At 47.8% G+C, this 142,318-nt stretch overlaps 3 protein-coding genes across 6 annotated transcripts in view; 2 read left to right on the forward strand and 1 right to left on the reverse strand.

Annotated features, from left to right (window-relative positions):
* Positions 1-14,880: 14,880 nt before the first annotated feature.
* LOC106540857 (solute carrier family 22 member 6-B) lies at positions 14,881-28,219 on the forward strand. Of its 2 annotated transcripts, XM_014056129.2 has the most exons (10): positions 14,881-15,315; positions 16,888-16,991; positions 18,411-18,565; positions 20,060-20,228; positions 22,089-22,212; positions 23,503-23,615; positions 23,815-24,029; positions 25,069-25,177; positions 26,344-26,547; positions 27,576-28,219. In XM_014056129.2, exons 1-10 carry the CDS (start codon positions 14,905-14,907, stop codon positions 27,658-27,660), a joined length of 1,689 nt encoding a protein of 562 aa, XP_013911604.1. In that variant the 5' UTR covers positions 14,881-14,904; the 3' UTR covers positions 27,661-28,219. The 2 variants fall into 2 exon arrangements, with proteins under 2 accessions (XP_013911604.1, XP_087561518.1); XM_087705392.1 differs by lacking the exon at positions 27,576-28,219 and having other exon boundaries at positions 26,344-26,551.
* Positions 28,220-33,670: 5,451 nt separating this feature from the next.
* On the forward strand, positions 33,671-120,597 carry ATG2A (autophagy related 2A). Of its 3 annotated transcripts, none has more exons than XM_087705393.1 (42): positions 33,671-34,016; positions 40,205-40,367; positions 44,137-44,289; positions 44,690-44,795; positions 46,957-47,110; positions 49,230-49,358; positions 49,736-49,832; positions 52,780-52,941; positions 57,403-57,533; positions 60,513-60,588; positions 61,591-61,846; positions 62,827-62,977; positions 63,790-63,891; positions 65,308-65,478; positions 67,236-67,473; positions 67,862-67,964; positions 68,069-68,231; positions 69,207-69,349; positions 71,064-71,224; positions 72,248-72,405; positions 75,987-76,137; positions 77,013-77,206; positions 77,944-78,024; positions 78,234-78,340; positions 82,003-82,095; positions 82,851-82,921; positions 84,063-84,139; positions 84,828-84,998; positions 86,988-87,105; positions 88,932-89,140; positions 89,986-90,215; positions 91,011-91,146; positions 96,724-96,921; positions 97,982-98,083; positions 102,237-102,321; positions 104,479-104,605; positions 105,832-105,904; positions 110,158-110,240; positions 111,446-111,567; positions 111,683-111,837; positions 118,543-118,695; positions 119,881-120,597. In XM_087705393.1, exons 1-42 carry the CDS (start codon positions 33,846-33,848, stop codon positions 120,115-120,117), a joined length of 5,961 nt encoding a protein of 1,986 aa, XP_087561519.1. In that variant the 5' UTR covers positions 33,671-33,845; the 3' UTR covers positions 120,118-120,597. The 3 variants fall into 3 exon arrangements, with proteins under 3 accessions (XP_087561519.1, XP_087561520.1, XP_087561521.1); XM_087705394.1 differs by having other exon boundaries at positions 65,311-65,478; XM_087705395.1 differs by lacking the exons at positions 33,671-34,016; positions 40,205-40,367; positions 44,137-44,289 and having other exon boundaries at positions 46,957-47,084.
* Positions 120,598-130,103: 9,506 nt separating this feature from the next.
* The window catches only part of LOC106544269 (inositol-trisphosphate 3-kinase B), a 20,028-nt gene continuing 7,813 nt past the window's right edge, over positions 130,104-142,318 (reverse strand). The window contains exons 3-8 of the mRNA XM_087705402.1: positions 137,872-137,956; positions 137,419-137,632; positions 134,148-134,352; positions 133,313-133,414; positions 131,655-131,726; positions 130,104-131,130 (exon numbers count right to left, since the gene is read on the reverse strand). Of these exons, the coding sequence (XP_087561528.1) occupies positions 130,891-131,130; positions 131,655-131,726; positions 133,313-133,414; positions 134,148-134,352; positions 137,419-137,632; positions 137,872-137,956 (918 nt within the window). The 3' untranslated portion in view covers positions 130,104-130,890. The remainder of the gene's footprint in view (positions 131,131-131,654; positions 131,727-133,312; positions 133,415-134,147; positions 134,353-137,418; positions 137,633-137,871; positions 137,957-142,318) is intronic.

Below are 142,318 nucleotides of genomic sequence, written 5' to 3' on the forward strand. Positions count from 1 at the left end.
TTACCCACCTCAGAAGGATGGAAGGCTGAGTCAACCTTTAGGAGGGAGGGAGGGAGGGAGGAAGGAATGGCACTTAAACTTATATCCCGCTTCACAGTCCTTTCTCGGCCTCTCTAAGCAGTTTACAGAATCAGCCCCTTGCCCCCAACAACCTGGGTCCTCATTTTACCAATCTTGGAAGGATGGAAGGCTGAATCAACCTTGAGCCGGTCAGGATTGAACTGCTGGCAGTCAGCAGGATTAGTTTGCAATACTGCACTCTAACCACTGGGAAAACAGGAAGGGAGGGAGGGAGGGAGGAAAATAGCAAGAGCACTTGACTTATATACCGCTTCATAGTACTTTTACAGCCCTCCCTAAGCGGTTTACAGAGTCAGCCTCTTCGCCCCCCAACAATCTGGGTCCTCATTTTACAGACCTCAGAATGAAGGAAGAGTCAATCATGAGCCGGTCAGGATCGAATTGCTGGCAGTGGGCAGAGTCAGCCTTCAATACTCCATCCTAACCACCGCGCCACCACGGCTCATACAATAGGATCCTACACGAGAAAGCAGAGGCTCGGTGAGTATTTGCCTGGCATCCCACATGACAGAGGCCTCATATGTTGAAGCACATACATGGCTACAATTTGGGGTCCTCACTTTACCCACCTTGGAAGGATGGAAGGCTTAGTCAACCTTGAGCTGGTCAGGGTTGAACTGCTGGCAGTGGGCAGAGTTAGTCTGTAATTCTGTATTCTAAGCTCTGCGACCCACAGCTAGAATAGGAACAGGAATAGCCACAGCACTTTGATTTATATACCTCTTCTTCAGCCCTCTCTAAGCGGTTTACAGAGTCAGCCTCTTGCACCCCACAATCTGGATCCTCATTTTATGGAGCTGGGAAGGATGGAAAACTGAGTCAACCAAAATAGAAAATAGAATGGCATGGCATGGTACTGCATGGAACAGAATAGAGAATAAAATACAAAATAGAATAGAATGGAATGGAATCTAATAGAATACTGAATAGGATGGAATAGAATATAGAATAGTTAGAGAACAGTTTGAACAGAATATAGAATAGATAGAGAATAGAATAATAGAATGCAGAATAGAATAGAAAATTAGAAGATAAAATAGAAACAATAGAATGGGAAGGTGAAGATCTGGTGGGACTTTCGAATACAAACGGATCGTCATTTGGAGCTCAACACGCCAGATATCCCGGTTGTGGAGGGTCAAAGTGTACAGTTTATTGATATTGCTGCTCCTGGAGATGCCAGAGTCAAAGAAAAAGAATTGGAAAAAATCACGAAATATTGCGACCTGGCCATCGAAACTACATGGCTATGGATGAAACATGTAACAGGGATACCCACTATCTTTGGGGCACTTGGCACCATGTCCAAGAATTTCACAAGATACATCCACAAATTGCAGCTTCCGGCAATAACCCCAGCGAAACTGCAAAAAACTGCGCTACTCGGAACATCTTATATTTTAAGAAGGTCCTTGGTTGATACCTAGGATGCTGGCAGCAACCCGTATCAAACATTAGCACCAGTTAATGGTATCTGTAATGCATTTTTGAATGTTCAGTTGGCTGAGTTTCATGTTTAATGAATGAAATATATAATAATATGTTGTGGTCTGCCAGCGGTCTGCAGAGCTGGCAGCAGAGTCGGACAGTGAGGAGGTTGGGGAGGAACATGGGCCAGTCCTGGAGTTCGGGGGAGGCTCTGATGAGGACTCTGCATTGGAGGCAGAGAGGGGTCCAGGGGCCATCTGGAAGTTATGAGCTGCCTCCGGAGCCTCCAGAGTTGGACACCAGCGAGTCAGAGGAACAGGGGGAGCCTGTTCCCAGTGTGTGCATGTACAGAGCTGCCAGAAGGCAAGAACAGATAAGACAAAAGGGATGACGCCGAGGTGACGCAGTGGTTAAATGCAGCACTGCAGGCTACTTCAGCTGACTGCAGTTCTGCAGTTCGGCTGTTCAAATCTCACCGGCTCAAGGTTGACTCAGTCTTCCATCCTTCCGAGGTGGGTAAAATGAGGACCCGGATTGTTGTTGGGGGCAATATGCTGACTCTGTAAACCGCTTAGAGAGGGCTGAAAGCCCTATGAAGCGGTATATAAGTCTAACTGCTATTGCTATTGCTATTGCTATATGACTTGAGAGTAAGGCTCGGAGGTGATTGGCCCCTCCCATAGGACATAAAAGAGGAGCAAACGGACGTGAGCCTTTGCAGGAAGCAACTTGGTTCGTGCTGGTCTGTTTCAAGTCTAAATCTCCATTTTGACTCTGTGCTTCATGTGGCCTTGCCAAGCTAATTGCCAATTAAGTCTTTGGCAGCATTTCAAGGGAGATAAAGGTGGGGGCTTCTCAGCCTTATCCCGAAAGACTTTGGCAGACTTCTGTCAGACTCTTTACAAACTATTTGTGACTCATTACGGGCTGTGAATGAACATAATTCACAGCCGTCGAAATAAAAGAGGAGTTTGGGGGACTAAGCGTGTGCTTTTTACTGTCTCAGGAAGCCTAGGTCAGAACAACGGATCTTCCTTTATATTTTGTCAGCCAAGCTTTTTCCCGTCTGCCATCTGGCAAAAACCGGCAGTGGTGGAAAATAACTGTTAAAAATGCTGTCATTCAGGGCAGGTTGAACTATACAGGTTTGCCCACGAGAGGCAGTTCATTGGTGACAAAAGCAAGGTGCTACTCTTAAAGCAGGAAAAACCAAATGCACAGGTGTAGAATAGGTGGTGCCTTGCTCAATAGCAGTAAGTGTGAGAAGGATGTAGGAATCCTAATGAACAACCACTTAAGCATGAGCCAGCAGGGTGCCACAACTGCAAAAAAAGCTAATGCAGTCCTAGGCAGCATCAAGCGAGGGATGGCCACATCTGCCATCTTTCAGTATGTGTGCTTTGTGGGCCTCTTGTTGTAAAATGCAGTGTGTGTGTGTGTGTGTGTGTGTGTGTGTGTGTGTGTGTGTGTGTGTGTCAAAGAAATGTAGAGCAGCAAAGAGAAATATGGGAATGGGAGAACAAAACGATGGCCCTGGGGAGGCAGCCCGGACCGAAACCAGAGATGCCAGGAATGGATCAAACCAGCCTTCAGGGAGACCTGGGAACAGAATGCAGAATTGTCCCAAAGCGCTTTTTTTCCAAGAGGCAAAAGAGACTTTCTGGTTTTTCTTTGAAGACGTTTCGCTTCTCCGCCAAGAAGCTTCTTCAGCTCTGATTGAAGAGCAATTAATCAATGGCAAGAGCTGAAGAAGCTTCTGGGACCATTTGTCTGGAATGGTGTAGGGTCTCCGGCTTGGGCAGTGGGTTGGACTAGAAGACCTCCAAGGTCCCTTTTAGATTATTCTATTCTATTCTATTCTATTCTATTCTATTCTATTCTATTCTATTCTATTCTATTCTATTCTATTCTATTCTATTCTATTCTCCTATTCTTTTATTTTATTTTATTCTATTCTATTCTACTCTATTCTATATTCCTATTCTATTCTATTCTATTCTATTCTACTCTATTCTATATTCCTATTCTATTTTATTCTACTCTATTCTACTCCACTCTACTCTATTCTATATTTATATTCTATTCTATTTTATTCTATTCTACTCTATTCTATATTTCTATTCTATTTTATTCTACTCTATTCTATATTCGATTTTATTCTATTCTTTTCTATTATATTCTACTTTACTCTATTCTATTCTATATTCCTATTCTATTTTATTCTATTCTACTCCACTCTACTCTATATTTCTATTCTATTCTATTATGTTCTACTCCACTCTACTCTACTCTATATTTCTATTCTATTCTATTCTATTCTATTCTATTCTATTCTATTCTACTCTACTCTACTCTACTCTACTCTATATTCCTATTCTATTGTATTCTATTCTTTTCTATTATATTCTACTTTACTCTACTCTATTCTATTCTATATTCCTATTCTATTCTACTCTACTCTACTCTACTCTATATTCCTATTCTATTTTATTCTTTTCTGTTCTATTCTACTTTAGTCTATTACTGCATATATTCCTATTCTATTCTATTCTATTCTATTCTACTCTACTCTACTCTACTCTACTCTACTATACTATACTCTACTCTATTCTCTACTCTCCATTCCTATTCCATTCCATTCTCCCCAGGTTGTAGGTTTTGATGATGGGTGAACCCAGAGAAACTGTTGGAAAACTGAGCAACCTTTGAGGGACATTAATTCTTTATCAGGCTTGCAGGAAGACATTTTAAAAAAACCCACAAAAAACCCTCTCCATATTTAGGAATTTTTACAGCCTTAGACCCAGATAAAAAGACAAGTTAAATACAGTGTTCCTTGTACTTGTACTTTTGAATGGCAACTGCCAAGGTTTTGTGACAAGGAGGCCGTGGCTGACCTAGATTTTTTTTTTTAAAGCATTCCACTAAGATCTCTGTCCATCCATGAGTAAAACTCAGCAATTCTCAGAAGGGCTGAGAATAGAAATAAAGAGAGCGTTTGCGGGCTGAGTGGGTTAATTTGCTTACTGATTAATTTGTCATTTGCAGAATAGAATAGAAAACAGAATAGAATAGAATTGGAATTGGAATTAGAATACAATACAATTAGAATTAGAATAGAATTCGAATAGAATAGGAATATAGAATAGAATACAATTAGAATAAAATAGAATAGAAACTAAAATAATAGAATAGAATAGGAAATAGGAATGGAGTAGAGTAGAATAGAATAGAATAGAATTAGAATAGAATAGAATAGAGCAGAGCAGACTAGGAATAGATTATATTTAGAATAGAATGGAACAGAACAGAATAGAATAGAATAGAATATAGGAAAGAGAATGAGGAATGGGAATAGAATAGAGTGGAATAGCATCAGAATAGAATAGAATATAGGAAAGAGAATGGGGAATAGAATAGAATAGAATAGAATAGAATAGAATATAGGAAAGAGAATGGGGAATGGGAATAGAATGGAATGGAACAGAATCAGGATAGAATAGAATAGAATAGAATATAGGAAAGAAAATAGGGAATGTGAATGGAATGGAATGGAAAAGAAAGAATGGAATGGAATGGAATATAGGAAAGAGAATGGGGAATGGAATAGAATAGAATAGAATAGAATCCTTCATTGGCCAGATGTGATTGGACCCACAAGGAATTTCGTCTTTGGTGCAAATGCTCTCAGTGTACATAAAGAAAAATAAAATATATTCATCAAGAATAATAAGACACAACACTTAGTAATAGTCATAGGTGAGAGCCGAGGTGGCGCAGTGGTTAGGGTGCAGTACTGCAGGCCACTTCAGCTGACTGTTATCTGCAGTTCAGCGGTTCTAATCTCACCGGCTCAAGGTTGACTCAGCCTTCCATCCTTCCGAGGTGGGTGAAATGAGGACCCGGACTGTGGGGGCAATATGCTGACTCTGTAAACCGCTTAGAGCAATAGCAATAGCAGTAGACTTATATACCGCTTCATAGGCCTTTCAGGCCTCTCTAAGCGATTTACAGAGAGTCAGCATATTGCCCCCAACAATCTGGGTCCTCATTTTACCCACCTCGGAAGGATGGAAGGCTGAGTCAACCCTGAGCCGGTGAGATTTGAACCGCTGACCTGCTGATCTAGCAGTAGCCTGCAGTGCTGCATTTAACCACTGCGCCACCTTGGCTCAAAGGTGAGAGAGGGCTGAAAGCCCTATGAAGCGGTATATAAGTCTAACTGTGACCTCAAGACTGGGTTATTGTAATGCGCTCTACATGGGGCTGCTCTTGAAGAGTGTTCGAAGACTTCAGTTAGTCCAGAACGCAGCCGTGCAAGCGATTGTGGGTGCACCCAGGTACACCCACGTCACACCTATCCTCCACGAGCTGCACTGGCTACCCATTAGTCTCCGAATCCGCTTCAAGGTGCTTGTCGCTACCTATAAAGCCCTACATGGCATCGGACCTGGGTACCTGAGAGACCGCCTCCTGCCAATTACCTCCCATAGACCGATCAGATCTCACAGGTTAGGTCTCCTCCGGATTCCATCCGCCAGCCAATGTCGGCTGGCGACCCCCCGGGGGAGAGCCTTCTCTGTTGCAGTTCCAGCCCTCTGGAATGACCTCCCCGTCGAGATCCGGACCCTTACTACCCTCCCGGCCTTCCGCAAAGCCACCAAGTCCTGGCTGCTCCAGCAGGCCGGGGGGCTTGTGAAACATCCAGCCCCACGGAAACTGTGAATGTCGCATTTTTTTTTAAAGTGTTGTCTTTGTCTAGTTATTCCCCTTCCCTTGTCTATTGTGAGCCGCCCGGAGTCCTTCGGGAGTGGGCGGTATACAAGACAAGTAAATACAAATACAAATACAAATAACTGCTATTGCTATTGCTACTAATAAGCAATCAAATCGTACTAGGAAACAAATAAAAACAACATAAAGCGTAGTGATACAACCAACATGGTTATAGTCACAAAAAGCTGTCCTTGTGTCTAGTTGTTCTGGTGTGCAGTGCCCTATAGTGTCGTTTTGAGGGCAGAAGTCGAAATAATTTATGTCCAGGATAAACCTGGAAACCTGAAGGTCTCTACTGTTGAGTTCCCTAGTATTGCAAGAGGTGGTAGTATAAGAGGGTTTCTCCTAAAACCTACCACCATTTCTATGGTTTTGGGTGTATTTAGTTCAAGATTGTTCTGATTGCACCACAAGGCTAATTGTACAACCTCCTGTCTGTATCCAGATTCATCATACATGAATCATACATGAAGCTGCAAAATACAACACACCTTGGTGAGACTCTAGAAAGGATGCAGAGAAGAGCAACAAAGATGATTAGGGGAATGGAGACAAAAACATAAGAAGAATGGCTACAGGAATTCTCTCTAAGACCTTTATCTCTTTCGGCACTGCTTCCTGGCATTCAATCTAAGTATTTTCCCCACCTCTACCTTCAGAGGTGGGTTCCTACCAGTTCGCACCTATTCGGTAGAACTGGTTCATCAAATCTACCGAACCGGTTAGAAGAGGTTCCACCAGTGGACCTGGAAAGCAGGCCACACCTACAGAAAAAGTTCCAAAAATATTTGAAACTCACCACTGTCTACCTTCCTCCACTGCCTAGTTTCCAGGATTTTTTTTTTCTGAAGTAGTATAGGTAGGGCCTCCTCCTGCCTGTGCAAGGGGTTGGACTAGAAGACCTCCAAGCACCCTTCCAACTCTCTGAGTCTGATTCGAACTCTGAGAACATTCATTTGTTTATTTATTTACTTATTTTGTCAAACGTGTACGAGATAACAGGTATAAGTATAAACATGGACATAAACACAGGAAATGGGTACAAATAAATGGGGACAGTAGGACAGGGACAGAAGGCACGCTGGTGCGCTTATGCACGCCCCCTTTACGGACCTCTTAGGAATGGGGTGAGGTCCACGGTGGACAGTTTGAGGTTGAAGCTGTGGGGGGGTTTGAGGATGTAACAACAGTCAGGTAGAGGATTCCAGGCGTTGACCACTCTGTTGCTTAAGTCGTATTTTCTGCAATCGAGTTTGGAGCAGTTTACCTTGAGTTTGTATCTATTGTTTGCCTGTGTGTTATTGTGGTAGTAGTCCTTGACAGGTAGGATGTTGTAGCAGACAATTTTATGTACTATTCTTAGGTCAGACCATAGGCGGTGTAGTTCCAGGTTGTCCCAGCCCAAAATTTTGAGCCTGGTGGCATAAGGGATTCTGTTGTGAGCAGAGGAGTGGAGGACTCTTCTCGCGAAATACCTCTGGACTCGCTCGCTCGTATTAATGTCCGATATACAGTGTGGATTCCAGGCAGATGAGCTGTATTCGAGGACTGGTCTGGCAAAGGTTTTGTATGCCTTAATTAGCAGCACAATGTTACCGGAGAAGAAGCTTTGCAAAATTAGGTTAACAACTCTTAATGCCTTTTTGGCAATGCTGTTACAGTGAGCTCTGGGGCTTAGATTGTTTGAGATGAGGACTCCAAGTCCTTGGCAGAGTGTGGGTCGTCTACGAGGTCCTATCATGCTGAGTTCAACCCAACACCACGAGCTATTGCCATGTAATCTCCCCGTCAATATCATGCCGTCTGTGGCATCTGGATCCAGCTGCAGCAGGAGTTTGGCTGAATTGTGTGCAGCAGTCCCTCGGCCAATGTGACCACTGACCCATGGATTGGAGTGCGCACGGTTCGCCCTTTGAGTAAGAAGTCCTTGTTCACCCCTGCCTCTCCTGAGGAAACTCAGGAGAGAAAACCAGCTGAAGCTGGAAAATATTGGATTTGCACCCAAGACCAATCCAGTTTATTTTGCCATCCTGGACCGAAAAAGGAAATGACTCCCTCTCACACACCCCCGTCTCCTCTGGAGTCAAAAGTCCAAAGGACCAGCTTTGCAAACAAGTTGTTTTGCCAATCAAGGATCTGTCCGTTCCTTTTTTCTCCCTGTATTTATTTACTTCTCTCTGGCCTTCATAAATCAGGCCGGGGGGGGGGGGGGGACAAAATTGTTACCGGAAAAAGAACAGGAGGACAATAACAAGAAAGATCTCCCCCCCCCAAAAAAAAGTCTCTCTATCCTGGGAACGCAGTTTGCCTTCAGGAGATGCTCCGGTGCTGAATCTCTTATGACGCTCTGACCCGCTGAGCCGCTTAATTGCAATTCACAAAAATAATCTACAGCAGCCTGGGATTAGACAGCCTGTGAATGAATCCATTTTTTGGAGTCTGTGCAATAATGCACGAGTCGTCCGTCGAGCTAATAGGCAGCACTTGTTCAAGATACTAAATTCTTTGGAAACTAATCCAGGTTAAAACTAACCAAGTTTAGCAGGCAATGCGAATGCAGCTGCTAGTTGCTTCGTAATCTGGATAAGCAGATTGGGCGGGCGTTGGGATGGGTGTGTGTGTGTGTGGCTCGGATGTCCTCTCATCGCTAAGCCCCCAGGTTCACCCTTCTGAAATGCAGTTTGTGATCAATTCCTTCTCTTCTGCCGATAGCAGCTTTCGGGAGGAAAAACACAAACACAGGAGATTAAAAACGGGACCGGCGCATCTGTGCCATCGAAGTCAACGTGATTGTTGATCATTGAAATAGCGCAGAATTAAAAGCGGGGAAAAAGAGATGATCTTTTGCCATTCGATGCGGGACTAGGATTACAGATTTACAGAATAACATGGTTGGAAGGGACCTTGGAGGTCATCTAGTCCAGGGGTCCCCAACCTTTCGGACCTCAGGGACCACTAAATTCATAATTTTAAATCCCGCGGACCACTAATATGATCTGCCTAATGACAGGCTGGCTGGGCGTGGCAAGGTGGTCATGTGACAGGGTGGGCGTAACCAACTGGATGTCACTCATGTCAAGGGGCACTTCTCCCGCCTCTGCTCGCCCTTCCCCTCCCAGTCATTTCTTGCCTGAGCCCACCCGGGCTCCTTAGGGCCCCAACAGGGAGCCGTTGTTGGAGCGAAGCAGCCACCAGGAGAAAGAGTTGGCAAAGCAGCTCAGTTCAAATTGGATCTGACCGAGAAGGAGGCTCAGCAGAAGCACCTCACTGAGGACTAGGAGCATAGGCTTTCCAAGCAGAGGGAAGACCTGCGGGAGTGCAAGGCAAGGTGCCGGCGCCTGGAGGCTCAGCGGGCTGAGATGGTCAGCCAGTTCCAGGCCGTGATGCAGCCCCACTGGAACGAGGCCCCCCGGCTCTTCACCACCAGTGGCATTTCCCTCCCGCCTTGGCCCAAAGCCCCCCATCAGGAGGCCGAAGCAGACCCCAAGTCAGAATTTCTGCCCCCCTCCGATCCATGCAAAAAGACCCCGAAGGGGGAGACTCTCTGCAGCAACACAAGCGTCCATTGCACGTATCCATCCCGGGGGCTGTAGTTTGAGGAGCCCCGATTTGAACTCGGAGTCTCCTGCTTGCTAGCTTGATGCCTTAACCATTAAACCAGTGTGAAGTGTTGTATGCCTATAGTGCGCGCCCCTACCCATAATGGAATGTGCATGTGGCACTCCTCTGAATGCCCCCCTGCGCATATGCGCATGACTTCCTCTGCGCCCCCTGCCCCCCCATGCATGCAGAGGCTTCCCTGCAGCCTCCTGGGACCAGAAATGGGCCATGGGAGGGTGGGCGCTACTCCCCACACACTCCCTCACCCCACGCATGAGTGTGCAACCCCCCTGTCCCCTGTGCATGGCCGCTTTTCTCCTGCATGCGCCCTGCCACCCCCCACCCCACCCCGGCATGGCTGGCTGGTGGGAATGTGAAGGATCAGGTGATGGAATGTATGCACAGATGAGGTCCTGGGGATCAGAGGAAGGCTCATATGTTGTGATAAGACCCAGGTGTAGATGGAATGGACATGAGAGTGAGGAATATGAATTCTGATAAAACATTTTTAGTAGTATAGTAGTAGTAACTGTGAGAGGGATCTTGGAGTCCTAGTGGACAGCCGTTTAAATAGGAGCCAGCCGTGTGCAGCAGCTGTCAAAAAAGCCAACACAGTTCTAGGCTGCTTCAACAGAGGGAGAGAATCAAGATCACATGAAGTGTTAATACCATTTTATGATGCCTTGGGAAGGCCACACTTGGAATACGGCATTCAGTTTTGGTCGCCACGATGTAGAAAAGATGTGGAGACTCTAGAAAGAGTGCAGAGAAGAGCAACAAAGAGGATTAGGGGACTGGAGACTAAAACATAGGAAGAACGGTTGGAGGAACTGGGTATTTCTAATTTAATGAAAAGAAGGACTAGGGGAGACAGGATAGCAGTCTTCCAATATCTCAGGGGTTGCCACAAAGAAGAGGGAGTCAAACTATTCCCCAAGGCACCTGAGGGCAGGACAAGAAGCAATGGGTGGGAACTATTCAAGGAGAGAAGCAACTTAGAACTGAGGAGAAGTTTCCCGACAGTGAGAACAATTAATCAGTGGAACAGAAATTGCCTCCAGAAGTTGCAAATGCCCCAACACTGGAAGTCTTTAAGAAGATGTTGGATAGCCATTTGTCTGAAATGGTATAGGGTTTCCTGCCTAGGCAGGGGGTTGGACTAGAAGACCTCCAAGGTCCCTTCCAACTCTGCTATTGTATTGTACTGTATTTTGTCTTCATTTCTTTGCCTTGACAATTAAGAGCTTTGCTCCTTTCCTATCTCTCACTGAAGGGGGGTGGGTGGGTCGCAGGGTAGCTGCCTCTTTTATTCTGCTCTGCAATAGGAAGGAGGGGGGGCTGTACATTAATAGCGAGACAGAAGTTAGCACCTTAAAACCACTAGCCGGTATGTTAGGAACAGGAATAGCTCGCTTATAAGAAAGTCCCCCAAACCCACATAGAGGTGGCACACTTTGCAAGATACCCCTGACCTGGGACGAAAAACAAGTGACGTGAAATCCAAACAACCAATCAAAATGATCTGTCATGCATGCATTATTATGGGAAGGGCAAAGGGTTGAAAGCAACCATCCCTTGACTATCAAAACTGCTGTAAGATTCTACTCTTGGCCCTTGGTTAGCTTTTCAAACTGGGGTCCTTATATCTTGGTCCCAAAATAAAAGTATGATTCTATATCACACCTTGTGTCCGGTGACTTATCGGCTTCGATACCAAGCAAGAGCCCAGTTTTGGGGAACAACATACATCAAACTAGAACAAAGCGGTCCGTAAACTCTGCTGAAGTTGAAAAACACATCGTTCTCCTGGACTGAGCAGGGGGTTGGCCTAGATGACCTCCACGTTCCCTTCCAATCCGATGGACTCTAGGATACGATCTGTGCAGGGGCACCCACATCGGCAGGAACTGCATCAAAAGGCCAGGAGTCGGAAGGCCTCTAGAGGAAGTAGCCCACGGGGCTCTGTCTGCAGGTTGACTTCCAGGAATTTTTGAGTTCATGGCCAAAACGAAGGGCTTGCGCGGCCCTCCATGTGCTCAGAGCTGGCAGGAAAGGGACGGTCAGCCGGTCAATGGTTAGCCATGTTCTGACCATCCTTGGATGCAAGACAGGATGGACCTGGGAAGGCCGCTTCGAACTCATTAACTAGGACCGCGTGGGGAGGGAGCATTCGTCTCCAATGAGAAGGAACCACCGTTGTAAGGAAGGCGCTCCCAAGAATCTCTCCATAAATGATAAACGAAACGAAAGTTCCAGGAATGGAATGACGCATTTTGATGCACCGGCTTGCTGCGAACCTTGTATTATTAATCTCAAAGGCAAGGCTGCTCGATAAAGCGTGGCTAAAAAAATACCCTGGCTTGGCAACGTTTCTGCAAAGTTTCTCGAAGAGGTTGCAGAATGTTCCTGTCACCAATGCGCCAGGCCAACTGTTGCAGAGCTTAGAACCGATGTGCGCACCTCGCAAAAGCAAGCGCAGGAAATGGACCCCGCTGACGTAGAGGTTTCTTTTCAGTTTCTCCCCAAATTAAAAGGGGGAACAACTTCTCCTGCACTGCTAAGCCAGCATCTTTGGCAGGTTCAAGTCCCCTGCTGTAACCACTGCGCTGCCTCTCGCTTTGCAGCCACTGGTTCAAACGTTGAGCCGTGCGGTGTGGACCTTCGCCCCCAAATACAGCATCAACTATATTGTTTAGGTGAGGAAGAAATCTAAAGTCACCGTTTAGCAATAGCAATAGCAGTAGCAATAGCAGTTAGACTTATATACCGCTTCATAGGGCTTTCAGCCCTCTCTAAGCGCTTTACAGAGTCAGCATATTGCCCCCAACAACAATCCGGGTCCTCATTTTACCCACCTCGGAAGGATGGAAGGCTGAGTCAACCCTGAGCCGGTGAGATTTGAACCGCTGAACTGCAGATAACAGTCAGCTGAAGTGGACTGCAGTACTGCACCCTAACCACTGCACCACCTCGGCTCTATAGTCCTCGACTTTCCACATTTGTTTAGCGACCGTTCTGTGTTACAACGGGCACTGGAAAAAGGAATTTACGGCTGGTTCTCACATAACCACATGATCATAGTCATGGGATGAAAATTCAAGCGCCTGGCATGTATTTAAGTTAGTTGCAATACTGGTTGCACAGATGGGTTTCGGTTATTTTTACCACTGGTTTGCCTCGTACTTGCATGCTTGCTTCCCCTGCCCGCCCTCCGTGCATGCGCTTTGCTCTCATGTGCACCTTCTGTGCATGCACCTCAAAAACATGGTTACATAGGATGGCATAATGCCAGGGCAGGTGGGTGATCTGAGCTACCAGTTCGTCCGAACCGACTGAATATTACCATGAGCAAACGGGCTAATAGCAATAGCAGTAGACTTATATACCGCTTCATAGGGCTTTCAGGCCTCTCTAAGCGGTTTACAGAGAGTCAGCATATTGCCCCCAACAACAATCTGGGTCCTCATTTTACCCACCTCGGAAGGATGGAAGGCTGAGTCAACCCTGAGCCGGTGAGATTTGAACCGCTGAACTGCTGATCTAGCAGTAGCCTGCAGTGCTGCATTTAACCACTGCGCCACCTTGGCTAGAACCCACCTCTAGCACCTCCAGCCGCTGGTCGAAGCCCGAGCCAGTCTCAACCGCCTGAATCCCACCACTGATTTGACCTCTAGCTGGGTGCATACCTGAAACAAACCAATTATCTTTTTTAAGATAGAAGAGATGGCAAAACCTCAGTTCTGACAGCTTGGCATTTAGAAGAGGCTGGCACACATTTCTGAAGATGTGTATCTCCTACCTCAGGGCAAACCTACCGTTTTATCAAGGTCATATCTCTTGGCAACTCTATGAATCACAGAAGGTTTGCCATAAAACAATTTTACATGCTGCAAAGCAGGAAGGACCACAACGGGGCCCAAAATTTTGGCTGCTAAGTGAAACATTTCTTCAGTGAATTTTTTTGACCCATTCTAGGACTTTTCTTGCCACTGTTGTGAAGCGAATCATTGCAGTGAGTAACAAGGTTGTTAAGTGAATCGGGCTTCCCCGTTGACTTTGCTGGTCAGACGGTCGCAAAAGCGGGTCGCGTGACTCCCAGGACACTGCGGCCGTCATAAATATGAGTCAGTGGCGAAGCATCTGAATTTGGACCATGTGACCATGGGGATGCTGCGACAGTCGTAAGTGTGAAAAAAATGGTTGTAAGTCACCTTTTCCAGTGCTGTTGTAACTTGGAGCAGTCACTAAATGAAGCACAGTAGCAAAGTAATTATACAGCCTTTTGTATTGGCATTCATGTTTACACATTTATACATTTGTACAATTACTTTTATATTGTTATGGACGTCTTGTTTTTTTCCTCTTTTCTTGTTGTTGGGTTTTTCTTTCTGTTTTTAAAAGTAAAAATGTTTAATAAAAACTTTTTTGAATAAATAAATAAATGAACTATTGTGAGCTGAGGGCCACCTGGGTTGAAAAGCTGCTTGTCCTTCCTCTCGGCCTGCAACCTAAAAAAAAAAAGGCAGAATAAGAAATATAATCTCCGGAGTCGTTGTGGGAGTTGGGAGGCCATGGGAAAGGAAGCCTCTTGGAAACCACCAAATAACCTGGTTTGCAATTCTACCTTGATGGCATGTGGGGAGGAGACTTGGCCTAGAAGGGCTGAGGAATTCATTCTTCAGCCCCTCTAGGCCAGCTCTCCTCCCCACAGAGTTTCTAATCTAAAATCATTTTTTGGCTTTAAAACGCTGGAGAATTCTGGGAGTTGAAGTCCACAAGTCTTCAAGTTGCCAAGTTTGAAGACCTCTGACATCAACACACACGCAAACACACACAGACCCTGCCTTCTCCATGGCTGTTGTCCCACCCGCTTTCCATGCCAAGGGGGTAGCCGGTCATCCGCAGCTTCCTGATGGCCATTCATTAATCCAACCTGCCCTCTCCACTTCCTCTCCTTGCTTATAAAAAGAGGGACCTTTCCTTGGCAGTAGGGAAAAACGGCAGAAAGACTGGGCGATCATGGCACCCGCGAAAGGTCAACGCCGCCTCTCCCTGTGCCCGGGGCCTCCCGTGGCCACCATCCCTTTCGGGGACCTGCTGGAGGAGGTCGGCAGCATGGGCACCTTCCAAATTTTCTCCGTCTTCTTCCTCTCGTTGCCTGTTCTGTTCCTGGCCAGCCACAACTTGGTGCAGAACTTCAGCGCGGCTACTCCGGAGCACCGGTGTAGGCTGGCACGGACGGGCAACCTCACCCAGCAAGAGAACCTGGTGCCCCTCGGGCAGGACCTGAAGCCGGACAGTTGCCGGCGCTTTGCGGGGTGGGTGGCGCCCGCCTCTAATGACACAGCGGGCAGGGAAGTGGGGCTGGAACCCTGCCTTGACGGGTGGCAGTACGACCACAGCACCTTCGCCTCCACCATTGTGACGGAGGTATGTTCGGAGGTCACTTCCAGCCTCTCTTATTTACTTATGTTTTCTTTATTTATTTACTTATCTGATCAGTCAGTCAGACAATCTGTGGCATATCCTACATGGGCTTGCGATATGTACCCAGATTAAAAACAAAACAAAAACATGAATATTAAAAACATCTATATTAAGATTCAGCGGTTGGTACCGGCAATAGCAATAGCAGTTAGACTTATATACCACTTCATAGGGCTTTCAGCCCTCTCTAAGCGGTTTACAGAGTCAGCATATCGCCCCCAACAATCGAGGTTCTCATTTTACCCACCTCGGAAGGATGGAAGGCTGAGTCAACCCTGATCCGGTGAGATTTGAACAGCCGAACTGCAGAACTGCAGTCAGCTGAAGTAGCTTGCAGTGCTGCATTTAACTACTGCGCCACCTTGGCTCTCAAGGAAAGGTCCCTCTTTTTATAAGCAAGGAGAGGAAATGGAGACGGCAGGTTGGATTAATGAATGGCAAGATCTCACGCTACCAACCGGAGCATGATAGTGTAGAATAATCATATCCAAGGACCAGTGGTGGGTTTCAAAAAATTTTGGAACCTCTTCTGTAGGTGTGGCCTGCTTTCCGGGTCCACTGGTGGAACCTCTTCTAACCGGTTCGGTAGATTTGACGAACCAGTTCTACCAAATAGGTGCAAACTGGTAGGAACCCACCTCTGGTTCCCGCCGAAGACAACACTTCTCCTTCTGCGATGCACACACCCAAGCTGAGACGCAGGTGGCGCGCCTATTATACTGGATTATGCATGCACAATCCAGGGGGAAGGAGTGCAGTGTCCTCAGGGTTTAAACCGGCACCTGGCTAGTGCTGATTGGCTGCGACGTGGGAAAATCACAGCCCTTCGATTGGTTCCCCGTCTAACAGCTTCCATATAAATAGCTGTCAGATGGGGCATTGCTGTTGCGTTGTTCGTAGTTAGCTAGTTAATAAACCGTTGGTTATTCATTCAGTGTCCTGTAATCTGTTCTGAGGGATGTAAAACCTGGAGTCTGGGGAAGGCTCTGAGGAGGGCTCTGTGTCGGAGGCAGAGAGGGGGCCAGGGCCGTATGCCTGTTATCAGCTGCCTTCAGAGTCAGACATCCGTGGGGCAGAAGAACAGCTGGAGCCTGTTCCCAGTGTGCACATGCGCAGAGTTGCCAGATGAAGGGAACAGCTAAAGAACAGGGGTCGACTTGGGAGTAAGGCCACAGGTGGATGATGAATGGCCCCTCCCAGAGGAAATAAAAGAGGAGCAAAGGGGGAGTGGAGTTTGCAGGAGACCATTAGTTCGCTTAATTGGTTCGTGACTCTCCGAGACTCCTGGCCAAGTTTTGCAGATCTCGGCCTGGCAGGTCTCCAAGCCAGATGAGGTCTGTGACTGTAAATCCTCCCTTGAAAGACTTTGCTGGATGTGAATGAGTAGAATTCACAGTCAATGAATAAAAGGAGTTTTTGTCGGGAGGAGGAGTTTGCTTCCAACTCTTGGGAAGCCTCGGTCAGAACAGTTGAGCCTGTTGTGGGAATGCAGCTCTTCCTTCTGTGTCCTTGCAGTGGGACCTGGTCTGCAACCTACAGCCCCTGAAGAGCTTGGCCCAATCCCTCTTCATGGCAGGAGTCCTGGTGGGGGCCTTCGTCCTGGGTGACCTCTCGGACAGGTAAGAGACCCCAGGTGGCTGAAGGAAATTCTGCAAGCAAAGAAAATCCAGAGAGGTTTACAAACCACAGAATTGTGCAAAGCTAGAATTCTACAAATAAAGAATGTATTTTAGGCAGTCTGAACATTGCAGCTTAGCATGTTTATCTATTTTACTAGCTGATAAATACTAGCATTGCCCGGGTATTTATTCATAGGGGGAAAATGTCCGGATGAAACGTAATTTCTAATGTTGGATTTTCCCCCTTAGCAGAGGGAGCCCCTTGTGGAGTGATATGAAGCCGTCACCATGGCAACTCCACTGCATAGAAGCCATTTTACGGCAGTACAGTAGAAGCCATTTTAAGGCACAACAGGCTGTATCTTAACAGAACACATGCCCCGAAGGATTTTAGGGGTGTCTTACCCTCACAGTGTTTGTTTCCAGAGGGTAAATCATCTGTGTACCAAGTTTGGTTGAAATTGCTTGAGGCATTCCAGAGTTATGCTTACACACACACACACACACACATACACAGGCACACACAGGCACACACAGAGCGCCTGTGAAGTGGACTGGACTGAGAGAGAGGGATGGGCCCATAGAATCATAGGTTGGAAGAAGGACTTTGGCGGTCTTCTAGTCCAACACCCACACCCCTCTGCAAGGCAAGAATCCTTTTACCCTCCCAAGGTCACCCAGCCAGTTTTTCAGGCCTAAGACTAGAACTCCCTGTCTCCCAGTGATTCTCCCAAGGTTCCCAGCTGGCTTTCATGGATAAGGTGGGGCTGGAACTCCTAATCTCCTGGTGATTGGCCCAATCATCCCCAGCCAGCTTTCATAGCGAAGGTGGGACTAGAACTCCCAGTCTCCTGGTGATTAGCCCAAAGACTCCCAGCTGGCTTTCATAGCCAAGGTGGGACTAGAACTCCCAGTCTCCTGGTGATTAGCCCAAAGTCACCCCGCTGGCCTTGAATCTAAAGCACAACTAGAACTCTCTGTCTCCCACTGTCTAGCCGGGTGCCTTAACTTCTAGACCAAACTGGCTCTCAGAAGAGGAAGCAGTTTGGCTACGCCGAGGCAAGGATGGGGTAGATTTCGAAGAGAGTTTGACACCCTCCTTTCGAATCCTACGCAAAATCCGTCTCCTGCCCGCCCTCCCCCAAAACCTGGGATCTCACAGACATGTCCTAAGCCCGTGATGGCGAAGCTCTGGCATGTATGCCACAGGTAGCACATGGACCCCCCCCCTTTGCAGGCACCCTAGCCTCTTGCTGGCCAGCTGATATTTGGGTCTCTGTCGTGCATGTGGGTGACGCATGTGCAAGCATGGAGGTTGTGCGCGCATGGGCAGGGGGAGCATGCGGGGGGCACACAGTTTCGGCATGCAAGGAGAAAGCCATCACTGTCCTAAGCCTACTTGTCACCCTCTTGGCACAGATACGGACGCCGGCTGATCCTGATTTGGTCGCTGCTGATGGTGGCCGTCATGGGCACCGGGGCCGCCTTCTCCAACAGCTTCCTGATCTATTGTATCTTCCGCTTCCTGAGTGGCATCGGCATCTCTGGATTCCTGCTGAATTACATCTGTTTAAGTGAGTGCTGGGTAGGCAGGATGGGAAGATTGGGGAGGGGGGGCACGTGGGAAAATATGGGGCGAAGTTTGGTTAGAGCTGTGGTCTGTTCTGACCTAGGCTTCCCCCAAAAGCACGAAGCAGAATCCTGGTCCCGAAAAAACCCCTTTTATTAAACAAATGTGAATTCCTCTCACTCATATTCAGGCAAGGCTCGGCACACAGTCTTTCAAAGGAGTATTTATGACCACAGACCTTATCAGGCTTGGAAAGCTGCCATGTAAACATTTCCCAAATGAGGTGCTGTGCAAGGAAAGACTCTGGGCACAGAGTCTCTGGGATTCACAGACAGATCTTCACACTCCTGAAACAAACCAACAAATTGTTTCCCGCAAAAGCCCCCTCCCCTTTTGCTCCTCTGTTATGTCCTCTGGGAGGGGCCGTTCACCGTCCACCTGTGGCTTTACTCCCAACTCGACCCTGATTTCTGAGCTGTTCTTCTGGCAGCTCTGCGCATGCGGACACTGGGAACAGGCTCCAGCTGTTTTTCTGCCCCACTAATGTCCAACTCCGAAGGCAGTTGATAACTGGCATACGGCTCTGGCCTCCTCTCTGCCTCCGACGCAGAGCCCTCCTCAGAGCCTTCCCCAGCCTCCAGGACTGGCCCAGTTTCCTCCCCAACCTCCTCACTGTCCGACTCTGCTGCCAGCTCTGATGGCGACTGGCGGGCCACAACAGTTGTCCTGAAACTCGGCAACTTTGCGCTGGGTGGGCTTCAACTCCCAATAATTCTCCAGCCAGCCTGCTTTAAATTGGGTGAAATGTAGGCATGCTGGCTGGGGAATTCTGGGAACTGAAGTCCACCAAGTTGCAAAGCTTGAGAAATGTTGGGTTAAATAATGGCTTGGCTACTGGCATCAACAAGGAGCTGGACTGGTTAGCCTCAAGGGGACCCTCCAACTTTTGGAAAGCGGTCGTGGATTGGTTGTTTTCTGGCAGATGTTTCATGACCGAACTAGGTAACCTCATCAGTGCTATCACTGGTGGTGATGGTGATAATAATGATGCAAGGAAATCACTCCTACTCCCTTGTAGCACTGAAGATGTGACCTAGTTGGGTCATGAAATGTCTGCAAGAAAACTACCAAGCTCAGAGAGCACCAAGGACCCCACAGTCGTCGTCGTCGTCGTCGTCCTCCTCCTCCTCCTCCTCCTCCTCCTCCTCCTCCTCCTCCTCCACAACCCCACATCCCTTCTAGCACTGATGATGTTACCTAGTTGGGTCATGAAACGTCTAGAAGAAAACAATCATGTTCAGAGAGCACCAAGGACCCCACAGTCCTCCTCCTCCTCCTCTCCATAAACCCCACATCCCTTCTAGCACTGAAGATGTTCGCTGGCTGGCTGATGAGATGAACCACGGAGCTCAGAGACTTTCAGCTCAACCCTGAGCCACATCGATCCTACCCTTGCTGGGGTCTGCAATTTCAGCTTCTCTCCCTCTCCCTCTCCCAGGTCTGGAGTGGGTGCCCACCAAATATCGGGCCGTGGTGGTCTCCATCCAGAGCTACTGCAGCACGGGTGGGCAGGTGCTGCTGGCAGGGTTGGCCTACGCCATCCGCGACTGGCACTGGCTGCAGCTGGCCATCTCTGCCCCGTTCTTCGCCTTCTTCGCCTATTCCTGGTGAGTCCCTAATTTTCCCTTCAGGCCAGAACATAACCGGTGGTGGGATTCAAATATTTTTTTTACCCCCGGTTCTGCGGGTGTGGCTAGGTTGGGGGGAGTGTCATGTGACTGAGTGGGTGTGGCCAACTGAACGTCACCCACAGCAAGGTGAGCAAGCGGCAAGTGGGCGGGCAGGACGAGCAGCGAGTGGGTGGGGTGAGCCGCGGGCAGACAGGGCAAGCCGCGGGTGGGCGGGGCAAGCAGCAAGCAGGTGGGTGGAGCGAGTGGCAAGCGGGCAGGCAGAGTGAATGGGCGGGCAGGTCAACCAGGCGAGCGGGCGGGCTGGGGCAGGGCCAGCCTGAAGTGGTTTTTGCCGGTTCTCCGAACTGGTTAAACTTTCTGCTTCTAGTTCACCAGAACCAGCCTGAACCTGTTGAATACCACCTGTGAACATAACTTTAGTTGTGAAGAAGGCTGCAGGCCTCTGGCTGTGTCCAGACGTGTCCTAAAACATCTAGTTCTATTTCCCCAGGCAGGTATAAGTAGTCCTGGACTTATGACCATGACTGAGACTGGACCTTCTGTTTTTTTAGTGAGGTCACTAAGTGAGTTCCCCCTGCTTTTAAGATCCTTTTTTGTCACGGTTGTTAAGCAAATCACAGCATGTCCAAAGCAAATCCTGAAGTCGTTAAGTGAATCCAATGACTCATGCAGACTTTGCTTATGAGGACCCAGATTGTTGGGGGCAATATGCTGACTCTCTGTAAACCGCTTAGAGAGGCCTGAAAGGCCTATGAAGCGGTATATAAGTCTACTGCTATTCTATTGCTTCTATATTATGAGAAGCGCGCTGGAAAGGATGCTGCCAAGCACCGAAATTTTGAACATACCCACATGGAATAAATAGGATGGGAAGGGACCTTGGAGGTCATCTAGTCCCAAGCAGGAGACCCTGGCCTAGACCCTTCCGGTCATATGGCGGTCCAGTCTCTTCTTGAAAAATGGCAGATAGTGAGCACTCACAACTTCACAACACCCACACAACACGCAACCATGGCAATGCTGCGATGGTTGTAAGTGCGAGGACTGGCCCTAAGTGACTTTTTCAGCACTGTCGTAACTCTGAATGGTTGCTAAATGAACGGTCCTAAGTCGAGGACACCCTGTAAGTGTGTTACGGGTCCTGCCCTCCATCCTACCCCGCTTGCTGGATAAGTGGTATCAATGCGACAGGAGAGAAAGCGTAGAGGGTCCTTGACTTGTGGTCCTTGACCACAATCGAGCCCATCACTTCTGTTGCTAGAAGTGTTTCTCAACCTTGTCAACTTGAAGATGTCTGGACTTCAACTCCCAGAATTCCCCAGCCTGCTGGGGAATTCTGGGAGTTGAAGTCCAGACATCTTCAAGTTGACAAGGTTGAGAAACACTGTGACATATATAAAAATGAATTTTGCCTCGTTTTACGACCTCTCTCGCCACAGTTGTCAAGGGAATCCCTGCAATCGTTAAGCCAGTAACCCAGTCGCTAAGTGAATCCAGCTTCCCCCATTGACTTGGCTTCGCAAAAGGGGATCATGGGACATGCAACCGTCATAAATATGAGTCAGTTGACCAGTGTCTCAACTTTGATCACGTGACCACGGGGAATCCTGCAACGGTCACAAACATTTTAAAAATGGTCCCAAATCGCTTCCCCCCCGGTTCCGTTGTAACTCTGAGTGGCCACTAAATGAACCGTCGTAAGTCAAGGACTACCTGTACGCCCTTTTCAAAACAATGAGGAAGCTCAGCCTGGCCGCTGGGCTTTCCCACGCAGAGAGCAGGATCCCAGATCCCCAGAAGCGACTTCAAGCCCTCCCAATATGACTTCCTCCTCAGGTGGCTTCCCGAGTCGGCCCGTTGGCTCCTCATGAACAACGAGCGGGAGGCCGCCCTGCGCAACCTACAGCACGTGGCCAGGATTAATGGGAAGGCCGCGGCGGGGGAAGCTGTGGTGCTGGAGGTGAGGAGCGGAGAGGTTTCTCTTGAGGTTCAATGCATCCCCATAGCTGGCTCTCCAGGGGTTGGCCTGGCTCTTCTCAACTGGGACTATGGCTCCTCAGCCTCGGCCACTTTAGGATGAGTGGACTTCAGATCCCAGAATTCCCCAGCCAGCATGCTGGGAAGCACTGGTTTAACTCTATCCCTCCACCCCTCCCTCCCTCCATCCCTTCCTCCTTCCATTGATCCATCCTTGTTTCTCAAACTTGACAATTTAAAGATCTGTGGCCTTCAATTCCCAGAATTCCCCAGCCAGAAAATTGAGAAGCATTGATCTAATTCTACCCCTCCATCCCTCCATCTATCCATCCCTCCATCTATCCATCTCTTCATCTATCTACCTATCCATCCATCCATCCCTGTTCCTCACCTTCGGCCACTTTAAGATGAGTGGACTTCAAATCCCAGAATTCTTTAGTCAGCATGTTGAGAATCATTGATCTATCCCTCCATCCCTCCATCCATCCCTCCATCCCTTCCTCCCTGTTCTTCACCTTTGGCCACTTTAAGATGAGTGGACTTCATCTCCCAGAATTCCCCAGCCAGCATGTTGAGAAGCACTGATCTAATTTACTCCATCCATCCACCCATCCATCCATCCATCCATCCATCCATCCTTCTCAAACTTGACAACTTTAAGATCTGTGGACTTCAACTCCCAGAATTCCCCAGCCAGCATGTTGAGAAGCACTGATCTAACTTACTCCATCCCTCCCTCCACCCCTCCATCCCTCCATCCCTCCATCTTTCTCAAACTTGACAACTTAAGATCTGTGGACTTCAACTCCCAGAATTCAACTCCCACCCTGGCTAGGAATCTCTGGGAGTTGAAGCCCAGACATCTTCTGTGCATCTTCTGAAATCCACGTGGACTCCTGAACACCACAGAACTTCTCATCTGGGCCATTTTCTTGGACAACAAGATGGAAGCAGGGAACTCTTCTCTGTTTCTGGAATAGTTTCTCACCTCCTGGTCTAACATACATTCCTAGGATCCTAGGATGGTCTCCTAACCAAGTGCTAACCAAGTCCAACTTCGCTTGGCCTGGGGACCAGTCAGAGCAACTATATTTTATACCAAGGGGGTCTACAAAGTTGGCAACTTTAAGACTTGTGGATTTTAACTCCTCATGCTAGCTGGGGAATTCTGGGAGTTGAAGTCCACTCCCAGTGCTCAATGTTGAGAAACACTACTCTACACACAAAAACTGTTGCATTCATTCTTGTGTAATCCCTTCTTCTCCCCACACAGATGCTGGAGACCCAATCGGGGAGTAATTCTCCAGGACGTGGCAACCACTCTTGCTTGGACCTCTTCCGCACCCCTGGACTGAGACGCATCAGCTGTTGTCTCATGCTTGTCAGGTATGGTGAAAACATCATCAAAGGAAGGATGGACGAAGCAGATCCATCTTCTCCAAAGACGAGTTCCTTCTCAGATGGAGAAGATGGCAACGTCCATCTTCTCCAGCCAATGAGGAGACCCTCAATCCAACACCAGCATTTCTTATCAGTTGTAGGATTCCACTTAAACAACTTCTAACCCAATATTTGTCCTTCTCAGTTTCTCCATGAACATGGCCTATTTTGGGCTCTCCATGGACCTCTCCATGTTCGGCATGAACGTCTTCTTGGTGCAGCTCTTCTTCGGAGCGACAGACCTGGTGGCCAAGATGGTCTGTGCTCTGTTGCTCAGCTACGTCGGCCGACGCATCATCCAATCCGTTTCCCTCATCCTAGCAGGAATGTTCCTTTTGGTCAGTCTTCCTGTCCCTTCTGGTAAGAAGAAACAACGAGAAGGAATGTCCAACTTCAGGGGGTCTACTAGCAGTTGTAATTTACTCCCTTCTAGCTATGTTTGAGGGATAAGACATGATCAAGAGCAGTGTTTCTGAAGCTGGGAACTTTAAGATGTGTGGACTTCAATTCCCAGAATTCCCTAGCCAGCCGTGCTGGATGGATGGATGGAGTTAGATCAATGCTTCTCAACATGCTGGCTGGGGACTTCTGGGAGTTGAAGTCCACACATCTTAAAGTGTCAAGTTTGAGAAACAAAAATAAATGGATGGATGGATGGATGGATGGATGGATGGATGGATGGATGGAGAAATGGATGGATAAGATGTGTAAAATCTACACATCTTAAAGTTGGCAAGTTTGAGAAACAAAAATGGATGGATGTACAAGAATGGATGGATGGATAAAGGGATGGATGGATAGATGGATGGATGGAGGAAGGAATGGATGGATGGATGGATAGAGTTAGATCAGTGCTTCTCAACATGCTGGCTAGGGAATTCTGGGAGTTGAAGTCCACACATCCTAAAGTTGTCAAGTTGGAGAAATAAGGATGGATGGAAGGACGGACAAGAATGGAAGGATGGATGGATGGAAGGATGGATGGATGGAGGAAGGGAGGGAGTTAGATCAGTGCTTCTCAGCTTGCTGGTTGGGGAATTCTGGGAGTTGACATCAACACATCCTAAAGTTGTCAAGTTTGAGAAACAAGAATGGATGGATGGATAGATGGGTTGAATGATGAAGGAAGCAATTGATGGATGGATGAAGGGATGGATGGATAGATGGGTGGATGGAGGAAGAGATGGATGGATAGGTGGATGGAGGGAGGGAGGGATGGAGGGATAGGTGGATGGATGGAGGGAGGGATGGAGGGATAGAGTCAGATCAGTGCTTCTCAACATACTGGCTGGGGAATTCTGGGAGTTGAAGTCCAAACAAGTCGCCAAGATTGAGAAGCACCGGCCTACATTGAGAGAAAACTAACCAGGTTATGCTTTCAACCCACCATTTCTTCCAGATATGCTGACGTTGCGTCTTGTCTTTGTGGTTCTGGGTAAAGGCTGCTTAGCAGCATCTTCCATGTGCCTCTACCTGTACGGAGGGGAGCTCTTCCCGACGGTGATCAGGTAAGCCGATCGGTGGAAACCACATTGGGGGAGAGAGTCGCTCTTGGAAATCCAGCTCAGGTTCCCCTTTCAGACACATCCTGGCTCCTTTTCTAGATCCAGCACCCTAGGATTCTCCTACCATATTCATGACCCAGCAAGCAGGGGATGATAGGAGTTGTGGTTAATGACCCTGGAGGACCTCTGCTTGGCCTGTCCCAAAAGGATCAATCTAGAATGGAAGAAACCGGCCCTTGAATCTCAGCATGCAGCGCACTAGGCCAGTTTCTTACCTAACAACTTATCAAAAGGTGGGTGCTTATCAGCCTTATCCTGAAAGACTTTGGCAGACTTCTGTTGGACTCTTCACAGAGTCATTATGAATCATTACGGACTGTGAAGGAACATAATTCCCAGAATTCTGGGAGGCTAGCTGGGGAATTCTAGAAGTTGAAGTCCACACCTCTTAAAGTTGCTGATGTTGAAAAAATACTGCATTGCTGTTCTGACCTAGGATTCCTGAGACAGTAAAAAGCACACGCTTAGTCCCCAAAACCCTCCTTTTATTTCGACGGCTGGGAATGATGTTCATTAACAGTCTGTAATGAATCACAAATAGTTTGTAAAGAGTCCGACAGAAGTCTGCCAAAGTCTTTCGGGATAAGGCTGAGAAGCCCCCATCTTTATCTTCCTTGAAACGCTGCCAAAGACCTAACTAGCAATTAGCTTGGCAAGGTCACACGGAGCACAGAGTCAAAACGGAGTTTCTGACTTGAAACCGACCAGCACGAACCGTTGCTTCCTGCAAAGGCTCACGTCCGTTTGCTCCTCCTTTAGTCTAATGGGACGGGCCAATCATCTCCAAGTCTTACTCTTGAGTCACCCCTTTTGTTTTAACTGTTCTTGCCTTCTGGCAGCTCTACGCATGCGGGCACTGGGAACAGGCTCCCCCTGTTCCTCTGCCTCGCTGGTGTCCACCTCTGGAGGCTCCGGAGGCAGCACATAACTTCCAGTTGGCCCTGCCCCCCCCGCCTCTGATTCAGAGCCATTTCATCCACCTGGTGGAGAAACATGGCCCAGGTGACTCAGCCTAGCCTACCTCACAGGGTCATTGTGCAGGTGAAGAGGACAAGGTAGCACCAGTGAGGGGGGCTTTAAAATGATCTCTTGTGGGTTTTCCTTGCCAGGCAAACAGGCAGCAGCTTCACTACCGTCATGGCTCGGCTGGGGGGCATCATTGCCCCCCTGGTGTTGATGGCCGGGGACTACCAGCCTTTCCTGCCCCTGGTGATATTTGGGGTGACGCCCATTGTGTCTGGCGTTTCTGCGGTCTTTCTGCCTGAAATGTTTAACGTCCCCCTGCTGGACACAGTGGAAGAGGTTGAAGAGAGGTGAGTCCCCTTCTCCATTGCTTCCTTCTCTTTCCCCCGAGTCCTTCTTCCATTCTAATCTGTATTCTATTTCTATATTTCTATTTCTCCTCTCATTTTCATTCTATTGTTTTCCTTTTCTTCTCTTCTCTTCTCATTTCTGTTCTGTTCTATTCCTATTTATTTTCTATTCTACATTCTATTCTATTCTATTCCTATTTATTTTATATTGTGTTGTATTGCATTTTATTGTATTCTGTTCTATTCTATTCCTATTTATTTTATATTCTATTCTATTCTTTTCTATTCTATTCTATATATTACTTTATTTTATATATTATTCTATTCTATATATTACTCTATTCTGTTTTGTTCTAGTCAATCAATTAATCAGAATAGAGTTAGAAAGGACCTTGGTCTTTTAGTCCAACCCCCTGGTCAAGTAGATTTATTCTATTCTATTCTATTCTAGTCTAGTCTAGTCTCTTTTTATTCTACATATTATTCTATTTTATTCTATTCATTTTACATTCTATTCTATTATGTTATATTCTATTCTTTCTCTATTCTATTCTATTTTTATTCTACATGTTATTCTATTCTATTCTATTCTATTTTTATTCTACATGTTATTCTATTCTATTTTATTCTATTCTATTTTTATTCTACATGTTATTCTATTCTATTCTATTCTATTCTACTATTCTATTGCATTGCATTGCATTGCATTGTATTCTTGTTTCCTATTCTATTTCATGTTCTAATTCTAATTCTTATATTCTTATTCTTATATTCTTATTCTTATTCTTACCCTACCCTTCTCAAGTCTATCCATCTGGTTCGATGCCTTTCATCATTTTGCAATTTCCTGTTGCCCGTGGGTTCCTATCTCTGCAAAAATTGATTTTCTGTCTCTCTTTTTTGCCAAGGCGTCTTCTCTCCGCTCGGGTGCGGCCTCCTTTTCCAATAACGCATCTCGCCTCCCCTTTATTCCTCCAGCTAATAAAGCCTGCGGCTTCTAATGGCCTTTTAACGTCTTGTCTCCCCAGAGCGAGATGGAAATCCAAAGCCATCCTGGCGGAGGCCCCGAAAAAGGCCTCCGCGTCTCCCGTCGTCCAGTCGACCCGCCTTTGAGCTTCAATGGGGAAATCAGGATCTGGGATCTGGCATCTCCCACGGGCGTTGCAGGATCATAAACCCAGGGCCAACCATTGGCCGCCGTGCCCTTCCAACAGGCTAGCAGGTTGCCAAGACCGCTACGGTTTTCCTTTTTTTGGAAGGGAAAATGAGAATAAGGTTGGCATTGGCAGCGGAGAAGAACATTTGAGGTCCAAAGTTTTCTTCTGGGCACCTTGAATCAAGTGGACTTTCTTAGTTGTGGTTCTTCTCTTTCTTGAAGGAAGCCAACTCAGCTTCCCTTTGCGGGTTGCCATGAGGAAAGAAACTTGTGGCCTTCGGGCCCTTCAAAACAATGATTTTCATGCTGCCAGGAGTGTTCTGACACAGACATTGTGGTGCGTGGTGATTAAGTGCGAGCACCAAGACGCACAGACACCTCCTCATCTCTACCTTTCCCTGGTTAGTTCTCCATCTCGGTTGCTCCGAAGTGGTTCTAACAACCAGGGTTCTCACCATACCTGGACGGAGGGAACGCTGGAAAGATGTAGACCAGAGAAGACAAAACAAGAAAAACCCGGGCATTGTGCGAAGACGGAAATGTGGGGCAAACGGCCGAAGATTTTCTTACGAGCTGCGAGACGAGTCTCTACCCATTTAGTGAGGCAGAGAACAGCCTCCCCCCCCCCCCCCAAATTCACAGGGAGACTCCTGCCTGGTTCGTTTTCAGTGTATTTATTGGTGCCTTTTTTAGTTGAATGTCAATCAATAAAAAGAGGCTCGTGTTTTTTTTTCTACTAAATGAGTATCTGAAATTTTGGAGAAAGCTGCTATGGCCTGCCACCGTCCAACGGAGCTGGCAGCAGAGTCAGACAGTGAGGAGGTTGGGGGGGAGCATGGGCCAGTCCTGGAGTCTGGGGAAGGCTCGGACGAGGGCTCTGTGTCGGAGGCAGAGAGGGGGCCCGAGCCGTATGCCAATTATCAGCTGCCTTCGGAGTTGGACATCAGTGAGGCAGAAGAACAGCTGGAGCCTGTTCCCAGTGTGCACATGCGCAGAGCTGTCAGAAGAACAGCTCAGAAATCAGGGTCGACTTGGGAGTAAAGCCATAGGTGGATGGTGAATGGCCCCTCCCATAGGAAATAAAAGAGGAACGAAAGGGGAATGGGCTTTTGCAGGAAATAATTCCTTCGTTCATTCATTAGATTCATTTCAGGAGTGTGAAGATCTGTCCGTGAATCTCAGAGACTCTGTGCCTAGTCTTTCCTTGCGCAGCACCTCATTTGGGAAAATATTGACATGGCAGCTTTCCAAGATAGATAAGGTCTGTGGTCATAAATACGCCTTTGAAAGATTGTTTGCCAGGGCTTGCTGAATGGAAATGAGAGGAATTCACATTCGTTTAATAAAAGGGATTTTGTTGGGACCAGACTCTGCTTTATGCTTTTGGGAGACGCCTGGGTCGGAACAAAAGGAGTACCCCACTTCGAAAGAGGAATTACTGAGTGCTGGGCTCTTTTTTAATAACATTTTTATAAATAATGCAAGGTTGCGAAGATACCTAATACTCTTTCCTGCTCTTATTTTGCTCACAACAACAACAACCCTGCAGGGTGGGGTGAGAGAGAGGAACTGGGACTAGAACTCACCGTCGCCTGGTGATTGGCCCAAAGTCATCCAATTGGCTTTCATGCCTAAGGTGGGAGTAGAACTCAGAATCTCCTTGTGATTGGCCCAAAGTCATCCAAGTAACTTTCATGTCTAAGGTGCGATTAGAACTCACCGTTTCCTGGTTTTTAACTTGGCGCTTTCATCAATAGACCAAACGTTTTGACCCTGATTCCAAAGGCGATTCAAGCTGCTCTCGAACGGCATGGAGAAATTCTCCACTCCGTTTAAAGGAAGAAAACTTGGGTGGGGAGTCAATTCACTTGAGGAAGAAGTTCTCCAATTACTTATCTAGAGCAGATGACTGGCACGGGAGACTATCAAGCATTTCCAGTGCAGATGGCTCCTTTTTATCCTCGGTTGAAATACCAAACTTCAATTTATGACCAATAAAATTCTGATTAGAATACAATTCAAAATAGAATAGAATTCAGAATATAATAGAATTCAGAATAGAATAAAATTCAGATTAGAATTCAGAATAGAATAGAATAGAATTCAGAATAGAATAGAATTCAGAAGAGAATTCAGAATAGTAAAAATAGAGTTCAGAATAGAATAGAATTCAGAATAGAATACAATTCAGAATAGAATAGAATAAAATTCTGATTAGAATACAATTCAAAATAGAATAGAATTCAGAATAGAATAAAATTCAGAATAGAATAAAATTCAGAATAGAATTCAGAATAGAACAGAATAGAATTCAGAATAGAATAGAATAATAGAATAGAATTCAGAATAGAATAGAATAATAGAATAGAATTCAGAATAGAATTCTGAATAGAATAGAATTCAAAATAAAATAGAATAAAATTCAGATTAGAATAGAATTCAGAATAGAATAGAATTCAAAATAGAATAGAATTCAAAATAGAACAGAATAGAATTCAGAATAGAACAAAACAAGTTTCCAACCAAGTCAATGGGGAAAACCAGATTTGCTTAATGGCAGCATCATTTGCTCAACGGCTGCCGGGATTGGCTTTAACGACCACAGGAGAAAAGGACGTAAAATCAGGCTCAACTCATTTAACAACCGCCTCACTTAGTGACAGGAGTGGCCTTATCTTCCCCCTCTCGTGCAGCCATTCCAACCCAAATTGCGAGGGTCAATTTTGCATTCCAGATAAATCGAGGTGGGATTCCCCGCCATGCGCAAGACAGTGGCTCCAAAGGACTCCTCGGGGTTTGAATGTCAAGGCGTCAACTCCCCTCACTTGGCCAGCTGCATTTTCAATTGAAGGTTTCATAAAGAGCATAAAACAAACACAAGCTGAGAGAAATTTCCTGACAGAGAATTATTAATCAGCAGAAGGGCTTCATTGCAGAAGTTGTGGGTGCTCCATTACTGGCTATTTTTAAGAATAGAATAGAATAGAATAGAATAGAATAGAATAGTAATAGAACAGAACAGAATAGAATACAGGATAGAATAGGAATAGAATAGAATAAAATAGAAGGCAGAATATAATAGGAATAATATAGAATAGAATGCAGAATAGAATAGAATAGGAATAGAATAGAATGAGGAACAGAATAAGGAATAAAATAGAATACGAATATAATATAATATAATAGAAAAGAATATAATAGAAAGGAATAGAATAGGATAGGTTAGAATAGAATGAGGAACAGAATGAGGAATAGAATAGAATGCAGAATAGAATAGAATAGGAATAGAATAGGAGTAGAATAAAATAGAATGCAGAATAGAATAGGAATAATATAGAATACAATGCAGAATAGAATAGGAATAGGAATAGAATAGAATAGAATGAGGAACAGAATAAGGAATAGACTAGAATAGCAGAATAGAATATAATAGAAAAGAATATAATAGAAAGGAATAGAATAGGAATAGCAATAGCAATAGCAATAGCAGATTTTTATATACCGCTTCATAGGCCTTTCAGGCCTCTCTAAGCGGTTTACAGAGAGTCAGCATATTGCCCCCAACAATCTGGGTCCTCATTTTACCCACCTCGGAAGGATGGAAGGCTGAGTCAACCCTGAGCCGGTGAGATTTGAACCGCTGACCTGCTGATCTAGCAGTCAGCTGAAGTGGCCTGCAGTACTGCACTCTACCCACTGCGCCACCACGGCTCTTAGGATAGGTTAGAATAGAATGAGGAATAGAATAAGGAATAGAATAGAATGCAGACTAGAATAGAGTAGAATAGAATAAGGAACAGAATAAGGAATAGAATAGAATGCAGCATGGGGAAAGCTGGAATAGGAGTGAAGAATCTACAGCGGTTATTTCTCAACGTTGGCTACTTTAAGATGAGCGGGCTTCAGTTCCCAGCTGGCATGTAATGGACCATCTCCCAGAATTCCTCAGTCAGCATATCTGGCTGGGGAATTCTGGGAGTTGAAGTCCAGACATCTTCAAGTTGCCAAGGTTGACAAACACTGATCTACACAATATGGGATGAAGTCAGCAGCTGTATTATACTGCCCCCTGTGGCCGAGTATTGTATTGCAGGGGCAGATTTCTCTTTCTTAAATTTCATGGAATTGTCTTAGGAAGCAAGTTTCCATTATCCTTGGCCGATAAAGCATCCGGTGATGGTCCTTGTGGTGGGAATTGTATGCTGGGACTTGAAGTCCACTCATCTCTAGTTGCTGAGGTCAGAGACACTAGAAGGGCTAAAAGTAGCTTGTGTCTTGGAGAAAGTCTTTATCTATGTGGTTGCTAGGACTCAAAAATGACTGGATGACAGATTAATCAATCATCCATCCATCCATCAATTAACGTCAGTCCAAAAATCAGATCTGTGGAAATGCAGAATGATTACTCATTGGCTACTTTTGCAATAACAAATCAGCTTTCCTGGTTGATTTACATTCATCATGTAAATCATCAGACAATCCACTGGCAGAATTCTGACAATACAGGGTACAATCGGTAGTCCTCAACTTATGACCACATTTGAGCCCAAAATTTATGCTGCTAAATGAGACAGTTGGTTAGAGAGTTTTCCCTCATTTTATATGCCATGGTTGTCAAGTTGTTAATACTATAATACACTATACTATACTCAATATAATACAATATAATTCAACACAATATAATGTACTACTATACTACACAATATACAATATATAATAATATACAGTAATATAATATACAATACTATATTAACTATACAATATACTACAATATACAATAATATAATATAGAATAACACACCATACCATACTATTGTAGGAAGTTAGCACCCACCCCATCCCCCTCCTAGAAAAACGAAATATCCTGGAAAATATTGAAAAGGCAGAATATTATATTTCCCTGGATCAGAAATAGAGAATCATGTTTTTAGGCAGGAAACAGACACACTCTTAATGGCCCCCACCTTTCTCAATGGGCCATTAAGGACCCTGAGCTAGTTTACTCTACATAACAAAGATAGGACTAGTTTTCTGCAGAAACTCGCCATATGACATCTGGGAACTCAACCAAATTTGGACTCAAAAAACAGGTTGACCCTGCATGGGAGTCTGACAACCAATCAGAATGCAAGCTCAAGATTAAAGGCCAGAGAGTGCATAAACCCAGGGACTTTCAACATCTCTGCCTCTTCTTCACGCAACATCTGGAAGCATCTGATCCTCCTTTTCCGTTCAGGAGCTCAAGCCATGTGTTCCTGTCCACCATGAAATCATCTTTCCAAGCAGCCTCCATGTTTCCAGTGTCTTTTTCCCCACTTGGAACTGAACTCAGGAGGACATTTCTTCCAACAACCCCCCCCCCCCAACTCTATTATTCAATCTTCTAAATATGTACAAACATCTATATATATGGATATCTGGTGATATTTAATGATATATAAATGGTGATATTTAATGATATATGTAGTTATAAATATAAATATTATATAGCATTCCATATACACATTTGTATTTATACATTTGTAATATTTATAAATGTAAATATTTTATAGCTTTCCATGTATACATTTATACTTAATACATTTGTAAGCTGCATATATATAAGACTATTTAGAGCAGTGTTTCTCAACCTTGGCAACTTGAAGATGTCTGGACTTCAAGTCCCAGAATTCCCCAGCCAGCTGGGGAATTCTGGGAGTTGAAGTCCAGACATCTTCAAATTGCCAAGGTTGAGAAACACTGATTTAGAGACAGCAAAACTCAAGATTTTCTTAGCGAGCCCGGAAGCACGTGCTCATCTACAGGACTTGGGCGACTCTATTATAATTTCTCTCTAGGGGAGATTAAGGGAGCTTTCTTCACGCCCTGCCACCGGTGGCGTGTTTTCATCTCGGGTCTCCGCCCCCTCTCCACGTCACCCGCGAGGCCCGCCGAACGACCAATCAAAGGAGAGGAGAGAGGAGGCGCGGCCAATGAGCGAGCCCGTCGGCCAGCGAGTCGGGCCTGGAGAGCAAAAGAAGCCGGACGCGGAGCCGGGGAGTCGCGTGATCGGAGTAGCCAGGCGAGGTGCCGCGGGTGTCGGCGGCGTTGGCAGCATCGGACCACCTCCGAAGAGAGCCCGCACCGCCTCTTCTCTCTCATCATGTCCCGGTGGTTCTTCCCGTGGTCGAGCTCGATCAAGAAGCGGGCTTGCCGTTACCTGCTGCAACATTACCTGGGCCACTTCCTGGAGGAGCGGCTCGGCCTGGAGCAGCTCAGCCTCGACCTCTACGCTGGCGCCGGACGCCTGACCCGCCTCCACCTCGACGTCTGGGTGAGGCCTCTTCGCCGCGGCGGAGCGAAGGAGGCGAGAGGGGCCTGGCTGGCTCCCTTAGGCAGCCAGAAACCCCACCGGTGCAGCTTCCTTTCTCCCCCCCCCTCCTGGGCCCCCTCCTTCCCCTCCCTTCCCCCAGACTGTCCTTGGGATTACAAGACCTATAATCCCCTCCCTCCGAGAGAGGCAGCTGCCTAGAGGGCTGGGATGATGGGTTGTGTAGTCACAACTGATCCCAGAGGGGATTGGGATGGGCTTTCTATTCCCCCCCATATATGTCCCCTCTATATATCTATTCCCCCCCCTCTATCTGTCACTATCATCTCTCATCTATTATCTATCAATCGCCTCCTATTTATCTATTATCTATCAATCATCTCTCTTCTATCTGTCTATATCTAATCTATTATCTATCAATCATCTCTCCTATATATCATCTATTATCTATCTTCTATCAGTCGTCCCTCTCTTGTATATCTATCTATCTATCTATCTATCTATCTATCTATCTCTATCTATCTATCTATCTATCTATCTATCTATCTATCTATCTATCTATCTAATCTATCTCTATTTATCATCTATTTATCAATCATCTCTCTCTTCTATCTGTCTATATCTATTATCTATCATCTATTTATTATCTATTTATCATCAATCATCTATCTCTATCAATCATCTATCAATCATCTTTCTTCTATTTATCTATTATCTATCAATCATCTCTTCTATTTATTATCTATCTATATCTATCTATCAATCATCTCTTTTATCTATCTATCTTATCTATCATTATCATCTCTCTCATCTATTACCTATTGATCATCTCTCTCTCTCCATCCATCTTTCTCGGTATCTATCCTATCCCATCCTATCCCCCATTTCTATCTACCCCCCTTGTCTGTGTGTGTGTGTCTGTCTGTCTGTCTGTCTGTCTGTCTCTCTCTCTCTCTCTCTCTCTCTCTCTCTCTCTCTCTCTCTACCTACCTACCTACCTACCTACCTACCTACCTGTTTGTTTGTTTGTTTTATTAGAATTTGTAGGCCGCCCTTTTCCCTGAGGGGACTCAGGGCGGCTCACATAAAACTGGGAAGGGGGGAACACAAACATCAAGATAGAAGACATATAATAAAATAGTAGGCAACATACATTCATCATTCGGGAGGGGTAACTATCCTTATCCCCAGGCCTGACGGGCGAGCCAGTTCTTCAAGGCTATGCGGAAGGCTTGGACGGTGGAGAGGGTACGAATCTCCACGGGGAGCTCGTTCCAAAGGGCCGGGGCTACTGCTGAGAAGGCCCTCCTCCTTGTGGTTGCCAGCCGACACTGGCTGGCCGATGGGATACGGCCATCCCCGTATGATACCTACCTATCAGTATTTATCCTATCCCCCCTCTCTATCTATCCCTCTATCTAAAATCTATTAATATACATGTATTATATGTTTAACATATAATTGTGTGTTCTGGTATATACATTTCTACATATAAACACATACTGTATACTGTTTGCCATATACCAGAAAGCGGGAGATGGTGAGTTCTAGTCCCACCTTAGCCATGAAAACTTGGGTGACTTTGGGTAAGTCCCAGCTCACAGGGCTGTTGTTGTTGTGAGGAAAATAGGAAGAGGAAGGGACTTGGATATGCTCGTCATCTTGAGTTATTTGTAAAAATAATAAAGGCAGGATACAAATAAATGTAGGATAACATTTTATAGTCTATGTATGTATATATGCAGCTTACAAATATGTAAGTAAAAATGTATACATGGAAAGCTATAAAATATATTTATAAATATCACCATATTTATATAGATATTTATAGATGTTTGTCTGTACATACTGGTATTGAGAAAATAGAATAACAGAGTTGGAGGGGACCTTGGAGGTCTACTAATCCAACCTGATAAATAAAATGATACGTAGCCTATATATCATTTTAGACAATTAACTGCCCAGTGTGTGTGAAAGTATATATATACTGGACATACGCACACATACAGGTAGTCCTCGAGTTATGACCCACAATTCAGCCCAACATTTATGTTTGCTAAGTGAAACAGTAGTTCAGTAAGTGAATTTGCCTCATTTTACGACTTTTCTTGCCCGCGTTGTTAAGTGAATCACTACAATTGCTAAGTTAGTGACACGGTTATTAAATGAACCTGGCTTCCCCATTGACTTTGCTTGTCAGAAGGTGGCAAAAGGGGATCACCCTCGGACACTGAAACCGTCATAAGTACATGCCAGTTGCCAAGCCTCCCGATTTTGATCTCGTGACCGTGTGGGCGCTTGCAATGATCGTAAATGTGAAAAACGGTCATAAACCGGACAGTTGTAAGTCGAGAACAGCCTGTAGGCTTTGCCTTATGACCACAATTGGGACTGGAGCTTCGTGGCTAAGCACAATGGTCATTAAGCGAGCCCTAACTTACAGCTTTTGTTGCTGTGGTCGTTAAGCGAATGAGATGGTCATTAAGTGAATCTGGTCAACCCCCCTCCCTCCCCCTTGATTTGCTTGTTGGAAGCTGGCTGAGGAAGCCGGAAATGATCCTGGGATGCTGCCAACATCATAAACCATAAAAGGTCAAATAGGCAGCAAATACATTGAACAAATAATAATAATAGAGACTTGCTAAGCTTCCAAAATTTTATCGTGCTCATGAGACTGCTGCCATGGTCGTATGTGTGAGGACAGGACCTAAGTCACTTCCTTCAGTGCTGTCGTAACTTGAATGGTCACTATGTGTTACAGGTGTGAGTCATGTGTGATGCCAACAGGTGTCTAGACCAGGAGCTGAAAGTGCACCTTGTTGCGTTGCGAGATCAAATTGATGAAACCGAGACCCAATTTGGTGTACTGATGAAGGGGCTGGCCTAGAAGCTAGGAGCCAGTGAGTTCTAGTCCCCCCTTAGACCCAAGGGGTGTGTGTGAGGAACTAGGTGATTTTGGGGCTAATCACCAAGAGGTGGTGAGTTCAAGTCCCACCTCAGGCATAAAAAACAGATGGGTGACTTTGGGCCAATCACCAGGCGATGGTGAGTTCTAATATTTTTATGGTGTTTTTATGCCTTAGGCATAAAAAACAGATGGGTAACTTTGGGCCAATCACCAGGTGACAATGCGTTCTAGTCCTGCCTTAGACATTAAAAAGAGATAGGTGACTTTGAGCAAATCACCAGGCGATTGCGAGTTCTAGTCCTGCCTTAGGCATGAAAGTTAGTTGCATGACTTTGGGCCAATCACCAGGAGACTGGGAGTTCTAGTCCTGCTTTAGGCATGAAAGTCAGCTGGGTGACTTTGGGCCAATCACCAGGCGATGGTGAGTTCTAATCTTTTCATGGTATTTTTATACCTTAGGCATAAAAAACAGATGGGTGACTTTGGGTCAATCACCAGGAGGTGGTGAGTTCTAGTCCTGCCTCAGGCATGAAAGCCACCTGAGTGATTTTGGGCCAGTCCCTCTCTCTCAGCCCAACCCACCTCAGAGGGTTGTTATGGTAGGGCAAATAAGAGGCTTTGTTACAAACAGATCCTCAGATCGGTTTGCTGCCTTGAGTCGCTTGCAAAATAAGAAGGCCGAGCTCGAATTCTAAGCGATGAACAGGAAGCCTGGGGCCGTTGAGCTCCGGCCGGCCGCCTTGAGCAAGAGCAAACCCGCCTCGGATGGAGCAAGGGCTCCAGGAAGTGTCGAGTGTCTGGAGAGGAATGTGGGGTGTTTGTTTTTGTAGATTTGACTCATGTGCTCTTGGTCGGGCGTCACAGCTGTTGCCTGGCCACCCAGCGTTGCAAAAACAGGAGACGTTGCTCCTGTTTGCTCTCCAGCCCAGCCAAGCGTCTCCCTGGCCGTGGGAGCAAAAACCGATTTCCCAACCAACGGAAGCGCCCGCTGCCAATTTGGGTCTCTGCTCCTTGGCTTGGTTTATATTTATAGCCACCCGGGCGTTATTGTGCTCTGGGCTACATTCCTTTGTTGACCAGAGGCGAGCTTGCCTGGCCAATAACCAGCCAAGAAGGCTTTCTGATTTCTTGGGCCTAATCACCAGGAGATGGTGAATTCTAGTTCTCACCTCAGGCATGAAAGTCAGCTGGATGGCTTTGAGCCAATCACCAGGTGACAGTGAGTTTGAGTCCCGCCTCAGGCATGAAAGTCAGCTGGGTGACTTTGAGCCAATCACTAGGAGATGGTGAGTTATAGTCCTGCCTCAGGCATGAAAGGCAGTTGGGTGACTTTGAGCCAATCACCAGGTGACAGTGAGTTCTAGTCCCGCCTAAGGCGTGAAAGTCAGCTGGGTGACTTTGAGCCAATCACCAGGTGACAGTGAGTTCTAGTCCCGCCTCAGGCATGAAAGTAAGCTGGATGGCTTTGAGCCCATCACCAAGTGACAGTGAGTTCTAGTTCCACCTCAAGCATGAAAGTCAGCTGGGTGACTTTGAGCCAATCACCAGGAGATGGTGAGTTCTAGTTCTCACCTCAGGCATGAAAGTCAGCTGGGTGACTTTGAGCCAATCACCAGGAGATGGTGAGTTCTAGTCCCTCCTCAGGCATGAAAATCATCTGGGTGACTTTGAGCCAATCACCAAGTGACAGTGAGTTCTAGTCCCGCCTCAGGCATGAAAGTCAGCTGGGTGACTTTGAGCCAATCACCAGGAGATGGTGAGTTCTAGTTCTCACCTCAGGCGTGAAAATCAGCTGGGTGACTTTGAGCCAATCACCAGGAGATGGTGAGTTCTAGTCCCACCTCAGGCATGAAAGTCAGCTGGGTGACTTTGAGCCAATCACCAGGAGATGGTGAGTTCTAGTTCTCACCTCAGGCGTGAAAATCAGCTGGGTGACTTTGAGCCAATCACCAGGAGATGGTGAGTTCTAGTCCCGCCTCAGGCATGAAAGTCAGCTGGGTGACTTTGAGCCAATCACCAGGAGATGGTGAGTTCTAGTTCTCACCTCAGGCGTGAAAATCAGCTGGGTGACTTTGAGCCAATCACCAGGAGATGGTGAGTTCTAGTCCCACCTCAGGCATGAAAGTCAGCTGGGTGACTTTGAGCCAATCACCAGAGGTGAGCTCGCCTGGCCGATAACCAGCCAAGAAGGCCTTTATTGCCGTGACAGCATACCTATGGCACACGTGCCCAAAGTGGCACATGAAGCCATGTCACCCGGCAGTGAGCCCTTACCGGTTTGTCTTCTGGGTTTCTGGCGAGCATGCGCATGCGACGATCAGCAGTCCTTCGTGTACGCGGCAGTGCTAAAAACTGGTGTGGGCGCATGCATGCCATCCAGCTGATTGTTGGGTGCGCATGCATGCCAGAATCCAGAAGTTCGGCTTTTCCGAAGCGCGATCCCTTTGCATGTGCAGCAGTGCCCAAAACAGGAGTACGCCTGCCCACTGGTCAACTGATTGTCAGGTGCGCATGCCTGCTAGAACCTGGAAGTTCAGCTTTTCCCATATGGCTGTAACAAGTGTGCGCACACGTGATGTTTCCACGCAGCCTTTTTGGTACTCAGTGCCAAAAAGGTTCGCCATTGTTGATTTGCTGCAACAAATGGGGAGAGAAGCTTAACAAAGCTTAGTTCTCTCTAAAGATCCAGCCCAAATGTATTTATGGATTGATGGATAGAAAGTCCGTACAGAGAGTGGTGAGGACAGCAGAGAAGATTATCGGAAGCTCGCTTCTCGTCTTTCAAGGATATTGCTTATAAGCTCTATGTGCTTAGAGCCCAAAAGCATTGTTAGAGACCCCACACACCCACTTTAGGGTCTGTTTCTGTTGCTCCCCTCTGGGAGGAGGCTTCGAAGTATTTCCAACAGGACTAGTAGATTTGTTCCCTAGGCCACCCGTCTGGTGAACTCACAAGATTAGTTTTTATCGCCATAAACATGTATACATCCGAACTGGACTGTGTTGTTTCTCTGTCTCATATAATATACTAGCTGCTTTGCGACAAAATTATGTGATAGGGCAATGCAGGAGAAATCCGGTTGACTCTGGTTCAATCCATTGGCTCAGTGGTGGTCGGCCATTGAAACACATAAGGGAATATCTCACCCGCTGCCTTGAGCCCGTTGCAGTAGTCAAGTGGAGAGATGAATTGGGGATGGGAGACCGTCAGCAGCGATGGTTGATTCAGGATATGTTGCTTAGATATGTTTTGCTTAACGCGGCCGTATCTCCTCTTCCACAGTCCGTGAATGAGTTCCTGGAGTCTGTGGGCGCCCCGTTGGAGATCCTGGATGGCTTCATCGACAGCATTGCCGTCACCATCCCCTGGTCTGCCTTAGTCACCGAGAACTGCACGGTGGAAGTCAGCGGCCTGCAGGTCACCTGTCGGCCCAAATATCGCCAAGGTGGGAGCCAGAGACGGGAGAGGGGGAACAATTGGGGCCAGCTGGCTAGAGCCAAAATCAATAGAGCTAAAAAGGACCTTGGAGGTCATCTAATCCAACCCCCTGCTCAAGCAGGAGACCCTGGCCTAGACCACTTTTCAATCTTTTCTTAAAAACCTCCAGTGTTGGAGCATTCACAATTTCTGGTGGCAAGCTGTTCCACTGGTTACCGTATTTTTTGGAGTATAAGACACTCCGAAGTATAAGACGCACCTAGCTTTTGGGGAGGAAAACAAGGGAAAAATATCTGCCTTTGCCTCCCAGCAATTTGCCTCCTTGCAACAAACAGCACAGACAATATACACTGTTTGTAGTGTTATATTTCAGACCATACCTGTACAGATACTGTTAAAATTGATGTGCTTTCTGGAAGTAGAGTTATTCTCTATTTAAAAGAATAGCACTTTTTAAAACAATAGCATGGAGCCTCTTCAGATCGAGCATTTATTTTAAAAAGCTTCTTCATTTTGTTAAGTTGTCTAGAATAATAATGAAGCAGTCTTTAAAAAATAAGTCTAATATTTTGAACATTCTATAGGCATTTATAGTTCTTGACTTACCTCCTTGCAGCAAACAGCCTGATTAGCACAAGAAAAAACAAATCTGCCTCCCAACAATTTGCCAGGTGGAGCAAACAATGTTTCACTTTCCATTTCTCCCGATCATCAGCTGTTTCAGGCTGCAGGGATTGCTATTCCTTATTGAAGCCTCCACAAGCCCCCCTTTGCTGCAAGAAGGTAAATTGCTGGGGGTCAGAGGCCAAAGGGTGGGGCCGGTGCGTGGCTGGGGCCACATTCAGTGTATAAGATGCACCCAAATTTTCACCCTCTTTTAGGGGGAAAAGGTGTGTCTTATACGCCGAGAAATACGGTAATTGGCCTCACTGTTAGGAAGTTTCTCCTTAATTTCAGGTTCCATCTCTCCTCAGTTAGTTTCCATCCATTGTTTCTTGTCCTGCCTTCTGGTGCTTTGCAGAATAAGTTGACCCTCCCCTCTTCGTGGCACCTCCTCAAAAACTGGAATAACTGCTATGATGTCCCTCCTGGTCCTCCTTTTCTCTAGACTGGCCATATCTAATTCCTGCAAAATATGTTTCAAGCCTTTAATCGTCTTAGTTGCTCTTAAGAACTTTTTCTAAAGTTTCCATGTCTTTTTTGCACTGTGGAAACCAAAACTGGATGCGGCATTCCAGGTGAGGCCTCACTATGGCTTTATAAAGCAGTACTAATACTTGGTATGATTTGGATCCTATGCCTCTGTTTCTACAACCAGAGATTGTATTGGCTTTTTTGGCTGGCTCAGAGGTGGGTTTCGCAGAAGTTGACCACTGATTTGCATGCGTGCGGCTTCGAAAACGTGGCTAAATAGGATGGCATACAGTTGCACCCGCTGGTTGCCACTACCAATTCGCTGATTCAGCCAAACTGGCTGAATACGACCTCTAGGCTGGCTCACGTTTAAGGGAGCGTCTGACTGCCTTTCTCTGCTTCCTTACCTGTGTTTCTGACCTATCCATGCCTCCTCCTTCTCCTCCTCCTCCTCCCCCTTGTCGTAAAAATATCCCGATAAAAAATAGCAATAGCAGTAGACTTATATACCGCTTCATAGGCCTTTCAGGCCTCTCTAAGCGGTTTACAGAGAGTCAGCATATTGCCCCCAACAATCTGGGTCCTCATTTTACCCACCTTGGAAGGATGGAAGGCTGAGTCAACCCTGAGCCGGTGAGATTTGAACCGCTGACCTGCTGATCTAGCAGTAGCCTGCAGTGCTGCATTTAACCACTGCGCCACCTTGGCTCAACAAAGGGCAGCCACAGGCAATAAATCTGTCTTTAAGACCAGAGGTTTATTGTTTCATAAACAATTTTTGAACATGAATAGCAAACATAGCATTATTTAAATTAGCATCTTATTGCAATAAGGTCCACTATCATAGCAAGGATTAGCTACGGCCAGTGGCCCTGAACTCTTCCCAAGACGATCTTTTTATACTTTTCTGCACTCATTTCACAACTTACTTCCTTGTTCTGCCTTACTGACCGTCACTCTCTGCAAACACCCCACGTGTACCTTCGAAGTTCTCTAGAAAGAGTGCAGAGAAGAGCATCAAAAAGGATTAGGGGACTGGAGCTAAAACATATGATGAACGGTTGCAGGAACTGGGTATGTCTAGTTTAATGAAAAGAAGGACCAGGGGAGACATGATAGCAGCCTTCCAATATCTCAGGGGCTGCCCCAAAGAAGAGGGAGTCAAACTATTCTCCAAAGCACCCCATGCCTCAAATTCAAGTAAGAGCCTGGAAGATGATGATCATTTATTGGCTTAAAATGCATTTCTTTCCAGAGGGACTGTCCTCACTAGTGTTGACTGACAACTTCCCTTCCCCTGGAAACAAGCAATTGATCACAAGCTGGGCTCTTATGGGCTCTCATCATTATTCTTAATGTCCCTAGGCTTTGAGCAAGCAAAGCAAGTAGTAATCAATAGAATGAGGGACATGGAGTTCCAAGAAGAACTAAATAGGTTGCTTTTCCACAGTAGGGACAGAATCAAACAGGATGTGTGGGAATCGGCAAGATATCTAAATGACCTGATCTCCCCAAAACAAAGAATAGCTTTCTTCAGAGCCAGATTTAACATTCTTCCCTCAGCACTCCTCCAGGGCAGGTATAAGAGAACACCTATAGCCGAACGCGTTTGTATATGTGGTAAGGAGAAGTGGAAGATAATTCACATGTACTATTACACTGCGAGCTATACAGAGCTTGTAGGTCTGCATATATTCTCCCCTAATTAGAGAGATTGCCAGGGAGGGCAGACAATTTTTATCTAGGCTTTCTCCTCCAGGACACTAACCCGGTTACCACGTATGCAGTGGCAAAGTTCTGTGCTGCTGCAATGTCCATAAGAAAAAAATTGGCTACAGTATAGTACCATCTTGTACCAATTATCTGGACATACCTTTAACAATCTTTGGACCATAATGTTATTATCCACTTTTAATGTCAATACTTTTAATTATATTTTAATGTTAGTACTTTTTAATATAGTGTAAAAACAAATGTATATTGCTGGTCTTTGACCATAATAAAGATCTTACTTACTTACTCCAAAGCACCCGAGGGTAGAACAAGAAGCAACGGGTGGAAACTAATCAAGGAGAGAAGCAACTTAGAACTGAGGAGAAATTTCCTGACAATGAGAACAATTAATCAGTGAAACAACTTGCCTCTAGCAGTTGTGAATGCCCCAACACTGGACATTTTAAAGAAGACGTTGGATATCCATTTGTCTGAAGTGGTGTAAGGTTATCTGCCTAAGCAGGGAGTTGGACTAGAAGACCTCCAAGGTCCCATCCAACTCTGTTACTCTATTCTATTCTTCTATTCATTCTATTCTAGTCTATTATTCTAGTCTATTCTAGTTTAGTCTAGCCTATTCCATATTCTATTCTATTCTGTTTCATATTCTATTCTATTCTCAGACACTTGTTACTTTCAGTTCCTCATTTCCCACTATCTCATTCTTCTTGCTCTAAATATATCCATTTCAAGTACAAACTTTGCAGAAAAAAAAGCACCAAAGTTAGACACAACTCAGCACCTTTGAAATATGCCTGGTACCTTTTGCAATTAGGTTAGTTTAAAACTTTGGTTCAGCGAGGCCTGCAAGCTGCCTCCTAGGCCTATTTACATGCCACTTTCCCACAGATATTTTTTCTCCCACCCAGGTCATGCTGGCTCAGATTCCCAGAGCTGGGCTTCCTGCATGACCACCTCCATGCAGCTGGCTCAGGAGTGTTTGAAGGAACAGACGGAGGAGCCTTCGGATGCCAGCCAACCTCTGGAAGGCCTGGAGATGTTTGCCCAAACCATTGAAACAGGTAGATGGGAGGGCAGGTGGGAGAGACAGGGCTGGGAAAGGGGTGGAAGGGAGAGGAGACCGAAGCAGCCGAGAGTTGGAGGGTGAGTCTGTTGGCAGCTCAGCCCAGGCTGTGTTTGCTTAATGACTGCTAAGAAAATGTCACAAACTTGGGTCAGACACATGAATGAGATCGGATTGCAGTAGGCCAGTGATGGGACGGATGCTGGAGATCTTCACCACCCTGGGCCTGGCCACTCCAGAGTAAAACCCAATTATGGCGCAAGGAACACCAGTCCTTAAATAAATCAGAGCCAAGACAGGGTGTCTTAAGTCTCGATGGGTGAAGAGAAGTTGACTTTTCCCAGTGCTGCAGCCCATAATCCTCCTTGGGGTCTTTTTCCTTCTTCTCCCCCACTCAGTCCTAAGACGGATCGAAGTGACTTTTCTGGACACGGTGATACGGGTGGAGCACACGCCCAGAAGCAGGGAGGCACCCGGCGTGGCCCTGGAAATTCACATCAAAAGGTCAGCTTTGGGTGGCTCTTGATGCCTGGTCCCCCCCCCCCCCCCAATCCCAATTCTATCAAGAAAGCCATGGGGTCAAAATCACATTAAAGGGAAAGGATGATTCGGAATATTATGCGGTATGGGAGAAATGGTATGAATGGAGAGACCAGTGATGATGAACCTTTTCGGCACGGAGTGCCCAAATCAGAACATGTGTGTAAATGGATGCATGCCAAAGTGCTGGAAACCCAAAGACTAGCTGGCCGGGAAGTGCATGCCTGTTTTTGGCCCGTTTTCAGACCAAAAACGCCCCCCCAATGCCTAAAACCGGTCTAAAAACAGCCTGAAAAAATGCCTCCAAAAACTCTTTTTTTTTGGCTGTTTTTCAGGCCATTTTTCGATGCTCCACGAAGAGCAGCTGACATGCATGCCAGAAGACCATCTGGCAATGGCCATTGTGCCCACAGTGAGGGCTCTGCGTGCCACCTCTGGAAATGTACATCGGGTTAGAATGTTTGGAAATAGAATGTAGATGCCGTATTTTTTGGAATAGAATGCGAACCTTTTTCCCTCAAAAAAGAGGCTGAAAATCTGGGTGCCTCTTTTACACCGAATACAGCATTTTTTTTTTTGCCTCCCCAAACCCCGCCCCCTTCACCAAAATGGTTGAGCATAGCATTTAGGAGGCTTTCAGACAGCTCCTGGGGGCTGGGGAGGGCAGAAATGAGCGAAAAATGGGCCATTTTTTGCTCAATTTTGCCACCCCCAGTCCCAGGAGCACTCTATAAGCTCCCTAATACTCTTTTTTTTTGACAAAAAACAGGCCCGTTTTTGCAAAAAGAAGGGACGTTTTTTGCTCAGTTTCTCCCCCCTCCCTCCCGAGACCACTCTACAATTCATGCCCTTTTTGGGGGGGTGGAAATAATGGGCCCGTTTTCTCGAAAAACGGGCAGTTTTTGGCAGGTTTGCGGAGTGTAAAAACTTTTTTTTAATTTGCCTCTTCAAAACCTTGGTGCGTCTTATACTCTGAAAAATACGGTAAATTGTATACAAACAAATATTGATCCTAGTTAAATGAACAATGCCACAGATCTATTAAATATGTGATAGAGACATGTAAAGAAAAAATGTGTGGTGTAAAAAATATTAAAAATAAAAAAGAAAGTCATGGAGTAGGAAGGAAGGGCACTTCTAGGGGCCATGTTGGCTGGGGGATTCTGGGAAACGGGCACCTCAAACCATCTGGAAGTCATCATTGGAGGAAAGCAGTGGTGGGATTCAGCCAGTTTGGACCAGTTCGGGTGAAGTAGATGCTAATTTTACATCTGGTTTGCTGAACCGGTCATTGCAAGGACTGGCTGGCCACGCTCGCCCCTCCCTCCCAGGAGTCTCCACGCAGCCCATTCTGGATGCCAGGTAAGGGTAGGGCCCGCATGGAGGCTGTGGGAGGACGAAAAAGGGGTCTCTTGGAAGTTCCGGAAGTCTGGAAACTGCCTGTTTCCGGCTTCTGGAGCCTGGGAAAGGCGAAAGCGCCCTCCCTCCCACCGTGGTGCACAGGCCAAGGAGGCTATGCCCATCCAGCAACTGGGCAACTGGTTGCTAAAATTTTTGAATCCCACCCCTGGAGGAAGGTCACACTGTAGAGCCACAATAGGGGGGTTAACTGAAAAAGGCAGTGGGATTAAAGTGCACCCAAGAGTGGGCGAAACACTACCAAACATTAAGAGCCGTGGTGGCGAAGTGGTTAGGATTCAGGATTGCAGACAAATTCTGTCAATTACAAGCAGTCCCACTCGTGCACACTGTCAGAATCATATTGCGGGGGTGCAGGTGGGCAGGGGATCTAAATGAAGCCTCTGAATTGTTTTATCACCCTCAATTAATGGCCACACAATCCCTTGCAGAGTGGAGTCTGGGCAGCTGAATGGAGCTGAGTGTTTACTGGCCTGATGCCCTTCCTGTCGTGAATGCGGAGTTTTATTCAGCAGATACATTCTCATTGTGCCCAGAGAGAGAAATATCTGCCTCTACCTAGGATTGAACTCACGGTCTCTCCTGATTGTGAGGCGAGAGCTCCACCTCTAGGCCACTGCCTTACCCAAACCACAGATGCCTTGAGTTAGCATGGTGGGAAATGGCCGGGGTCTTGTTCTGATGTCCCCCCTTCCTCTCTTTACAGGTTGGACTACTGTGATGAAGTGGTGCGGGACCCCGGGCAGGCGCTAGCTGTTGACATCCATCAGCCTCCGCCGTTTGTGCAAAAAATCCTCCAGCTGAGCGGCCTCTTGCTTTACTATGAGGAATTTGGTGAGGGCAGTGCCCGGGGCCCGAAGGTATGGCCTTGTGGGAGATCCTCCTCCTGTCTCGGGGGTGGTTGCCAATCGTCCCACTCAGTCACCCAGCAAAGAAAGGCTCCTGGCCGTTTGTTTTTTGCCAAGAGTAGACTTTACGGAAGCTTTAAATGGTTGCAGAAGTAGCAAAGCCGAATCTGAGGTTTTCCCGCGCAAACATTACAAAGGACAGTTCCCTCTGCTATCCCCAAGTTATCTTCCAATTAGGCGTGATCCATCAAAACCGCGCTCGACTAAGCCGCGCCCGATTAAACCATGTCGCTGACGTCATCAACAGGGCGACAACAGCCAGCGCGGAGAAAGAAGGGCGCTTTAAATAGCGCTTTGAAAGCAAGCCGATTCAACTTAAGGTAAAGGTTAGGGTTAGGGTTAGGTTTAGGGTTAGGTTAAGGGTTAGGGTTAGGTTAAGGGTTAGGATTAGGATTAGGTTTAGGGTTAGGTTATGGGTTAGGTTTAGCGTTAGGTTTAGGGTTAGGTTAAGGGTTAGGTTTACGGTTAGGGTTAGGTTAAGGGTTAGGATTAGGTTTAGGGTTAGGTTATGGGTTAGGTTTAGGGTTAGGTTAAGGGTTAGGATTAGGTTTAGGGTTAGGTTATGGGTTAGGTTTAGCGTTAGGTTTAGGGTTAGGTTAAGGGTTAGGTTTAGGGTTAGGTTTAGGGTTAGGTTTAGGGTTAGGGTTAAGTTAAGGGTTAGGATTAGGTTTAGGGTTAGGTTATGGGTTAGGTTTAGGGTTACGTTAAGGGTTAGGTTTAGGGTTAGGTTTAGGGTTAGGTTTAAGGGGGTTAGGTTTAGGTTTAGGGGTTAATTTTAGGTTTAGGGTTTACAGCGTGCTTCTGTCTCCACGCTGTTGTTGCCCTGTTGATGACGTCAGCTACGCGGTTTAGTCGGACGCGGTTTAGTCGAGCGCGGTTTTGTGGTGGAACCCCAATTAGGTGCTTGTCTATTGTTTAGAATACAGGTTCTCCGTTCCCAGCTCTTCATAACCAATGGTTGGTCTTGGCTGGCTGGAGCTTCTCACAAGGCTCAGCAGGACTTCCATATCTCTTCCCCCCCCCACCCCCGGCCTTACAGTCTGTTCACCATCCCACTGGTTGAGCCAGCAAAGGAGACTCCTGGGACATCTTTTTACCAAGAGTATAATTTTATTGAAAATTCCCTGTGGGTGCAGAAGTGGAAAAGCCAATTCTAACATTTTCGCACACAAACTTGCCCACACTGCCAGAATCATGTCGCAGGGGTGTGGGAAACTAAATGAAGCCTCTGAATTGTTTCATCCTCATCTTCATTTAATGACGCCATAATCCCTTACGGGGTGGAATCTGGGCAACTGAATGGAGCTATACAATGTTTACTGGCCAGATGCCCTTCCTGTCGCCAGTGCGGAGTTAGCAGTCATGGTGCCCAAAGGGAGAAATATCTGCCTCTACCTAGGATCGAACTCACAGAGGGGAAGTGCCTGGCTGGCCCCTCGCTGTTTCCAGGACGGTCCCACGGGCCAGGTCTAACCGGACGTGGCCCCCAAGCCTTGAGTTTGACATGTCTGGCCAATCGGTTACAATTGTGTTGTTTTGGGAACAGTCTCTCCGCCTTGGATTTTCCCAACCGATGGCCTTGGGCTGCTGGATCTGTCTTAGGCTTCAAGTTGGCACACTTGCATTCCTTCACCATCTGCCATAACCCCCTGTAAGGACTGGCCTCTCCTCTCCGCTCAACTCTTGAAACAATTAGCATTTCAAAACTAACCTTTTATGGGAAGAAAGGGATAGCAAGACAAAAGAAGCAGGATCTGAGGATCCCTGCACAATTCTGCTAGATTAAAACAGTTAGAGACACCCCCACTCTCCTCAGTCCGATGTGGAAAAAGCCAAAGTTGTTTTGAGAATCACAGGCTGAGAAGGTGATAGGAAGCTGTTCTCGGGCGTCTCTTGCTGAGGCTCTAGAGCGGAGACAAAACAGAGCCCTCATCAAAGCCTTCCCCAGACTCCAGGACTGGCCCATCTTCCTCCCCAACCCTCCTCACTGTCTTGAGTCTGCCACCAGCTCCCCTGGCGGGCTGTAACCCCGGCATTGTTTTGATGGAAGTTTGATTTCCTTTTCACCCAGGAGGCTGAGCCGTGCGATTCCGGCGGGGAAGAGGCTGGCCCCAGTCCTCTGCTTCAGATCGGAAGCTGCTCCGGATACACCGAGATGAGGATTAAGCTCAAGCAAAACGAGGCCTTCCCTGGAGCTAAGGTCATTCCTGGCCCTTGCCCCCCCCCCCGAACTGCTCCTCTCCTGGGTGGCGGCCCTGACAAGTGTGCGACATTCCTGGCATGGGGTCTCCTGCAGGAGCACAGGGTTGGAGTAGAGGACCTCTGAGGTCCCTTCCAACTCTATTCTTATTCTATATTCCGTGATTTTTAATCGTTAAAGCATGCAAAAACTGTTGGTTTTTCCTCCTGAATGCACGCTCAGTTTAGCATCCTGGTCTAGATAGGCCTTATTTACAGGAATTGGACTGTAGCGTCCAGGGGAAGAGCCAAACACCTGGATTTTACCTTTTCCTCTGCCCGAAAAGGGTCGGGAGCAGCTTCTTTTGACGTGCAACGTGGTTCTGTTTCCAACTGCAGCTGGAGTTGGATGGGAAGATTGGATCTCTGCACCTGCTGCTCGCCCCTCGGCAGATCTTGCATCTGACGGACCTTCTATCATCCCTCAACTTGTCCGGTGAGCAGTGGGTGGGTTGGGGAGGTCATGATCTAGATCGGGGGTCCCCAACCTTTGTGGCTTGGCTGCCCGGCTCGGGATGGGGAGAGGGGGGAACCTGGCTGTGCGAGTGGCGGGTCGGCAAGGTGGCTCAGCGGCTATAGCGCTGAGTTTGTCAGTCAGAAATGTCCACCAGTTCCGCGGTTCAAATCCCGAGTACAGGTCTCCTGCGTGAGCAAGGGGTTGGGCAAGATGACCTCCAAGCTCCCATCCAACTCTGTTACTGTTTAAACGTGTGTGCACGCACGCATAGCTCAACTTGCGCAATGGGTGGGGTGGCACATGCATGGACAGCTGGACTCGTGCAAGTTGGGGGCGCATATGCGCTCATGCACCGGGGAGCCACTGCCTCAAGTCGTGCTCCATGCGCACGCTCACACCGGCCGGTTGCTTGAGTGGCCCAGTTCCAAATAGGGGGCGCCAGTCCGGGTTTAGAGAACCCTTGATCTGGATGTGTCGTACATGGGCCACGCCCACCCCAGCTCCGCGAAGAGAGAAAACGGCATGATATGATATGTAACACGGCACTTTTGACACCCGTGCTCTAGATCAGATTGCATGCCAAAAGAGGGGGGAATTCAGGGGGTCATGCCCACACCCATAATGCTGTGCGCGTAAACCTCCCCCACTCCCCTGCTTTTGGTATTCAATGGTCCTGATTTTTTTGCCTCTCCCCGGGCTCCAGAGACTTTCTAGGAGTCTGGGAGGGCGAAAACAGCCTCTGTCAGATCCCTAAAAGTGATGCTGCCATTCAATTGGGAGGAGGGGAACCTCGGAGTTAAATCATTAGCTACATCTGAAACAACTGAGTTTTACAACTTTACAACTGGTTTCCTGTCACCGGGAGACATAAACATCTCTGGAGGGACATTTATGATAGCCATGTGGGATATATAACTTTGATGTCTTAACTAGAGATAGCCATGGGAACGTGTGCTTTATTGACTCCCAGGGCAGAAGAGTTAAGGAAGCATCTTCACACTTGTGTATTGTTCAGGATCTGCATTCGGACAAAGAGGAGGGGTCATTATCAGCTTATTTGCATGGCCTAAAGGTTTTCAGATGCTGCTTTGCTGCTAATAGTTTCCATCCTGCTTGATTAAAGGTTCCTTTTGAAATAATTCGTTTCAAGAGTCTTTACTTTCTCAAGTTAGGAGAGGAACCATTACAGCCTCCCCGTCCCCCGGAAGCCTTCCGGAGGCTTCCCTGAAGCCTCCAGAGGATGAAAAACAGCCGAAAAAGAAGGCCTGTCAGTTGGCCTGCATGGACATGTACGTTGGAGCTGACTGGGCAATGCCTGGCGTGCCCTCAGAAATGGCAAACGTGCCATGGGTTCTCTATCACAGATCTAGATACAAATACAATAGCAGAGTTGGAAGGGACCTTGGAGGTCTTCTAATCCAACCCCAGGGTAGGCCTCCTCCGAATTCCATCCGCCAGTCAGTGCCGACTGGCGACTACGCGGAGGAGAGCCTTCTCAGTTGTAGCTCCGACGCTATGGAACAATCTCCCCGTGGAGATCCGCACCCTCACCACCGCCCAGGCCTTCCGCACGGCCCTTAAGATCTGGCTATCCCGTCAGGCCTGGGGATAAAAATCTTAGTTCGTCCCCTCCCGAATGATGAATGAATGTTGTGCTCTATTTTTTTTTTAATATTATGTATTGTCTTATGCTTTTTGTCTTTGTACCCCCTTCCCCGTGTTTTTGTAAGCCGCCCTGAGTCCCCTCAGGGAAAAGGGCGGCCTATAAATTATAATAAATCTACCAAATCTACCAAATCAAACCCCCTGCCTAGGCAGGAAACCCTATACCATTCCAGACAAATGGCTATCCAACATTTTGTTAAAGACTTCCAGTGTTGGGACATTCACAACTTCTGGAGGCAACTTCTGTTCCACTGATTCATTGTTCTCACTGTCGGGAAACTTCTCCTCAGTTCTAAGTTGCTTCTCTCCTTGATTAGTTTCACCCGTTGCTTCTTGTCCTACCCTCAGGTGCCTTGGAGAATAGCTTGACTCCCTCTTCTTTGGGCAACCCCTGAGATATTGGCAGCCTGCTATCATATCTCCCCTAGTCCTTCTTTTCATTAAACTAGACATAACCCAGTTCCTGCAACCGTTCTGCCTATGTTTTAGCCTCCAGTCCCCTAATCTCTTTGTTGCTCTTCTCTGAGCTCTTTCTAGAGTCTCCACATCGTTTCTACACCGTGGCAACCAAAACTGAATGCCGTATTCCAAGTGTGGCCTTACCAAGGCATTATAAAATAATATTAACCCTTCACGTGATCTTGATTCTCTCCCTCTGTTGATGCAGCCTAGAACTGTGTTGGCTTTTTTGGCAGCTGGCTGGCTCCTATTTAAACAGTTGTTCACTAGGACTCCAAGATCCCTCTCACAGTTACTACTATTGAGCAAGGTCCCACCTATACTGTCCCTGTGCATTTCGTTTTTCTTGCCTAAATGTAGAACTTTACTTTTTTTCACAATTGAATTTCATTTTATTAGATTTATTAGATGGTTGAAGGCCTCCAACCTTGGGGTCTTGTGGCGCTGAACCCCTTCTCAGTTGCTCAAGGTCAGGGTGGTCTCCAAATTTAGCCACTTGAAGACTTGTGGACTTCAACTCCCAGAATCCCCCAGTAACTCTGTCTCCATTGGCTGACCTGTTACCATGTCTGTTCCAATTCATGAGCTGTCTCATACACTGACACGGGATCTAAATAAAAAATAAATCAGTGTAGAGTTGTGTGGGTTTGGCCCAGAGGGCCACACTCGTTCAACTTCTGCAAATACCAAATGACTGATTTCAAGGAATAGTGGCCATGCCTGGTTTTTTCCTCCTTCGTGGGAGGATCCCTAAATTTTTCTTTTCTTTTTTCTTCTCTCCCCCCCCCGCCCCCCGGCAAAGAATCCGGCATCCTGCAGGAGCAGCTGAGCAAAAACCGCCCTCTGGATTCCGAGGACCTGAAGTTAATCGAGCAAGACCTCAGCCAGCAGCTGCATTCGGGGTTGGGGTTGGCCCCTGCACATCTGGAGGGAATGGCAGTTGGCGTGGAGAACGGAGGTGGAGGTGAGTCGTGGCAAGGGGGCCCTTGAGGGAGATCCACCTTTCCACCAGATCAGTAGAGTCAATAGATCTCTTAGATGTGGTCATTTCTTGGGTCTCTCTCTCTCTCTCTCTCTCTCTCTCTCTCTCTCTCTCTCTCTCTCTCTCTCTCTCTCTCTCTCTCTCTCTCTCTCTCTCTCTCTCTCTCTCTCTCTCTCTCTCTCTCTCTCTCTCTCTCTCTCTCTCTCTCTCTCTCTCTCTCTCTCTGCTGTGAGACTCCCCTTTTTAATGTTGTTTTTTGCGCTCACATTTTTTTTCCATTTTCATAACATATAATCACATGTATACTATTACATAGCCAATATCATGTTGTGTTAATTAATAATTACATCAGTTCATCTTGCCATCAATTCCTGGAAAAAAAATAAAAAATAAAAACCAATTATTGGCTCTTCTGCTCCATACACCATATTTATGCCTTATCCAACACTTTCTTCTGCCTCTCTTCTCCCCCTCCCTACCTCCTTTCTTCCCTCCATCATCCTTTTCTACTCTACTTCCCCTTCCTTTCTCCTTCTCCTCTCTCCCCTTTCCACTCCTCCTTATTCTCCTCATCTTCCCCCCACTTGCCCTCTCTCCTATCCCTCTCTTCCTATCTTTCTTCGCTCCTCTGCTTCCCACTCTTCCTCTCTTTCACTTGGTGTATTTCAGCTTCTGAGCAAACTCCATTTTGTGTTGATGGTATTTATACTTCCATTTCAATATAGATAACATATCTTTGTTTTAAAAAAATAAGAGAAGACAGTATACATGTACAATCATATTACTTTAAAACCTAACACCCCTCCTCAAGCCAATATACTTCTTTCCCTCCCCCCTCCCCCCCAACCTTCCCTCCCCTGACTTCCCAGAACCAATATAAGGTATAAGTCTTTAACAAAAACAGTCTAAAATATATTTGAAAAGAGAGTAGAAAATTAATAACGTCTTTAAATTGAACTTAGCTCCTCCTTGCTTTAATGGTTTTTTATGATAGATTAGTCTAGAACAGTGGTTCTCAATCTTCCCAATGCCGCAACCCTTTAATACAGTTCCTCATGTTGTGACGCCCCAACCATAAAATTATTTTCATTGCTACCTCATAACTGTAATTTTGCTACGGTTATGAATCACAGTGTAAATCTCTGATATGCAGGATGTATTTTCATTGTTACAAATTGAACATAATGAAAGCATAGTGATTAATCACAAAAACAATATGTAATTATATACTGTGAAATGGTTGGCTAATGAAAATAATATATGTTGGGAGTGTTGGGTAGGCAATATAGATTCGTATACAATAACAAATGGTCGATGTTGCTTTAAATGGGTGAATTTACTTATCAGCTGTGATTAACTTTGCAATAAGAGGGAGTCAGGAAAGCTCACTCTCTCTCTCTGCTTGATAACTACTTACTCACTTGATGGCTGGAACGTGAACTGCAACTGTAAGCAATTGTTTGTTCTTTGAATTGTGTTTGGACGAATATCTACTATCACTGCTTGTGCAGCTATTAGTAGTAGTAAAGCTACTTGTTTTTACTGGCAGTGTCTGAGACTCTATTTGTGTGTTTTCTTCTACTAGCAACGATCCTTTTCTCTCGGTGTACATTCCGCTGCACTACTTTCTGTTTCCCAACGGAGAGACCCCTAACAATATATACAATATAATATATAACCTCTAACCTTGTTACAAAAAGTCCATGAAACATTTCAGTTGGGAACAAAAATAAAAATAAAACAGAGAAGAAAGACAGTAAAATAAAATGAGTCAAAGAGAAATACAGTACTAGGTTGGGTATCCCCTCCTATTTTTCATCTTATCCTACTGGTTCTTTATGATTATCAATTGTTGTTTGTAACTAGTGATTGTAACTTATTATTATGGCCTATTACTTGCTGTTTATATGTACACTGTGAGTTGGTGCACTGGAGACAAATTCCTTGTGTGTCTTATCACACTTCACCAATAAACTTTTCTATTCTTATTTCATTCTATTCTATTCCATCCTATTCAATATAACCATGGATTGGATCCTCAGACAAACTTTTAAAGACACACCAGGCGTTCAAATCGGGGCTCAGCTGTCTCTCACGGACTTGGTGTATGCTGATGACATCGTCTTCTTTGCTGAAACAGCCCAAACCGCCCAAAATACCCTGGATGCATTACAAGCAAATGCTAACAAGCTCGGCCTGGTGATAAATGGTGCAAAAACCAAATTCATTTTCACGGGCACTCAACCAGCTCAACTGCACCTCGAAGGCAACCCTATCGAAAGAGTAGACACATTTAAATATTTGGGGTCGATCATCGACAGCCAACGTGTAGTGGCTACAAATGACATCAAAAGCCGCATTGGCAATGCTACAGCCGCATTCGCCTCTTTAAGGAAGTGCCTGTGGAGCCAAAATGACGTGACGATTGCGACCAAGATGAGGATATTTAATGCTTCCATCCGCACAATCTTACTGTACGGCTCGGAATCGTGGACTTTACTTAAAAGCGACCTGAACCTATTAGAACGATTCCAGCTAAGATGCCTGCGCAACATTCTGCACATAACTCTACGGGACCGATGGAAAAACGAAACGGTATTGCAACTGTGTAAAAACCAAACTACAATCGAACTTTACCTAAGAAGACAACGACTTAGATGGTTTGGACACGTTTGCCGTATGGACAATAGCCGATTACCTTACCGATCGATTAACTCGCTGCGACCGGATGGGTGGAAAATCGCACGAAATGCCCCCCAAAAAACGTGGATATCCCAAGTGGCTCACAATCTTCAACCACTCCATTTCTCGATAACCGATGCCCAACAAGCCGCCCTAAATCGGAATCAACGGCGTGCTGTAATCCGTGACGTCCTGCCCCTGGCCTTCACAATGCAACGGTCACTGCCTTACGGGCGTTGACATTTACGAAGATTAAGTCCAAGTATTCCATCCTATTCCTATTTCATTTCCATTCCATTTTTCCATTCCATTCCATTCTATTCTAAGCATGGAAGCTTAAAACTTAAAACTAAAAAGATGTAGTGCTTTATTTTTTTTCAAAGCGGCTGACGGCTACCTTTTTTCCCCTCCGCCCCTAAATTCCTGCAATCCTCTCGCTCCCAAGTTTTCCAACCGCTCAATTCATTCATAGATATTGCAGGAAGCAAACGAAGGCAGGTCTCCTTGTGAATGGATGGAAGTTTTTACAGAGAAAACCCGAATGCCAGGAGGCAGCTGCTGCAGAGAGCCCGCATAAACCTCCGAGTCTCTGAGGAGGAGGCAGCTGCGGACTGAAGGGACATCGTCGCCATCCTTCCCGCGTTGGTTCTCGGCTCCTTCTCCTGGCGTCCCCTCCCCTCGCTGCTGGGAGGCTGAGTTCAGCCCGACCACCTCTCGCCACTCCCTCGCTGGCGCTCAGGGGCTCCATTCTCCCCCCTCCCCTCGTCAAGCACAGCTGTCCAATCCACCCACCGGTGCGTCTCGTGTCGCAATTGGCTGGGCGCTGATTGTCCTCATGCCGGTGTCTCGGTTCCTAAGACCCTCAAAAATATGTGTTTTCTGATGGTCTTAGGTGACCCCCGTGAAAGGGTTGTTCGATCCCCAAAGGGGTTGCGATCCACAGGTTGAGAACCTCTGGTCTAGAATTTTGTCAGCTGCCTGGACTCACGTAGGCCTGAGATGGGTCGCTATATAAATTTGCTTAATAAATAATGAATAGAAGAAAAAAAAGGTGAGAACCTACAAACATTTCCAGATTTGGAAATTGTCTCCAGAAACTAGACATGTTTTTCATTCCCCACATGTTCGTGTCCTGTTTGACAGAGGTCAACTAGATCTCTTCCTCCTTTTCCTCCTCCTCCTCCTCTTCCTCTTCCTCTTCTTCCTCCTCTTCCTCTTCCTCCTCTTCCACCTCCTCCTCTCCCTCTCCTTTCTAGCACTGATGATGTTACCTATCTTGGGTAATAAAAAATTGGCAAGAAAGCCACCAAGCTCAGAAAGCACCAAGGACCTCACAGGCCTCTTCCTCCTCCATCATCATTATCATCATCTCTCCTCCTTCCCTTCCTCCTCCTCCCCAACTTCTTCCTAGCACCGATGGTGTTACCTAGCTTGGGTAGTAAACATTTGCAAGAAAACCATCAAGCTCAGGAAGCACCAAGGACTTTACAGCCCGCTTTCTCCATCTCCTCCTTCTCCTTCCCTTCTTCCTCCTCCTCCTCCTCCATCGTCATCATCATCATCATCTCCTTCCCTTCCTCCCCCTCCCCCTCTTCCGCCTCCCCATCCCCAACTTCTTTCTAGCATTGATGATGTTACCTAGCTTGGGTAATAAAACGTCTGCAAGAAAACCACCAAGCTCAAAGACCACCACGGATCCCCCCCCCCCCGCCACTAACAGATGCTAAACCTCCCACCCATTTCCCTTCTATCTCCCTGCAGAGATGTTCTTCTCTATGGCACCCATGACGAGCAGCGTGGCGTCTCTGCGTTCGGTCAGCGACCTCTCGGATCTGGATTCCTCGGTGCACAGCGACATTAGCACCACTCCCCTGCAGCCTCCAGCCCCGGGGGTAAGTGCCTTCTCTGGCTATTTTCTTCCCTGTGGTCACCCTTAAATCTTTCTCAGTTGTTTCTTAACTGCTTTGTGAATCTCAGGGATACCACTCTATAAAGCCTTAGTAAGGCCACACCTAGAGTCCTGCATCCACTTTTGGTCACCACACTATAAAAAAAGATTTTGAGACTCTAGAAAGAGGGCAGAGAAGAGCAACCAGGATGATGTAGGGACTGGAGGCTAAAACAGACGATGGAGGGTTGCAGGAACTGGGCCTGGCTGGTCTAGGGAAGAGAAGGACCAGGGGAGACAGGATAAGAGTCTTCCAATATTTGAGGGGCTGCCACAGAGAGGAGGAAGGGGGTCAAGCTGTTCTTCAAAGCACCCTTGAAGGCCAGAGAAGGAATAATGGATGGAAACTGACCAAGGAGAGATTCAACATGGAAATAAAGAGGAATTTCATGACAGTGAGCGCAATCAACCCATGGAACAGAAGTTGCTTTCAAAAGTTGTGGGAGTTTCATCCCTGGAGGCTTTCAAAAAGAGACTAGACTGCCATCTGTCAGAAATGATGTAGGGTCTTCTGCTTGGCCTCGGGTTGGACTAGATCAGTGGTCCCCAACCTTTTTATCGCCGCGGACCAGTCAGCCTTTGATAATTTTACCGTGGCCCGCTGAGCGCGTCGATGACCAGCGCTAGTAGTGTAGCCTTGCGCAGGCGCAGTTCAGTATGGCTAGCGTAGATAGCGTAGCACAAACTGCGCCTACGCAAGGCTACGCTACTAGCGCTGTCTACGCTAGCCCTACGTAGCTGCGCAGGCGCTCTTAGGTTTTTTTCAGGAATCGGCCAGCGCTGAAGCGCTGAAAAGGAATGAGAAGGACGGCGCTGGACACAGGGGGGCGGTGGGCCACTGGTGACGTCAGAGTGCCACCAGCGGTCCAGTAACACCCCTTGTTCCAGTTAGCCCTAATTTGCATACAGAAAGAAACTATGGCCCCCGGCCGCTGCAGCGATCATGGCCCCCGGCTGCTGCAGCGATCATGGCCCCCGGCCGCTGCAGCGATCATGGCCCCCGGCCGCTGCGCGGCCCGGTGCCAGGTACTCCACGGACCGGGGGTTGGGGATCACTGGACTAGATGACCTACAAGGTCCCTTCCAACTCTGTTAATCTGTAAAGGATATTGAAACTCTGGAAAGAGTGCAGAGAAGAGCAACCAGGATGATGAGGGGACTGGAGGCTAAAACATACAATGAACGGTTGCAGGAACTGGGCCTGGCTAGTCTAGGGAAGAGAAGGACCAGAGAGAGGAGGAAGGGGGTCAAGCTTTTTTCCAAGGCCAGACAGGAATAATGGATGGAAACTAATCGAAAGCAACTTAAAACTAAGGAGACGTTTTCTGACAGTGAGAACAATCAACCCTTGGAACTGAAGTTGCCTCCAGAAGTTGCGAATGCCCCAACACTGGAAGTCTTTACGAAGATGTTGGATAGCCATTTGTCTGAAATGGGGTAGGGTTTCCTGCCTAGGCAGGGGGTTGGACTAGAAGACCTCCAAGGTCCCTCCCAACTATTCTATTTTATTCTATTCTATCACATTCAGAGGGCACAGAACGTGCAACAATGATGACCCTGAAACTAAGTCCCTTTTTCTCCCAATGTACTCTTAAAGTACAAGGAAAGAGCTTATATAATCATACTGTAATAATAAGTATCATAACACTCCCAGCCACCTAATAAATAACCTTAGAAAGAGTGCGGAGAAGAGCAACTGGGATGATTAAAGGCCAGGAGACTAAAATATATGAAGAGCGATTGCAGGGATTGGGCATGGCCAGCCTAGAGAAAAGAAGGACCAGTGGGGACATGAGAGCAGCATTCCAGGATTTGAGGGGCTGCCACAAAGAGGAGGGGGTCAAATTATTCTCCAAAGCTCCTGAAGGGCAGGACAAGAAACAGCAGGTTGGAAACTAATCAAGGAGAGAAGCAACCTAGAACTAAGAAAGAATTTCCTGACATCGAGGACAATTAACTAGTGGAACGACTTGCCGCCAGAAGTTCTGGGCGCTCCATCACTGGAAGTGTTTAAGAAGAGACCGGACAGGCACCTGTCTGAAATGGTCTAGGGTCTCTTGCTTGAGCAGTGGGTTGGACTAGAAGAACTCCAAGGTCCCTTTCTGTTCTGACCCCCTCCTCCGAATGCCGAGACAAGCTTAGCTGGAATGCCACAACTCTTTATTAGCAGGAAACATAAATCTTGGTGGCTGCAAGCCAAAACACAACGAACAGATAAAGAACCTTGGCAGCAACCCAGACTTCAACAGATACAGATAACAGCTTCGCCAGCGTTGATAATTAAGTTGAATCCTGCAACCAGACTCCTCCCAGAGTCTCTCCTTAAATACTATCTTGAGAGGAGCCTAATTACAACCACCGAGGTCCAATTATCTTCTGTACCTGCCTAGCTGTTCTCTACGTCGATCTGCCCCCCGTTGCCGGGCATCCAGGACCAATCCCCTTGTCTCCTCCCCACTGCTCCAAGGCCTGACGTCAGGAACACACTCCCTTTGGCTTTCACCGCTGCTCCATGCCTCAGGGGCCTCCTGCTGGCCAACCAGCCTCTCTGCGCCCTGCTCAGAGTCGGAATCCTGTCCAGGGTCCTCCACATCTTCCAGAGCCGACTCATAAGGCCCCTCGCTGTCGGAGTCTATTTGCAGCGGCTTCTGCTGGGCCACAACACTTTCCAGCCCTGTTTTGCACTCTTAACTCCTGAAAACGTTTTTCCCTCCATTTATTTATTAAATTTATATGCCGTCCATCTCACTATCATGTGGCTCTGGGCACCTTACAGTATCACACATGACAAAATAGAGAATTAGAACCGTTAAATGCATTAAAACATCAGGCATTCCAATCCAAAGCTTACAACCCAAAGTATGAAAGTTAACATTTAAATAACACGTTCAAATTAACCTTCTCTTCCCCCCACCCCCAACAGCTGGGCCTAGGAAGCCCCCGGCGTTACAGACGGCTGCCGTTTGCCTCAACCCTGCCGGGTCTCAATAAGATACCAAGTAAGGTGGTTTTCCTGCAATTTTCCCCGAGGGGGGGTGGCGGCGGGAGGGGGGGGGGCTGGGAAAAGATGGGGAAAAGGTCGTGGGGTTGGGGTATGATTCTTCACTGTTTCCTTCTTGCAGCCTGTCTGAGCATCTGAACGCTGCATGAAATGCAGATAATCTTCCTTTTTAAATAAATAAATGCATACATACATACATACCGTATTTTTCGGAGTATAAGATGGATATTATTTCCTCAAAAAAAGAGGCTGAAAATCTGGATGTGTCTTATACAGCGAATACAGCATTTTTTTTTGCTCCCGAAGCCCCGCCCCCTTTGCCAAACTCTGCCGTGCAGAGCCTGCAGGAGGCTTTCAGAGAGCTCCTGGGGCCTGGGGAGGGCAGAAATGAGCAAAAAAATGAGCCGTTTTTTGCCCCCCAGCCCCCAGCAGCACTCTATAAGCCTCCATAAGGCTATGCATGCAATTTGTTTGATAAAAAACAGGGCCATTTTTTTGCATGTTTTTGGCCCCCCAACCCCTCAGGAGCATTCTGCAAGCCCGCCCCCCCCAAGGTAATTCATGCCTTTTTAAAAAAAAAATCCGGCCTTTTTTCATGAAAAGCGGCCTGTTTTTTGCTCATTTTTGCCCCCCCCCCCCTCGGAGCACTCTACAAGCCTCCTAAAGGCTATTCATACCCTTTATTTAAAAAAACAAACAAACGGGCCCGTTTTCGTGAAAAATGGGTCGTTTTGGGGAGTTCTGCCGAGTGCAAAAACTTTTCTTTAAAAAATTTGCTTCTTCAAAATCTTGGTGTGTCTTATACTCCGAAAAAAATACGGTACTTGTACTACAGAGCAGTGCTTTTTAACCTCTTTGAGAGAGGTGGGCTTAAAACTCCCAGAATTCCCCCCCCCTCCCAATGGGCTCGTAGGCTGCTTAGCTCAGTGTTTCTCGATCTCGGCCGGTGTGGACTTCAACTCCCAGCATTCCAATCCCCGTTTTCCTTGTTTCCTTTCAGGCAAGGCTGGCCCCTTGCCGCCCCCCTCCTTGGACAGCCAGCGTCCCGAGATGCTGCTGCGGGTGACTCTCGGGGGGCTGACCTTGACTCTGCTCCATCAGCCCCCTGGGCTTTTTCCGTCGGAGGTCCTCTCCCTGGTGGTCGCTCAGCGGTTCTTCGCCCAGCTGGGGGGCCTGAAGGACGCAGCCTTTGGAGGGCGGGATTTCCACCCCCTGCGGCACTGCTTCGAGGAGGCCATTCCACGCAGCCATGTCAGGTGAGTCCACTCCAAGGTTTCCCGTCCTTAGAGACTTTAAGATGGGTGGACTTCAACTCCCAGAATTCCTCAGCCAGCCATTGTTTTCTATCCCTAGCTCTTCTGACCTAGGCTTCCCAAGAGCACGAAGCTGACTCCCCGTCCCGATAAAACCTCTTTAATTTAATTTAAAGTGAATTCCTCTCCAGCAAAGTCCCGGCCAACAGTCTTTCAAAAGATTTTACAACTACAGACCTTTATCAGGCTTGGAGAGCTGCCAGGCTGATATCTTCCAAACTCCATGCTGTAGCAGCTATTCCTTGGCAAGAAGTCAGGAACAGATCTTTACCCTAAGGAACTGAACTACTTGCTTCCTGCAAACTCCCCTCCCCTTTCGCTCCTCTTTATTCCCTCTGGGAGGGGTCATTCACCATCCATCTGTGGCCTTACTCCCGAGTCGACCCCTGTTCTTTAGCTCTTCCCTTCGTCTGGCAGCTCTGCGCATGCGCACATCGGGAACAGGCTCCAGCTGTTCTTCTGCATCACTGATGTCTGACTCCAAAGGCAGCTGATAACTGTCAGACAGCCTTGGCCCCCATCTCTGTCTCCAACGCAGACTCCAGGACTGTTCCTCTCTTCCTCCTCCCTGTCTGAGTCTGCTACCAGCTCCACTGAACACTAGCAACCTTAAAATAAGAGAACTTCAAGTCCCAGAATTCACCATCCAGTCAGTGTTTCCCGTCCTTAGCAACTTTAAGATGGGTGGACTTCAACTCCCAGAATTCCCCAGCCACTCAGTGTTTCTCAGTCTTAGCACCTTTAGGTGGAGTTCAGTTCCCAGAATTCTGGGAATTGAAGTCCACCCAACTTAAAGCTGTCTCGGTTGAGAAAGACCGCCCTAAGGTGAACAAACAGGGGATTTTTTCCCCTGCTCTTACATTTACCCCTCCATCCTGCTCTTTTTCTGAGGTGCCTTTGGGGGTTCTCTTTCCATCTTCCAGGCTGACCGGGGCTGCGGTCCAACTCTCCTGTGAGCGCAAGTCTTCTAAGCAGCTGCGTGGGATCAACTGGGACGCGTCCTTCGGCCTGCTGGAGATCCTGGAGTGCCTTTGGCCAGCCAGCAGAAGGACGGGAAAACCCGAATACACTCAGGTGCAAAGCCGGGGAGGGGTGGAGAGGGTGGGGTGTTTTCTTCCTGGGTGTGAAAGAGAAGGACATTTAATAATATCCTTCCCCCCCCAAAAAACCCCAAGACCTATCCTGAAAATAAGCCCTAGCATGCTTTATACGCATGCGCCTAATATAAGTCCTACTCCAGAGGTGAAATGCTACCGGTTCGGCCAGTTTCCCGAACCGGTAGCAAAAAATGCTACTGGTTCCCAGAACCAGTAGTAAAAAATACTAAAAGAAAGTTAAAAAAAAGAAGTTCCGACAATGGCATGTCGCACAGCTGATCTTCGGAACTTTTTTCTTTAACTCTTAAAACATTTTTTTACCACAGGTTTTCCAGAAATGTGGGGGTGGGGTGGGGTGGGGTCTTTGCTCCCAGCAGACCTTCCCCTAATGAATTGAACTAACTGTCTCCTGCAAACTCCACTCCCCTTTTGCTCCTCTTTATTCCCTGTGGGAGGGGCCATTCACCATCCACCTGTGCCTTTACTCCTGAGTCGGCCCTTGTTCCTTACCTGTTCCCTTTTCCTGGCAGCGTAAATCGAGGACTACGCGAAAGGTTTTGCTACATTATTTGCGTAAAATAGCTACGGTGGATTACTTGCATGTTTCCAAGGAAAGAGTTTAGCCATGATGCACATTCCAGAGTTTCCCTCCCGATCCATCCTCACAGTCCGATGCTGTCCCATCTCTGCTGCCGCTATTGCCGTCCGGTTGCGAGCAGGCTGCGTAGCGAGTCAACCATCACAACAGCGCAGGCCAAAGCTCATTTTCTATTTCCTGTTCTCTTCCAGCTGCTCATCTTTCCTACCCCGGGACCCGTTCCCTATAGCCAGGCGCCCCAGCCCTGCGCACGGATCCGGTCCAAGCACTTGGAGAAGCTGCCGTCCTCCAAGGTTTGCAGGCCGGTTGGGTGGGGGGAATTTTGGAGTGGTGGGCATGTTGGAAGTAGCCCTACTACACCCTTGGAAGGTTATATTCTGGCTTCTTCAGTTCTGACTGGTGGAGAATGGAAGGATTTATATTCCTTGCAGACAGCTAGTCATTTGCATCCTTTTAGAGGGTCCTTGAGGCCATTTGGAGGTTTATTTGTGTCTTCTTTAAATACGTTTCGCTTCTTACCCAAGAAGCTTCTTCAGCTCTGACTAAATAGTGGAAGATGGAAGGATTGATCCTCCTTGCAGACAGTTGGTCATTTGCATCCTTTTAGAGGGTCGTTGAGGCCACTTGGAGGTTTGTCTCTGTCTTCAGGGTCACCTGAATCGTCCTGTAGTCTGCAATGCAGTCTGAAAGCAGGAGCACTATTCAGGGCCACCTCCCGAGGACACCGAGAAATCTCCAAGTGGCCTCAATGATTGTTTCAAAAGGATGCAAATGACCAGCTGTCTGCAAGGAGGATCAATCCTTCCCTTCCCCCACCATCCAGTCAGAACTGAAGAAACTTCTTGGATGAGAAGCGAAAGGTCTTTAAAGAAGACACAAATAAACCTCCGTGGCCTCAATGACTCTCTCAAAGGATGCAAATGGCCAGCTGTCTGCAAGGAATATAAATCCTCCCATTTCCCACGATCCAGCCAGAGCTGAAGAAGCTTCTTGGAGGAGGAGCGAAACGTCTTCAAAGAAAAACCAGAAAGTCCAGTTGACTCGTGAAAAAAGCAGTTTTGAGACTCTTTTAAGGCCTATATTTGCACCTGTTTTCCACAACAGTAGAAGATAATACCGTGGGTTTGTACAAACACACACACCCTCCCAGTTCACAAAACGCAAAGTTTGCAATCGCAGAGAAGGCAGTGTGTGAAGAAAAACCCACTGTCGGGCTGACTGGCCTCGCCTGACCCTCCAATTCGCCCATTCCTTGCTTGATCGTGCGGTTCTTCACTGGCTGGCTGGGGAATTCTGGGAGTTGAAGTCCACCTGTTTCTCAAGTTCCCAAGGTTGAGAGATCTGCTCCAGCCTGACCTTTTACGCCATTGAGGGCCGCATCCAGGTTGTGTTTGGCCCTGGGGGCGAGGGGGGTATGGCCAGCTTGATGTCACTCATGTTGGGGGCGCCTGTGGTGACCCGAGCGCTCTGCCAGCTAAAATGGGCTCCCGAGCTCCGGTTTAGGCTGTGACAGCCTCCTGCAGCCCTCTGCCAGCAAAAACGGAGCTCACAAGCGCCGCCCACAGCCCTCGCCAGCTCCGTTTTCACTGGCAGAGGCACCATGGGCTGGTCTGTTGTTTCCAGGGTGACCCCATGGGTCAGATCTTAAGCACTCCTCAGGCTGGATCCTCGGGCCTTGAGTTTGACACCCTTGTTTTATGCCCTCCTAGAAGAGCGGCTTGGCCAAAGGTGCCTCATCCAAGTTGACGATGGACCTGGCGGTAGAACTGGCTGAGTTCCTGGCTGAAGTGGACCTGGGTACGCTGGATCGCCTCTGCTCCCTCTTGCAGCCCACCGTGGCGCCATCCCGGCCAGGGGGCTACCCTCCCGAAGAACCCGTGGTAAGGCGGAGGGGAAGTAGCTGGCTGGCTTGAGTGGGCGGCTCCTTCTCCTTCTGAGTTGCATTTTATATTTTACCAACAAAGAAATAAAGGGGGACTAGTATAGATTTAGCTCTTGTTAGCTAGCCATGCCTTTTCTGGGATTCGAACTCAGGCTATTTACATATTAGGTCTGTGATGGTGAACTGTTCTGACCCCCTCCTCCGTCCAGTAACGAATGCCGAGACAAGCTTAGCTGGAATTCTACAGCACTTTATTAGCAGGAAATATAAACTTTGGTGGCTGAAAGCCCAAGCATAAACAAAGAGATAAGAACCTTGGCAGCAACTCAGACTTCGACATAGACAGATAACAGCTTTTCCAGCGTTAAGAATGAAGTTGAATCCTGCAAATAAGACTCCTCCCCGAGTCCCTCCTTAAATACAATCTTGAGAGGATCCTAATTACAACCAACTGGGTCCAATTATATTTTGTATCTGCGTAGCTGTTTTCTCCATCAATCTGCCCAGCGTTGCAGGGCATCCAGGACCACCTCCCTTGTCTCCTCGTCACTACTCCAAGGCCTGATGTCACGAGCACACTCCCTTTGACTCTCACCGCTGCTCCATGCCTCAGGCGCCTCCTGTTGGCCAACAAGCTTTTCTGCGCCCTGCTCGAAGTCGGAACCCTGTCCAGGGTCCTCCACATCTTCTAGAGCCGACTCATAAGGCCCCTCGCTGTCGGAGTCTGTTTGCAACTCCAATGGCTCCTGCTGGGCCACAACTGTGAACCTATGGCACGGGTGCCAGAGGTGGCACGCAGAGCCCTCTCTGTGGGCACGCGTGCCTTCGCCAGCTGTTGGAGTGCCGGAAAACGGCATGAAAACAGCCAAAAATGCCCCTAAAACAGGCTGTTTTCCTGGCCATTTTCAGGCCGTTTCTGGCCCTTTTGCAAGCCGTTTTTAGGCCGTTTTTGGCACTGGCGGAAAAACAAAAAATCGCTTGAAAATGGCCCAATAAATGGCCCGAAGAACAGCCTGAAAACGGCGTGAAAACAGCCTGAAAAACAGCCCTAAAACCAGTAAAAAAAACAGGCATGCGCACGCTGGCCAGCTGGTTTTCGGGTTTCCGGCGCACTTGCATGCATGTTCGCCATCACTGTATTAGGTAGATGTATTAACCTCTAAGCCACAGGCTCTCCTGCCTTTGTCAGCTGTACCAGGGGAGAGAGTAAGTGTTTTTTTTTCCTGGTGGGACCGATCTATCAGGGCAACCTGGTGTATTCAAATATGGGATTGAGCAAACTGCTTCTGCTTTTGCGTTTCAGCCTCAATTCATGAGCCTTTGCAGACAGTTGCTTTAGTGACAAACTATTTTTTTGTTGAATTAAGTCATTTCCTCCTCCTCCTCTTTCGCGACTAAACATTTTTTTGCCTGTGAAGGCTCATGAATTGGGGCTGAAACGCAAAACCGGAAGCAGTTTGCTCAATCCCATATTTGAATACACCAGGTTACCGTGATAGACCGGTCCCACCAGAAAATAAAACACAACTTAATCTCCCCCATGGTATAGCCGACAAAGTTAGGAGAGCCTGTGGCTTAGAGGTTAATACGTCTATCTAATATGTCAATAGCCTGGGTGCGAATCCCAGAACGGATATGGCTAGTTGATGAGCTAAATTGCTTGAAATAGACCTGATACACAGGTCTTGCCAGGAAAAAACACACTTTTCTCCTTCTGAGGTTGTTTTCTCCTTCTCTTCCCCTTGCTGGTGCCAGCCAGGTTTCCCCCCGGCTGCCCAATGGCAGGCCAACGTGCAGCTGGCCGTCCCTAAAGCTTCCCTGCTACTCCAGTTCCCCATCCCGGATCTCCGCGCCTGGGCTGAGAGGCGCGCCTGGGCCGAGAAGGCCGTGCGCAGGGAGCGCTTGCGGCTGGACCTGGCCGGTCTCGAGCTGCGCACGGATCTGGAGCCAACGGGGCCCACCAAGTTAGAAGTCGCCCTGACTGACTTGCACGGTGAGTGAAGAGGGGGATTTGGTTGCTTCCCAAACGTCGCCCTTCCCCAGGAAGACATTGGCAAAGGACAGTTAGTACAGCGGCCAGGACGTTTGGGACTCTATGAGCTGCGGTGGCGTAGTGGTTAGAGTGCAGTACTGCAGGCTATTTCTTTCGACTGCCTGCAATTTGGCAGTTCGAATCTCACCAGGCTCAAGGTTGACACAGCCTTCCGTCCTTCCAAGGTGGGTGAATTGAGGACCCAGATTGTTGGGGGCAAATAGGTGAGGGGGGAAATTTAATTTCACCACTGGTTTGGACTTGCAATATTTGTGAGAATGTATTGATTCTAGGCTGATGACTTGCTTAACTCCGCCCCCGGCTCTCTGCCTGTTCTTCTCCTATGCAGGCATTTATGAAGATGGCGAGACGCTGTCGGTGCCTTGTTTTCGGGTGAGCAAAGCCCCTGATTTACTGGCCCGAGGCGTCGGGAAGAAGTACCTCCTTCCCAAGTAAGTTTCTCGCGAGCGGAGAAGATTCCTGCAGCAACTGAAACTGCAGCATGGGGAGGGAATGGTAGTGGGGATCCAGCTCTCCACCTCCCTCTCCTTGGCAGGCTCATCTTGACCTTCTCCCCAACCCCCACGGATGCCCCTTGGGATTTGGGGCTGGCAGCCGCTGAAGAAGTAGAGCTGTCGACGGTGGAAAGCCCCTGTGAGCTGAAGCAGCCGGAGCCTTCGCCCTTCTCCTCCAAACGGACGATGTACGAGACGGAGGAGGTGAGAGACTTGCTGGTTTGCTCCATCCATTGGTGGGGGGGGGGAAGGGGGGCAGGAGGCAGCATGCTGGGCAAGGAAGCCAAAATTTTGGGGGGGTTACCAAATCTGAAAGCTTAGAAGGCTATGGCAAAAATGATTCAATACAAACAAATTTCTTAACTGTGGTGGCTGGAAGGGCTTTAATTCCCAAAATTCACCAGCTGGCATGCTTTTAAGTACGAGGACTTCAACTCCCAGAATTCCTCAACCAACATGCTTTTAAGTGCGAGGACTTCCACTCCCAGAATTCCCCAGCCAGCATGCTTTTAAGTTTGTGGGATTTGCAGAGTGGAGGAAGAGAAGGACTGTGGGTCTTTTTGAGCTTGGTGGTTTTCTCGCAATAGCAGTTAGACTTATATACCGCTTCATAGGCCTTTCAGGCCTCTCTAAGCAGTTTACAGAGTCAGCATATTGCCCCCAACAACAATCCGGGTCCTCATTTTACCCACCTCGGAAGGATGGAAGGCTGAGTCAACCTTGAGCCGGTGAGATTTGAACCGCTGAACTGCAGATAACAGTCAGCTGAAGTGGCCTGCAGTACTGCAACCTAACCACTGAGCCACCTCGGCTCGCAGACGTTCCATTACCCAACTAAGTAATATCCTCAGTGCTAGAAGGGAGTGAGATTTGCAGAGGGGAGGAAGAGGACTGTGGGGTCTTTCTGAGCTTGGTGGTTTTCTCGCAGACGTTTCATTACCCAACAAAGCAACAACATCACTGCTGTTTAGCAACACATACCAACCCTGAAAGGACAAGCCACTCTACATAAACGAAGAGCAAACCCTACTGCCTTCTACCACTGATGATGTTGCATAGCTGGGTCATGAAACATCTGCAAGAAAACTGTCAAGCTCAGGGAGCACCCAGGACCTCGCGGTTCCAGTCCTAAGCTGCAAATGTTCTGTGGCTATCACCTTCTCCGCTTTCTCTCAAAAGATGGTCATCCCCGGGGACCCCGAGGAGATGGCCGAGTTCCAGAGCCAGACGCTGGCTGCCTCCCGCTACACTCTGGAGCTGACCTTCCCCACCGTCCACATCTTCTTGCCGAGCAAGAAGTTCTACGAGAGCATTTACAACAGGTCAGAACACTCGAAGAACACGGAGTGGGTGGGGACAACATCGCTCTCTCCTACAGAAATATGGGATGTCCTTGGGGGTGGGAGTGGGGGGCTACACCTCCAGGCAGTTGGATTCCCTTAGGCCAGGGGTCGGCAACCTTAAACACTCAAAGAGCCACAAAGCTCCTAACTGGAAGCCCCCCGTTCAATTCTGGAGCTGACCTGAAGTCTGGTTCCCCCCAACGTAGAGTCTCCTCCTAGCAGTGCACCCTTTTTCCTTTTACCAACAGGAAGTCCGCTTCCCCCGCCATAGAGTCTCCTCCTAGCAGTGCATCCTTTTTTACCAACAGGAAGTCCTTTTCCCCCACCATGAAGTCCTTTTCCCCCACCATAGAGTCTCCTCCTAGCAGCTCATCCTTTTTCCTTTTAACAACAGGAAGTCCGCTTTGCCCGCCATAGTCTCCTCCTAATAGTGCACCCTTTTTCCTTTTACCAAGAGGAAGTCCGCTTCCCCTGCCATAGAGTCTCCTCCTAGCAGTGCACCCTTTTTCCTTTTACCAACAGGAAGTCCGCTTTCCCCGCCATAGAGTCTCCTCCTAGCAGTGCATCCTTTTTTACCAACAGGAAGTCCTTTTCCCCCCCCATAGAGTCTCCTCCTAGCAGCTCATCCTTTTTCCTTTTAACAACAGGAAGTCCGCTTTGCCCGCCATAGAGTCTCCTCCTAATAGTGCACCCTTTTTCCTTTTACCAACAGGAAATCTGCTTCCCCCGCCATAGAGTCTCCTCCTAGCAGTGCATCCTTTTCCCTTTTACCAACAGGAAGTCCGCTTCCCCCGCCATAGAGTCTCCTTCTAGCAGGGCATCCTTTTTCCTTTTACCAACAGGAAGTCCAGTTCCCCCACCATAGAGTCTCCTCCTAGCAGTGCATCCTTTTCCCTTTTACCAACAGGAAGTCCGCTTCCCCCGCCATAGACTCTCCTCCTAGCAGTGCATCCTTTTCCCTTTTACCAACAGGAAGTCCGCTTCCCCCGCCATAGAGTCTCCTCCTAGCAGTGCATCCTTTTTTACCAACAGGAAGTCCGCTTCCCCCGCCATAGAGTCTCCTCCTAGCAGGGCATCCTTTTTCCTTTTACCAACAGGAAGTCCAGTTCCCCCACCATAGAGTCTCCTCCTAGCAGTGCATCCTTTTCCCTTTTACCAACAGGAAGTCCGCTTCCCCCGCCATAGAGTCTCCTCCTAGCAGTGCATCCTTTTCCCTTTTACCAACAGGAAGTCCGCTTCCCCCGCCATAGAGTCTCCTCCAAGCAGTGCATCCTTTTTTACCAACAGGAAGTCCGCTTCCCCCGCCATAGAGTCTCTTCCTAGTGCTGTGTCCTTTTTCCCAGGAGACTACAACGGTCATAAATATGAGCCAGTTACCAAACGTTTGAATGTTGATCCTGTGCCCCTAGGGGTGCTGCACCGGCCATGTGTGAAAAGCTATCACAAGTCACTTTTTCAGGGCCGTTGTAACTTTGAATGGTCTCTAAACGAACTGTTATAAGTCGAGGACTCTTTCTAATGGTTGTAAGTGTGAATAAAGCTCAGAAGTCAGTTCCCCCCCCCCCCAATGCTGTTGCAACTTGGAAGGGTCACTGAATGAATGGTTGTAAGTCGAGGACTCCCTTTGTCACTTTCCCCTGCAGGCATGTGGAACCTTTAGAGCTTTTGCGTTCACACTCTCTTCTTTTCACAGGATCAATAATGACCTCCTAATGTGGGAGCCCTTCAGCCCCCTCCCGAGCCCCACCGATCCTCTAGGAGGGGCCGGATCCGCATCCCCCTTTGCCCCCGATGGGCCCCCACCCGCCCACTGGCCAGAGAGCTTCCAGATGTGCAAGTCAGCCTTTAAATTAGGTGAGAAGCAATGTTTGGGTCAGGGGGAGAAGGAGAGCCTTGGGGGCGGGGCTTCCTGAGAAGGAGGGAGGGGAGGGCTGCTTGCTATCCGATTGGCTGTGGCCTGCAGGGTTAGCCATCATTGGATAGAACAAGGGTGGGGAACGAGGGCCCCTTTATTACCTGCGGACTTCAACTCCCAGAATTCCATGCTGGCTCAGGAATTCTGGGAGTTGAAGTCCACAGGTAATAAAGGGGCCCTCATTCCCCACCCCTGGGATTGATGTTTGTTTGTTTGGGATTTGCTAACTTCTATAGGCAATTCATCCCCCCCTTTGCCAAAATCACCCTGCCCATCACCAAGCTTTTAAAGACCTTCCTTCCTTCCTCTCTCTCTCTTTCTGCCTTCCTTCCTTCCTTCCTTCCTTCCTTCCTTCCTTCCTTCCTTCCTTCCTTCCTTCCTTCCTAGCCGCCTATTCGCTGACAGCGACTCTAGGCGGCTTACACATAATAAAAACACAATATAGAAGAAATAAAAAATAATAAAACAACACATGCACACACACATACACACCCTGTGACAACACACACACTCACACCAGCCATTTAATGGACTCCGTCCCACTCTGGGTTCCCCAGGGCCCCTGACAGAACTACGCCTTCGGGGCCTCCTGAACAAGGATCAGAGTGGGTGGGGGGAGGGCCTCCTTTTGGGAGGGATGCTGTTCCAGAGGGAGGGAGCCACTCCCGAGAAGGCCCTTGTTCTGGGTCCCGCCAGATGTACCTCCTTAAGGGATGGGGCCTGCAACATTCCCTGCCCTCCCCACTCAGATGGGTCGGGTGAGTGTGACCGGCAAGAGATTCTCCCTCAGATTACCTAGTCCCAAGCCACGAAGGCCTTTAAATGGGGCAACCAGCACCCCAAATTGCACCCGGAAACAAATTGGCAACCAATACAGGAGAGGTGACACCTGTGCACACCCCAGGTCTGCACAATACCATGCCGGATAGAAACCGGTCCTTCGCCGTTGCTTCTTCTTGCAGATTCGGACTCCGAGGATGACGACTCCCACTTCTACTCGGCGGACGAGACGGGCAGACAGCAGAAAGGAGGGGAGTCGAGGAACCTCTTTCCTCTCAGCTGCATCTCTGTCGTGCTCCGGGTGGGCCAGGGACGCATCACGGCGCTCAGTGATGCCAAAGTGAGAAACGACATTAGCTGCACCCACTGTTGTGTTGGGGGGGACCATTTGCAATGATCCGGGCCAATTTCCCCCCCCCCCAAAAAAAAACTCTGTTCTGACCCAGCTCTTGAAACATGACCAACTCTCTGAACTGAACTCAAAAGATTCCTTTATTAGGAGCGTCAGCAGCCCCGGCAAAAAGTTTCTCTTTCACTGCAGGCTAAGAAGTCCGTCCAGCAGGGGAGACGAATGGTTGTCTGCCCCATCTATTCATCTCCTCCCCCTGCCTTTGATCCCCAGAGCTAGGGTGGGGCTTGCTAGCAGCAGTGGCTCTTCCTTCTCAAGGACCGGCCCATAGATTTCCTCTGCTCTTCTCTCCTCTGCCCCATCTATTCATCTCCGCCCCCTGCCTTTGATCCCCAGAGCTAGGGTGGGGCTTGCTAGCAGCAGTGGCTCTTCCTTCTCAAGGACCGGCCCATAGATTTCCTCTGCTCTCCTCTCCTCTGCCCCATCTATTCATCTCCGCCCCCTGCCTTTGATCCCCAGAGCTAGGGTGGGGCTTGCTAGCAGCAGTGGCTCTTCCTTCTCAAGGACCGGCCTATAGATTTCCTCTGCTCTCCTTTCCTCTGCCACATCTATTCATCTCCTCCCCCTGCCTTTGATCCCCAGAGCTAGGGTGGGGCTTGCTAGCAGCAGTGGCTCTTCCTTCTCAAGGACCGGCCCATAGATTTCCTCTGCTCTCCTCTCCTCTGCCACATCTATTCATCTCTGCCCCCTGTCTTTTATCCCCAGAGCTAGGGTGGGGCTTGCTAGCAGCAGTGGCTCTTCCTTCTCAAGGACCGGCCCATAGATTTCCTCTGCTCTCCTCTCCTCTGCCACATCTATTCATCTCCGCCCCCTGCCTTTGATCCCCAGAGCTAGGGTGGGGCTTGCTAGCAGCAGTGGCTCTTCCTTCTCAAGGACCAGCCCATAGATTTCCTCTGCTCTCCTCTCCTCTGCCACATCTATTCATCTCCGCCCCCTGCCTTTGATCCCCAGAGCTAGGGTGGGGCTTGCTAGCAGCAGTGGCTCTTCCGTCCCAAGGACCAGCCCATAGATTTCCTCTGTTCTCCTCTGCCTTGTGTGCATCAGGCTCTGGACCCAGCTTTTTCTCCTCTTCCTCATCAGCCACCCCCAGACCTGGGGGCTGTTGACTCTCCATCTGAGGGCTGACAGACAGCCCAGACTCCGCTTCTGTCTCTCTCTCTGCCAGCTGTCCACTCCCTCTTCCCCCTCAGAGCTCTCAGGTTGCCTTGATGCTGACCCTGCCTCCCACGCCTCCTCTTCCTCCTCTGATTTGGCTCCTGGAGGGGCTGGTGGCCAACAGGCCACACAACACTTTCTTTCCCACCATCCTGCTTCATATTTGTACAGAGATGCTCCCTCTCCGATCTTTGTCTTCCTTCCTCGGTCTTGCACTTTGTTCTGAGGCCATTCATATCAGCGCCACCAAGTTTGTGTGTTAGATGGGCGGCCATGTGCATTGTCAAAATGATATGAAATGCATTTAGTCCTCGATTTACAATCGAACTCACAATTTCTGTGGCTAAGGGAATCATTCGTTAAGTGAGTTTTGTCCCATTTTACAACCTTCCTTGCCACCGTTGTTAAGTGAATCACTGCAATTGTTAAGTTAGTGACCCGGTTGTTAAGTGAATCTGACCTTCCCTTGGACTTTGCTTGTCGGAAGGTCGCAAAAGGGGATCAGGTGACCCCAGGATATGACAACCGTCAGAAATGTAAGTCCGTTGTTAAGCAGCCGAATGTAAATCACGTGGCCGTGGGGATTCTGTAGCGGTCGCAAGTGTGGAAAATGGTCACAGCTCACTTTTTCCATTGCCGTTGTATCTTCGAATGGTCACTAAGCGAACTGTTGTAAGTCGAGGACTACCTGTAGATGTGTTTATACCTTAGATCCCCTAGGCCAGGGGTGTCAAACTCAATTTCATTGTGGGCTTCATCAGGGTTGCGTTTGATCTCGGAGGGGCTTACTGGGGGCGTGGCCAGGATGGGCATGGCCAGCTCAACGTTGGCGGGGGCACCTGTTGTTTTGCTAGTGAAAATGGGCTCCCGAGCTGTGTTTTTGGTTGCAATGGCTTCCTGCAATCATTGGCCAGAGAAAACACTCGAGGTCCGCTTTCATTGGCAGAGGCACCACGGCCGCTCCTTCGCTGTTTCCAGGTCGACCCCGGGGGCCAGATCTAAGCATCCTGCAGCCCGGATCTGGCCCACGGTTTTGTGGTCCACCGGCAGCCTGCAGAGCTGGCAGTAGCGTCGGACAGCAAGGTGGTTGGGGAGGAACACGGACCAGTCTTGGAGTCAGGGGAAGGCTCTGATGAGGCCTCTGTGTCGGAGGCAGAGAGGGGGCCAGGGGCCATCTGGAAGTTATGTGCTGCCTCCGGAGCCTCCAGAGTCGGACACCAGCGAGACAGAGGAACAGGGGGAGCCTGTTCCCAGTGCTCGCATGTGCAGAGCTGCCAGAAGGCAAGAACAGTTACGACAGAAGGGATGACTCGGGAGTAAGGTTTGGAGGTGATTAGCCCCTCCCATAGGACATAAAGGAGGAGCAACTTGATTCGTGCTCTTTGGTTTACCTTCTGAAGCTCCGTTTTGACTCTTTGCTCTTTGTGGCCCTGCCAAGCTATGTATTTGCCAATTAAGTCTTTGGCAGCATTTCAAGGAAGATAAAGGTGGATGCTTATCAGCCTTATCCCGAAAGACTTTGGCAGACTTCTGTCGGACTCTTTACAAACTATTTGGGACTCATTATGGACTGTGAATGAACATAATTCACAGCCTTTGAAATGAAAAGAAGGTTTTTTTGGACTAAGCGTGTGGTTTTTACTGCATCAGGTCAGAGCATGCAAGCCTTGAGTTTGAGAGCCCCGCCCTAGGCCCTTCCTGCTTCTCAACTGCCTTCACTCAGCCTAGCTCCATCTCTTTTTTCCCCCTTGTCTAGCCTAATATATATCCCTCCCCCCTCCCCCCTCTCTCCCCCCCCCCCGACTTCCCAGAACCCGTACACGGTATGGATTTTTAACAAACACAGTCTAAAATCTATTGAGAAAAAAGAAATAAAGAAATTAATAACATTCTTGACCTTAGCTTCTTCTTGCTGAGCTAACTTTAAACAATTTAAATCATTTCTGATCTTAAGCAGAGGCTAACTGGAATTTCTTGGTCCTGTATTTATTTTTTATATAGTCAATCCATTTTTTCCAGTCTCGTTTATATCTCTCATTTGAATGATCTTTAAGATATGCCGATATTTTAGCCATCTCAGCTAAGTTTGTAACTTTCAATGTCCATTCTTGGATTGTAGGCAAGTCTTCCTTCTTCCAGTATTGCGCCACCAACAGTCTTGCTGCCGTTATTAGATGCAGAATCAAGTTAGTCTCTACCACTGTAAAGTCAGTACATATACCTAGTAAGAATAACTGAGGAGCAAACTTTATCCTTCTTTTAAAGATATTTTGCATAACCCACCATATTTTTATCCAAAATGCCTTAACCTTTTGGCAGGTCCATCTCTGACTCAGTTCTTCTGCTCGTCTCTGCAGGGCGAAGGAGGCAAGAAGCTGGAAGCCGCTCACGGGGAACTCGTCCTGGATGTGGAGAATGGGAGCCTCTTCAGCGTCTCACACTACAAAGGCCGTGAGGACATTGGCTACTTCTGCATCGAGGCCGAGAAAGTGGCACTTTATCACAAAGGTTGGGATCCACATCTAGTGCCAGTGTGTGTGTGTGTGTGTGTGTGTAGGCAACCGGCTCAGTTGAATTGTCCTGTAGAACAGGGGTCCCCAACTCGTGAGCCGCAGCCCATTCACAAGTAGGTCGTGTGAAAGACCAGCTGGTGTGTGTGCCTGAGCACGCGTGCACAGCTCCACTCGCGTATGTGTCACAGATGTTCGTTGTCTCACTTGCGTGAGCATCACCAAAACTCATGGCCCTACTTGTGCAAGTGTCACGGACACTCTGAGGCCCCACTCGTGAGCATCGGTGCCTCAGTCTCGTGAGTATTGTTGGTGCTTGGAGCATCACTTGTGCAAGCAACGGGTGCATGTGCACACACATACACTTATCCACACACATACACTTATTCCTCCCACAAAACCATTCCCTCTTTTCCCCCGTCTCTTCCTCTGGGCCGCCAACCCGGACAGGTTGGGGAACTCTGCTGTAGAGCAACTATTTGAGAAGGGCAGTCTTCATTCCCCAAAGATCCCCAGGCAGTATCCGACTTCCCACTGGCTTCCCCACTGATTTTGGCCCCAGAAAAACAGCAGGAAGTTCCCACGCCTAATGACTGTTAAAAATAGCAATCAGGTTTGCTGAGATTGCCATCATTAAGCAGTTCCGCTTTGTGAACTCAGTGTTTACAGATGGAAACCCTGATTCCAAATTTTGCCATAAATCGGGGACTCTATTTCTTGTTTTGGGGAACGCGTCTGACATTTTTGTCCGACTGTACCCTTGCTGCTTTTTCTTCTTCTAATTTTTGGAGTAGGGGGAGACAGTAAACGGGGTTGGGAAGAGACAAAGACCATGGCAGCTTATCTTAATCCATGATGCTTTCTCTCCCCCAGCTGTCGTGGAGGACTATCTTACAGCTGAGCATCTGGAGATTCCCAATTTCCTGCCCCCTGACGGGCTACACCCCACCATCTACGCCTCCCAAGAGGGGCCCATCAGCTGGCCTCTGGGGGCCAAGAAGGACGGCCCCTTCAAGATGTTGTCCGTGGCCATTCAGATCAAGCTGGATATGGAGAAGAACATAAAGGTACTGGTCTCAGCCAGCCTTCTGAAGTAATGATAAGCCACTTAACTCACGAGTAAAACAAATCCCTTTTCAAAACAGGATAGGAACAATCTTTTAATCGTGGGTAAACAACAACCAAATGTAATTACTTTATTTTTTGCAATATAAGACACATTCCCACCCCTCCTAAAGAGGGTCAAAATTTGGATGTATCTTATACACCAAATGTAGTCCCGCCCACCCGCTGGCCCCCACTCTTTGGCAATTTGCCTCCTTGTAGCAAACAGCGACCACCTGGTTTCAATGACAGCACCATGATTAGCACAAGCAACTGATTGTCGGGCCTCCCCACGATCAGCTGTTTCAGGCTGCAGGGATTGCCACAGCCTATTGCTGCCTCTGCGCACCCAGTTTTCGGCCTCTGCATCTTGTTTTCGGTCTCTGCGCGCCCCGTTTTCCACCCATTCCGATCCCCACCGTGTAGAACTGGTGGAAAATGGGGCGCGAGGAGGCCGAAAACAGGATGCGGAGGCAGCAATGGGCAATGGCAATACCTGCAGCCTCAAACAGCTGATCAGCCCGACAATCAGCTGCTTGTGCTAATCAGGCTGTGTTGAAACTGAAATGGGCTGTTTGCTGCAAGGAGGCAAATTGCTGGGAGGCAGATTTTTTTTTCTTGTCTTCCTCCCGGGCAAAGGAGGGCCAAACACACGGGGAGAAAACCTACATGTGACTCACATTTTCCTTCTGGGTTACAGGAGTTCTTGGTGACGCTGCGCCTCGAGGGTGCCACCATACGGCACCGCATGGCTCTAGCCCACCAGAGCTGGTACACGCAGGTGAGGACGGATCCCCCCAAAGAAGGTTGGCTGCTTTCTGGTTAGAGGAGGAGCTGGGGAGGGTCTGAGCAGCACCTGGGAGCCGCCCCTTTCTCTATCCTCTCTTAGACCGGGCTGAGCTTAACTCCCGGGTGCTGGAGATCCGGCGGGCCAGGGCAGGGCTCCGGGGCTCTGGGTTCAAGTCTCACGGCCCCATCTCCTTCTGCCAGTTGATCGACTTCCTGGATGTGCTGGATGACCCCATCCTGGGCTTCGTGCCCCCCGCCATCATCACCGTTTTGCACACCCACCTCTTCAACTGTGCTGTGGATTACAGGTAATGGTGTTGGAAATCCGAAGAGAGGGGGAGAAGGAGGAGGTCTGAATTTGAGGTTGCTTGAGCTGCCTGGGGAAAGAGGCTGGGACTTTCTGGTTGGGTTCCCACGACATGCTAAACCCAGGTTCAACCAGGGGCAGAGATTTAAACTGGAAATAAGGGGGAATTTCCTGACAGGGAGAACAATCAACCCGTGGAACAGAAGTTGCTTTCAAAAGTTGTGGGAGCTTCATCCCTGGAGGCTTCCAAGAAGAGACTGGACTGCTCATCTGTCAGAAATGGTGTAGGGTCTCCTGCTTGAGCAGGGGGTTGGCCTAGATGACCTCTAAGGTCCCTTCCAACTCTGTTAATCTGTTATTCTGACCTGCACTTGAATTAGGGGTGACATGATAGCAATATTTGAGAGTCCTAAGTATTGTCCCTCCCACATCTCTTGGTTGAGCAGGGGGGGAGGGGGTTGTACTAGAATATCTTCAAGGTGACCTGATTAATATCAGTGTTCCAATATTTGAGCGGCTGCCACAAGGAAGAAGGGGGCTCAGCCTATTCTCCAAATAGGACAAGAAGCAGCAGATGGAAACTGATCAACCTAGAACTAAGGAATTTTCTAGCATTGAGAACAATTAACCAGTGGAATAGCTTGTCTGCAAAAGTTGTAGAGGCTCCGTCACTGGAGGCTTTTAAGAAGAGAATGGACAACCATTTGTCTGAAATGGTATATAGGGTTTCCTGCTCGAGCAGGGGGTTGGACTAGATGACCTCCAAGGTCCCTTCCAACTCTGTTATCCTAACCTCTACTTGGGTTTCATTCCAGCCTCTTCAACCAGCTGCTGGAGTTTTGGGGTGACTTGCACCCAAGATTGATGTGCTATGACTTCCCCCCCCTCTCCACCATTAGAGCTGGCTGGGGAATTCTGGGAGTTGAAGTCCACCCCTCTTAAAAGTTCTCAAGGTTAAGAAACATTGCAGTTAGATTGCATAGTCAAATGGAGTAAAAGTCTTAAGGGACAAATATGGGAGGAAAACTAATAAGAAAATAAGATTAAAGATTCGGATGTGGGTAAGAGATGACGGATAAGGAAAAATAGATTAAAATAATATTTTTATGAATATATTTCAATAATGCCTATTAATATTAGAATTATACATGTTGGACAATTATTTTAGCAGTGTGATAGATATTAGGATAATATCTTAATATAAATAAACATAAAGAATTGGAAAATGACTGTACTACTAAATATGTATAAAAATATGAATAGCAATGAAATGTTAGAATTAAACATGGGTGATTAAACGTGTATGTGTATTTATATAGATCCACCCTGTTTCCATGAAAATAAGACCTCCCCGGATAATAAGCCCAATCGGGCTTTTGAGTGAATGCGCTAAAATAACCCCTCCACCGAAAATAATCCCTCCCTGAAAATATTGCAACACAGCAGCCGCCATGAGGTGACCACACTTGCTGCCTCCTGCACCTCAAAAACAATAAGAACGCCCTGAAGGAAATTATACACACACAAACACACACACACACACACACACACACACACAAAATAATACAATAATACTATTGCAGAGTTGGAAGGGACCGTGTAGGTCTTCACCCCCTGCCTAGGCAGGAAACCCTATACCGTTCCAGACAAATTATATATATATTTGTATATAATATATAAACAAATATATATTTGTTTTCGTAGATTTTCATGGGTATAGGTATTCAGATCATGACGTATTTGGGTCTTTTCCCGTGTAAGATTGACAGTATCTTGGCAACGATTCGACAAGGTCCCACTCGCCATCTTTAGGCTGGTGCCTTCGGCTTCGTGCTTGTGCGAGCAAAGCGTGATCAGAGCTGCCATCTTTCTATAAATACTGGAGGCGGTGTGTGGAGTGCTGGCTTTGTTGCTGTAAGCGGATTGGTTGGCTGTGTTGTTACATCTTGATTAGTTGATGGAGTTGATGTATGCAGATTAGTCGCCGGTTTCGTAACATCCTGTGTGGCTGAGGTACTAGCTGTGTGCCCATTAGTCTTTTGTGTTGTAACGACCTGGATAATGGGCTGTGTGATGACATCCTGAGTCTTTGCGTTGTAACCTCCTGATGTAATGTCCTGAGCAGATGACTGTGATGTAACATCCGGGGCTTTGGTTTGGCTCCGAGTTTGCGGTCTGGCCATGTGTTCATGGCGTGTGTCAGTTTGCTTTGTGAGGGGGTCAGAGAGGGGTGCAGCAGTTGGTGATGCCGCCGTGGTTTGGCTTCTGGGGTGGTGATTGCATTTCATCTATGGGTCTATGGGATGGGTTTGAGTTTGAGTCTGGTGAGGGTGATTGGTGGGGGGCGTCCTGTGTTGTTCTGTGTCAGGTGCCCGTTTTCGTGGCTGGGACTTGTGTGTTTTTCAGGGCTGGTTTCCAGAGGTTTGGTAGGCGGGAGGTATCGTCACGTTTATTCATGTTGTGGGGGGTGTCTCTCTATTTCGATAGCTTCCGTAATTATTCTCTTGTTGAAGTGTTCAGTTTGGAGATTAATTTGGTTCCTTCAAAATTAATTTCATGTCCTGTTGCTTTAAGGCAGTGTTTCTCAACCTTGGCAACTTGAAGATGTCCGGACTTCAATTCCCAGAATTGGGGAATTCTGGGAATTGAAGTCCGGACATCTTCAAGTTGTCAAGGTTGAGAAACACTGCTTTAAGGTGCTGGAAGAGGGAGGAAGTTTTTTCTTCTTTTCTGACTGTGTTCTTGTGTTCTGCAATGTGTGCATTTACTCGCCATTAGCTTGTCCAATGTTTGCGGCTGGGCAGATTTTGCATGGTATTTCGTAGACTCCTTGGTTTTCTAGCTGGATCTTCTCTTTGGGGTTTGTGACTTCCGGTTTGCTTGTAGGGTCGTTTTTTCCCCCTCCGGAAGCTTCAGGAAAGCTCCTGAAGCCTCCGGAAGGCCTCTGGGAGGGCGGGGGAGGCTGTTTTCGCCCTCCCCAGGCTCCTATAAAGCCTCTGGAGCCTGGGGAGGGCGAAAAAAAGCATGCAAAAAATGGGGGGGGGTTGCCTGTCATGCACACATGCGCGCTGGGGTGGGTGTGTGTCATTATGGGTGCGGCACGCCTGCGCACGACCCCCCTGCACTCCCCCCACTTATGGCACGCAAGACAAAAAAAAGTTCGCCATCGCTGCTCTAGAATGTTCAAATTATTAGACTTATTTTTGAAAGACTGCTTTATTATTGCTCTAGACAACTTAACAAAATGAAGCAGCTTTTTAAAATAAATGCTCGATCTGAAGAGAGGCTCAATGCTATTGTATCTTCCTTTAAATAGCAGAGAATGACTCTACTTCCAGAAAGCCACATCAATTTTAACAGCTTCTGTACAAGTATAGTCTGAAATGTAACACTACAAACAGTGTATATCGCTTGTGCTGTTTGCTGTTTGTTGCAAGGAGGCAAATTGTTGAGAGGCAGATATTTTTCCCTTGTTTTCCTCCCCCAAATCTAGGTGCGCCTTATACTTTGGAGCATCTTATACTCCGAAAAATACGGTATGTTTATGTGTACTGAAATGTATGATACCATTCACACCACGTATAAAGAATATAAAAAATAAAAATGTGATTGTAAGATTGAGGAACATTGCCCCAAGGCTGACCTTCGCTTTCTTCTTCACAGGCCTCTCTACTTACCCCTCCGGGTTCTCATCACGGCGGAGACCTTCACCCTCTCCAGTAACATCATTGTGGACACCTCGGTCTTCCTCCTTCGGTGAGTTGTGGCGCTGAGCCCTCCAAATCTCTTGGTGTGTGTGTGTGTGTGTGTAACAGAAGGGGTCTCAAGGAAGCTGAGCCCCAGGGAAAAAAGAGGCGGATTTGGGGCTAGAATGCAGGGAGCCAGCTGCCCATTTCCTCCTCCTTTGCAGACAAATTTAAAAACCCGCATGCACGCCAGGAAAGACGCATCGAATCTAGGGTGGGTGCGCCTGTTTGTAACTGTCGGCATGTTGCACCTGTTGGATTCCGCATGGATTTCCTTTTCCCCCAAGAATTGAGAAATGGGTGGCTCAGTGACTAAGACGCTGAGCTTGTTGATGAGAAAGGTCGGCAGTTTGGTGGTTCGAATCCCTAGCGCCGCGTAACGGAGTGAGTTCCTGTGACTTGACCAAGCTTCTGCCAAGTTAGGAGTTCGAAAGCACGTAAAACAATGCAAGTAGAAAAATAGGGACCACCTTTGCTGGGAAGGGAACAGCGGCGTTTAGTCATGCTGGCCATATGACCACGGAGACATCATCTGACAGCTCTGACTCTGGCTTCGAAACGGAGATGAGCATTGCGCCCTAGAGTCGGGAACCAATAAGAACTGGAGGGAAAGGAATCTTTCCCCCCTTGCTGGATTCTCAACAATCTCACCTGTAAGAGATGGGCAGCAAACATATTTAACGGGGAATTAAAAATGTACGGGTGCTCAATTTTTAAAACAGCTCAAGTGGATCCTAAAACCGAACCTGTTTATTCTCCCGCTAGGTTCATTTTGGATAACTCCACGCTGTTCCTCTCCAACAAGTGTGACACAGAGACCGGTGACCTAAATAAAGGTACTCCCCTCTTATCCCCCTCCCCGCCTGCCCCCCCCCCCCCATGGAAATTTTCCTGGGCAAATGCCATGGCTTTTGTGAAAAAGGTTGGTAGCCATCAGCCTTAAAACAGGAGAGATAATACATTATATAATTATAGCAGGTTATAAAGCCTTAGTAAGGCCATACCTAGAGTACTGGATCCAGTTTTGGTCACCACATTATAAAAAGAGGTTGAGACTCTAGAAAGAGTGCAGAGAAGAGCAACCAGGATGATGGGGGGACTGGAGGCTAAAACAGACGATGAACGGTTGCAGGAACTGGGCCTGGCCAGTCTAGGGAAGAGAAGAACCAGGGGAGACAGGAGAGCATCTTCCAATATTTGAGGGGCTGCCCCAGAGAGGAGGAAGGGGGTCAAGCTATTCTCCAAAGCCCCCAAAGGCCAGAGAAGGAAGAATGGATGGAAACTGACCAAGGAGAGATTCAACCTGGAAATAAGGAAGAAGAACAATCAACCCATGGAACAGAAGTTGCCTTTGGAAGTTGTGGGAGCTTCATCCCTGGAGGCTTTCAAGAAAAGACAGGACTGCCCTCTGTCAGAAAGGGTGCAGGGTCTCCTGCTTGGGCAGAAGGAGGGGCTGGACTAGATGACTCACAAAGTCCCTTCCGACTCTGTTAATCTGTTAGAGATGGCTCAGCTCAGACGACTCTCTATTTTTGATATTATTTTTACTCCTGTTACGTTTTTATTACAGTCCCTAAAGTCATTAAGTTACAATTTTTCCCAGTTTCCAGCAAAAAAAAAAAAGCCTTTTGCAAACAGGAGATTTGCTTAAGTTCTATAGCAGGGGGTTTACTTTTAAGATTGATGGACTTCAACTCCCAGATTTTCCCAGCGGCCAATCTTAAAGCTGCCAAGGTTATACACCCTGATCTACAAAGTTCGCTTAACAACCACTGCAAAACAGGTCACAAAATTGGGCGCTATCATGTGGCGATCTTTTTATCCACCGCCATGACTTAATGACCATAATTGTGGTCTCACTTACAGTCATAAGCCGAGGAACTGCCTGCAAACTGGAAGTTCCAGGACTTGCCCACGCCTTCCTCCGTCATGTTTCTTACTTACCAAGTTCCAGTTTTGTCTTTTCTCTCGGCCCAGATTATGTTTGCGTGGTAGAAGTAGATCTCTTGGAACTGGTCATCACTACGTGGAAAGGAGCAACCACTGGCAAACTGGTAGGTCCCTAGAGGCTGCATTGCCAATGTGGGGCTCATGGGCTCCAGGGGTGCCTTACTCGACTTTGTCTCCCCAATATTTTTCTCTCTTCAATTCTTCTATCCATCCATCCATCCATCCATCCATCCATCCATCCATCCATCCTCTATATCTATCTATCATCTGTCTGTCTGTCTGTCTGTCTGTCCGTCCACCCACCCACCCACCCACCTCTATCTATCTATCTATCTATCTATCTATCTATCTATCTATCTATCTATCTATCTATCTATCTATCTATCTATCTATCTATCTATCTCTATCCATCCCATCCCATCCCATCCCATCAAGATACCATGGAGTTGCCATGATAATGACTTCACAGTATTCCACAAGGGGGCTCCCTCTGGTAAGGATGGACTTCAACTCCCAGAATTCCCCAGCCAGTGTCCTTTAAGAGGGGTAGACTTCAACTCCCAGAATTCCCCAGCCAGCATGCTTTAAGATGGGAGGACTTCAACTCCCAGAATCCCCTAGCCAGCATGTTTCCAGATTCTGGTATTCTGGGAATTGAAGTCCACACATTTTCCAAATCTCCAAGGTCCAGCAACACCATCTGAACTGTTTGGTGGAAATCTGGGGCTCCCTGCTGTCAAAGTGACTTGCCTTCTGTTTGTCTCTCCCCCCCCCCTCCTCCCCCTGGGGCAGACCCGGCCCCTCTTCGAGCTCCGCTGCTCCAACAACGTGGTGCACATCCACACCTGCGCTGACTCTTGTGCCGCCCTTGCCAACCTCATCCAGTACGTGGTCAACAAAGGGGACCAGCACCCACCCCCTCGGCACGACAGCCCCACTGAGATTGCGGGGCAGAAGGTGCAGGTGAGTCCAAAGGGGTGGGTGGGTGGGACTCTCTGACTAAGTTTGCGTCCTCAATGTACGACCATAATTGGGCCCAGAATTTCTGCTGCTAAGCAGGGGTTGGGGTTCCAAATAGCATCCAAAATTAAATCAGAGTCTGAGGCAGTGGTGAGTTCCAGCCGGTACGGCCCGGTACGGCCGTACCAGTAGTAGTCAGGAGCAGCGGCCACCGTACTGGTACAGTGCTTCGTTTGGCCCACCCGCCTGCCCACGTTCCATACCTGTTTTTGAAGCAACCGGGCCAATTGTGCATGCACGCACAGTGTACGGCGCCTGGGCGACCTCTAACGAGCAGCTGGGTGTCGTAGGGGCAGTGGAGTGTGCATGCATGCGCAGCGCATGTCCGACCCGTGCACGAACGGACCACAGGCAGCGTACCAGTAGTGGCAGTAGGAGCATCCCACAACTGGTCCGAGGCAAAGGATTCCTCAAAGTTCCAATTTATTAAGAGAGCCACGTTGGAACATCTAGTCCTCGATTTACAACAGTTTGTTTAGTGATCATTTGAAGTTAACACTGAAAGAAGAGACTTATGACCATTTTTCATACTTACGATCCTTATGGTTGCGTGACCAAAATCCAGAAGCTTGCCAACTGGCTCACATTTATGACGGTCGCAGTGTCCAAGTGTGTGTGTTTGTGTGTGTGTGTGGGATGTGATCCTCTTTTCTGACCTTCTGACCAACCAAGTCCAGATTCGCTTAACAACCGAATTGCTAATTTAACAACTGCAGCAAGGAAGGTTGACACATGGGACAAAATTCACTTAACAACTATCTCACTTAGCAATAGAGATTTTGGGCACAATTGTGGTCATATGTGGAAGACTTCCTGCATGTGACCAAGGTTGAAAGGAATTCCTGTTGAGTTGGAAGAAACTGGTCTCAAATAATCACTGTCCCATCGCTTGGCGTACACTGTATTTATTTATACTTTTTTTTCTTTTTTTCTTATACACGCATAAGTGCTTTGTGAACAGTGTGTTGTCTGGCAGTGGTGGGTTCCGGATCCCATCGCAACTGGTACGCTGCATCAGGGCCAAGCGTCCACCTCGGGCACATGCACATGCGCAGGCCACCGCCCTGCGACGCCCCAGCTGCTCACTGGAGGTCGCACAGGCGTCGTACGCTGTGCACACGTGCACAATTGGCCCCTTTCACTCAAAAAGCAGTAAGGAATGCAGGCAGCTGGGTGAGCCCAACAAGTCACTGTTCCGGTATGGTGGCCACTGCTCCCAGCTGCCACCGGTACCCCCATACTGTATCGTCCGAAACCCACGACTGAGCCTGACTAGAGCTCAAAGACAAGGGAATATCACGAAGTCTGGGACAAATGGTACCTATGGTTAGAAACAAGGGAAAAAGGCCGGGACAGAAAAACACAGATAAGTTAAGAATTGGAAAATATGGTAGTAAGAATGTGTGATAGGCATAAATCGGATATGTATTTGTATGATTAGTAATTATATAAAAGACAGGACCAACAAACAGGTAATCTGACTACCTGCCCCTATGTAATGGATATATCGTATTTTTCAGAGTATAAGATGCACCAGAGAGTATAAGATGCACCCAGGTTTTAAAGAGGCAATTTTTTAAAAAAGTAGGTAGGTAGATAGAGGGATAGAGAGGGAGAGAAAGAGAGAGAAATACAGTAGGTAGGTAAGGCAAAAATGCCCCCATTTTTGCAAAAAAACGGCCCATTTTCCACCTGTTTTTGTAAAAACGGGGGCATTTTTGCCTTCCCCCAGCCCTGTTGAAGCCTGCAGAGTGCTCCTGGGGGCTGGGGAGGACAAAAACCATTTTTTTCTTACTTACCTCTTTGAAATCTTGGTGCGTCTTATACACCACTGCATCTTATAGTCTGAAAAATACGGTAGTTGCCATTGTCAATTTATAATTGCTATCCCAGAGTACGTGCTTTAAGTGTCACCTTTTTGTGCTCTGCTAGTTGTCCGAGAGCCCAGCTTCTCTGCCCACCTGTCCCCCAGCTGAGACGGCGGCCATCAACCAGCGAGACCTCACAGACGCCCTCATGGATACCGAGCGTGGATGCCAGGAAATGACCGGTGAGATTGGGGAGGGGCAGGGAGGGACACGTTCTAGCTTGTCTTCGAATGACACTTCGCAACACCAGTGGCCTTTCCACCTGTGGGGGGGGGTTGAACAATGAAGACTACTACACTTGATCTTAGCCAAAAGGCCAAGAAGGTACCTTGGTCCATATACCAAATGAAGGACCAATTGGGATCCCCATATCAAAACATCTTACTTTCAGGGTTCCAAACAGCACCCAAAATTAAATCAGAGTCCAAGGCTTCCTCAAAGTTCCAATTTATGAAGAGAGCCATGTTGACCCATCTGGGGAAACCTGAATCTGAAAGCTTCCCAGTTTTCGCCACCCAGTTGAAAGTTCAGGATCCTGCCCCCCACACCCACAAGTCCATCCCATGGTCCCATCTCCCACTGCCACACTGGCAGCTTTCACCCATCCAGATCCAGTCAGGTGCAGAGACAAAGGTTGACCTTGGCTTTCTAGAAAGAATGTTGTTATGGCTACATAGCATCTAACTCCGTACAACCCCCCCTCCCGTTTTCCCATAATAGAAAATGCATAGTAGAATAATAGAAAGTGTGGCAGGCCAAAGACCCACAAGAAAAGATGGCTGCAGGCCTGACAGATACCTTATGTGTGGCCAGAATCTGAAAATAACATTTAACATGGCACAGTACTTAAGCAAAATGGTTCGGTTGAGATCGGCATATGTGGGACTGATTGGGGTAGGTTGCAGGGGTGACATCAAAATATAATTTTATTGTATTTCATCTATAGCTCAAAAGATTGAATTTTATTCCAATTTCTTTTTAAATCGCGTTTTATTCCAATTCCATTTTAAATTGCTTTTATCAAATTTCAGTAATCATTTGCTTCTGGAACTCTGCACTTAGATATCACCCAAGGAAAAATAATAAAATAAAATAGAATAAATAAAATAAAATAAAATAATAAAATAATAAAAATAGAATAAATAAAATAAAATAACAACAACAATAATTATAATTATAATAATTATATAATCAGTGGGTGCAGCAAAATTTCACAAACTGATTACCTACAACGCCATGACCGCGTTGCTAAGATCATTCACTGGAAATTGTGCCAAAAGTTTGGATTTGAGTACAGCAAAAACCACTGGGAACATCAGATTGAGAAGGTTTTAGAGAATGAGAAAGTCAAGATCTTGTGGGACTTCAGAATCCAGACTGACAGGCACTTGGCCCACAACACACCCAACATAACAATAGTTGAAAAGAAAGAAGTATGGTTCATTGACATTGCAATACCTGGAGATGCACGAATTGAAGATAAACAGCAAGAAAAAAATCACAAAGTAGCAGGACTTGCAAATTGAAGTTGAGCGACTGTGGAAAAAGAAATCGTTTGTTGTCCCGATTGTAATTGGAGCCCTTGGAGCAATACCCAAAGGGCTCCCTCGCTATTTGGAAATTCTAAATTTACCTGACTTGAACATTCTGATTCTACAAAAAACCACCCTACTTGGAACAGCTTATATCCTCCGATGTTACCTTAACAATTTCTAGGTCCTTGGTTAGGACTCGAGCAGTTGAGCTACCAATCAGCCCCAAAGGCTGTGAATCTCACCAAAGATTAACCACATAATATGAAATAAAATAAATAAAATAATGGTTGAAGGGACCTTGGAGGTCTTCTAGTCCAGCCTCCTGGAGTTTGCAACGTTGCCAAAAAGAGTTTTGCAACTTAGGATTTCCAAGCCTAGCTCCCCATTCTGGGGATTTGGGGTGCTTCCTGTCATAGAGATTGCAATTTGTGTGAACGCAGCTGCTCAATCCTCTTCCAAATGCTCTTTCCCAGGAGACGGTGGGATGAGGCGGCAGCCTTCGCCGATCTCGGTATATCTTTTCCCCGGTGAAAACGGAGCGGCAGGCCAAGGGAAGGCCCCGCCACCCCCAGGGACCCCAGTGGGCGAAGGTCTCGATTTCAGCCCTTCGGAGGACAGCGAAGGGGAGAGCGAAGCCACGGATGGGTTCTGCATTTTGGATGCTCCGGGAACGGGCATTCCGGTAAGGATTGGCCTTTGGGGTCTCCTCCTAAGGTTGCAGCGGGAATCTTCTGAGAAAAGTTATGGCAGAGTCAGCACAATACGGAAGAGAATATGGAATGGAATAGAATGGAATTGAATCGAATGCAGAATGGAATGGAAAAGAATGTGGAATAGAATGGAATAGAATATGGGATGGAATGGAATAGAATAGCGATAGAATAACAATAGCAATAGAATAGGGAATGGAATGGAATAGAATCGAATAGCAATAGAATAGCAATAGAATAGGGCAGTGTTTCTCAACCTTGGCAACTTGAAGATGTCCGGACTACAACTCCCAGAATTCCCCAGCCAGCATTCGCTGGCTGGGGAATTCTGGGAGTTGAAGTCCGGACATCTTCAAGTTGCCAAGGTTGAGAAACACTGGAATAGGGAATGGAATGGAATGGAATGGAGTCAAATAGAATAGCAATAGAATAGGGAATGGAATAGAATAGCAATAGCAATAGAATAGAGAATAGAGAGTGGAGTGAAGTGGAGTAAAATAGGACTATCCCAATTCCCATAATTCTAATTCTAATCATTCTAATCCTGTTCCTGTTCCATTCTATCCCATCCCATATTTTCTATACTGTTCTGTTCCTATTCCTGTTCCTGGGAGATGCGAGCCCCCATTGTTTCTCAATTTGGCCAATCAAGCACTCCCCTTCATCCAAAACTGGTTCTCCTCCTCCCCCCAAAGTTGACCAGTTTCAGCCGGACATGGATGCGGTGCCCATGTTTCCCAGCTCCATTTTTTTTTAAAGGGGCACCTTTTTGTGTCCCCTGGATCCTCTTGGGAAATCCTCTCTTCTGTCTCTGCAGCCTCGGGATGGGGAGCCGGTGGTGACCAAGCTCTTGGAGGGCCCCGTCCACATCCAGGAGGGCCACTTCTCCCGGCCCCTGGGCAGCACGGATTTATTGAAGGCCCCCTCCCACTTCCCTGTGCCAGAGAGCCGAGTCGTGATGCGGGAAATTTCGGTGGTCTGGCATCTCTACGGGGGCAGAGATTTTGGGCCAGGGCGGTCCCCTTCTGGACACCTGCATTCCCCCAGGTAACTCTTTCCTCCCGGGATTTGCTCCCTGCTTTCGTTCGACACATTTCTGAGCTAAGTTGGAGAAAAAGGTCTCCTTTTTATGTGAATGGGTGTTTCTCAGCTACCGCTAGTCCTCGACTTCCAACAGGTCATTGAGCAACTGCTCCAAGTTACAACAGCACTGAAAAAAGTGATGCATGTCCTTTTTCCCCACACTTAACGACCATTGCAGAATCCCCAGAGATGAAAATTGGGATGCTTTGGCAACTGGCTCGTATTTATGACTGTTTTTGTGGTGTCCCCATGATCAGACGATTAAAATTTAGCCACTTGGCAACGGAATTGTATTTATAACCGTCGTGGCGTCCTGGGGGTGTGTGTGTCACGTGATCTCCTTTTGCGACCTTCTGACCAGGGAAGTCAAGGGGGGAAAAGCTGGATTCACTTAATGGCCGTGTTGCTCACTGAAGGACTTCAGCGATTCACTTAGCAACGGTGGCAAGAAAAGTAGCACGGGGTGAAATTTGCTTAACGAATGTCTCCCTTAGCAACAGAAATGTTGGGCTTCATTGTGGTCATAAGTCGAGGACTTGCCTGTATAAGATGGGTGGACTTCAACACCCGGAATTCCAGAGTCGGCAACGGTGGAGAATTCTGGGAGTTGAGGTCCACCCATGGTATAGCTGCCAACTTTGAAAATGCTGATGTGGATGAAATTCCCTAATGCTGGCGAAAGATTGGCCAGATCTTGGGGCGGGTGGTGGTGGTGTTAATAATAACCGATACCCGATCATCACTTTTTCCCAATTTCAGGACGAAATCAAGCCTTCCCAGTACCCGTTTCTCCCCCTCTCGGTCTTCGATGTCCAGCCGACCCCAGAGCTCCTGGCGGGCTCAAGGTGGCCCTGGCCGCATCCACGACCTGCTGATGGAAATCCAGCTTACAAAGGTGAGGCGGGCAAGGCCTCCTCTGCAGGGGCCTGGGGGGGAATGTATGGTTCCCAAGCAGCCTTGATTGGGGGGTCAGTTTGGAGGCAGCCAGAAGAGACAGGCTGGAGCCCAATATTTATCAGTGGGGAAGAGGGAAGGGAAGGGAAGAGGAGGGGAGAAAAGAGAGAGAAAAGAAAAGGAAAGACGAGAGAAGAGACAATAGAAAAGAGAAGAAAAGGAGAAAAAGAAGAGAATATATAACATAAGAGCAAAGAGAAGAGAAGGAGAGAGAGAGGAGAGAGAGAAAGGAGATGAGAAGAGAGAAAGAAAAGCAACAGAAGAGAAGGAATACAGAGAATAGAAAAAAGATGAGAGGGGGAAAAAAGGAGAGAAGGGAGCAAGGAAAAGAGACAGAGGAAAGAGAAAAGAGGAGAGATTTAGTTTAGTTTAGTTTTCTCTTTATTTGTATGCCGCCCTTTTCCCTGGGGGGACTCAGGGCAGCTCACAGTTCGAAAAGGGGGGAGGGGGAAGACAAACAATATTCCAACATGGAGACAATACAACATATTAAAAGAGAGCACAACAGTCACACAATTCGGGTGGGGTTAGAATTTTAACCCCAGGCCAGCCGGGACAGCCAGATCTTTAAAGCGGCGTGGTAGGACTGGAGGGTGGTGAGGGTCCGAATCTCCACGGGGAGTTCGTTCCAGAGGGTCGGAGCAGCCACCGAGAAGGCTCTCCTCCGGGTAGTTGCCAGTCTGCACTGGCTGGAAGATGGAATTCGGAGGAGGCCTAATCGATGCGATCATATCGGTCTAGTGGAGGTAATTGGCAGTAGGCGGTCTCTCAAGTACCCAGGCCCACTACCATGAAGGGCTTTGTAGGTGATAAGTAGCACCTTGAAGCGCACCCGGAGATCAACAGGCAGCCAGTGCAGCTCGCGGAGGATAGGTGTTACGTGGGTGAAGCGAGGTGCACCCACAATCGCTCACGCGGCCGCATTCTGAGCGAGCTGAAGCCGCCGAATGCTCTTGAAGGGCAGCCCCATGTAGAGCACATTGCAGTATTCCAGCCTAGAGGTCACAAGGGCCCGAGTGACTGTTGTGAGGGCCTCCCGGTTCAGGTGGGGACGCAACTGGTGTACCAGGCGAACCTGGGCAAATGCCCCCCTGGTCACAGCTGACAAATGATGTTCGAAGGTCAGCTGTGGGTCCAGGAGGACTCCCAAGTTGCGAACCCTGTCTGAGCGGCGTAAAATTTGACCCCCCAGCCTGAGAGATGGAACACTTGGCCAATTCGCGGGAGGGAAACACAGCAGCCACTCGGTCTTTTCTGGATTGAGCACAAGCTTGTTGATCCCCATCCAGTCTTTAACAGCCTCCAGACCCTGGCTCATCACGTCCATCGCTTCATTGAGTTGGCACGGGGCGGACAGATACAACTGAGTATCGTCCGCATATTGGTGATATTTTATCCCGTGCCGTTGAATGATCTCACCCAGCGGTTTCATGTAGATGTTGAAAAGAAGGGGGGACAGGACCGAACCCTGCGGCACCCCATACGTTAGGGGCCTAGGGGTCGATCTCTGCTCCCCAACTAACACCGACTGCGACCTGTCCGAGAGGTAAGAGGAGAACCACTGTAAAACAGCGCCTCCCACCCCCACCTCCCGCAGTCGTCGCAGAAGGATACCATGGTCAATTGTATTGAAAGCCGCTGAGAGGTCAAGGAGCACCAGGATGGAGGCATGGCCTCCATCCCTGGCTCTCCAGAGGTCATCGGTCAACGCGACCAAAGCGGTTTCTGTGCTGCAGCCAGGTCTGAAGCCTGACTGGAAAGGATCGAGATAACTGGCTTCCTCCAAGGACCGCTGGAGCTGAAAGGCCACCACCTTCTCAACAACCTCCCCCACAAAGGGGAGGTTGGAGACCGGACGATAGTTATTTAAAACAGCTGGATCCAAGGATGGTTTCTTCAGGAGGGGTCTCACCACCGCCGCCTTTAAAGCGGGGGGAAAGACCCCCTCCCGTAGAGAGGCGGTAACAACCGCCTGGATCCAGCCTCGTGTCACCTCTCTGCTGTTTACAACCAGCCAGGAGGGGCACGGGTCCAGCACACATGTGGAGGCTCCTACAGCTCTCATCGCCTTGTCCACATCCTCAGGGGTAACAGCCTGAAACTCAACCCAGCGATGGCTTACCAGATCATCCCTTAGTGCCTCGGCTGGTTCTGCAGAATTGGAGTCCAGGTCCGCCTGGAACCGAGCAACCTTGTCTGTGAGGAATTGGACGTAATCCTCAGCCCTGCCCTGCAGCGGATCGCCCGTATCCCTCCTATTTAGGAGGGAACGGGTTATCCTAAACAGGGCGGCTGGGCGTGACTCAGCAGACACAACCAGAGAGGCAATGTATGTTCTCTTAGCCGTCCTAATTGCTCGAATGTACTCTCTGGTGCAGGTTGTTAAACGTGCTCGGTTCGGTTCGGATTTACTGGACCTCCATAAGTGCTCTAGGGGTCTCCTTTGGCGCTTCCTCTCCTGGAGTTCCTCAGTAAACCAAGGAGCCCTCCGGGATCCACTGCCTCGGAGCGGCCGTAGAGGCGCAATCCGGTTAAGAGACTTCGTCGCTGCCAAGTTCCAGGCAGCAACCAGAGTCTCCGCTGGACTGCGGGCGAGGGTATCAGGAATAACCCCAAGTTCCGTCTGGAACCCCAAAGGGTCCATAAGTCGCCTGGGGCGGAACCACCTGGTCGGCTCCTCCTCCCTACAGTGGGGGTTTGGTCTCCGAAAGTCAAGCCTCAATAGGTAGTGGTCTGACCATGACAGGGGCAAGATCTCACTACCCCTCAGACCAAGGTCACAGTTCCACTGCTCCGAGAGGAATACGAGGTCAAGCGTGTGACCCGCTGAGTGGGTCGGTCCTCGGATTACTTGGGTCAAGCCCATGGTTGTCATGGAAGCCATGAACTCCTGCGCTCCGTCAGAGTGACCACCGAGAGAAAGAAAAGCAAGAGAAGAGAAATGATAGAGAATAGAAAAAAAGAGAAGAAAAAAAGAAAGGAGCAAGAAAGAAAAGAGAAGGAGAGGGGAGAGAGAAAAGAGATGAGAAAAGCAAAGCAAGAGGAGAGATGAAAGATAGAAAGGAGAGAATAGAATTAAGAGAAGTGTATTATTATTATTATTATTATTATTATTATTATTATTATTATTATTATTATTATTATTATTATTATTATTATACAATTGTATCACAGCGGCCAGTTGTTTTGCCGGATTTGGCATTGGTTACTAGTCGGGCCCCACCCAGGGGCCTAGGACTTCGTAAGGTATTTTCGTAATATGCGTGCAGATCCAAGCAGTGCGGCTTTTTGCATTTGACTGATGGTGATTTTGTCAATTTTTAACTGTTTTAAATGTAATTCCAGTGCTTTTGGAATAGCACCCAGTGTGCCAATTACCACTGGAATTATCACTGCTGGTTTGTGCCATAGTCGTTGAATTTCGATTTTTAAGTCCTGGTATCTTGCGATTTTTTCATGTTCCTTCTCGGCGACCCTGCTATCACCTGGTATTGCGATGTCTATGATTGTGACCTTATTTTTCTCAACCAGTGTGATGTCTGGTGTATTATGCGCCAGTATTTTGTCGGTTTGTATACGGAAATCCCACAAGATCTTGACCATCTGATTTTCGGTGACTTTTTCAGGCTGATGTTCCCACCAGTTTGTTGCTGTTTTAATATTATAATTTTTGCACAAATTCCAATGGATCATTTGTGCTACTGAATTGTGCCGTAATTTATAATCAGTCTGCGCGATTTTTTTACAGCAGCTGAGTATGTGATCAACAGTTTCATCAGCTTCTTTGCAAAGTCTGCATTTGGCATCATCAGAGGATTTTTCAATTTTGGCCTTAATGGCATTTGTGCGGATAGCTTGTTCTTGCGCAGCCAGGATTAGTGACTCTGTTTCTTTCTTTAATGTACCTGTTGTTAACCATAACCAAGTTTGTTCACTGTCCACTTTATCTTTTATTTTTTCCAGAAATTGGCCATGCAGTGCTTTGTTCTGCCAACTCTCCATTCTTGATTTTATCACATCTTTTCTGTATTCTTGTTTCGTCTGTTGGGCCTTCAGTAGATTTTTGTTCTTTACTTCGATTAATAGATGTTCTTGACTTTCTTTTAAATAATCAGCCAGTGCATGTTTTTCTTCTTCAACTGTTTGCTTCACTGGTAATAATCCTCTGCCACCTGATTTTCGGGGCAGATACAGTCTATCAGTATCACCACGTGGATGTAAACTGTAGTGCATTGTCATTAGTTTCCTGGTTTTTCGGTCCAAAAGGTCCAAATCAGCTTGTGTCCACTTAACTATACCAGCTGTGTATCTTATAACTGGTATTGCCCAGGTATTTATGGCCTTGATTGTATTTCCACCATTCAATTTAGATTTCAAAATTTTCCTAACTCTGTTGGTGTACTCTCGCCTGACAATAGTTTTTACTTCTCCATGCTTGATTATTATTATTATTATTATTATTTGCTTAATAATGAATTTTCTAGTCCTTTTTGTGGTCATAAGTCAGGGACTGGTTGCCAAGAGCCCCAATTTTATCATTTGACCGTGAGGATGCTTCCATGGTCGTACATGTGAGGACAGTGCTGTTGTAACTTAAACAGTCACTAAATGAACAGTTGTAAATCGAGGATAAACTGTACAGGTAGTCCTCAATTTGCAACAGTTCATTGAGTGACTGTTCAAAGTTACAACGACACTGAAAAATTTGACATACAATTGTTTTTCACAGTTATGACCATTGCAGCATCCTCTTGGTCAGGTGATCAAAAGTCTGATGCTTGGTAACTGACTCATATTTATGATGGTGTCCAGGGGTCACGTGATCCGCTTTTGCAGCATTCCAACAAGCCAGGTCAATGGCTGAAGCCGGATTCACTTAACAACAGTGTGTCAGGCCTGCAGCCATCTTTTCTTGTGGGTCTTTGGCCTGCCACACTTTCTATTATTCTACTATGCATTTTCTATTATGGGAAAACGGGAGGGGGGGTTGTACGGTGTTAGATGATATGTAGCCATAACAACATTCTTTCTAGAAAGCCAAGGTCATCCTTTGTCTCTGCACCTGGCCAGAACTGGATGGGTGGAAGCTGCCAGCGTGGCAGTGGAAGATGGGACCATGGGATGGACTTGTGGGTGAGGGGGGGCAGGATCCTGAACTTTCAACTGGGTGGGGAAAACCGGGAAGCTTTCAGATTCGGGTTTCCCCAGATGGGCCAACATGGCTCTCTTCATCAATTGGAACTTTGAGCAATACTTTGCCTCGGACTCTGATTTACTTTTTGATCCTGACACAGTGTTAATCAATTCAACAACTGCAGCGATTCACTTAATAACTGTGGCCAGAAAAGTTGTAAAAGGGGGCAAAGCTCACTTAACAAATTTCTCACGTAGCAACATAAATTCTGGACTCCCTTGCGGTTGTAAGTCGAGGACTACCTGTCATGAAGATGCTCGGAGTCGTCTGTGTACACATCTCTTACTGTGCCAGTGACGCTCCGCTCTTCCTCTCTGCTCTCAGGTGAGTTTCCAGCACGAATCCTACTCGGCTGGAGCCTCCGAGAAGCCGTGCCTGGAATCGGAGGAGCAGCCCTTAGCCAGGCAGGTGTTCCTTGTCCAGGAGCTGGAGATCCGAGACCGCCTGGCCTCCTCACAGATCAACAAGTTCCTCTACCTGTACAGCAGCGAGCTCCTGCCCCGGCGGGCCCATTCTAACATGGTAAGGACCGGATCTCCCTTTGGAGCAGGAATGTGCCCGTTGTAGCCAAGGCGTGGTAAGCTTCCCTGGGCCTCTGGCCAGACCAGATGCGTTGGGCTTAGTGTACAAAGCTACAGAATAACAGTGTTGGAAGGGACCTCGGAGGTCTTCTAGTCTTGCCCCCGGCTCAAGCAGGAAACACTGTGCCCGGGATGGCGAACCTATGGCACGCATGCCACAGGTGGCACACGGAACCATTTGTCAGGGCACGCGTGGTGTTGCCCCGTCAGCTGGCCAGAGCGCATGCGCACACTGGCCAGCTGAGTTCAGCCTTTTCTGAAGCCATTTTTTGCCCTCCTCAGGCTCCAGAGGCCTTATAGGAGACTGTGGAGGCCGAAAAGAGCTTCCCCCTTCCCTGGAAAGCCCTCCGGAAGCTTCCCTGAAGCCTCCGGAGCGCAAAAAAACAGCCCTATGGGCAAACCGGAAGTTCGGAAATGGACTTCCGGTTTGCTCGGAGGGTCGGTTTACGACCAAACTAGAAGTCACCTTTTTTTTTGCTCAATTTTGCTCCCCCCCCCCCCAAACCCCCAGAAGCATTCTATAAGCCTCCTAAGGCGATGCATGCCCTTTTTTTGAGGAAAAATGGACCGGGTTTTGCCCCCCCCCCTACACCCCAGAATCTCTCTACAAGCCTAAAGGCAATTCATGCCCCTCTTTTTTTGACAAAAAAACGGGCCCGTTTTCGCGAAAAACGGGTTGTTTTGGGGAGGTCTGCAGAGTGCTAACCCCCTTTTTTAAAATTTTGCCTCTTCAAAATCTTGGTGCGTCTTATACTCCAGTGTGTCTTATACTATAAAAAATACGGTAATACTCCTCCTTCCTCCTAATTTGCCCACAACAACAGCCCTATGAGCTGGGCTAGGCTGGGCTGGGCTAGTAGCCCATCTGCAAAAGGTTCAAATCCCTGGAGTCTTTAGGGCAGTGCTTCCCAACCTTGGCAACTATAAGATAGGTGAACTTCAACTCCCAGAATTCCCCAGCCAGCAATTCTAATTTTCTTCCCTATTTTTTTTTGTTTTAGCTCACCATCAAGGCTCTTCATGTCTGCCCCGAAGCTGGCGTGGGGGGTCCCGAGTGCTGCCTGAGAGTCTCCCTGATGCCTCTCCGACTCAACATAGATCAGGTAAAGGACGTTTCCCTGTTGGTGGGGGTCACAAGCTCAGTTGGGAGTTGTGAGACGGTGGAGGAATTTAGCTCCTTGCCACTAAGCTACCTTCCTTTACATGAATTGGGCAAAACCAAGACGGGAAGAGGAGGGGTGTCTGGATTCTTCCAGTTTTGCAGCTCAGGCTGACCTTTCCAGGCCTCCTTGGGAAGGATAAGGGTAGGTGGGAAAGATCTTAGGAAAAGAGGGCAAGAAATCCTGACTAGGGAGCAATTAGATAAGGGGCAAGTTAGCCCAGAGCTGTATAACGGGCGAAGAAAAAGGCTCAGAAGAAACCCTCCCTAGTTTCTCAGGCTGTAAAAGGCGCAAAGTCACATGGCCCAATCATGGCAGCATCCTCAGGGCGCTTCATTCTTGATTGAATGAAGCTCTAGGGAACCGTAGGATAAGAGACAGCTTAGCCCATAACTGTATAACAGGCAAGGAAAAAGGCTCAGAAGAAACCCTCCCTAGTTTCTCAGGCTGTAAAAGGCGCAAAGTCACATGGCCCAATCATGGCAGCATCCTCAGGGCGCTTCATTCTTGATTGAATGAAGCTCTAGGGCAGTGTTTCTCAACCTTGGCAACTTGAAGATGTCCGGACTTCAACTCCCAGAATTCCCCAGCCAGCGAATGCTGGCTGGGGTATTCTGGGAGTTGAAGTCCGGACATCTTCAAGTTGCCAAGGTTGAGAAACACTGCTCTAGGGAACCGTAGGATAAGAGACAGCTTAGCCCATAACTGTATAACAGGCAAGGAAAAAGGCTCAGAAGAAACCCTCCCTAGTTTCTCAAGCTGTAAAAGACACAAGTGGAAGATTTGTATTTTCAGAATTGAAAGATTCTATTAGTGAAGCTTTAGGGAACAGTCAGATAAGAGACAGCTTAGCCCATAACTGTATAACAGGCAAGGAAAAAGGTTCAGAAGAAACCCTCTCTAATTTCTCAGGCTGTAAAAGACACAAGTGGGAGTTTTGTACTTTCAGAATTGAAATATTCACTGTAGCTTTAGAGAACAGTCAGATAAGAGGCAGCTTAGCCTAGAGCTGCATAATGGGAGGAGAAATAGGCTCAGAAGGGATCCACCTTACTTTCTCAGGCTGTAAAAGAGTTTTTTTTTGGTGGTGGGGAGTATTGTACCTTCAGACTTGCAAGATTCTGTCAATGTAAAATAGAGGTAGTCCTCTACTTACGACCACAATTGAGCCCAGAACTTAGGTTGCTGAGTGAGACATTTCTTCAGCGTATTTTGCCCCACTTTACGACTTTCCTTGCCTCATTGGTTAAAGCGAACCACTGCAGTGCTTCGATTAGTAACACGGTTGTTAAGTGAATCTGGCTTCCCCACTGATTTTGGTTTGGTGAGGAGGTCGCCAAAGGGGAATCATATGACCCTGGGATGCGGCCACCGTCATAAAAGTGAACCAGCATCCAAAAGTAAATCCCGTGATCGCAGGGAAATCCTTGCAACCACCATAAGTTTGCAAAAAGTCATTTTCTTCAGTGCTGTTGTAAATTTGGTCATTAAGTGAACTTTTTTGAGCTGAAGTCCACCTTTGAATTTGGTTGTTTTTCCTCTCTGGTCCCCCCTTGAGTTGAAGGCACCTGAGTTGGTGCTTCCAAGGGAGAGAAAGATGTTCCTTCATCCCTTCTCTGCTCGCTTCCAGGGTTCCCACGGATGCCCTAATTAAATCAATAGCCTCGAGCCAAGCTTCAAAAGAAATCCAGTTATTCATTAGGAGCAACATGTACCCTGATATATACTCACAATGGGAAACTATTGAGATTTAAAGACAGAATCACAAATTGCGGGCATGTCAGGATGTATAATTATATAAATATAGTGATGAGAATAGCGGGGAATTGTAACCAGGTCTACATCTCGGCCAAAACTAGGCTGGGGGAGGGGGTGGGTTTAAAAGCACAATGACTATATATACATATATATATGTATACTTTTTTGTTCTATTTCTTAAAAAAAAAAGAAAGAAGATATATGTTAAAATTAAATATGCATATTGGAAAGGAATTATAAATATCATCAACATAAAATGGAGCTCGCTCAGAAGCTGAAATACACCAAGTAAATGAGAGGAACAGCGTGAAGTAGAGGAGGGAAGTAAGGTTGAGGTTTGAGGTTTGTTTTATTTATATGCCGCCCTATTCCCTACAGGGACTCAGGGCGGCGAACAACTCAAGCGGGGAAGGGAACATACAAATACAAGACAAGCATTTAAGATAGCCAACAATCACACCTGTCGAGAGGGGAGGGGAACTCATCAACCCCAGGCCTGCCGACACAGCCAGGTTTTGACCGCTTTTCGGAAGGCCAGGAGAAAGGTGAGGGTCCGAATCTCTGTGGGGAGTTTGTTCCAAAGGGCCGGAGCTGCCACAGAGAAGGTTCTCCCCCGGGTAGTGGCCAGATGACATTGGCTGGTAGACGGAACCCGGAGGAGGCCGACCCTGTGCGATCTAATGGGTCTTTGGGAGGTAATTGGCAGCAGGCGGTCTCTCAAGTACCCAGGTCCAATACCATGAAGGGCTTTATAAGTGATAACTAGCACCTTGAAGTGTATCCAGAGACCAATTGGAAGCCAATGCAGCTCGTGGAGGATAGGTGTAACGTGGGTGTATCGAGGTACACCCATAATCGCTCGCGCGGCTGCATTCTGGACAAGTTGAAGTCTCCGAATACTCTTCAAGGGCTGCCCCATGTAGAGCGCATTGCAGTAGTCCAGTCTTGAAGTCATGAGGGCGTGAGTGACTGTTGCGAGTACCTCCCGGTTCAGGTAGGGACGCAACTGGTGTACCAGGCGAACCTGGGCAAATGCCCCCCTGGTCACAGCCGACAAATGATGTTCTAAAGTCAGCTGTGGGTCCAGGAGAACTCCCAAGTTGCGAGCCCTGTCTGAGGGGCGTAAATTTTCACCCCCCAGCCTGAGTGATGGAATACTAACCAAATTTTTGGGAGGGAAACACAACAGCCACTCGGTCTTGTCTGGATTGAGCACAAGCTTGTTAACCCCCATCCAGACCCTGACAGCTTCCAGGCACTGGCACATCACGTCAACCGCTTCACTGAGTTGGCACGGGGCAGAGAGATACAACTGAGTATCGTCCACGTATTGATGGTATTTTATCCCATGCCGTCGAATGATCTCACCCAGTGGCTTCATGTAAATGTTAAACAGGAGGGGGGACAGGACCGAACCCTGAGGAACCCCATATTTCAGAGGCCTAGGGGTCAACCTCTGCCCCCCGACCAACACCGACTGCGACCTGTCCGAGAGGTAGGAGGAGAACCACCGAAAAACGGTGCCTCCCACCCCCACCTCTCGCAACCGTCGCAGAAGGATACCATGGTCGATGGTATCGAAGGCCGCTGAGAGGTCAAGGAGCACTAGGATGGAGGGATGACCTCCATCCCTGGCTCTCCAGGGATCATCGGTCAGTGCGACCAAAGCGGTTTCCATGCTGTAGCCAGGCCTGAATCCAGACTGAAAGGAGTCCAAGGGAAGAAGAGAGGGATAGGAGAGAGGAAGGGAGAAGAGGGGGGGGAGAAAGGAGGAGTGGGAAGCAGGGAGATAAGGAGAGAGGAAGGGGAAGTAGAGAAGAGAAGGATGACAGAGGGAAGAAAGGTAGGGAGGGAGAGGAGAGAGGGAAAAGAAAGTGATGGATAAGGTACAAATATGGTGCATGGAGAGCAGAAGAACCAATAATTGTTTTTTGGGGAGTTGATGGTAAGGTAAATTAATGTAAACATTTAATAATACAATATGTTGGCTCTGTAATAGTATATATGTGATTGTATGCTATGAAAATGGAAAATTAAAAAACTTAATATGCAAAAAAAAGGAGCAACATGTACCCAAGTGAAGCCAACTCTGACCCCACAGCCCAGTTAGGACCCTGTTTCCCACATTCTCCAATGGAGCACTTTTGCAGGCTGTAGAGATCACTCCCTCTCCGGCTGCTGTGGGTAACCTCGGAGACAGCCTTGAGAAAGATATGCCTAGAATGTGCTTCTGTTTGTGGCTGCGTCATCAGTTTCCCACCAACCCCCCTTGTCTATGGCAACTCAAGAGCAGGCCAGGGCATGCGTTGCGAGTTGACCCTCTTCTTGTCCTCCTTAGGATGCCTTGTTTTTCCTCAAAGACTTTTTCACCAGCGTGGCAGCCAGCATCAATCCTGTCGTGCCCATGGAAGCCGGGTCTGAAGGTAAGTCCCTCCTTACCTTCAGTGATCCGTGGTGGTGCAGGGATTAGGATGCAGTACAGTAGGTTAACTCACTGCTCACTCCAGGAGTTCGATCCTGACCAGCCCAAGGTCGACTCATCCTTCCGTCCTTCCGAGATCGGTAAAATGAGGACCCAGATTGTTAGAAGCAAGAGGCTTAGAGAAGGCTTTAAAACACCATGAAGCGGTTTATAAGTCTAATTGCTGTTGCTATCTATCTCACCCCTCTCCACCTATCCCTCTATCTACATATCCATCCATCCATCCCTGTGTTTATATATCCATCCATCCATCCATCCATCCATCCATGTATTTATCTATCCCTCCCTCCCTCCATCCATCTATCCATCCATCCATGTATTTATCCATCCATCCATCCAGCCATTCATCTAGCTATTTATCTATCTATCCATCCATCCATGTATTTATCCCTCTATCTAGCCATCCATCTAGCCATCCACCCACCCACCCACCCATCCATCCATGTATTTATCCATCCATCCATCCATCCATCCATCCATTTTTTAATCTATCTAGCCATCCATCTATCGTCTCTCCTAGAGCCATGGTGGCACAGTGGTTAGAATTCAGTAATGTAGGCCAATTCTGCCAACTGCCAGCAGTTCGATCCTGTCCAGCTCAAGGTTGATTCAGCCTTCCGTCCTTCCGAGGGCAATAAAATGAGGACCCAGATTGTTGGGGGCAAGAGGCTGACTCTGTAAATCACTCAGACAGGGCTATAAAAGCACTGTAAAGCGGGATATAAGTCTTAGTGCTATTGCTATTTTATTCTATTCTGTTTCTATTTCATCTTCTAATTTTCTATTCTATTCTGCATTCTATTCTATTTTTTATTCTACCCTATATTCTATTCTCTACCTATTCTATATTCTATTCTATCCTATTTAGTATTCTATTAGGTTCCATTCCATTCTACTCTGTTTTATTCTAATCTATTCTGTATTCTATTCTATTTTCTATTCCATTCTATTCCGTGCTATGCCATGCCGTGCTATTTTCTATTTTGGTTGACTCAGCCTTCTGTCCTTCCGAGGTGGGTCAAATGATGACCCAGATTGTTCGGGGCAAGAGGCTGACTCTGTAAACCACTTAGAGGGGGCTGGAAAGCACTGTGAAGCGGGATATAAGTCTAAGTACTACTGCTATTGCCCTTCCTTCCTTCCTTCCTTCCTTCCTTCCTTCCTTCCTTCCTTCCTTCTTCCTAAAGGTTGGCTCAGCCTTCCGTCTTTCCGAGGTGGGTAAAATGAGTACCCAGATTGTTGGGGGCAACAAGCTGACTCTGTAAACCGCTTAGAGAGGGCTGGAAAGCATTGCAAAACGGGATATAAGTCTAAGTGCTACTGCCCTTCCTTCTTTCCTTCCTTCCTTACTTACTTACTTACTTACTTACTTACTTACTTACTTACTTACTTAAGGTTGACTCAGCCTTCCGTCCTTCCCAGGTGGGTAAAATGAGGAGCCAGATTGTTGGGGGCAACAGGCTGACTTTGTAAACTGCTGAGAGAGGGCTGTAAAGCATGCAAAGCGATATATAAGTCTTAAGTGCTACTGCTATTGCTATTACGTGGCCTTCTATGCGAGCTAGGCCAGAGTTCCCCAACCTTTTTCCGGGTCGGTGGCCCAGAACAAAGAGAAGTGGAAACAAGGGGATGATTTTGTGGAAGGGGGTTTGCACGAAGACTTGCTTGAGTGGGATTGTGAATACTTGTGAAGACGTTTACGCAAGTGGGACCACGAGGATCCACCCCGATGCGCCTGCGAGTGGGGCTGTATTGCCCACAACGCTCGCACCGACAATTGTGCAAGAACTCTCTGATCTGTGTGGACTGGCTGGCCACACCCACAGCCCAATGGCAGTTAGGCCACGGCCTGGCAGTGGACCGCAGCCCACAGGTTGTGGACTCCCGAGCTAGTCCACCTGGTTGGTAGAAAGGGACCCTGGGAAATGTAGTTTTTGCCCTATCGAGAAGTTTCCCAGCCTCAATTGCAGTTCTTCTGCGTTTGTCTTTCTTTGGCTGGGGATGATGGGTGCTTGTCTCAAATCCTGAGTGCAGAGAGGGGGGTCGGGAGGACGTTTGTGAGACAAGAAGGACCTTCAAAAAGGGGTCACCCCTCCAGGTCGGGCCGAGTCCCCCGGAAAGGACTCCCAGGCAGCCGAGAGGATGATGTCGACTTCGGTGGAGACCACGACCAGTGAGAACAGCTCCAGTGCTTCCTCTTCCTCCGAGCAGCCCATTTATTTCCGGTATGGATGCAGGCGGGAAGGGGGCTGTAGGGGTGAGAAAGTGGATGGGGACCCCCAGTGGAACAAGGAATCTCTCCCCCCCTCCGGGGTTCAGATCGAACACTGGTTCCCATCCTCAGCAAATTGGGTGGATTTCAACTCTCAGAATGCGAGATGAAGTCCACCCGTCTTCCAACTTGCTGAGGTTGACAAATAACAATCTAGCATCCATCAAATTTTGGAATTTTAGCATTTCGAGGCAGGACCATTTAGACGAGCACGCTGGGTTTTTTGATTAAAACAATTTCCGAAAGTGTCATGCAATCAAGGCCACACTCCTTCTCCATATTTGTGTGTGTGTGTGTGAGAGAGAGAAAGAGACACAGAGAGAAAAGAGAGAGAGAAAGAGAAAAAAGAGAGAAAAGAAAGAGAAATAGAGAAAAAAGAGAGAAAGAGAGACAGAGAGAGACAGAAAGAAAAGAGGGGAAAAGAAAGAAAAGGGAAAAAGAGAAAGAGAGTGAAAGAGAGAAGGAGAGAGAAAGAGACACAGAAAGAAAGAAAAGAGAGAGAAAAGTGAGAGAGAGAAAGAGGGAGAGAGAAAGAAAGAGACACAGAAAAAGAAAGAAAAAGAGAGATAGAAAAAAGATAAAGAAGTGAGAGAAGGAGAAAAGAGAGAGAGAAAGCGGGAGAGAGAAAGAGACACAGAGAAAGAAAGGAGACAGAGAAAGGATTCAGAGAAAAAGAGAAAGAGACAGAAAAAAAGAGAAAGAAGTGAGAAAAGAGAGAGAAAGACACAGGGAAAGACACAGAGAGAAAGGAGAGAGAAAAGAGAGAGAAAGGGAGAGAGAAAGATTCAGAGGAAAAGAGAAAGAATGAGAGACAAAAAAAGAGAAAGAGAAAAGTGAGAGAAAGAAAGGAAAGAAAGAGAGTGAGATAGAAAGAGGGAGAGAGAAAGAGACACAGAGAGAAAAAAGAGAAAGAAAAGAGAGAAAGAAAGAGAGACAGACAGACAGACAGGGATCTTTCAAAGAGATGGGTGTTAATCACAAGCAGTTCTTGACTTACGACTGTTCTCTTAGCAACAGCTGAGACCTATTACAGACCTCCTTGGGGAACTGTCGACAGATTTTCCATTAAGGATGGGGGGGGGGGGACCTTCGCTCCAGAAAGCCTCTCCTCCTCTCCCTGCCTCCCCAAAATGAGGAAGGCTCTCCTGTCAGCTGTTTTTCTCTCTTCCTCCTCCTCAGGGAATTCCGCTTCACCTCTGAGGTCCCCATCTGGCTGGATTACCACGGAAAGCACGTCACCGTTGACCAGGTGGTGGGTAGCTAAGTCATGCCGAGCCCTTCCCTCCCCCAGGTTAAAGAATCTGAGAGGGACAGAGTTGGGAAGGACCTTGGAGGTCTTCTAGTCCAACCCCTGCCTAGGCAGGAAACTCTATCCTGTTTCAGACAAATGGCTATCCAACATCTTCTTAAAGACGTCCAGTGTTGGGGCATTCACAACTTCTGTTTTTTTTTTAATTGAATTTTTTTTTAAAAAAAAAAAACCTTTACAAATGTTTACTTCAGACATTTTATCAGACATTTATTACGATTTATAGGCCGCCCTTCTCCCTGAGGGGACTCAGGGCGGCTTACAATCACGGGAAGGGGGTGCAATAATACAAGACAAACAGTGAGTAAACAAGATAGATAATAAAACACCAACTTGCATTCAACAGTCAACACTCGGGCGGGTAATTTAAAAGCTTATCCCCAGGCCTGCTGGGAGAGCCAGGTCTTAAGGGCCGTGCGGAAGGTCTGGATGGTGGTGAGGGTACGAATCTCAACGGGGAGATCATTCCACAGGGTCGGAGCTGCAACAGAAAAGGCTCTCCTCCGTGTAGTTGCCAGTCGGCATTGACTGGCAGATGGAATCCGGAGGAGGCCCAGTCTGTGCGATCTAATCGGTCGGAGGGAGGTAATCGACAGAAGGCGGTCTCTCAAGTACCCAGATCCACTACCATGGAGTGCTTTAAAGGTGGTCATCAATACCCTGAAGCGCACCCGGAGATCGACAGGTAGCCAGTGCAGCTCGCGGAGGACGGGTGTAATGTGGGCGAACCGCGGTGCGCCCACTATCACTCACGTGGCTGCATTCTGGACTAACTGCAGTCGCCGGATGCACTTCAAGGGCAACCCCATGTAGAGCCCATTGCAGTATTCCAGCCTAGAGATCACAAGGGCTCGAGTGACTGTTGTGAGAGCCTTCCGGTTCAGGTAGGGCCGTAACTGGCGGACCAGGCGAACCTGGGCAAATGCCCCCCTGGTCACAGCCGACAACTGATGGTTAAAAGTCAGCTGTGGATCCAGGAGGACTCCTAGATTACGGACCCTATCTGAGGGGTATAAAATTTGACCCCCTAGCCTGAGTGTTGGAATGTCAGCCAAATTATTGGGAGGGAAACACAACAGCCACTCGGTCTTGTCTGGGTTGAGTACCAGTTTGTTAGCGCTCATCCAGTTCTTAACGGCCTCAAGGCCCCGGTTCATCACGTCCACCGCTTCATTGAGTTGGCACGCGGCGGACAGATACAGTTGTGCATCGTCCGCATATTGATGGTATTTTATCCCGTGCCTCCGGATGATCTCGCCCAGCGGTTTCATGTAGATGTTAAATAGTAGGGGGGATAAGACCGAACCCTGCGGCACCCCATATGTTAGGGGCCTCAGGGACGATCTCTGCCCCCCCGACCAACACCGACTGCGACCTGTCCGAGAGGTAGGAGGAGAACCACTGCAAAACAGTGCCTCCCACCCCTATCTCCCGCAGTCGTCGCAGAAGGATACCATGGTCGATGGTATCGAAAGCCGCTGAGAGGTCCAGGAGAACCAGGATGGACGCGTGGCCTCCATCCCTGGCTCTCCAGAGATCATCAGTCAATGCGACCAAAGCGGTTTCAGTGCTGTAACCGGGTCTGAAGCCGGACTGGAAGGGGTCAAGATAGCTAGCTTCCTCCAAGGCCCGTTGAAGCTGGAAGGCCACCACCTTCTCAACAACCTTCCCAATAAAGGGGAGGTTGGAGACAGGGCGGTAGTTGTTTAAAATGGCTGGATCCAAGGATGGTTTCTTCAGGAGGGGTCTCACCACCGCCGTCTTAAGTGCGGCGGGGAAGTACCCCTCCCGAAGGGAGGCGGTCACGACCGCCTGGATCCAGCCATGTGTCACCTCACTGCTGTTGGCAACCAGCCAGGAGGGACACGGGTCCAAAATACTTCCCTCCCCCTCCCCTCCCCACCCAAACCCCACCCCTCCCAACCTTCCCTCTCCCGACTTCCCAGAACCAATACAGGGTATAAATCTTTAACAAAAATAATCTAAAGTAAACTTAAAAGTAAAAAATTAATATCCTCTATCATTTGAGCTTTAACTCCTCTTCGCTAGGCTAACTCTAAACAGATTATATCATTCCTTGCTTCTTCAGTCACAAACTATCTGGAATTTCTTAGTCCCCTATTTATTTTGAATACAGTCAATCTATCTTCTCCACTCCAGTTTATATCTCTCATTTCAGTGGTCCTTGAGATATGCTGAAATTTTAGCCATCTCTGCTAGGTTTGTTACTTTTAATGTCCATTCTGGAATAGTAGGCAAATCTTCCTTCTTCCAGTATTGCGCCACCAACAGTGTTGCTGCTGTTATTAAATGCAAAATCAAAAATGCATTCATAACTTCTGGAGGCAACTTCTGTTCCACTGATTAATTGTTCTCATTGTCGGGAATTTTCTCCTTAGAAAAACCAAAAGGGACAAGTACAGGTTAGGTGAAACCTGACTCAGAAACAATAAAGGTGAGAGGGAGCTTGGAGTCTTACTGGACGATCCCTTCAACGTGAGCCAGCAGCCAAAAAAGCGAATACAATCCTGGGTTGCATAAATACAGGCAATAGAATCAAGATCACGCTTTATAAAGTCACACCTGGAATCCTGCATCCAGTTTTGGTCACCATGATACAAAAAAGGTGTTGAGGCTCCTGAAAAAAATGCCAAGAAGAGCAACCAGGATGATGAGGGGACGGGAGGCTCAAACATTTGAAGAACAGCTGCAGGATTTGGGTTTGGCCGGTCCAGAGAAAAGAAGGACTAGAGGGGGACATGATAGCAGCCTTCCAGGATCTGAGAGGCAGCCCCAAAGAAGAGGGGGGGTCGACTTATTTTCCAAAGCACCCGAGGGCAGGACAAGAAGCAATAGGTGGAATCTAATCAAGGAGAGAAGCAATCTAGAACTAAGGATAAATTTCCTAACAGTGAGGACAATTAACCAGTGGAACAGCTTGCCACTAGAAGTTCTAGGTGCTCCATCATTGGTTTTTAAGAAAAGACTGGACAGTCACCTGTCTGAAATGGTAGTATGTCTCCTGCTTGAGCAGAGGGTTGGACTAGAAGACCTCCAAAGTCCCTTCCAGCTCTGTTCTGATTAATTGATTGAAATGGTGTAGGGTCTCCTGCTTGAGCGGAGGGTTGGACTAGAAGACCTCCAAAGTCCCTTCCAGCTCTGTTCTGATTAATTGATTGAAATGGTGTAGGGTCTCCTGCTTGAGCGGAGGGTTGGACTAGAAGACCTCCAAAGTCCCTTCCAGCTCTGTTCTGATTAATTGATTGAAATGGTGTAGGGTCTCCTGCTTGAGCAGAGGGTTGGACTAGAAGACCTCCAAGGTCCCTTCCAGCTCTATTCTGATTAATTGATTGAAATGGTGTAGGGTCTCCTGCTTGAGCGGAGGGTTGGACTAGAAGACCTCCAAAGTCCCTTCCAGCTCTGTTCTGATTAATTGATTGAAATGGTGTAGGGTCTCCTGCTTGAGCAGAGGGTTGGACTAGAAGACCTCCAAAGTCCCTTCCAGCTCTGTTCTGATTAATTGATTGAAATGGTGTAGGGTCTCCTGCTTGAGCAGAGGGTTGGACTAGAAGACCTCCAAGGTCCCTTCCAGCTCTGTTCTGATTGATTGATTAAAATGGTGTAGGGTCTCCTGCTTGAGCAGAGGGTTGGACTAGAAGACCTCCAAGGTCCCTTCCAACTCTATTCTGATTGATTGATTGATTGAAATGGTACAGTGTCTCCTGCTTGAGCAGAGGGTTGGACTAGAAGACCTCCAAGGTCCCTTCCAGCTCTGTTCTGATTGATTGATTGAAATGGTACAGTGTCTCCTGCTTGAGCAGAGGGTTGGACTTGAAGACCTCCAAGGTCCCTTCCAGCTCTATTCTGATTGATTGATTGATTGATTGATTGATTGAAATGGTGTTGAGTCTCCTGCTTGAGCAGAGGGTTGGACTAGAAGACCTCCAAGGTCCCTTCCAGCTCTGCTCTGAATGAGTTCACACAAACGTTTCATTTATTTTCCTTTATTTCTATTTCACATGACTCCACCGCCGGCCTCCCTCCAAAATGTTCGGTGTTTTGTCCCACAAAACATCAAACTGCCAAAGCAGCGCATGACAATTAAACCGCCGAGGGTTAAAATGCTGGCAGGGAAACATATGAAACTCCATAATAAATATTTTCCCCTCCTCTCCTGTTGCTTCCTCTCCTGCCAGGGCACCTTCGCTGGCATCCTGATCGGATTGGCTCAACTCAACTGCTCTGAGCTGAAACTGAAGAGACTCTGCTGTCGACATGGGTAAAGACACCCCCCCCCCCCGTTACTCAGGGGGTCAGGGAAGCATGGGGCAGGCTTCTAACAATACATCCCCTGTTGCCCTGAAAAAAAACCCTCCCCGGATAATAAGCCCAATTGGGCTTTTGAGCACAGGCACTAAAATAAGCCCTCCCTGAAAATATTGCAACACAGCAGCAGCCGTGGGGTGACCACGCTCGCCTCTTCCTCCTGCACCCCAAAAATAATAAGACCTCCCTGCAAATAAGGCCAAGTGCTTATTTCGGGGGGGGGGGGGGGAAAGAAAATAAGACCCTGTCTTATTTTTGGGGTAGCACGGTATTATCTGGAGGCTTCCGGATATTATCTGGGGGGTGGAAATCATGCTAGGGCTTATTTCCCAGTGAGGTCCCATTTGGGGGGAAACGGGGCATCTCCAGTCTTCAACACAGTCCTTTCAACAGTGCCACACCCATTGGCATCACTCAGGTGACCCTGAGGACACAGATAGACTTCCAAGTGGCCTCAATGACTCTCTAAATACAGTGTTTCCCAACCTTGGCAACTTGAAGATGTCCGGACTTCAACTCCCAGAATTCCCCAGCCAGCATTCACGTATAAACAATTCAGTGTCTAGGACAGTGTTTCTCAACCTTGGCAACTTGAAGATGTCCGGACTTCAACTCCCAGAATTCCCCAGCCAGCATTCACGTATAAACAATTCAGTGTCTAGGACAGTGTTTCTCAACCTTGGCAACTTGAAGATGTCCGGACTTCAACTCCCAGAATTCCCCAGCCAGCGCTGGCTGGGGAATTCTGGGAGTTGAAGTCCGGACATCTTCAAGTTGCCAAGGTTGGGAAACACTGCTCTAAAAGGATGCAAATGACCAGCTGTCTGCAAAGAGGATCAATCCTTCCCTTCCCCACCACTCGGTCAGAAGTGAAGAAGTTTCTTGGATGAGAGGCGAAACATATTTTAAAAAGACACAAATAAACCTCCAAGTGGCCTCAACGACCCTCTAAAAGGATGCAAATGACCAGCTGTCTGCAAGGAGGATCAATCCTTCCCTTCCCCACCATCCAGTCAGAACTGAAGAAGCTTCTTGGAGGAGAAGCAAAAGTCTTCAAAGAAAAATCAGAAAGTCCAGTGGCCCCTTGAAAAAAAAAAAACAACAACCACACCTTTGAGATGATGACCTGTATGCTGTCCCTCCTCTCTCTCTTTCCAGGCTGCTCGGAGTGGAGAAGGTGGTCAGCTATGCCCTGACCGAGTGGCTGATGGACATCCGTAAAAACCAGCTGCCGGGCATCCTAGGAGGGGTGGGGCCCATGCACTCCTTCGTGCAGCTCTGTGAGTAGCCCCCTCCGCTGAGCTTTTCGGTGGGAAGTGGGGGTGTGGGGGTGTTGCACACCTTTCATCTCCTCACCCCCTCCCTTTTTTTCTCCTCCTCCCCTCCCCCTGCCAGTCCACGGCCTGCGAGACCTCTTCTGGCTGCCCATCGAGCAGTACCGCAAGGATGGTCGCATCATCCGTGGCCTGCAACGTGGCGCTGCCTCCTTTGGCACTTCCACTGCCTCGGCTGCCCTCGAGCTCAGCAACCGCCTCGTGCAGGCTATTCAGGTTTCCGGGGAGGGCTCCACTCAGGGAGGGAGGGAGGGAGGGGTCTGCCACAGCCCAGCCCAAAACTGGAGGGTGGGGGAGCAGCTGAATCTAGACTCAGGAGTGGGTAACTATGGAGATGGTGGACTTCAACTCCCAGAATTCCTTTACCAGGCAAATGTACCACTTTTAGACTTCAACTCCCAGAATTCCTGAACCAGACAAATGTACCACTTTTAGACTTCAACTCCCAGAATTCCTGAACCAGACAATTGTACCACTTTTAGACTTCAACTCCCAGAATTCCTTTACCAGGCAAATGTACCACTTTTAGACTTCAACTCCCAGAATTCCCTGAGCCAGGCAAATGTACCACTTTTAGACTTCAACTCCCAGAATTCCTGAACCAGGCAAATGTACCACTTTTAGACTTCAACTCCCAGAATTCCTTTACCAGGCAAATGTACCACTTTTAGACTTCAACTCCCAAAATTCCTTTACCAGGCAAATGTACCACTTTTAGACTTCAACTCCCAGAATTCCTTTACCAGGCAAATGTACCACTTTTAGACTTCAATTCCCAGAATTCCTTTACCAGGCAAAAGTACCACTTTTAGACTTCAACTCCCAGAATTCCTTTACCAGACAAATGTACCACTTTTAGACTTCAACTCCCAAAATTCCTTTACCAGGCAAAAGTACCACTTTTAGACTTCAACTCCCAGAATTCCTTTACCAGGCAAATGTACCACTTTTAGACTTCAACTCCCAAAATTCCTTTACCAGGCAAAAGTACCACTTTTAGACTTCAACTCCCAGAATTCCTTTACCAGGCAAATGTACCACTTTTAGACTTCAACTCCCAGAATTCCTTTACCAGGCAAAAGTACCACTTTTAGACTTCAACTCCCAGAATTCCTTTACCAGGCAAATGTACCACTTTTAGACTTCAACTCCCAAAATTCCTTTACCAGGCAAATGTACCACTTTTAGACTTCAACTCCCAAAATTCCTTTACCAGGCAAATGTACCACTTTTAGACTTCAATTCCCAGAATTCCTGAACCAGACAAATGTACCACTTTTAGACTTCAACTCCCAGAATTCCTTTACCAGACAAATGTACCACTTTTAGACTTCAACTCCCAAAATTCCTTTACCAGGCAAATGTACCACTTTTAGACTTCAACTCCCAGAATTCCTTTACCAGGCAAATGTACCACTTTTAGACTTCAACTCCCAGAATTCCTTTACCAGACAAATGTACCACTTTTAGACTTCAACTCCCAGAATTCCTTTACCAGACAAATGTACCACTTTTAGACTTCAATTCCCAGAATTCCTTTACCAGGCAAATGTACAACTTTTAGACTTCAACTCCCAGAATTCCTTTACCAGACAAATGTACCACTTTTAGACTTCAACTCCCAGAATTCCTTTACCAGGCAAATGTACCACTTTTAGACTTCAATTCCCAGAATTCCTGAACCAGACAAATGTACCACTTTTAGACTTCAATTCCCAGAATTCCTGAACCAGACAAATGTACCACTTTTAGACTTCAACTCCCAGAATTCCTTTACCAGACAAATGTACCACTTTTAGACTTCAACTCCCAAAATTCCTTTACCAGGCAAAAGTACCACTTTTAGACTTCAACTCCCAGAATTCCTTTACCAGACAAATGTACCACTTTTAGACTTCAACTCCCAAAATTCCTTTACCAGGCAAAAGTACCACTTTTAGACTTCAACTCCCAGAATTCCTTTACCAGGCAAATGTACCACTTTTAGACTTCAACTCCCAAAATTCCTTTACCAGGCAAAAGTACCACTTTTAGACTTCAACTCCCAGAATTCCTTTACCAGGCAAATGTACCACTTTTAGACTTCAACTCCCAGAATTCCTTTACCAGGCAAAAGTACCACTTTTAGACTTCAACTCCCAGAATTCCTTTACCAGGCAAATGTACCACTTTTAGACTTCAACTCCCAAAATTCCTTTACCAGGCAAATGTACCACTTTTAGACTTCAACTCCCAAAATTCCTTTACCAGGCAAATGTACCACTTTTAGACTTCAATTCCCAGAATTCCTGAACCAGACAAATGTACCACTTTTAGACTTCAACTCCCAGAATTCCTTTACCAGACAAATGTACCACTTTTAGACTTCAACTCCCAAAATTCCTTTACCAGGCAAATGTACCACTTTTAGACTTCAACTCCCAGAATTCCTTTACCAGGCAAATGTACCACTTTTAGACTTCAACTCCCAGAATTCCTTTACCAGACAAATGTACCACTTTTAGACTTCAACTCCCAGAATTCCTTTACCAGACAAATGTACCACTTTTAGACTTCAATTCCCAGAATTCCTTTACCAGGCAAATGTACCACTTTTAGACTTCAACTCCCAGAATTCCTTTACCAGACAAATGTACCACTTTTAGACTTCAACTCCCAGAATTCCTTTACCAGGCAAATGTACCACTTTTAGACTTCAATTCCCAGAATTCCTGAACCAGACAAATGTACCACTTTTAGACTTCAACTCCCAGAATTCCTTTACCAGACAAATGTACCACTTTTAGACTTCAACTCCCATAATTCCTGAACCAGGCAAATGTACCACTTTTAGACTTCAACTCCCAGAATTCCTGAACCAGGCAAATGTACCACTTTTAGACTTCAACTCCCAAAATTCCTTTACCAGGCAAATGTACCACTTTTAGACTTCAATTCCCAGAATTCCTTTACCAGGCAAATGTACCACTTTTAGACTTCAATTCCCAGAATTCCTTTACCAGGCAAATGTACCACTTTTAGACTTCAACTCCCAGAATTCCTTTACCAGACAAATGTACCACTTTTAGACTTCAATTCCCAGAATTCCTGAACCAGACAAATGTACCACTTTTAGACTTCAACTCCCAGAATTCCTTTACCAGGCAAATGTACCACTTTTAGACTTCAATTCCCAGAATTCCTGAACCAGACAAATGTACCACTTTTAGACTTCAACTCCCAAAATTCCTTTACCAGACAAATGTACCACTTTTAGACTTCAATTCCCAGAATTCCTTTACCAGGCAAATGTACCACTTTTAGACTTCAATTCCCAGAATTCCTGAACCAGACAAATGTACCACTTTTAGACTTCAACTCCCAGAATTCCTGTACCAGACAAATGTACCACTTTTAGACTTCAACTCCCAGAATTCCTTTACCAGACAAATGTACCACTTTTAGACTTCAACTCCCAGAATTCCTTTACCAGGCAAATGTACCACTTTTAGACTTCAACTCCCAGAATTCCTTTACCAGGCAAAAGTACCACTTTTAGACTTCAACTCCCAGAATTCCTGAACCAGACAAATGTACCACTTTTAGACTTCAACTCCCAGAATTCCTTTACCAGACAAATGTACCACTTTTAGACTTCAACTCCCAGAATTCCTTTACCAGACAAATGTACCACTTTTAGACTTCAACTCCCAGAATTCCTTTACCAGGCAAATGTACCACTTTTAGACTTCAACTCCCAGAATTCCTTTACCAGGCAAAAGTACCACTTTTAGACTTCAACTCCCAGAATTCCTGAACCAGACAAATGTACCACTTTTAGACTTCAACTCCCAGAATTCCTTTACCAGACAAATGTACCACTTTTAGACTTCAACTCCCAGAATTCCTTTACCAGACAAATGTACCACTTTTAGACTTCAATTCCCAGAATTCCTGAACCAGACAAATGTACCACTTTTAGACTTCAACTCCCAGAATTCCTTTACCAGACAAATGTACCACTTTTAGACTTCAATTCCCAGAATTCCTTTACCAGGCAAATGTACCACTTTTAGACTTCAATTCCCAGAATTCCTGAACCAGACAAATGTACCACTTTTAGACTTCAACTCCCAGAATTCCTTTACCAGGCAAATGTACCACTTTTAGACTTCAACTCCCAGAATTCCTTTACCAGGCAAAAGTACCACTTTTAGACTTCAACTCCCAGAATTCCTTTACCAGACAAATGTACCACTTTTAGACTTCAACTCCCAGAATTCCTTTACCAGACAAATGTACCACTTTTAGACTTCAACTCCCAGAATTCCTTTACCAGACAAATGTACCACTTTTAGACTTCAACTCCCAGAATTCCTTTACCAGGCAAATGTACCACTTTTAGACTTCAACTCCCAGAATTCCTTTACCAGGCAAAAGTACCACTTTTAGACTTCAACTCCCAGAATTCCTGAACCATACAAATGTACCACTTTTAGACTTCAACTCCCAGAATTCCTTTACCAGGCAAATGTACCACTTTTAGACTTCAACTCCCAGAATTCCTTTACCAGGCAAATGTACCACTTTTAGACTTCAACTCCCAGAATTCCTTTACCAGGCAAAAGTACCACTTTTAGACTTCAACTCCCAGAATTCCTGAACCAGACAAATGTACCACTTTTAGACTTCAACTCCCAGAATTCCTTTACCAGACAAATGTACCACTTTTAGACTTCAATTCCCAGAATTCCTGAACCAGACAAATGTACCACTTTTAGACTTCAACTCCCAGAATTCCTTTACCAGACAAATGTACCACTTTTAGACTTCAATTCCCAGAATTCCTTTACCAGGCAAATGTACCACTTTTAGACTTCAACTCCCAGAATTCCTTTACCAGGCAAATGTACCACTTTTAGACTTCAACTCCCAGAATTCCTTTACCAGGCAAATGTACCACTTTTAGACTTCAATTCCCAGAATTCCTGAACCAGACAAATGTACCACTTTTAGACTTCAACTCCCAGAATTCCTTTACCAGACAAATGTACCACTTTTAGACTTCAACTCCCAGAATTCCTTTACCAGGCAAATGTACCACTTTTAGACTTCAACTCCCAGAATTCCTTTACCAGACAAATGTACCACTTTTAGACTTCAATTCCCAGAATTCCTGAACCAGACAAATGTACCACTTTTAGACTTCAACTCCCAGAATTCCTTTACCAGGCAAATGTACCACTTTTAGACTTCAACTCCCAGAATTCCTTTACCAGACAAATGTACCACTTTTAGACTTCAACTCCCAGAATTCCTTTACCAGGCAAATGTACCACTTTTAGACTTCAACTCCCAGAATTCCTTTACCAGACAAATGTACCACTTTTAGACTTCAACTCCCAGAATTCCTTTACCAGGCAAATGTACCACTTTTAGACTTCAACTCCCAGAATTCCTTTACCAGGCAAAAGTACCACTTTTAGACTTCAACTCCCAGAATTCCTGAACCAGACAAATGTACCACTTTTAGACTTCAACTCCCAGAATTCCTTTACCAGAGAAATGTACCACTTTTAGACTTCAACTCCCAGAATTCCTTTACCAGACAAATGTACCACTTTTAGACTTCAACTCCCAGAATTCCTTTACCAGGCAAATGTACCACTTTTAGACTTCAACTCCCAGAATTCCTTTACCAGACAAATGTACCACTTTTAGACTTCAATTCCCAGAATTCCTGAACCAGACAAATGTACCACTTTTAGACTTCAACTCCCAGAATTCCTTTACCAGACAAATGTACCACTTTTAGACTTCAACTCCCAGAATTCCTTTACCAGACAAATGTACCACTTTTAGACTTCAACTCCCAGAATTCCTTTACCAGGCAAATGTACCACTTTTAGACTTCAACTCCCAGAATTCCTTTACCAGGCAAATGTACCACTTTTAGACTTCAACTCCCAGAATTCCTGAACCAGACAAATGTACCACTTTAGACTTCAACTCCCAGAATTCCTTTACCAGGCAATGTACCACTTTAGACTTCAACTCCCAGAATTCCTTTACCAGACAAATGTACCACTTTTAGACTTCAACTCCCAGAATTCCTTTACCAGGCAAATGTACCACTTTTAGACTTCAACTCCCAGAATTCCTTTACCAGGCAAATGTACCACTTTTAGACTTCAACTCCCAGAATTCCTTTACCAGACAAATGTACCACTTTTAGACTTCAACTCCCAGAATTCCTTTACCAGACAAATGTACCACTTTTAGACTTCAACTCCCAGAATTCCTTTACCAGACAAATGTACCACTTTTAGACTTCAACTCCCAGAATTCCTTTACCAGACAAATGTACCACTTTTAGACTTCAACTCCCAGAATTCCTTTACCAGGCAAATGTACCACTTTTAGACTTCAACTCCCAGAATTCCTTTACCAGGCAAATGTACCACTTTTAGACTTCAACTCCCAGAATTCCTGAACCAGACAAATGTACCACTTTTAGACTTCAACTCCCAGAATTCCTTTACCAGACAAATGTACCACTTTTAGACTTCAACTCCCAGAATTCCTTTACCAGGCAAATGTACCACTTTTAGACTTCAACTCCCAGAATTCCTTTACCAGGCAAATGTACCACTTTTAGACTTCAACTCCCAGAATTCCCTGAGCCAGGCACCTACATCTGTGAACTTCAACTCCCAGAATGCAACCATCCCACCTGTAGACTCCAATTCACAGGAATCGAAACGCAGGAATTCTGGGAGTTGAAGTCCACAGGTTATACACTCGCCGTAGCTACCCAGCCCTGACCTACACCCCCCCCCCCAGTCTGCCCCTCCTCCGTGGAAAACAGCCCTCCCCTCCCTTAGAGATGTCCGACCTTTCCCTCTCTCTCTCTCTCTCGCTTCCTTCCCTTCCCCCTCTCAGGCCACAGCCGAGACCGTCTACGACATCCTGTCCCCCACGGCTCCACCGTCCCGCGCCCTGCCGGACAGGAAGTACGTCCGCAAACTACGGCGGGGCCATCAGCCGGCAGATCTACGCGAAGGGGTAGCCAAAGCCTACGACACCGTGCGCGAGGTGAACTTCCTTGGGATTGCAGACGAGGGTTGGCGGGATTTAGCCCCGTCTTTGGCTAGTTGGGGTGGGCGTCTGGCATCCTTCTTTTTATCCCCCCCCCCCCAAATCTTGTTTGATTCCCGGAGACTGCCTGGGCGAATCCCTGCCGAGCTTTTTCAGAAATTGTCCCTTTGCCGTTGTCTCTTTTTGGGGGGCTCAGAGACGGTGACCGGCCCAAGGTCACCCAGCTCAGCTGGACTAGAACTCCCAGCCGCCTGGTTTCTAGCTGGCTGCTTGACTGACCGTATCTAATTGGCTGTCCTCATTTTAAGCGAGTCCATGGCTACTAAGTTACTCCACGGCCGTTAGGCGAACCTGTGGTTTAACTTATCTTAAAACAAGAGGGACGCATCAGTTTTCGGTGAAAAAAATATGGTCGTTCGTGATCATGTGACTGCGGGATGATACAATGGGGCGCCAAAGCCGGCCGGTTGCTGAGGTCCCCCCCCCCCAAATGCATGCAATAACAGGGTTGAAAAGGTTCTTTGGAGGTCTTCTAGTCCAACCCTCCTGCTCAAGCAGGAGACCTCATCCGAGTATGCCTCACCTGAAACCATTTGTTCAGCCAAGGTTCAAAGTTACAGCAGCCCCAGAGAAAGAGACTTCGGACCATTTCCCACACTTATGACTCCGGATGCCTGACAATTGACTCACAGTTATGACAGCCGCAGCGTCCCTGGGGTCACGTGATCCCCTATTGCAGTGTTTCTCAACCTTGGCAACTTGAAGATGCCTGGACTTCCAATTCCCAGAATTCCCCAGCCAGCGAATGCTGGCTGGGGAATTCTGGGAGTTGGAAGTCCAGGCATCTTCAAGTGGCCAAGGTTGAGAAACACTGCCCTATTGCAAACTTCTGACAAGCAGAGTCCACGGGGAAGCCCAAGATTCACTTAGCAGCCATGTGACTCACTTAACAGCTCTAATTATTCACTTGACAACGGTGGGTGGGAAGCTCGTAAAAACCAAAAGTATTTTTTACATTTTTTTAAAAAGCAAAAAAATTCACTTAACAAACCAGCTGGCTTACGAACATTAATTTTGGGCTCGATTGTGGCTGTAAGACGAGGACTGTCTCTACAATCAACCGAGCAGGGACACCCCCTGCCCCTAACTCCTCTTTCCTGTCTCTCCATCCCCCCCCCCCAGGGCGTCATCGACACGGCCCAGGCCATCTGCGACGTGGCTGCTCGTGGGCACGAGCAGAAGGGCATCACGGGGGCCGTGGGCGGCGTCCTGCGGCAGATCCCGCCCACCGTGGTCAAGCCACTGATCGTGGCCTCCGAGGCCACCTCCAACCTCCTGGGGGGCATGCGCAACCAAATCAAACCCGATGCCTTGAAAGAGGAATCCCTCAAGTGGCGCTTGGAAGAGAGCCAGGATTAGCGGGTGGGGGGGTTCTTCCCCCCCCCACCTCAGATCCGAACCACGGACCCAGGCCCGCGTGGTCTTTTGCACAGCCACGGAGGAGGCGGCCCCAACTGTGAGAAAAGGGGGCTTCGATACGGCCTGGACACGAGCCCACCCACCCAGCCAAGGGATCCCGGACAGGCTGTGTGGGATCGGCCGCCGTCTCCTCCCGCCTCACCCTTATTTCTGTACTTTGAAGGGGGGGGTCTCCCGCTGGGGCCCCTCTCCCATTTGATGCATGGTCTGCAGCTGTGTTCTCTCTCCCTCCCCCCCCAAAAAAACACTCGGGGAGGGGGCAGGAATGGAAAGAAAAACAAGAAATATAAAGGATGTGACTTGTTTTCAGCTCCCGCTGGCTTGGATCCTGGTCAGATCCTGGCTTAATGGTTGGCAAGATGGGCTCTTTGGATTGGGGACAGCTTGGACAGCCAAATAAATACAGCCGTGGTGTTTGCATCCCCCTGATTTTTCTGCCCCTTCCGCGTGGCAGGAAAAGGAACAACCGGACGGATTTCCAAACCGCTCCGGGTTCAAACAGGCGTGTTTTTCCCCGAAGGAGCCGAGTTCGAAAGAGTTGAGCCGGCAGTCCTGCGGTTGCCCAAATGCCATTATGACTTTATCTCTTTTTGGGGGGGGGGGGACTTTCTGGGAATTCTCTCCTGCTTAGCATTTGCCGAGACCCGGCTCCAAACCCTCGAAGGCAAAAGATGGTTTATTGTTTGAGGCCAAATGTGTAACGTATCCAATCAAGGTTGTTTTTTAAAAAAAAAAATAATAATAAGAAGAAGAATAACTTGAGTTTCCTTAATCCCAGTTTTGCTTCAATCCGATCCATGATGGGTTATAATCTTGGCAGATTGTTAGATCCTTGAGTTTGGGTGGATCTTTCGATTGTGGTCACCAGAAACGGGCATGGAATCCCACGTGTGGTATAAACACCCGGCTTTAGTCCTCGACTTACAACAATTCATTTAGTGACCGTTCAAAGTTACAACGGCTCTGAAAAATGGGACATGCCCGTTTTTCACACTTACGACCGTTGCAGCACCCACTGAGTCTCCTGCTCCGAAATTTAGAGGCTTGGCAACTAACTCATACTTACGACGGTTGCAGAGTCCTAGGGGCACATGATCCCTTTCTGATGAGCAAAGAACGGAAGTTATGGGAACTTCATCCTTGGAAGCGTTCAAGAAGCGACTGGACATTTCGGTCAGAAATGGTGTAAGGTCTCATGCTTGGGGGGTGGGGGTGGACTAGATGGCCTAAAAAGGTCCCCTCCAAATCTGTGAATCTGTTAAAAAAAAGTCAATGGGGAAACCAGATTCACTTAACCAGGTTCCTAACTTAACAAAAGCAACAATTCATTTAGCGACTGCGGCAAGAAGCGATCATAAAATGAGGCAAAACTCATTTAACAAATGTCTGACTCAGCATCTCCATTGTGGTCGTAACTTGAGGATTACCTATATTAGTATTCGTGCAATGTTTTTAACAGATTAACAGGCTTGGAAGGGACCTTGGAGGTCATCTAGTCAAACCCCCAGCCAAGCAGGAGACCCGACACCATTTCTGACAGAGGGCAGCCCAGTCTCTTCTTGAAAGCCTCCAGAGATGAACCTCCCACAACTTCCGAAGGCAACTTCTGTTCCTTCGGTTGATGGTTCTCCCTGTCAGGAAATTCCTCCTTATTTCCAGGTTGAATCTCTCCTTGTTCAGTTTCCATCCATTCTTCCTTCTCTGGCCTTCGGGTGCCTTGGAGAATAGCTTGACCCTCTAACTCCTCTCTGTGGCAGCCCCTCAAATATTGGAAGATGCTCTCCTGTCTCCCCTGGTCCTTCTCTTCCCTAGACCAGCCAGGCCCAGTTCCTGCAACCGTTCATCATCTTTTTGAGCCTCCAGTCCCTTCATCATCCTGGTTGCTCTTCTCTGCCCTCTTTCTAGAGTCTCCACATCCTTTTTTAGAGTGTGTTGACCAAAACTGGATGCAGGACTCCAGGTGTGGCCTTCCTAAGGCTTTACAGAGTGGTATTAGGACCTCCCTTGATCTTGATTGTATCCCTCTGTTAATGCAGTTTAGGATTGCATTGGCTTTTTTGGCTGCTGGCTCCTATTTAGCTGGTTGTCCACTAAGACTCCAAGATGCCTCTCCCAGTCACTGCTATTAAGCCTGGTTTCTCCCAGTCTCTCTATGTGCACTTTTGATTTTTCTTGCCTAAGTGTAGGACTTGACTTTTCTCTACACTGAATTTCATTTTGTTAGAGAGGGCCCAGGGTTCAAGTCTGTCCAGATCCTTCTGGATCTTCATCCAAACTCCCAAGGTGTTAGCAATTCCCCCAGGTTGGTTGGTGTTATTGTCTGCAAATTGGACGGCTTCCATTTTGGACCTTGGATCTAACCTGGTTAAGCTGCTGCACAGACCTAAGCAGATATAATACGTCAGATGCAGGAAGGGGTTAGTAAAGGGAACAGGCGGGGGTGCAAATGGTTCTCAACTTACGACCGTTTGTTTCATGTCCCTTTGAAATGCCAGCAGTCCTGGAAAAAATGCCTTGCAAGAAATCCTCCCACTTATAACCACCGTCGTAACCCCAGAGTCATGGGATGGAAATTTGAGCTTTTGGCTACCAGCATGTATTTGCAACCGGTTGTAGGATCGTGGGGAGGGTGGGGTGGGGTGGCTCTTTGCAATCTTCTCAGCCGGCTTCCTGACAAGATTGAGATTTGAGATTTGTTTTATTTATATGCCGCCCTATTCCCTACAGGGACTCAGGGTGGCGAACAACTCAAACGGGAAAGGGAACACACAAGTACAAGGCAAGCATTTAAAATAGCCAACAGCCACACAAGTCGAGAGGGGAAGGGAGCTCATCAACCCCAGGCCTGCCGACACAGCCAGGTTTTAACGGCTTTTCAGAAGGCCTGGAGAGAGGTGAGGGTCCGAATCTCTGTGGGGAGTTTGTTCCAAAGGGCCGGAGCTGCCACAGAGAAGGTTCTCCCCTGGGTCGTAGCCAGATGGCATTGGCTGGTAGACGGAACCCGGAGGAGGCCTAGTCTGTGGGATCTAATGGGTCTTTGGGAGGTAATTGGCAGCAGGCGGTCTCTCAAGTACCCAGGTCCAATACCATGAAGGGCTTTATAAGTGACGACTAGCACCTTGAAGCGTATCCGTAGACCAATTGGAAGCCAGTGCAGCTCGCGGAGGATAGGTGTAACGTGGGTGTATCGAGGTGCACCCACAATTGCTCGCGCGGCTGCATTCTGAGCGAGCTGAAGTCTCCGAATGCTCTTCAAGGGCTGCCCCATGTACAGCGCATTGCAGTAGTCCAGTGTTGAGGTCACGAGGGCGTGAGTGACTGTTGTGAGTGCCTCCTGGTTCAGGTAGGGACTCAACTGGTGCACCAGGCGAACCTGGGCAAAGTTGGGAAAGGCAGATTCACTTAGCGACCATATGACTCACTTAACAATGGCAGTACATAAAATAAAAAAAACCCACAATAAAGTCACATCACAAGGCGGCTCACTCAACGTGGCTTACTGATGGGATGGCCCAGGCCCAATTGTGGTCGTATGTTGAGGACAGATAAGTCTTTGCCTTACTATCTAATTCATTTAGTGAGCCTCCAAAGTCACGATGACCCTGGGAAAAATGCCCGCTTTTCACACTTAATGCTGCCGCATCCTCACGGTCACACGATCCAAATTCAGAGGCTTGGCGACTGGCACGTACTTACAACGGACACAGGGTCCCCTTTTGCGCCCTTCCAACCAGCCAAGTCAACGGAGAGGACCAGATTCGCTTAACCGTACAATTTAACTTCACAACAGCAGCGATTGGCTTAACCACCGTGGCCAGAAGGGTCGTAAAACGGGGCAAAACGTCTCCCTTAAACCAACGCCTCCCTTAGCAAAGACAAAGGTTGGGCTCAATCGCGGCCGTAACCCGAGAATTCATTTTCATTTATTTCATTTATTGGACGTTTATAGGCCGCCCTTTTCCCTGAGGGGACTCAGGGCGGCTTACAATCACAAAGGAAAGGGAGTGTAGGACAGTGCAAAAAGAAATGTGAACAAAGGTAAATTAAACAATAAAACTCAACATTCACTCAACATTCGGGAGGGGCGAAAATAGATTTATCCCCAGGCCTGACGGGCTAGCCAGTTCTTGAGGGCTGTGCGGAAGGCCTGGACGGTGGTGAGGGTACGAATCTCCACGGGGAGATTGTTCCATAGTGTCAGAGCCGCAACAGAGAAGGCTCTCCTCCGAGTAGTCGCCAGTTGGCACTGACTGGCGGATGGAATACGGAGGAGGCCAACTCTATGCGATCTGATGGGACGCAGGGAGATAATTGGCAGAAGGCGGTCTCTCAAATAGCCAGATCCACTACCATGGAGCGCTTTATAGGTGGTGAGTAGGACCTTGAAGTGCACCCGGAGATCGACAGGTAGCCAGTGCAGCTCACGGAGGATCGGTGTTATGTGGGCGAACCGTGGTGCGCCCACGATCACTCGCGCGGCCGCATTCTGGACTAGCTGAAGTCTCCGGATGCTCTTCAAGGGCAGCCCCATGTAGAGCACGTTACAGTATTCCAGCCTAGAGATCACAAGGGCTCGAGTGACTGTTGTGAGGGCCTCCCGATTCAGGTAGGGCCGCAACTGGCGCACCAGGCGAACCTGGGCAAATGCCCCTCTGGTCACAGCTGAAAGATGGTGGTCAAAAGTCAGCTGTGGGTCCAGAAGGACTCCCAAGTTGCGGGCCCTTTCTGAGGGGTGTAAGTTTTGTCCCCCCAGCCTGAGTGATGGTATGTTGGTCAAATTTTTGGGAGGAAAACACAACAGCCACTCGGTCTTGTCTGGGTTGAGTATCAGCTTGTTTTCTCTCAACCAGTCTTTAACGGCCTCGAGACCCCGGTTCATCACGTCCACCGCTTCATTGAGTTGGCACGGGGCGGACAGATACAACTGTGTATCGTCCGCATATTGGTGATATTTTATCCCGTGCCTTCGGATGATCTCGCCCAGCGGTTTCATGTAAATGTTAAATAGTAGGGGGGATAGGACCGACCCCTGCGGCACCCCATAGGTTAGGGGCCTCAGGGACGATCTCTGCCCCCCCACCAACACCGACTGCGACCTGTCCGAGAGATAGGAGGAGAACCACTGCAAAACAGTGCCGCCCACCCCTATCTCCCGCAGTCGTCGCAGAAGGATACCATGGTCGATGGTATCGAAAGCCGCTGAGAGGTCCAGGAGAACTAGGATGGAAGCATGGCCTCCATCCCTAGCTCTCCAGAGATCATCAGTCAATGCGACCAAAGCGGTTTCTGTGCTGTAACCGGGTCTGAAGCCAGACTGGAAGGGGTCAAGATAGTTAGCTACCTCCAAGGTACGCTGAAGCTGGAGAGCCACCACCTTCTCAACAACCTTCCCTACAAAGGGGAGGTTGGAGACTGGACGATAGTTATTAAGAACAGCTGGATCCAAGGACGGTTTCTTCAGGAGGGGTCTTACCACCGCTGTCTTAAGCGCGGTGGGGAAGTACCCCTCCCGAAGAGAGGCGGTAACAACCGCCTGGATCCAGCCTCGTGTCACCTCACTGCTGTTGGCAACCAGCCAGGAGGGACACGGGTCCAGTATGCAGGTGGAGGCACTCACAGCTCGCATAGCCTTGTCCACATCCCCAGAGGCAACTTCCTGAAACTCAACCCAGAGATGGTTTGCCAAGTCTTCTCCTTGTGTCTCGGCTGGATCTACTGGGGTGGAGTCCAGGTCCTCTCGAAACCGGGCAACTTTGTCCGCCAAGAACTGGACATATTCCTCAGCCTTACCCTGTAGGGAGTCCCCCGTCTCCCTCCTATTTAGGAGGGAGCGGGTTATCCTAAACAGGGCGGCTGGGCGGGACTCGGCGGACGCTACCAAGGAGGCAATATATGTTCTTTTTGCTGCTCTTAAAGTCCGAATATACTCCTTGGTGCATGCTGTTAAAAGTGCCCGTTTCGACTCGGACCTATCGGACCTCCACGAGTGCTCTAGGCGTCTCCTCCGGCGCTTTACCTCCCGGAGCTCCTCAGTGAACCAAGGAGGCCTCCGGGGGCCGCTGACCCGGAGGGGCCGTAGCGGCGCAATCCGGTCTAGAGACTCCGAAGCTGCCGAGTGCCAGGCAGCGACGAGGGTCTCCGCCCGAACTGTGGGCGAGGGTATCAGGAATAACCCCAAGCTCCGTCTGGAACCTAACAGGATCCATCAGTCGCTTGGGGCGGAACCAGCTGGTCGGTCCCTCCTCCCTATGGTGGGGGTTTGGCCTCTGGAAGTCTAGCCTCAGTAGGTAGTGGTCTGACCACGACAGGGGTATGATCTCATTACCCCTCAGACCAAGATCGTAACTCCACTGCTCCGAGAGGAATACGAGGTCGAGCGTGTGACCCGCTGAGTGAGTTGGGCCTCGGATTACTTGAGTCAAGCCCATGGCTGTCATGGAAGCCATGAACTCCTGCGCTCCATCAGAGTGTTCACCGAGCGAAGGCAAGTTGAAGTCCCCCAGAACTATAAGTCTAGGGAACTCAACTGCTAGCTCGGCTACTGACTCGAGGAGCGAGGGGAGGGCTGCTGCCACGCAGTTGGGAGGCAGGTACGTAAGCAGCAGACCCACTTGACCCTTGAGGTCCAGCTTCACCAGCAGGGACTCACACCCGACAAGCTCCGGAGCAGGGATCCTACGAGGTACTAAAGACTCCCGGACTACAATAGCCACACCGCCACACCTTCCCTGGGCTCTCGGCTGATGTAGCACCTGAAATCCGGCTGGGCACATCTCAACGAGGGGGACTCCTCCCTCCGTGCCCAGCCATGTTTCAGTAATACATGCCAGGTCTGCCCTCTCGTCTAAAATTAAGTCCTGGACGAGGGGAGCCTTATGAACAACAGACCTGGCATTTAGCGACAACAGCCTGAGACCAGGGTCCTGATTACTCGCGCCATCTGGCCTTGGAGTGGGACTCCTAGGGCCGGAAGGAGGGATCTCTATGACGCAGCGAGCCCTCCTTCCCCGGTAATGGCCAGCCCTAAAGTCCCCGCTGTATCTGCCTCTCCCTGTTATGACCGCAATGCTCCGACCCTCACCCGTGGGCGTAGCCCCCCCAACCACCCCAATGGCCCCCGCTTTCCCCGGCAGGTCCTCCGAATCAGACATACTCATTCGCTCACCCAAGCAGTCCCCACATAAAAGTTAAAACATATAAAATACAATGGTAACAAAATGGTAAAAGTGGGACCATTCACTCAATACATCGAATTACCGATGTATTCTGCAAAGTGAGAACAGAGCAGAGACCGGCCAGCAGAGGGCAGCCTGGCGCCATCCGGCGAAGAAGCTGCTGGTTTCCGGATTGCAGCGGCTGAGATTCCCACCCACCCCTTCCCCCGCCTGCCACCCCCCCTCCTCCTCCTCCTCCTCCGTGCAATTACTCAGCCCCTTTCCTGTAAACTGTAGTAGCAACGCAGAAAGCGCTTCCTCCTCGCGGCTCCCCTCCTCCTCAGCCTGCAGACGTTCTCCATGCTGCAGCTTTGCAACTTAACTTGCCTGCATGGGGAAGCCCTTGCAGGAATTGGGATCGTCTTAATTTAATTTAAATCTAATTTAAAATATCTCAGGGGCTGCCCCAAAGAAAAGGGAGTCCAGCTATTCTCCAAAGCACCTGAGGGCAGGACAAGAAGCAATGGGTGGAAACTAATCAAGGAGAGAAGCAACTTAGAACTGAGGAGGAATTTCCTGACAGAACAATTAATGAGTGGAACAGAAGTAGCCTCCAGAAGTCCTCCAAAGTCCTTTCCAGCACTACCATGCAATGATTCTAGGAGTTTGGGTGGGGAGTGGAGTAGAAGACCTCCAAGGTTCCTTCCAACTCCGTTATTCTGTAAGGATCTCCTGCTTGAGCAAGGGGGCTGGACTAGAAGACCTCCAAGGTCCCTTCCAACTCTGTTATTCTGTAAGGGTCTCCTGCTTGAGTAAAGGGACTGGACTAGAAGACCACCAAGGTCCCTTCCAACTCTGTTATTCTGTAAGGATCTCCTGCTTGAGTAAAGGGGCTGGACTAGAAGACCTCCAAGGTCCCTTCCAACTCTGTTATTCTGTAAGGATCTCCTGCTTGAGTAAAGGGGCTGGACTAGAAGACCACCAAGGTCCCTTCCAACTGTTATTCTGTAAGGATCTCCTGCTTGAGCAAGGGGGCTGGACTAGATGACCTCCAAGGTCCCTTCCAACTGTTATTCTGTAAGGGTCTCCTGCTTGAGTAAAGGGGCTGGACTAGAAGACCACCAAGGTCCCTTCCAACTCTGTTATTCTGTAAGGATCTCCTGATTGAGTAAAGGGGCTGGACTAGAAGACCTCCAAGGTCCCTTCCAACTGTTATTCTGTAAGGATCTCCTGCTTGAGTAAAGGGGCTGGACTAGAAGACCTCCAAGGTCCCTTCCAACTGTTATTCTGTAAGGGTCTCCTGCTTGAGTAAAGGGGCTGGACTAGAAGACCTCCAAGGTCCTTTCCAACTGTGTTATTCTGACCCCACTGCATTCAAAGCTCACATACCCCCTCCCCCAGCCAAGGTTTGCACGCGGGCTTTGCAAACCCCCTTCCCCCCCACCTAAGCTTGATCTCCTCTGAACCCTCTGCTGTCTTGGGAGGAAATGAGGCAATCTCCCCCCCCTCCCTGGCCCATCTCTGCCACCCAGCCCACAAAGGATCCGAGCCCCTAGCCCAGCAGACCCTACCCATCTTTGTAATAAGCAACCACCGTTAGCTTTGGATTTGCAAAGGGCCAGTGTTGCTTGGCCTTGTGAAGGCAGCTCTGGCTTCCTGCAACGAAGCCCCTTCCTCCTTTTCTCCCCAGGCTGCCTATCCTGCCCCCCCCCCTTTTTTTATTTTTCTCTCCCTGGCTCCCAGCCTCCCACGCGCCGGCTCTCCTTAAGGGAGGCTTCCGTCTCTCTGGCAACTTCACACACTGGAGGCTGGCAAAGCTGCAGGAGGGACCGGAAAAAAAGCAAACCCAGTTCCTTTAGCCAACTGGCCCCAGAATGAGCGCTGGGAAGGGGGACGGGGAGAGCCACCCGGTCCCTGCCCGCCCCCCTTTGCAAAGGGAGGCCGGAATCCGGGCAGAAAAAAAGGCCCATTCAGTACCCACTTTGACCCACAATCCTTTCCCCGAATTCTTTTTTTACCACAAGGACTAGAGACTTGGCTTTTTGGCAACACAGCAACTCCCAAAATAGAGCGTTGAATTAAAAGGCTGTGGCGGGACAGGGACTTCCCTGTGGCCAGAGTGGAATTTGTGCAAAAGTTTCCCAAGTTTTTTTGGGTCTCGGGAGGGGCGGGGGGGGGGGTTGCGTTGCAGAGAATAAAGACTGCATTGTCTTTATTCTCTGGTGGAATTTGAAGCCAGAAGGGTGAGCTGGGCTTGGAGGGGAGGAAAAAAGAGAATTGATTGCCTAACCCTAAAGGGTCTGCAAACTGGGCTAACTTTAAGACTGGTGGACTTCAACTCCCAGAATGCTTCCGCCAGGATTTCAACTCCCAGAATGCCCTAGTCAGGCCTTCAACTCCCGGAATGGCCCAGCCAGGCCTACAACTCCCAGAATGGCCCAGCCAGGATTTCAACTCCCAGAATGCCCCAGCCTGGCCTTCAACTCTCAGAATGCCCCAGGTGGGACTTTAGCTCCCAGAATGCCCCAGCCAGGCCTTCAACTCCCAGAATGCCCCAGCCAGGCCTTCAACTCCCAGAATGCCTCAGCCAGGATTTCAACTCCCAGAACGCCTCAGACAGGCCTTCAGCTCCCAGAATTCCTCAGCCCACATGTCAAAGTCCACAAATCTTAATGTGTCTTAGTTTGGAAAAACCCTGGCTTAAGTTCATTTCCTTTGATATTAAAAAGAGACACAAATCCACAACACAAAAAATGGAATTTCTTCCCGATAAAAACTGGAAAAGGCACCCCTGCCTGAGTTTTAATTCATCTCAACTCAACATGCCAAGAGGAGGCCGTGTCTCTGCAAAAGCTACAGGTTTCCGACCTGTGCAGGGTGTGAGTGCATGCGTGTGGCTGCACAGACTCTGCGGCCTGCGTTGGTTGAACACACTGACTCATATAACGACCCAGCCGCCGTCTTCGGCAGAAGTCCGGCCTGCGCAGCCATCCAGGGAGCTGCACGAAACTGCAAAGTTGGGCCGGCGGAGTAAACCACGATTCGGTTCACCGCAAATAAACTCAGGCGATCTCAGTTAACGTTTGAGCTACGATGCGACGATTCTTCCTTTCGTTTTGATTCTATTCGCCTCCTTGCTGTAGCTGCTTTACTTTCCAAAGGGGGGGTGTATGTCAGGCCCACTATGGAGGAGCCTGAGGATGGCTTCAGGGAATGAGAGACCCCTTTGGAGAGCAATTGGGGGGGGGGATGGAGGGAGCAGGAAAAGGAATTCGAAGGCTGGAGAAGAAACGCCGTTGCATTCATTAGCCGCAAACTTCTGGCGTTGTGTTTCTGGTGTGTTTGCAACCCGCTGGAGGGCCATGGCTTGCTTTTCAGCAAGATCTGCAAGGGGTCCCAGCTCCCTCCGCCGTTTGGCCAGGCAGCTCTTCCAGGAGGCTCCCAGCTGCCCCCTCCTCAAGCAGCACAGCTGCCTTGCCCAGCAATGTTGCCCGCCCGATTGCGCAGGGTCCTTTCCCGCCGCTCTTAGCTGTGTCCCGGGGGGGGGGGGGGCACAGGCTCACGAGGGCCCCGGCACAGGCTCCTGACTCTGCTCAGCTCTGGCCAGAGTTGCCCGGATGGTGTGGGTCAAGTGCTGCAGGCCGATCAGGTAGCCATCCTCGTGGCTTCCGGGGGTCCAGGCCACATCATGGCGAAGGTTGGCGTGGGCTGGTGCTGGGAGAGTCTTGCCGAAGTCGATCATCCAGATGCTGGCATGGCCTTTCTGATCATGGAGGAAGAGCAGCGAGCTCCCAATCACCTGGGAAGGAGGGAGCAAGGTGGGTGAAAGAGGGGAGGGAGGGAGGGAGGCAGGAAAAGGGAGGGAGAGAAAGGAGGAAGAAGGGAGGGAGATAGATGGATGGATGGAAGGGAGATGGAAAGGAAAGATAGTTGAAAGGGGAAGGGAGATTGGTGGGAGGGAGGGAGAGAAGGAAGGAAGGCAAAAGGAAGGAAGAAGGATGGGAGATGGATGGATGGGAGAGGGAAAGGGAAGAGAGGTTAGAAGGAAGGGAGATTGGTGGGAAGGAGGGAGGGAAGGAAGGAGGTTGGAAAAAGGAAGGGAGATGGAAGGATTGGGAAAAAGAAGGGACGGAGGAAGGAAGATGGAAGGAAGGAGAGAAAGAGGGAAGGAGAGAGAGAAGGTGAAGGGAAAGGAAAGACGGTCAAATAAATATTTTTAATAGTTTGGGTGGTGGGATGACAGTTTGGTCTCACCCCCCTCTTTGAGAGCTGAGAAGCGCTGGGCTTTCCTCCTTTTCGGGGGAGGGAGTCCCAGCAAATCACCTCGTGCCTCTTGAAGAAGTTGGACTCGTCCAGGGCTTGGCGTAAACTCTCCAGGCGTGCCAAGTAGGTTTTCTGCAAATCAAGGACAATATTAAAAGAGGAAGAGTTGGGGAGCACTGTCTTAGCCCCCCCCATCCCCAAATAAACCTGTATCTTAGCACTTATATACTACTTTCCAGCCCTCTCTAAGCAGTCTACAGAGTCATCTTATTTGCCCCAAACAATCTGGGTCCTAATTTTAATCCCTCGGAAGGATGGCAGGCTGAGTCAACCTTGAGACGGTCAGGATCGAACTGCTGGCGGTGGGCAGAGTTAGCTTGAAACACTGCATTCTAACCACTGCACCACTGCGAGCTTCAGTGTTTCTCAAGCTTGGTCACTTTAAGATGGGTGGACTTCAACTCCCAGAATTCTCTAGCCAGCTTTGCTGGGAGTTGAAGTCCACTATGATTTAAATGTCAGGGTTCCGATGGATGCCCTAATTAACTCATGAGCATTGAGCCAAGTTTCAAAAGAAATCCAGTTATTATTTAGGAGCAACATGTCAGCAACTATCCGAGTGAAGTCAACTCTGCCGCACGTGATTGACAGCTCAACTATGCTGTAAAAAACATGTCTTATCAGGTCGGCTCCCGTAATCCGAGATCCAACCAGGGGTGAAATCCAGCAGGTTCTGACAGGTTCTGGAGAACCGGTAGTGGAAATTTTGAGTAGTTCGGAGAACGGGCAAATGCCAACTCTGGCTGGCCCGAGAGTGGGAGGGAAGTGCCCCCAAGCCACGCCCACAGAACTACTAGTAAAAAAAAAATGAATTTCACCACTGGATCCAACTATGAGAAAGTTATGTGTGAATGTGCTCAACTGCTCCATCAGTTCTCCCCCCCCCGTCCTGCCCATGGCAACTTGAGAGCGAATGCTTTACGCGTTGACATTAAGGAGGACTAGGGGGTGACATGACAGTTGTGTCCTAGTATTTGAGGGGCTGCCACAAAGAAGAGGAGGGGGTCAACTTTATTTTCCAAAGCACCAGAAGGCAGGACAAGAAGCAACGGATGGAAACTAACCAAGGAGAGAAGAAAACTTGTTGGGGTCTCCAACCTCGGCAACTTTACAACGTGTGGACTTCAACTCCCAGAATTCCTCATGTCTGGCTGGAGAATTCTGGGAGTTAACATCCACACCTCTTCAAAACCATCAGGGAATTCTTGAAAATCTGGGATTCAGCCATCACCAGGCAAAAGAGAGGAACAATGTTTGCACACCATTAAAAAAAACGCCATCAAAAGCCCCAAAGGAAACAAAACAGCCAACAACAAACCCCCAGATAAGCAGAGATTAAAACCAGACAAACAATCCTCATGTCAAGGAATTATCAACTTAGACCAACAAGCTAACACCCTAAACAAGGAGTAACCAACGCTTGTCTGAAAACAGAGAGTGAACATCACCTCCTTCCTACACTGATGACGCCACCTAGACGGGTAATGAAACATCTGCAAGAAAACAACCAAAATCAGGGCACATCACAGACACCCCCCCCCAAAAAAAATCAAATCTGCCCCACAACGTTTTAGCTCAGCCACTGCTCCAAAGCGTGGTCCCACTTTTCAGCTAAGGACGCTGCTTCCTCCTCCCACTTTCCTCGATCAAGAGCTCACCAACACATCCACGCGATTCTTCACGAATTGCAAGAAGATCCCCATAATTTGATCCTCGCTCCGTGTCTGTTTGAAATCCCGCTGCACCGTTCCCCCCTCGATCTGCAGGGAGGGAGAGAGAGAGAGAGAGAGAAAAGACAGAGAGAGAGAGAGAGAAAAAGAGAGAGAGAGAAATAGGAACGGCACTTAAGACTTATATATACTGCTTCGCCATCTCTAAGCGGTTTATAGGGTCAGCCTCTTGCCTCGAACAATCTGGGTCCCCGTTTTACCGACTTTGGAAGGACGGAAGGCTGAGACAACCTTGAGCCGGTCAGGATTGAACTGTTGGCAGGAGGCAGAGTCAGCCTGCAATACTGTATACTAACGACTGAGAAGGAAGGAAGGAAGGAAGGGCAATAGCATTTATATATCGCTTCACAGTGCTTTTGCAGCACTCTCTAAGCGGGTTATAGGGTCAGCCTCTTGCCCCGAACAATCTGGGTCCTTGTTTTACCAACTTTGAAAGGACAGAAGGCTGAATCAACTTTGAGCCGGTCAGGATCGAACTGCTGGCAAGGGGCAGCCTGCAATACTGCAATCTAACCACTGTACCACCATGACCCGCCCTTCTTTTCCACTTAGTCCATAGACTTATATCCCGCTTCACAATGCTTTACAGCGCTTACAGTTGGGGACCTATTTGCCCCCAACAATCCGGGTCCTCATTTTATCCACCTCGGAAGGGCGGAAGGCTGAGTCAACCTTGAGCCGGTCAGAATCAAACTGCTGGCAGTTGGCAGAGTCAGCTTGCAATTCTGCATTCTGACCACATGGGGCACTTTTGGCAACGTACCGTAACCCCTTCGATCCGGAAGCCCAGAGAGGTGCTGGAGCTGGAATTTTCCCTCCACTGCATGTAACGGGGCTTGGTGACGGCCCCTTGGCTGTGCTCGTCCGGGGTGGGGGCCCAGGGGTCAATCTTCACCATCTTCTGGTAGAGGTCTCGCCGGGGGACTGACCGGGGCGGACCCTTGCCCGCTTCATCCTCCAGGTACGTTCTGGGCAACCAGGAGGAAAGGAAAATATTGATGAGTTGGGACTGTCGCTCCCGTTCACTCAAGAATAAAGGTGGTCCTCGACTTATGACAACACACCTGCCCCAACATTTGTTGTTAAATGAAACACTGTTCGAGGTTTGCCCCGTTCTACGACCTTCCTTGCCGCAGTTCTTAAGTGAATCACTGCAGCGGGTAAAGTTAGTAGCACGGCCGTTAAGGGGATCTGGCTACCCCCTTGATTTTGTTTGTCAATCACGTGTGATCACGTATGACCTTGGGACACAGCAACATATGTCATAAGTATGCCAAGCGTCAATGTCAATAAAATGACTGAGCTAGATAAAATTCTAACAGGTACCGATGAAAAAGTAATTAAAAAACTATATGGATATTTATTGGAGTTTAAATTGCATGAAGAACAAGTTAAAGAAACTATGATTGCTTGGGGGAAAAATTTTAAGTATGGGATTGACTTAGAGAATTGGCAGAAATTGTGGTCTCAAAATTACAAAATGACAATGTCTACTGCATATAGAGAAAACTTGTATAAGATGTTTTATAGGTGGCATCTACCCCCGACCAGAATCGCAAGAATGTTTAAGAATAAATCAGAAAAGTGTTGGAAATGTCACCAGATACCTGGCTCATACTACCACATGTGGTGGACTTGCACGGAAGCCAAAAGATACTGGACTAAAATCCACATGTGGTTGGAGAAAATGATACATAAACAAATAGACTTTAGACCAGAGGTCTTTTTATTGGGAATTTTACCAGAAACCTACAACAAAGACTTAAAATATTTGATTGTAAATGTTGTAACAGCAGCCAGAATTGTATTTGCAAAAAACTGGAAAAATGAAACAATACCAAAAGAGGAAGAAATCATTCGAAAAATAATGGACTGTGCCGAAATGAGTAAATTGACATTTGAAATTAGAGAGCAAGAGGATGAACAATTTTATAAGATATGGGACTTGTTTTATCAATGGCTAAGAGAAAAAAAACAAAATTTTGGAAATGAAAAATGATATACTTATGCCTTAATTGGAAAAAGCAAATGATGATATAATTATGCTGTGAAATAATTCAACAATGATATAAGGAAGTACTAATATAAGGTCTGGTGATATAATGTATAAGGCTAAGAATTTATTATAATGATATTTCGCTGCTGACAAGGCAATTCCAATAGGGGAACAAATGAAAACTGGTATATATAGGCAGCGATGCCTTGTTGAACAATGAAGTAATAAGATCTCTGTTTGAAGGTATGAAATGCAAGGTTAACAATGAATAGAAATATATTCTCTGGGGGAAAACAATGCTAACGTTAACTGAATATATATGGTAGAAGGAAAATGAGACCTTTAGTTACATTAGAGGAAATATCTGAGATGGTAAACATTATTTGAAGATGTAGAGGTTAAAACAACTGTAATCAAACGACATGCTGCATGTGATGATGGTTTTTTTTTCTTCTTTTTTTTTCTTTTTTTTTTTTCCCCCTTCCTTTTTGGACCTTTTTTGTCCTTTTTGGCCTTCCCCCCTCCCCCTACCCTTTTTTTTTTCTTTTTCTTTTCCCCTCCTCTTCTTGAAATTTTTTTTTGTCCTTTTTGCCCCCCCTTCCCCCACCCTTTTTTTCCCCCCCTCTCCCCCTTGTTTTACTGTTTTACTTGTTTTACTATTGTTTTCTGTTTTTAAACCCTAGCCTATTGTGGTGCTTATTAAATATACAATAGAGAGATATGGGATGTATAAACTTAGTAGGGATGCACCTGTGATTAAATGACATATTGTATGTGAAGATGGGTTCCCCCCCCCTTTTTTTTTCTCTCCATCCTCTCCCTTTCCCATTGTTGTTTATGTAATAAAAAATAAAAATAATTAAACAAAAAAAAAATAAGTATGCCAAGCGTCTGAAGTTTGATCACATGACCATGGGGTTGCTGCAAAGGCCGTCAGGTTGAAAAACGGTCATAACTCACTTTTTTCATTGCCGTTGTAGCTTTGAACCAACACTAAATAAAAGATTAGAAGTCTTGCGGCCCACAAGCTGCCAGCAGAGCTGGCGGCAGACTCGGACGATGTGGAGGTTTGGGAGGAACTTGGGCCAGCTCTGGAATCTGGCGAAGGCTTTGTGTTGGACGCAGAGATCGAGCCAGAGCCGTCCGACATTTCCCAGCTGCCTTTGGGGGCGGAGATAAGTGGGGAGGAAGAACAGATGGGGCCTATTCCAAATGAACCTGTGTGCAGAGCAGTTAGGAGAGGAGGACAACGGAGGACAAGAAGCCAGCTCAGGAAGCAAGGCATTGTGGATGCTGAATGTGCCCCTCTCTGGCTGGGGAATAAACAGAAGGAAAGGGGAGTGGTGGTCGTAGGAGACAACAGTTCGTATTTCTGAAGATTTTGCTCATTGTGTTTCGTACATCAAAGACTGCTCGCCAGAACTTAATTTGCAGCCTTTCGGCTGCCCGGCATGGCAATTATCGCAAGGAACTGATAAGGTCTGTCCTGCAGTTAACTCCTTAAAGGAGTTAACTTTATGGTGGGTGATTGCAATTAATTCACAAGAGGTCAATAAAGAGGGGTTCAAAGTGCCAAAAAGGGAGCGGCTGCAGTGTCCTGGAGTCAAGTCATTCTCTCCTTTGACTATCAAAATCAATGGGGAAGCCAGATTCACTTAACAACGGGTAACTCATTCAACAGTGGCGGTGATTCACTTAATGACTGTGGCAAGGAAGCACATAAAAATGGGGCGAAACTCGCTTCACAACTGTGACACTCAGCAACAGATGATTAGGGCTCGATTGTGGTCATATGTCAAGGACGAATCTCCCTCCGTCTCTTTTTACGGCCAGATAGGCTAGGAAGTAAGTTTTTCTTTTTCCTCCGTCCTTTGTGCAGCTGAGGGATTCCCACTCTCTTATCCAATCATTCTCCAGGGATCCTTTCTTATTGCAAGATCGTTTGGATCCAGGAAGATTTGGAAGAGGAAGATTTGTAATTGAAAGATGGCCCCAATCCAACTCTCCCCGCCAGCCCTGCGAGGAAGGCCGCTCTGACCTGGTGCCCATTTTGCAGTCCATGATGCTGGGATGCTGAAGTCCGCGGAGAAGGTCGTCCATCTGGATGTAGCGTTCGCCGCCCACCTCCGCCACCCCATGGTAGGCGGGCACAAAAGGGCGCAGGACGTCCGTCATCAGCTCGGACAGACAGGCCTCCTCTACGGCGCTGAACTTCTTCAGGATCTGGCCCCCTTCGCTGGGCTTGAAGTTGCCTGGAAGGGGAATGGAGGAGAACATCTGGAGGTCAGCAGCCACATCGGTCTCCTCTACCAATGCTGACTGGGGAATTCTGGGAGTTGAAGTCCACCCATCTTAAAGCATGCTGGCTGGGGAATTCTGGGACTTGTATTCTACCCCTCTTAAAGTTGCCCAAGTGGATTTGGCCTTGGCTCCTGATCCCCCTCCCCAGACCATCCCCTGGGCACCCCAGACATCCTCGTGCAATTCATACCTTCGTGTCCGGCCAGCTGCACCCAGGAGCTGCGCCGTCGCAAAGACCAATGAACCATGGTGAAAAAGGTCTTCCAGGATTTTGTCTAGAGGGAAGCCAGGAAATGGGTAGTTGAGAAAGTGAAAGCTGACCAAGGAGAGGCTCAACCTGAAGAACCATCAACCCATGGAAGAGAAGTTGCCTTTGGAAGTTGTGGGAGCTTCAACCCTGGAGGCTTTCAAGAAAAGACTGGACTGCCATCTGTCAGAGATGGTGCAGGGTCTCCTGCTTGAGCAGGGGGGTGGACTAGAAGACCTCCAATGTCCCTTCCAGCTCTATTGTGATTGTTAATGGATTGGTAACAGTCAGAAGTGAAGGCCAGCTGCCCAAAATGCATCCAAGTAATTGTGTCGGTGGGTGTTAATGGGGCTATCAGAACTTCAAACTGGGATGTAAGCTCTGGGGAGGTCTGTCATAATTCTGAATGTTTGTCCGAGCGACAAGGAGTAAGTTGAGGACTAGAATGCTGACCAGATACCCTAATCCCAATAGCAGCAACATGGGACCTTCCTCACCTCCAAGTGCTCAAGTGATTAAGGCACAGATTACAAAGCAGGAGACGATGAATTCTAGTCCCGCTTTAGCAATGAAAGCCAGCTGGGTGACTTTGGGCCAATCACCAGGAGGCAGGGAGTTCTAGTCCTAGGTATGAAAAACTGGCTGGGTGATTTTGGGATGGCAAAGGGCCTCCTGCCTTGGGTAGGGGGTTGGACTAGAGGACCTCCAAGATCCCTTCCAACCTTATGATTCTCTGATCCTAAGAAGGCCAGTTCCTCTCTCTCCTCTCTCTCCCTCTCTCTGTCTCTCTCTCAGCCCTTCCCTCCTCGCAGGGTTGTTGTGATGGGGGGGGAAATAGGAGGAAGAAGGGGCCTTGGATATGTTCTCCCTCTTAATTTATTTGCCAAAATAACAAAGGCAGGAAACACATAAATAAGGAAATAAACAGAGAGACAAAAAAAGCCACGGTCTTAAGCTCAAATAAAACAAGGAACTGCTTGTGTAAATGAGGACATTCCTAAATATTCGCCATCTGGGTTATGCATTAGAGTTGCAACCCTCCCAAGGATGCGCAAAGCATGTGCAGAAACAGCCCAGGGATCATTGTCAACACAACGCTGGGCACAACTGCCAGGCTTCCCCAACGGAGGAGGAAGTCGCAACCAACAAGGGTCACCCCCAGCAGGAAATCTCAGCCCGGCTTGGCCCAGATGCCTCCTCCTCCTCCTCCCCCTCCCCCTCCTCCTGCACAGCCGAGCTGGGAGGGCCAGCCACCCTTCAGCAGCTCCGTCACGCTAGCAATGCGCGACCAAAGCCGCCCGAAAAACCAGCAGCCGGCACAGCCACGCCTGACAACCACAAGCTCACGGAACTCCCCCTGCGGTCTGTGCAAAAGGTTCAGCTGCATACATGCACCCCAGGGCTGCCCTACATCCGGAGCGAGGCGTGGGACCCGACACGTGGTTCAGGTGCCATGGGGCTGGCTCTCCCTGGCTCGCTCTGTTGTGGCAACGTGGCAGCTGGGCATCCCAGTTTTGGAAAGAGTGCAGAGAAGAGCAACAGAGACGATAAAAGGCCTGGATACATGAAGAACGGTTGTAGGGACTGGATATGTCCAGTTTAATGAAGAGAAGGACCAGGGGAGACATGATAGCAGTCTTCCAGTATCTCAGGGGCTGCCCCAAAGAAGAGGGAGTCAAGCTATTCTCCAAAGCACCTGAAGGAAGGACAAGAAGCAATGGGTGGAAACTAATCAAGGAGAGAAGCAGCCTAAAACTAAGGAGAAATTTCCTGACAGTGAGAACAATTAATCAATGGAACAACTTGCCTCCAGAAGTTGTGAATGTCCCAACACTGGAGGTTTTTAAGAAGATGCTGGATAACCCTTTGTCTGAAGTGGTGTAGGGTTTCCTGCCTAAGCAGGGGGTTGGACTAGAAGACCTCCAAGGTCCCTTCCAACTCTGTAATCCTGCTTGAGCAGGGGGTTGGACTAGAAGACCTCCAAAGCCCCTTCCAGCTCGAGCCTGGTTCTCAGTTGATTGAACTGTGGGATGCTGCAAACAGGCGTAAGTGCCATCTGCCAGAAATGGCCTGGGGTGTCCTGCTTGAGCAGGGGATTGGACTGGATGACCTCCAGGGTCCCTTCCAATGCTGTTATTCTATTCTATCCTATAACCAGTAGAACGGCTTCCCTCCAGAAGCGGTGGGTGCTCCATCACTGGAGGCTTTTAAGAAAAGGCTGGGCAGCTACCTCTCCGGAATGCTATAGGGCACTGTTTCTCAACCTTGGCTGACTTTAAGTCCTGTGGACTTCAACTCCCAGAATCCCCCAGCCAGCTGTGCTGGCTGGGGGATTCTGGGAGTTGAAGTCCACAGGACTTAAAGTCGCCAAGGTTGAGAAGCATTGCTATAGGGTCTCCTGCTTGAGCAGGGGGTTGGACTAGAGGACCTCCAAGGGTCCCTTCCAGCTCTATTCCGATTAATTGAATTTGCTATGCATCTTCTGGGAACTGCAAAAACACAGGGTGTTAATGCATCCTCCCATCCAGAATCAACCAAGCTGAGTGATGTACGCTCCCCCCCCCGACCCCGCTCCCCCCAGCCTGATGGGCCAAGGGTCAGAATCTTAAAACCTGTCTGGTTCTGTACCCCAAATGATGAGTATCAAACAGGACAGTGACGAAAGCACTTCATTGACTCCACAGTTTTCTTCACCGTCATCTTAAAACTGCCCACCGGGAGGTTTCCCCGATGTTTCACACCATCCGACCCGTAAGAACACAGCGCTTAGTAAAACAAATAAAAGTTTTGCTCTCAAAAGGCCTCGGTGTCACTGTGTAGTTGTTATTTCACACACACACAAAAAAACCCCAACAGTTGTGTAACCCCCATTTCCGACCCAGGAAAGAGCTTTTCAGTCGAAGGCGGAAAGGTCTTAAAAAGGCAAGAAACTGGTTTTTTGAAAAGGAAAAAAAAACAACCAACACAAAGCTGCTCTTCTTCTTCTTCTTCTTCTTCTTCTTCTTCTTCTTCTTCTTCTTCTCTTCTTCTTCTTCTTCTTCTTCTTCTTCTTCTTCCTCTTTTCTCTTCCTCTTCTTCTTCTCCTCCTCCTCCTCCTCCTCCAATTCTTCTTCTCCTTCTCCTCCTTGTATTCTTCTCCTCCTCCTCCTCCTTGTATTCTTCTTCTTCTTCTCCTCCTCCTCCTCCTCCTCCAATTCTTCTTCTCCTTCTCCTCGTATTCTTCTCCTCCTCCTCCTCCTCCTCCTCCAATTCTTCTCCTCCTCCTCCTCCAATTCTTCTCCTCCTCCTCCTCCTTGTATTCTTCTTCTTCTTCTCCTCCTCCTCCTTCAATTCTTCTTCTCCTTCTCCTCCTTGTATTCTTCTCCTCCCTCCTCCTCCTCCTCCAATTCTTCTCCTCCTCCTCCAATTCTTCTCCTCCTCCTCCTCCTTGTAATCATCTTCTTCTTCTCCTCCTCCTCCAATTCTTCTTCTCCTTCTCCTCCTTGTATTCTTCTCCTCCTCCTCCTCCTCCTCCTCCTCCTCCTCCTCCTCCTCCAATTCTTCTCCTCCTCCTCCTCCTTATATTCTTCTTCTTCTTCTCCTCCTCCTCCTCCAATTCTTCTTCTCCTTCTCCTCCTTGTATTCTTCTTCTCCTCCTCCTCCTCCTCCTCCAATTCTTCTCCTCCTCCTCCTCCAATTCTCCTCCTCCTCCTCCTCCTTGTATTCTTCTTCTTCTTCTCCTCCTCCTCCGCCAATTCTTCTTCTCCTCCTCCTCCTCCTCCTCCTCCTCCTCCTCCAATTCTCCTCCTCCTCCTCCTCCTCGTATTCTTCTCCTCCTCCTCCTCCTTCTCCTCCAGTTCTTCTTCTTCTTCTTCTCCTCCTCCTCCTCCTCCTCCTCCTCCAATTCTTCTTCTCCTCCTCCTCGTATTCTTCTTCTTCTCCTTCTCCTCCAATTCTCCTCCTCCTATTCTTCTCCTCCTCCTCCTCCTACTCCAATTCTTCTTCTTCTTCGTCTCCTCCTCCTCCTCCTCCTCCTCCTCCAATTCTCCTCCTCCTTCTCCTCCTCCTCGTATTCTTCTTCTTCTTCTTCTCCTTCTCCTCCAATTCTCCTCCTCCTCCTCCTCATATTCTTCTTCTTCTTCTCCTCCTCCTCCTCCTCATATTCTTCTTCTCCTCCTCCTCCTACTCCAATTCTTCTTCTTCTTCTTCTCCTCTTCCTCCTCCTCCTCCTCCTCTCCTCCTCCAATTCTTTTTTTTCTTTTTCTTTTTCTTCTCCTTCTCCAACTCCAATTCTTCTTCTTCTTCTTCTTCTTCTTCTTCTTCTTCTTCTTCTTCTTCTTCTTCTTCTTCTTCTTCTTCTTCTTCTTCTTTAAAAAGGGGGTGGGGTTGAGAACCTTCTGTCTTTTACTAA

The sequence above is a fragment of the Thamnophis sirtalis genome, unplaced genomic scaffold, assembly GCF_051295495.1.
Source record: "Thamnophis sirtalis isolate CommonGarterSnake01/CBP01778 unplaced genomic scaffold, rThaSir2_p1.2 scaffold_2, whole genome shotgun sequence".
Classification (NCBI taxonomy): domain Eukaryota; kingdom Metazoa; phylum Chordata; class Lepidosauria; order Squamata; family Natricidae; genus Thamnophis; species Thamnophis sirtalis.

Coding starts and splice junctions, on each gene's coding strand:
- LOC106540857 (XM_014056129.2), top strand. CDS start 14,905: ATGGCACCCGCGAAAGGTCAACGCCGCCTCTCCCTGTGCCCGGGGCCT. Junction 25,178..26,343: donor CTCTTCCCGACGGTGATCAG/GTAAGCCGATCG, acceptor TTTCCTTGCCAG/GCAAACAGGCAGCAGCTTCA. Junction 26,548..27,575: donor GTGGAAGAGGTTGAAGAGAG/GTGAGTCCCCTT, acceptor TTGTCTCCCCAG/AGCGAGATGGAAATCCAAAG.
- ATG2A (XM_087705393.1), top strand. CDS start 33,846: ATGTCCCGGTGGTTCTTCCCGTGGTCGAGCTCGATCAAGAAGCGGGCT. Junction 67,965..68,068: donor AAGAAGTACCTCCTTCCCAA/GTAAGTTTCTCG, acceptor TCTCCTTGGCAG/GCTCATCTTGACCTTCTCCC. Junction 110,241..111,445: donor AGACTCTGCTGTCGACATGG/GTAAAGACACCC, acceptor CTCTCTTTCCAG/GCTGCTCGGAGTGGAGAAGG.